The 118434-nt window shown below is 43.4% G+C and overlaps 1 protein-coding gene and 1 pseudogene across 3 annotated transcripts; one reads left to right on the top strand and one right to left on the bottom strand.

Moving 5' to 3' along the window:
- Positions 1–5601: 5601 nt before the first annotated feature.
- On the bottom strand, positions 5602–99229 carry SEPTIN11 (septin 11). Of its 3 annotated transcripts, none has more exons than XM_043906407.1 (10): positions 99021–99227; positions 51984–52098; positions 41287–41482; positions 33320–33506; positions 29236–29397; positions 26661–26757; positions 25099–25267; positions 16771–16903; positions 14845–15032; positions 5602–6020 (listed from the first exon to the last, which is right to left on the bottom strand). In XM_043906407.1, exons 1-10 carry the CDS (start codon positions 99045–99047, stop codon positions 6017–6019), a joined length of 1278 nt encoding a protein of 425 aa, XP_043762342.1. In that variant the 5' UTR covers positions 99048–99227; the 3' UTR covers positions 5602–6016. The 3 variants fall into 3 exon arrangements, with proteins under 3 accessions (XP_043762342.1, XP_043762341.1, XP_043762340.1); XM_043906406.1 differs by lacking the exon at positions 5602–6020 and adding an exon at positions 6053–6670; XM_043906405.1 differs by lacking the exon at positions 5602–6020 and adding an exon at positions 7296–11292 and having other exon boundaries at positions 99021–99229.
- On the top strand, positions 29544–32444 carry LOC122696205 (annotated as a pseudogene).
- Positions 99230–118434: the final 19205 nt, after the last annotated feature.

Genomic DNA, 118434 nt, shown 5'->3' on the forward strand with positions numbered 1-118434 from the left:
TTCTCCAGTCTGTATTTGACTTAAATTCTTGTGGTAGGGTTGGCTACCTGCTACAGTCCAATCAAGGGGGAAATGTCTCCTAACATTGAAGTACAGAGAGTGAAGATAGCATGAGGCTGACTTTGCAAATACACATTAAAAAAAAAAAAAAATCCCACTTTTCCTAGTATTCATCTGGTTCTGTTCCTTAATTCACCTCAGTTGTGGGAGCTTCAAGACGTCTACAACTGCACATGTTCATCATTAAAATAAATGGCATTTAATCCCTCCATCCCCTCCTCCACTTAAATGAATATTTTTGTTACGTAGAAATCTACGGATAATATTGAGTCTAGAATCAGAATATTTCCTTTGTGGTCCAGTTGCTACAGATTGTACAGAAGTTAGAAACATTTTAATTTTTTGATCTTGAGGCTTTCTAATCAAAAACTGATAGTAAATCAGTTTGGAAAAAGGTATTGTTTTTATGGGAAACTGAATTGCAATGGTTAGGCTGCCAGGTCTCGTGCCTCAAAGCTTATTTAACCCATGTATCAATTAAACGATAGTACTTAGGAGACCAGACCCTCCTGAGCACGCACCCTTTCAGTTTTGTCCCTGCCACCATCCCGGAGACCTTAGCTACCACGACTTCTTGCAGAACTTTGATTCTCTGGGACCTGAACTTGTGGATTAAGGCAGAAAAAAGCAAAACATGCTTGAACAGTGAGGAACTTCTCATTAAGGATTCCTACTGTTAAATTAGATCCTGTTTTACTGGAAACTATTGTCACTAGCCTGTCCACAATACTTAAATTTTGGCATCACACAATTCTCTTCCAATATTTGGAAACTTGAGCTTTAGGGATCACAATTGCCTGGTACCTCTTGGTGGTTAGAAAACTCGTTATTCCATGAAGGATCTGCAACAGCAAGGGAATAAATGTGATGGGGTAAATCAGTTTAATTCTAATAAGTTACTCTCTAATCCTCCAACAGAAGTGAACATGCGTGCTCTAGCTCTTGAAGCTCATACTGGGAGAAGCCATGTGTTTACTTCGTTCTCTCTTGCAGGATTGGTGGTGGTGGTTATCTGTGAAGAACTGGTTTTTTTTTTTTTTCCTACAGATGATGTCTTAGTGTGGCGGGGGAGGGCTAGGAAAGGAGAGTACTCTCAAATGCCAGTTAAAAAGACTAATTTGTCAGAAATGTCCCTGACCCTGTACCTTTGGCTCTGAAAGCAACTGTAATGTAGCTTCTTGCTTGGCCAAGCTGATGAGAATCTGAGCCTACATTCCTACTGTCCAGAGAGCTAAGACATTGGTCTCTGCCCCCAAAGTATTCTTTCTTTTCTCCTATGTTGTTAGAACCAATACATATATATGTGTGTGTGTGCTCCCTATTCTCTACCTACCTGGGTTTTGCTCATTTGGAATTCTTGAAACAAGAAAGTAAGTTGTCCTTGAGCATTACTGCCCAGAACAGCATAATGTGACTAAAGCCACTGATGCTCAGCCATCATCATGGGGAGCCGTAAGGTAGGCTGTATGTTTTCAACTGGGAAGGGAGATAACTGGCCAGTGTCTTTACGACCATCCTGGGACACAGCAGGTTGAGGATTAGAAAGCTGTCCAACGCCACGTGGCCAAGAATTTTTAACAAGGTTCAGCTTCTGACATATCAAATATAAATCTTTGCGATATGATGAAGTTTTATCTAACATGTAACTTCTAAAGACTCAAATTGAAATTAGTCTATAAACTTTAACAGGAGAATGTCTCCTAAGCCTATTAGTATTTTGAGCTTTGGCCACTAGATGGTGCTTTTAGAAAAACAATATCTCTAAGTTTCAGGGAGAAACTGGGCTTACTGTGAGGGAATGAGCAGTTTAGGCCCTCACCTCTTGTTGCTAAATATCAGCATCATGTGCAGTTGTAAGTTCACATCACTTAAGCCATGGGAGGCCTGTGCATGTGGGACTGATCGAAAATTACCAAGATCTGCCATGTTGGGACTTACATGTGGCTAAGATGTCTCAACAACAACAACAAAATTCTACAAATTAAAGGTCCTAATATTCGGAAAGTTGTTTGGGCCTGCAACCTAGAAATAACGACTGGGAATATTTGAAAATAGCCAAGTCCCAAAAGCTTGCTGCTTTCATTTTCAGTTGGATTTGACCGATCATAGGACAGAAGATGGAAGTATAGGTTTACGTGGTAAAGCTAGGAACAAGGAGTTAAAATGAGAGCTTCCCCTCACCGTATTAGTAAGTTTACAGACCTTCCTCTATTTACAACAGAGTTACATCTTGATAAACTCATAAGTTGAAAATATCCTTAAATTGAAAATGCATTTTGTGCACTTAATCTACTAAACACCATAACTTACGAACCTAGTCCACCTGAAGTGCTCAGTACAGTTAACATTAACCTCCAGTTGGGCTGAATCCATTTAACACAAAGCCTGTTCTATAACACAAGAATCAGATATCCTATGGAATTTGTTGAATCCTGTGCTTAAGTGGAAAACAATGGTTATAAGTCTATCAGTTTTCTTTCATGAGTGTGTGGCTGACTAGGAGCTGCAGCTTGCTGCTACTGCCCAACAAAATGAATATCCGTACTACATATGGCTAGCCTAAGACAAGATCCAAATCCAGAACTACAGTTTCTTAATGTATATCACTCACACCATCATGAAGTCAAACCATATTAAGTCAGGGACCTTCTGCAGTGGTTTGTGTGATGTAAGACCCATGTGTAGTCAAGAGACATACCTCTCCCTGTGCCATCTCTGGATCATTGAAAAGCTGCCGTAAGAGGTAACCAAGAACATCTACCCGATAGAGAAGTTTAAAGACACCACATAACTCTAGGTTTTTCAGTTTCCAGGAGGCTGAACCTCTCCATTTCTCTCAACTCAAAGTACGAGTTTCATGGCAGATCAAATGTCAAAACTTTGGACCTTATGTTATGCAACAGTAGGCCAGTGAACTTAAAAAACTACTGAAAAGCAAGCAGGAGTGGATTTTGCTTTTCAGAATACTCTTGCAGTTAAGCCCAGAAAGGGCTTACCTCTTACTCCCAAAGTTTGCTGTGTGAGGTATACACATGCAATTCATAGCGTGTGGCTACACATCGAGTGCCTAATGTTAGCCTAGTGTAGTGTAAAAGTATCTGGGGAGAGGGAAGGGTGGGGGAAACGGATGGATGTAAGAAAGGGCAAGGAGAGCTGGAGCTGCACCTCTTCAGCATTCTAAAAGCCCTGTGGCAGAGGGGCATGGTTAAGCAGAGTTTGTAGAATGCTATTCTGCATCCTCCCCCTGCCATATACACACACAAAAAATTTTTTTGGACAGGAACCAACCTTAAAGTAATAGCTTCATGGCTCTTGGTGCCATAATTTGCCAAGAAAAAAGCTTTGCTTTGGTGCCAATAAAGTTCCCGTAGTGGACTGATAGGCCATTTCAACTTACAGTACTGCAAATAACTGATTTGAGGCAGACATGAAATCCTCATCTGTACCTCCCATGATGTTCCACTAATAACCAAAAGATCTCATTTATTTACAGCTCCCTGTCAGAACAGGAAGGTTGGGAAAGGAGATGAGCAGATACCCAGGCTTGCAATTAGTCCTTTCAGGTTAACACATTCAGCCCTGAGGCTGCCACTTGTTGGCTGGAGACTGATCTGAAAGCTGCATGGTGTCAGTCACAAGGACTAAACACCATGGTCTTAAGGATTCCAGTACAAGGGTCTTCTAAGTGAGCCAGATTGCCAACACTGTCTCCAAGGTGGAAAGATGGCAGTCATCTGCAAAGCAAAGGTTTTTCACAGAACTGTCATTTAAGTACAGTGGAAATTATGGACTTAGTTTTCAGATGTCCAGAACGGGACAATGATAAGCAGAAAAGTCAAAATAACTAAGAAGGAAGTTGAGGTACAGTTGATGGGTAAAAGTACAGTCGAGCCTATTGGCTTGATGACCTAATTTTATCTGACTTAGCTCAGTGCATACTAATTCAGAAGATCAGGTTTCTCCTTTATACATGTGCTGTGCCAATCTCTAAAGAGACCATCTAGGATACACTTTCAGCAATAAGGCAGAGTCTGTATCTGAAGTGAGGTGTTTTCTTTTTTTTAAAGATTATGAAAAGAAAAGAAAAAAAAGACTATGAAAAATAAAAAGCCTGTTAACCAAAATAGGTTCAGCTGGTTCAATTCTCCTTGCTTTTCAACAATCTAGCTTAGGAAAAGCGAATAATGTTTATTTTTCATCTCTCTTAGTTGGTCAGCCAAGAGAACTTGAGAACCTACAAGTTTTATCAACACTTGAGAAAAAGAGCCACCTGAAGTAAAATGGAGGTTAGCTGTGTGCTTGACCTGCGCTGTTATCCACTCTTCCTAGATAACTGAGCAGAAACAAACCTGGATGGAACAGCCAGTTCCCTCACCCCTCCCACTGCGATGTCACCATTACACTTCTCTAGCCTGAGGACTAAAAGGGGAACAGCAGAAATAGATTACACATTTCCCTACTTAAGGACAAAAATACTGCCTAATTTGAGTTTTAAATATTGCTCAAAAAATGTCTTTACAATCTGATGCAAAATGTTTTCAAAATGAGTGACAGGGTAAAGTTGATATTAAAATATTTAAAGGAGCTTAAAAATAAATCCAGTTATTGTGCTTAGAAATCACAGTGGTTTCACACAATAGGATGTCTGTGTTCAACTTACAAGACTGATAATATGTCATACTGTAGCATCAGTTAAGGAGTTGATACCCACCCATCCATCCGTCAAACCACTGATCACATCTTAGCAGATGTCTATCCTTGCAGATTATAGTGTAATATGGAGGGGATGACTCTCGACTCATATTCTAACTATTTAATGGCTCAGATGAACTTGATTTTATTGCATTTAATAACAGTGTCTAAGTAAAGGAAGCCTCTCGCCAGTATTATCCAATTGGACTAAATGACCTCTTTCCAAGAATCAAATGATTCAAGAGGCAGGCACTGTTGCTTCATCATTTCACCTTTCAACCAAAGCATATGTTTATCATTCTTAAATAAAGGGGGGAACTCTCTTAAGGATCTTTACCAAATACAACTCATGCAACCAATATCCATCTGCTATGGGGCTGAAAAATGATGGAAGCAAAAACTATTGACAAGAAATGAAAAGGTAGAAAAATTGCATGTTCATACTTTAAAATAGAAATGAATTTGGAAATGGCACCTCAGCTACAAAAATTGCCCCTAAGAGGTGACTGCTAACAAAATAACCTAGCCCTGAATCCAGCCCATCACAAATGAGTCAGCATGAGAAATCACTGACTCAACCGCCAGAAGTGTGTGTTTGCATGTGGGTGTACTTTAAACGGTTTTCAGCAATTTTTTTTTTTTTTTTCTCTTTTGGCAAACAAGAGGGGAGAAAACCACCTGGCTGACTGGCAGGCATGGATGAGAACCATTGTTAACAACGCTCCTGTTGTCTGGGACGGGATATGTACTTGGGGGTTTGTTTCCATGGTCCAGGACACAAAAACTCTGGACACGTGGTAGAGAAGAGCTTCACAATAAATAAAAAGGCAAGGATGGGCCAGAAAGTTATTTTAACGTACCTTTAAATAGAGTCCCAGAGGCAGAAAAATCACCTACCCAACACTGGCACATTTTAAACATGATTAAGACTTGCAGGTCAAAATCCCAGTGACAGCACTGGGATTTGTTGCTGTATTTGAGCTGAGGAGAGCATCTTAAACACAATTCTGTGGCTTAAATGTCACTTAACTTTCCCCTTGAGCTTAAAATTGGCATAATTTTGATACCAAAACTAAGTCTGAATAATCAATACATAAAAACAAACTGGCTAAGTAGAAAAAAAAATTTTTTTCCCCCAAAACAGAATCCCAAACCCCAAAAACTTATATATAGGATGCAGGTAACAGAAAGAGTCAAATAAAACAACAATGGTTCCTGAATTTAAAGGAAGGATGCCCACTTCTCTCTCTCAAGAGGCAGACGGTCAGCTGAAAAATAAAAATATTGTATCAATAGAACACTCCAAATTTAAAACTTGCAGCCATCTTTGTTCATGCAATATCAAATGTTTAGAAAAATACCCCAAACTTCAAAACAACCCATCAAGCTACCAAGAAGAAGGAAAATTGTTGCCCCAATCTTATGACCTGATGGATGGTTGAGGGTCCTGATGGGACTGTTCAGAAGGTCGCTCATGGGACAGAGGTCTGGAGTTTACATGAGATCAAGTTTGTGGACCCTCAGACTAGGGTCCAGGCTGTCTTCAGTCCGTGAGTTCTTGGGTCAGCAGCTTCAAGAACATGACAGCTAAGCAAGATCCCAATACATGGCTACTTTGGGTTTTAGCCCGAGTTCTCTGTTTCACTCAATTTCCTTTTAAGGAGTATTATTATTACTGTTTTTGGTGATAAGAAGTCATTTTAGTAACCACTACGGGCAGTGGTCTGTAAACAGACATTGACAAATACAAACAGCAGTGCAATATTTGACCCAGACTTTAAAAAGAACAGGAGGCGATGGTGGAAATGAGGTAACTCTTCCCCAACACGTGTGAACAGACAGCTCCTGCTCTTCTAATGCTCTATGTCCATTAGGAGAGAGTAGGGCTTGTCAACAGGATGGTTACATAAAGAAGAAGCTACAGAAGAGAAAAAAGAAAGGTTCAGATTCAAAGTTGATTCTTAAAATGCTTTTTTTTTTTTTAAAAAAAAGAGCTTCTCTACAACAGACTGAAAGAACGGTGGTGTGTCAGTAAAGGGATGATCAGTTGAGGTGGGGAACAGCAGCAACAGAACTGGCACCAGAGGCCGAGGAAGCGGAGGCTGCCTCGGCTGGGGCAGTGGGGTGCTAATCGGGGTAGAAGGGGATGGGGATGGGGGACACAGGGTGGCAGAGACGGTGTATGAAGTACAGAACACCACGTGGCAAGCGTCTTGGAGGAGCTGGTGCTGCCCAGATGGTAGCATTTGAAGTCCAGACAAAGCAGGAAAGCATGAGACACTTTCATCCCTATTTCTTTTATCCAGTACTATAAACACGTGTACATTTGTATATCAAACAGTGACTAAAAAGAACTCACAAAAGGGCACACAGTGTTTGGGTAAAAATATATTTTCCCCCACTTTATGTTCTTGGCACTAGTGATATATGCATAGATTACCTGTCCACCATGCTCCTACCTCCACAGACACCAAGTGACCGAGCAAGTTTGCTACGGGATTCCTTTCATACTTGAAAAAAATGATATGCTTCACACCAATACAATTGTTTTAGTTTTTTAAAAAAGACAAGTGTCTAACATGGAGTTTACATATATGACAATTCTGCATTAACATGGAAAGGAGATTACACAACAGTTTTAAAAACACATTGGTTATTTTCCAACAGCAAAATGACAATGATCTACAACTACAGTTTAAGGCATATCAGCATATTTTAAAATTAAGGAATAGACAAAGTTCTAATGCTGTTCACAGCTTAATCTTCCATTTATTTTAAAAATTCCCTTCATACCTACATACAATCTAGACTTTGTACGTCATCATTTCCCCCTAAAGAGTCGGCACATATGTATCCTGTCAATAGAACCAAGACTTCCGGAAGTTGAGACTTGACAACTTCAGACACTTGCGAATGGCAAAGCAAGGGGTCTCAATGCACAGTTTTGGGAGGACCACACAGAGACGGTATGACATGAGTCGGTAACAGCTGGAAACCTGATTCAACAGTCTGTATTATGAAACACTGATGGATATGTCAAGAAAGTGGGGAAACCAAGTCTATTTGTTTGAGGTGCACAAGATATGAGGTGTTATTGCTGGTGAGATCACAAAGCAGGGAAGGAAGATGAGTAACCTGTGCCCGGCATGATGTTTAATGTTCCCTGGTTGAGGCGTCCTTTCTGGACAAAACCTTCACCAATTAATAAAGAGCCTAAGCTGGGAAAAGGTAGTCTCTCAACTGCCCATTAATTCTCATAAGTGCTTTTCCATCACATCCTTCTTAAAACTGTTATAGGTATCTAAAGTCCAGAAGAAGCAAAAGCATGGTCATAATGGTTGAACGAAAGATCTGGGGAAGGGCCAGCAAGAGCTGTCTTGGCAAAAAAAAAAAAAAAGAGGTGATCCCTGGTAGTAGTTAGCACAAGGGAAAGATCATTAAACCAGGATCACCAAAAAACTAAGCCGCCATAAAGGCAGGGTAACAGGAAGAAAAACTTTCTCTTGTTTTTCTCTAGTGGAAGATAGTAGCTTCTCACTGTAGCTTTACTTACACAGTCAGAACCAAGGACCCTCTGGGACTTCCCTGGGGGTCCAGTGGTTACAACTTCACGCTCTCACTGCTGAGGACTCAGGTTCAACCCCTGGTCAGGGAACTGAAGTCCTGGATCACATGGCACAACCAAAAACAACAACAAAAAAGAACCAAGGACCTTCTATAATATCCAGTGAACCCCCAATGCTATGTAGAACACAGACTGGGATTAATAATTTCTGACTTCCACACTGACACCAAGGAAAAGTCAAATCTCTGTGTTTCTTGTGAAAAAGAGATAAATGTGAGCCATTTAAAATATAGTTTTCTTTCTTTAAAAAAAAGAAAACAAAGGCTACTCAAACCAATACCTCCCTACCCCCATCCAGGAAAAAAAAAAAAAAAAGAATTCCACCTATCCCATTTGTTTCTCTAATTAAAAAGCCAAAAAGATCTCAAAGGTTTCTTACTACTGTACTTACATGCAGAGGCGAAAGCATATCCAATTAGATTTGAGGGTATCATTTACTCCGTGCAGAGCCAAGGACTACTGTGAAAAAAGGCACAGATACAGAAAGAAGAGAGGGCAGCAATAACAAACCAAACAGGGCCAGGGAGCAGGGGCAGAAAAAAGTTCAGAAGCAACGCAGTTTTTTTAAAAAAAGAGAGCTTTTATGTTTCTTTTGACTTTTTATTCCCTGACTCTCCATGATTTGTTTTTCTGTGAAAAATTTAATGGGGGAAAAAATCAATCAACAATCTTGGAATCAAAAAGTCAGCTGGATGCCTTTCACGGTTGGGCTCACTTTAAAAAGGCTTTAGGTGATGCATGTAAAATGGTTATTTTCAAGGGACGCATTCTTAGGATTTAGAAGTGTATTTCCTGTTACAAGGCACAAAAATGCGCACACAAGCAATGGCTGGAACAAGCATACAGCACTAGTATTCAAGCTTCTGTCTGGGGCACAGCGTCTGAGCAAATTCAGCCCACGGTTAGAATCAGCATGCCACCTAACGTTTGGCTGCGGCACAGCTAGCTTCAGACTAGAATCATTCAAAAACAAAAGCAAAAAACACTGATCCAGGAGCTTCTAAAGCCTGTCTTTATACCTCTATTGCTGCTTCTGGTTGGCAGTTTCTATCCCAGCTTAGTTTGAACATCCATGAAAACTGATTCCTTGCTTTGCCTAATTAAGTCTAAATCAGTTCATGGAAGCCCATTCCTTCTTTCCCATAAGAGTGTCATTGAGGATAAAGAGAAGGTTGAAAAATTTACTGGAATCAACTAGAGGCTGACTATTAAAAAAAAAAAAAAATTTTTTTTTTAAGTGTGTATGTGTGTTCTATTTACTTAATGGGTGACTTAACATATGACTTAATGAAGACCCTTCTCCAGGGGATCTTCCCAACCCAGGGATTGAACTTGTGTCTCCTGCATTACAGGTGGATCCTTTATCATCTGAGCCACTTGGGAAGCCCACCTAATGGATGACTAGGGAGGGCCAAAAGGAAAACGCAGGGGTGAAGGGTCAGATTCATAAGAAATGTTATTCTTTCAAGTAAGAAGTTGGAGACTATGGAGTCAGAGAGAAGCTGGGAGTGTTTTGTTTTTATGGGGGGAGGGGGGATAACTAAGAAACTGAAAGGATAAGCCTCAAGAAGGAAAAGTATCGAAAAGAAATTAGGTATGCTCCTTTCCATATAAATCTGGCATATGCAGTCTATGTCCTGAAATGTGACTAATTCCTAATTCTTGTTGATGGGGTGATGGGTCTTAAACGAAGAGGGCAGTTGAGCGAGTCTTGGTGAGGCCATTCCTTCAAGACAACTGGATTTGAAAGACCAGATGTCCTATTCCTTCATCCCTCTTTTGGCCACGTATCAAAATATGCAAGGACATTGGGAGGTGAAATTGGATTTCTGCTTTCTTGACTCATGGGTTTGTGTTATGTCCCTTCCCATTTCTATCTTAAAATGACAAAGTCTCCTCAAACTTGTGCTGCAAGATGATACAGTTTATAACAAATGTTCTATTTTAAATATTTCTGGAAAATTTCTCCTTGGAATTATTGAAAAATGTTATTCGAAGCACTGATATCCTGGAGTCATTCATTAGGCCTTCGCCCTCAGCCTACTGAGAGCAGATTTAGGTGTGTTTATGAAAAGATGGGGTATTGTTAGCAGCAAACAGGTTGCAGAAAGCCCATTAATCTTAGAAGAAGACTCTTCTACTAAGAACGTTGTATGATCAGCCTTGGAGAGGGCTATCTGTGAGAGGGCCAAGGCTGCCCTGACACAAGTAAATATAATCAGTTTTCTTATTACTGTCCAACTTGGCTAGGACTTAAGGTAGGGGTTCAGACATGTTTTTAAAGCCATAAGAGGAGACAAACCAGTCTGAACAGACCCACAATTCAGGCCAAATAATGTTATAGTAATAAAAAAAAATCCATGCAAGGGTAAAAGTCAGGTAAAGCTTACCACCTACCGTTCTGCCTACATACAAAGCTACCTTGGTTTGGGGCAGGTGAGGAGAAGAATCAGAAGGGGTTCAGAGCCTTTCCATCATGGAGATGAATAATCAAGAAAAGCAAGTTGTCAGGGCTATTCAGGTTTACAGTTCAGCTGCTGAGGTGGTGAGAAGTTTCCTGTCAGACGTACATGGAGGAATTTAGCCTCCTTCCCTTGATCCCAAGCAACACACGAGTCACAGGACAGGCATGCTTGCTGCCGCCACTCTGAACAGGCATAAACGGCAAGTCATTTGCGTTTCCAGAAACAAAGTCCCACTGCACATAGCTTTTGCTGTGACTCCCTTGTTCTCTCATTTTCCACCACCCAACAACATTCAGCAAAATGAGTTAATAGTTATATGGTGTCTGGGGAGGGGGGAAAAATAAAAATAAAACAAAATAAAAGGACACAGATGGCAGAGATACAATATTACTGCAAAAGCAGGTGAATGCGGACCATCCTTGGCTTGCCAGGCTTTATGTGAAGCTTGCACTGCAAGTTAAAAAACAAAACAAAAAAGTTAGAAATAATAATAAATTAAAAGAAGGAAAATTAGGAGCGCCAGCACCAGCATTCGGTGATGGTGAATGCTCATGCAATGATTATGGAATCGACAGAAATTAAAACCAAAAATTTGAGTAAGCTATATACTACATGACAAGCAAAAGCAAAATTTTAATATTGAATTAAAGAACACATGGTTAGTTTCCATTTGCAGGTCATTCGGAATTCACAAGTGACTTCTTGAAACCATTACATGTTCTACTGGAAAGATTTGCGGTTTGATTTTTCATTTTCTCAAATAACACAAAACCATGATCTATTAGATTTGGGCATCACAGCAGTACTGAATAGGAGCTTAAAATAACATTTCTGAGCTGCTAGAGTCAGAGAATAAACAAATATACAATAAACGTCTTTGAACAAATAATTTGGCAGTTGGAATATAGTGGATGGAGGACATGCTATCGATCTACTTGGGAGGGGAAAAAAAAGGACAATCATTATATGGTTACAGCAATGCCAGGAGCCTTCCCCCTCTTGGGTATAAAGCAGTGCCAAGTTCAAGATCCACACGTCTCATTTTAGGCAAATACAAAACATGCAACTTCATTCCTTAGCAAGAATCAAAATATGTTTTAAAAAAGAAAAAAATGAGTGGATGATTGTGTAAACTGTCATTATCAGATGCCAGGTATAGTTTTAAAATGAGATTTTAAAACTTTCTTTTTGGAATGGATGCGTCTTTAAACCCCCAAAACTGCCGGCTGGCAAAGTTTTCAGAAAAGATGAACACTGTCTACGGAACAACTTACCCTCGGGCACTCCCACCACTGAGGTGTAGCCGCGAGCAGGGAAAGTGACTTGGTGGCCAGAGATGGCAGGAGGTGGGGTCCAGTTAATGGCAGTACCAGGGTTAGTTCTACCTTGTCTGAAATCTTAGGACATGTTATATGATCTCATGCCACTACAGGTCAAGGAGGAAGTACAAAGCCTTACCTACGTTAAAGAGGGAGCGTGTCATTAGAATAGGAAAAAAAAAAAAAAAAAACAGAATTTCAAACTATTAGAAAAACTTAGTTAAGCTCTGAGGTGGAAGCATAGCAGGTGAATAAACACGCATCTCTTTTTAAATTTTCTCCCTCAAACAGCTCCCATGCGGCATGTATGGCGACTCCAGCACCTCCTCTAGCTACACAAGGAGGAAAGAGCCTCCCGTGTATTTTCAAAGTACTGTCCTCGTTCCCCTGGTCACTGTCTGTCTGTGGTCCTCTCTAACCAACAGTCTCCACTGGCAGTAAGAGAAGTGATTTTTTTTCCCCCCACTTTTACCCTTCCAGCCTCCAACTGGCAATTGCTTTCATTGTTCAAATGGGAAAGTGGGAAAATCTTAAGCGCCTAGAAGAAGTTACCAAAGAGTTCGTGCTATTGTCAGGCACAAAATATGGTGACTCTTGCGCACCAAATTAAGTCTAACTCCATTAATAATAACTGAGAATGTATAAATAAGGCTAAAATAGAATTCACACACACTTCACATAAACTTGAAAAGCATTATACATGGCTAAGGCCCAAGGCTGGGAAGAAAATAATCTAAAACATTCTAAAGGATAAGAAAAACCTCCTTACACGGAGAAGTCTGTTAATAGACTCCTCCACATTAATGAACATGGAGGCACGATGCTGATCAGCTCCTGGAATATTTATTGCTTAAAGGCACATCCAGTATAAGTGAGATATCCTTGGAACGATGCTGGTCTTTTATAAACATTTTTAGTCCTAAAACGTGTACCTTTTACTCACTTTGTGCTTCAGGGTAAGAAAACTTGACTTTGGGTTACCTAAACCATGAGTCAGCAGCTTTTTTCTATTTCATTCATGCCTATAGATGTGTACACACACACACACGCGTGCACACACACACACCCTATTTTTATCCTGGGTTGGTTTGGATCAACAAGGGTATGATGCCAAACGGCTTTCATTGTGTCTTCCCTAAAGGAATCACTAATCTCTGCCTCTGTATGGGGATCATCACCATTGGTGACCGACACTGCCCCCAACGTGTAGAGCTACTACAAAGCACTTTCTTCAACTGGATTATAATCTAGGCAGCTGTCAGGCTCAGGATTAATCCAGCATGAGTCAATTTTCAGCCCCTGGAGTCCTTCCATTGCTTGGGTCTGTACCAACCCCATTCAACGCCACAGCTCACCTACACCGACTACCTTCTATTGCTTAGAACATCTGCTTGCTCCCTGGCTCCCTTCACACGTTGCTTGCTGGCTCAGAGCATGGAAAGTCAAGGTCTGCAGAGGAGAACTGCAAACTCTCTCTGCACGTCACTGGAGCAGTGCATGTTGGTTTCTACCACAGGCAACATAACAATATTCCTTGGGCAGGCAAGTCTGCACATCGACCGAGATGAAGTGAACACCTCACTACCGTGCTCACTGTCCACTGATCAGACTCGATGACCACGAAGGCTCCAGCCTGTCTGCCATATTACGTCTAAGAACCTAACTTTCTGCCTGCTCTAGTGTTTTGAGTGTTTACTTAGTTGTCAGCCTCTCCCCTGGCACCTTAGCATCCGAGTGTGGAGAGCAGGAATCCTGAAACACGCTCCGAGTTGTCTCCTTGCTGCCCTCAGAGGGCCGCGTGTTAAACAAAGGAGGGTGGTACCCATGGGCTCCCTACCCAGCCGCCACTAAGGTTTTCTTCTAAAGTAACTTACTGACCACTGTGCTTACTGTCAGACCGACAATAATTGTCATAAAACGGCACCCTCGAGTCTTTCAGGTGATTTGCCATAATGCTTCAAAACACAGGAGAATTTCAAGGCAGGCCCCAATCTCCCACTGGCTTCAGGCCACTGCTGTTGGAATATCATAGGGAGTGACAACTCAGGAGCAGAGTCTGACCCCTCGGCACATTAAATCATGGCTATATTAAAAAAAATTCTTCTTTGTGTGTGTGGATACAGGTATGTCTTGAGAGCTGGTGGAAGTGTCTTAATGGGATGGGCATTTTGATTTCATTTTCACAATAAAACAATTCATCATCCTGTTCAGAGGAAAACTAGTGGCCACTGGCAGTTCTTCTGAATCTTTCATTTTGGGAACAAGACTGTCAATAACTGGCTTCTCAGGCCTTACAAGAGAGAATAGAAAAATAATTCTAACAATCATAATTTTAGGATGCTCTTTCATCAAGAGCCAGGAGGATTGTCTCCAGAGAGTAGTGAAGAGAAATACACTGTCTTCTCGAGAGTCCTAGTGTGGGTGCAGAAGATGCTACTGGAGATGACAGGTGACTCCAGTCCTGATTGCTTGATCGTGTGGTCAAGTTTTAGACATGAGCGTTTGTGTACCCTTTAGAAATACTTTAAAAACCTTTATCGTCTCCCCTGCATTGTAGAGAAAATACTTGCTTTTATCTTTCTGGTAACAGACCAGTTTCCAGTCTGCAAATGGGGAAAGTAGAGACATGCAAGAGGAATAAACTGTTAGAGCGCCCCGCTGCGTGGGGGTGACACCCGCTTACTTTTTCTTATCCTTGTCTTTCTTGGTTTGCTGGGCCCCAGACTGTTGGGCCTGGGACTGGAGCAACTGGGCGGCTGCCTTCTTCTTCTGGAAATTGTTCACCTCCTCCTCCAGCTCCTTCTTCTTGTCTTCCACTTTCTTCTTCTCTTCTTGGTGCGTCCGCTTGAGGAGGTCGAATTTCTCATGGAGCTGGAAAGGAGAGGAAGAGAACAAGCTTGAGGGAGGGGCTGGGATGCTTGCCTCTATTCAGAAACACACACGTGATGCTGCCTGTGGTCCAGATCCCAGAGGGTACCATCTAGGGCTGAGCCAGGCAGAGGTGTGAAGAGCATCCTGTGGAGCCCTGTGTTCTATTGAGACTTTAGGATCCTTTAGGACGAAGGGAAATCTCTGTGCAGTTTTTCAGATGATAAAATACATATTCATTGTAAAAAGCATAAAGAAGAAAATTAAAATCATCCATGCTCCTAGTAAGAAACTTACCTGATGTTAAGAGTAGTTCATTACTTCTCATCCTTTTCAAAATAGGTAATATATATTTACTTAGAGACTGACATAATGACTACAGATAGATGTATACATACTATTCAAATAGGAAGAGCATGTGGAGAAATTTCTGAACCTTGACAAATTGAATTTAGAAAAATAATCATAATGCAGAAACAAAAACAGGGGGAGACAGAAGGAGGGTTGGGGAGGCAGAAGGAGGGTTGGGGAGGTAGGAAGAGAAAGGGAAGGAGGGATGGAGGGAAATGTCCTTACTGAATGATTCTAGATTTTTTAGCCAGCATTCACTTGATACTTAAAGCCAACATCAAATAAGGCTCAACTTTCCTTTCTCTGCAGCAAAACTATGTTGAGTACTTAGCTACTTAAGTGAACTCTAGGTTTCTCATTATCTACCATCAAGGCAAACCTATTTCTTTCTCTCAGTGGGATAAGTGTTACTTAGAAATCCATGGGGCCCAATTCCAACTGATGTCCATGCAAACACTCTTATAAATTTTAATATACCTCAGTTTATCTTTTAACAGGAGAAAATGAGTAATATTCATTAAGCTATATTAGCTAAAGAACTGGGTCATTTTAAAATCTGAAGAGAATTGATTCCTTCATTCTGAACTCTGTGAAAACTCTTACTGTAATGAAAATATTACTTAAGATGAAAACAAATTACTACTCATCACCATGTGGAATAATTTGTATGTCTGAAAATGTTCCCTGTTATTTATTTTACAATATACTATGCACACATTTAGCAGTATATTTAGGGTATTATGTTTAAGAAACAAATGTAAATAAAAGGATACATTTACATTTAATTAAGTGATCTTAAAAGCTTCCACACTACATTAATCTAGTGGCAACTAAATTAAGTTCTTGGTTTAATTTAAATAATAGGGGCATATATGGTTATATAATCAAATATATGTTTATCTGTGCAGTTTTAGGCAGATTTTGTGTGCTTAAACTATTTTAAAGTGGTAATGATTTAGTGTGTTTGCTTAATTATTAGAAAGAACTTCCATATCAACAGTGATAGATGAAAAGCTCTAATTTGTGTTTTAAGAGACTTCTCAAAATAAAACTAATATAATCAATAAATACTGCTTAAAAAAATTTTTTTAAAGAAATAAAAAAGAAATCTAGGAAGCAGTTACCCTGGCCTGGGTGGAACTACAAGGGCTTTGGGATCAGGCCTAGAGATCTAAGATCTAGCTTTAGTCTTGGCTTTGCTACTAAGTAGGTAAGTGACTGAATAAACCCCTTAATCTTTAGGACACTCAGCGTTACCATCTGTGAAACAGGAATGAGACTGGCTGTCCTACTCTTCATACCAAGCTGATAGGCCACCCCTCTGATACAATACATGTATCAAGTGCTTATTTCCTCTGTGTCTCCCCTGGACACAGGACAGACAGCTCACCTCTTTCTCCGCCTCTTTAAGTTCAGCTTCTTTCTCCTTCACCCTCATGACAAACATCTGTCTCATCTCTTCTTCTTTCTTCTGAAGTTCTCCCAGAAATTCATTCCTTTTTGCTTCATATGTCTCCTGAAGACTATTCAAAAGTCACAAACCAAGGACAGTGTTGTGAAGTTGCATGATAAGAAATTTCATTTCAGAAAAATTTCTACCCAACTGCTTCCTCAAAACAGATAAGGCTGCCACTTACCAGGTTCAGGGACACATAAAATGGCACCATCTTTTTTAATTATGTGAGGATCAGAAAGACAAGCATATAGGAACCAGAGATGTGGCCGTAAGCACAGTATAGCACTAACGTTGATGTTGTTTAGTCACTGTTCTTTTGTGACCCCATGGACTGTATGTAGCCTGCCAGGCTCCTCTCTCCATGGGATTCCCCAGGTAAGAATACTGGAGCGGGTTGCCTTCTCCTTCTCCAGGGGATCTTTCCCACTCAGGGATCAAACCTGAGTCTCTTACATTGGAAGGCGGACTCTTTACCAGTGAGGCACCAGGGAAGACCCTAGCATTAATGGGATGTCTCTTACTGACCAAGCCGTCTGCTGTGCATACTCACAGGGGCAGCCTGGGAGGGCCAGTGTCTCCCAGATCAGTACCAGGCGGTCACTGAAGACATGATCAGAATTTTAGAAGGTGGAGGGGGTGTGGGGAGAGACATGCATGGGCACTAGAGCCGACAGAGCTATCAGGGCTGATCTGGGGTTCACAGCAGTTTACTGATCGATCTGAGGAAGGGCACAGCCTCTCAGCTCAATGTCCTCTACATAAATGTGGATACAATGCCTTCCGGGGATATTATTATGGGAGGTGAATGTGGGTAGACCGAGGAAAGCATCTGACATAACATTAGTGCTGGATAAATGTCATCTCCCCCACTCAGCTCCCTCCAACCCCCAGTTTAGAAAACAGACTCAGTGAACCATTTAAAGAGACAAGACTATGTTTAAAGATATTATAGAAAATTACTACTCTTCAAGTGATATTATGAATTGTAAATAGAGCAGGGAGGAGTTTTACTTTTATTTTAAACCTCATCCACCTCCTGACTGTCTACAGAACTTAGGGCCCGATATTTTAAAGCAAATGCCATGGACTCAGTTTCACCTCCAAATCAGAACAAATATATTTACAGAAAAAGCACCGTTGGTGACACAACTTAGAAAAACAGACACCCACACAGAGAAACATTTGTGGGTAAATTATTATTTCTAGCTCTCCCTTGAACTAGCCCTAGAACAAGAGTTGTTATAGTAACCCAAGTCTGCAGAACTGTCCACCTTTACCCAGGGACCAATTTCATCCATAGAGCAGGTTCCAAAATGAAAAGCACCTGTGGATGACCCCAGGCTCCATGCAGAGCCACCCCAGCATCCACACTTGTCCATGTCGAAGGAGAGAAAGGACATACAGGTGAAGGGTGGGAGGAGGGAAAATAGCAACATACTTACAAATGTCTTAATTAGGGTTGTTTCTATTTCTATAGTCAGTGCTTTTACTGGCTGCTGAAAAATAAGTTCTCCTGCTTTCAAGAGTATCAACACTACCCAGTAAAGGACAATTACCAGTTTCAAGTTTCTGGAGATATATTTGGCTTTCACATTATCTTAGAACAAAAAAGTAAGCGTAGCCAACATTAACAGCAATATTTGGACTTGACATTTAAGCTATACAGCCACAGATAAGAGAAATGAATGGATAATAAAGGTACAAAATAATTTTAAAATTTGATTTTCTTTGCTAGCTTCCAATAAACTCAACACCATTACTTGGGTAAGAATCGCCAAAGGCAGAGGATGACTTGTCCCTGCTATTAAATTGTGGGAGGGAACCCAGTTTTTGTTGATTTTAAGATAATGAATACGTCTCCCTTTCCTAACAAGCAGTGGAACACCCATTGGGTTCGCCAAAGTTTCATTTGGGTTTTTCTGTTGAGATGTTAGGAAAAAATCCAAATGAACTTGTTGGCCAAGCCAATATTACAGAAACACGACCAAGAAACATGACCCAAAATGTGTTCCAGAGACCACTAATTTCAAGAAATCTTCAAAAGAAGGGATCCCAGGTTGAAAGAACAAAAGGAAGGTGCAGTGTGTGACCTTGACCTCTCTTTAGGAGAGCACCAGAGTGCAGGGGCTCCCAAGCCCTGCAGCATGTCAGCATTGCCTGGGCAGGTTTTACTGGACTTTTCTAAACTCCACTCCTGGAGATGCTGGCTCAGGATGTCCAGCGAAGGCAAAGAGATCTCTGTACTTCTTAAATGGTTCCAGGTGACTGGACAGTAACTAGTCTGCCAACCACAGCTTGTCTTAAGTGCTCTGAAAAGGCGTTTAGTTTAAAAACAAAACAAAAACCTGTTTAAGCTGATTAACTTAGAGCCCCCCAAATCTGTTTAATCATGGAAAGTTTTATTAAGTGACCCACAAGGAGAATCTCCTTTGGGTAACACTACTCGGAATTCTGAGAACTCTCAGAATGACTCTGCCTTTGCCAGTCCCAGACACAGCCTAGCCTGGGCTCCTGTTTCAGGAGATCCATTTTCAAACTGAGTCACGACCCAGTCGAGAGTCTTAACCCATCTGTTAAAAGAAAAGGTTTAGAGACTAGGACAGAAAAAAAAACAGAATGCAGTGCAAACATGAAGAGTAGATATTGTTTCATGAAATGTGTATATTGAATCATGACGCAGAACATATTTCATAGTAAAGTCTGCAGCCCCAAGTTGGAAAACAATGTATCCCAGAGAAAGGATAGAATGATGCTACTACAGCCAGACGATCTGAACACCGGCTGCTTATGAGATGGCTGCATCCGGGGATGGGAAGCGGCTCTGGAGCTCTGACACTGGAAATGACAAGCAACATGTTGAAAGAGAAACCCTATTCCAAGGACTCCAATGCAGAAAATTTCTTAGACATGCATCCCCAGATGACACTCCCCAGGCACCTGCGGAAATCCATGTGTGACCGAGAGACACTGGACACCCTCCCCAATGCCTCCAGCCAGTGACCCCCAGTCTAGAGGAACTGGCCCTATAGTATCCACTCAGATGCCTACGGGGATGACACCTTTTGCAATTTTTAGCTCTTCTAACTTCCTTTGTAATTGTACTTACTAATACCCTTTTCCGAGGGGAGAAGTGAACAATATTTTCATGAGGCATTAAGCCAGCTGGAAACACAGGCTTTTCTCACTTTCTCTCAGCAGCTCTGGGTAGAAGATGGCTCTGCCCACAGAGGTCAAGGCAGAGGAGAACAAGCGCTGACACTCCAGCCCATCCTTCACTCGGGAAGTCCCGCAGCACGGCTCTCACCCTGCCACGCCTCGTGGACCAGCAGGGGAGGGCAGGCTGGAGGCCCACACGTCACCGGGGCTAGTGGAGGAAAGTACACACGAAAATGTGTCATCCTAACCACACAGTGAAGCGGGTATTATTATCACCACCCATTTCATAGACGGAGAAACTCAGACACAGAGGAGCTTAGTAATCTGTGCACGTCACACAATGAAGAAATGACAGAGCTGGGGCGTGCACCTCGGCCACCTCGCTCGGGTGGGAGCTCACCCCCCCCCCATGGCCGGAGAAGCAAGGCCTTGGTGCTCCTAAAAACAAGTAAGTCTCCAGGGACTGAAAACTGTGTGACCTCGAGAGAAGGGCAGTAAAGAGCACTATATATGACCTGACAGGTAGAGGGAAGGAGAAGGTGGCGTTTGGAGGTGTGCAAGAAGTGCTGGGAAGAGGGCAGTGGCGTCCCAGGAGACGAGCGGCAGGGACAGGACCCATCCCCTCTTCTGTGCAACATCCCACCCCCACTTCCTCCCCAAATGCCAGCCAGAAAGGGGCCCAGGTATGGGGGACCCGAGTCCTGGGAAGGCACGGGTGCTCTGGCTGGAGTGGAGCATGTGCTCCAAGGCTGCAGGGCAGTGGTGGAAAAGATGCGCACCAGGACAAGCAGGAAGGGACCTCCCTGGTGGTCTCCAAGCTCCCAATGCAAGGGGGCCCGGGTTCGATCCCTGGTCAGGGAATTAGATCCTACATGCTGCAACTAAGACCTGGTGCAGCCAAAATAAACATTTTTTTAAAAAAAGAAAAAGCAGGTTGACACCTGGAGATGTGTATGCATAGTGACGGAAAGATTCTGCCACAAGACAAAAGACACGCAACTCTGAATGCGGGTAGGTTGAAGGACAGTACCGGGCAGAGACTTGGCTTCTGTGCCTGGGACTCACTTCCAAGGCTCAGATGTGGCCTGGCCCTGTGCTAGCCTGACTCCTGGTTTGGTGTAACACTCAGGGGAGCCGCCACTCATGAGCCTCGGCTTTACAGACCAGTTTTATGAACAAGTGGTACAAACACAAGGGGCGCCCAGAGGGGAGGATGGCCTTCACTGCACACCCGAGAAGGAATCCTCTACTTCGAGAACATAAAAGCCTGGAGCCCTTCACTGATACTCCTCCACCCTCACCCTAAATGCACAGGGAAAAAATGTCTTCTATGAGCATCCAGGCGTGATGACTTCGATGGTGAAATTCTAGGAAATCCCTCAAATTAACTGTGGCTTTTGCTTTTCCTTAACTGTGTCATTGTTCACGCAGTGGACCCTCAGGGTCAGGCCCACAGAAGTGCCCAGGAGGCTGGAAACTCCTCCAGGAGAGAGACTGGGCACTTCGTAAAGTGGTGGTTTCCAAGGAGAGGAAAACCAAGTTCCTTTCACCTTACAACCTGCCAAGACTTGTGATTTCAGAGTTGACTTTTGCATTCCAAGGATCTTGCCTGTACCAAGAGGGCCACCTGAGGTTGAGTGAGTGGGTCTCTAAGAGGAGAAACTGCTTCCAGGGTTCCCAGGAACTGAGGTGGTAGGAGGTGTTTATTTTTAGAAGGTCTATTTCTATTTTTTATTTTCTTATACAGGGGAAAGAGTAAAGGCCTTGGTGATACAGATATATTGGGTTGGCCAAAAAGTTCATTGGGATTTCCATACCATCTTACATAAAACCCAAATGTTTTGGCCAGCCCAATATTCTATATTTCCTGCTTTTTTGTCCTCAAAAAGGAACCCTCAGGCCAGTAGAAATGGAACCAAATGGGGAGGGGGAGATGTGTGAATAAAGCATGTTCTCTCCAAATCTCAAGGAACCTCCACCACCGGATCGGGAGGCCGGAGCAGTGGGCTGGACCCGGCTCTGCCAGGCCAGGCAAAGCCAGCTGGACTCACCCAGAAATGCTCCTCGTGGTGGGCACTACCCTGGCCTTGCAGGAGAAACTGTTGTTCAAATGCAGAGACAGGGGCAGCAGCAGGAAACCCTCACCATCCAGGGGCCTGCGTTACAGACTCCAAATTCCAGAGTTAAAAAGAACACAGCTGTGCTGAACGATTAACATTTGGGGATGTAAACTACCTCTAACAGACTTAGGAAATAGTCACATGCAGTCTAACTTCTGCAAGCAGCTCACTGGCTCCAAGTGATGATCTAGTAATCTAGGGGTTGCCAAATTAGAGCCTGAGGGGGAAATCTGGCCCCTCCTGTTTTTCTAACTACAGTTTTATTGGAACACAGCTGAGAAATGGAATATTTCCAGCCATATCAGAAAACAAGGATGTCACAGTCATCAGCGATTAGTCCTTCAAGGTGAGCTGGTGCGCCCCGAGGGAACTCAGGAAGAATACCTGCGATCCAGCAGCCATCAGACTGCAGCCACTCCCCGCTGTGAGCCCCACGGGAGCTTTGGACGTGAAAAACACAGGATACTGGCCTGGGACAGCCAAAATGCAAGTGACAGGGACGACTTCAGTGAGTCCAGGCTCTTGCATCTTCCCATACACAGAGAAGCACTAAATTCCTTCACTTGGGTTATCTGGGTTCCTTTAATAAACAATAATCAGTTCAGACTACCTGCCCTTTGTGGCAAAACTTCCATATAACCTGATGGATCCTCCCCTGGTCTCCTCAGAGCAGTTCTCTCAGGGTTACTTGAGATGCTGTCTCCTGGGCTTGAAGTCTTAAAAAGTCCCACCAAACATTAAAACACAACCCTCCACTTTTAGGATGTGAATATCTTTTTTACAGCCACGCAACCACACGTGTTCTTTTAGTTAGGGTCGCTGGCTGCTTTCATCCTAAAACGGTGGAACTGAATGATTGTACAGTGACTACACGGTTCATAGAACCTACCGCATTTATTTCCTGGGTGGCACATTCTGGAAAAAGTACTCCTACTAGATCTTATTGTGCCCTGATCCAGCCCAATTCCTCATTTTACAGATAAAGAACCTGAGGCCCAGACAAGTTAAGAAGTCCAGTGGTAGCAGGACCAAGACCTGAACCCAGACTGATGCCCCCTCACCCTTCAACGCTGCCCAGGTTTGAATGAGGGTGGAAGCACATGTGTCCCGTTGTTCTGTGGTTCCTTCTGTTCCATGTCTATGGGGGTGGGGGGGGTGGGGATGAGCAGAGAAAACCTCTATGAAAAATAAAGATGGCCTCTGCCACTATCAGCTACCATTTTCCTCCAGCTTAGCAAGCGGAGCAGGCTTGACTGTGTTGAGGCTATTTTGGGGTCAAGTTTCTATAAAGGCAGCCTACTCCAGTATTCTTGTCTGGAAAATCCCACGGACAGAGGAGCATGGTAGGCTACAGTCCATGGGGTCACAAAGAGTCGGACACGACTGAGCGACTTCACTTTTCTATCAGCTGAACCTGTATACACAAAAAGGGATCCTCTACAATGCCTCAGAAAGCACATTCCCGTGGCTGAAGAGGGTCAGTTTCACAAGCCCCCACGGCAGGATTAAATGGTGCAAACCTGGCTAGAAGTGAACATCTCAGTTAGAAGTCCTTTGTCTGGGGTCTCCATTCACTCTCGCATGATACACAGGAGCTCTGTCCCAGGAAACCAGCCCAGATCTCACAAAACCATCTCTAAAGCGATTCCAAGAAAATAACCTCCTCCCATCCGAAAGGCAGCTCAGATCCCAGGGACAGAGTCTGCCCACACTGCACGCAGGCTGCCTTGGGCACACTGTGGGAGGTAGATGTGTGGCCAGCCAGCTCCTAGACATCCAAGTGTGAGTTACAGGTCAGCCACAAAAGCAAAGGAAAACAGTCTTTGCCAAGGAAATGTGGCCCCCAATTGGTACAGAGCAGACACCTCGTATCACCTCAACTCAAATCCCCATTAAGAAGCCACAAGAGGGACTTCGCTGGAGGTCCAATGGCCTGCCAGTGCAGGGGACACGGGTTCAATCCCTGGTCTGGGACGATCCCACATGTCTCAGGCCAACAGGTCCTGAACCTGTTCAGGCAACTACTGAACCGGAGAGCCCCAACTGCTGAAGCCCGTGAGCCTAGAGCCCGTGCTCCAAAACAAGAGAAGTCACCGAAATGAGAAGCCCTTGAACTGCAACTCAAGAGCAGACCCCGCTCAACGCAACTAGAGAAAGCTGGTGTGCAGGAACAAAGACCCAGCAGAGTCATAAGTCAGTAAGTAAATACATATTTAAAAAGAAAAGAAATTGTATGAGTTTAGTATGGAAAAGTGATTCTCTCCTGTACCAGGAGGTGGCAAATCTAGCCCAGCAGCCCCACCTTCCTCTGCCTGGCTGACCCTTCCCCAACACTGGGTTCTGACCGGGCCTGGCCTTTGCTGGGCCACTAACTCTCTAGCACACCAAGCCTGGGATGCAGAAGCCCACGGGGCTGCAAAGTCAGACACGACTTAGCGACTGAACAACAACAACAAAACTCTACATTAATCTCCACACTCTCCCCTTCACATTCTGCCTCTTCATCTCCATCCATCAACGGTGTGGGGAAAATACATAACAAACGTTCTGTAAGTTATTTCCTTTCCTGCTCACTCGTGTCCTTAGAATTGTATGGATTCATTGAAATCTAAGAGCGCTTCCAAAACAGGACTGCTGGCAAGGTTCAACCTTACATCCGGCTGGCAAAAACGAACAGCAACACCTTTATAAAGGCCTGGACCAGGTTCTATGCTTGTGTGAGTATAACAGGGTTCAAAACTCACGCCCATCACTTCCAACTTGGGCAGGTTGCGGACACTCTCGGGGCCTTCGCTTCCTCGTCTGTCAGTAATGACACCAGGTGCATCAGTTACTCGAGATGATGCAAAGTGATTATCGCAATGCCTGGCAATACATGCTACTGATCTGCCCTCACCCGCCCACCCCCCACATGTGGGTATCTCAATCCAGTGAGTGTTTCTGTGAGACTGCTGCCGGGGGAGCTGACTGCTAGGTGCCCACGTACCTGAAGGGCTTGCTGTCCGGGTCGGTGTCCTTGAAGCCCATCTCCTCGAGCTTACAGCGCCGATACAGCTCATAATGGCGGGTATGCGTCTGCTCTCGTAAATCTTCCATGTTCACACGGATCAGCATCTCTCGGAGCTTCACAAAGTCACAGTGGTTTTCATTCTCCACTGCGAGAGACGGGGAAGAAGGCAGGGAAGGTTCTCAGCAGCCATGTCATCAAGATCTGAAGTGATGCTTCTAAGATGTTGTTACCATGGCTACTGAAACCTCTGAGGTCTCAAGGTCATCTGAGGATCCTCTACTGGATCCTCCTTCCACCCCAAACATAGACAGGATTTCTGACTTCGGTGATGACTGTGCCTGATGACGAGGGTGACCGCTGAGTGCATACTGACTGCTGAGGGCAAGGCACCCTGGGAGGAGCTCTGCAAATACTGTCTCGACTCCGTAACAGTTCTGCCAAGCAGGCTATGTGACTCCTGCCCCCCAGATGCAGAGCGTGGTTCTGATGAGCAGGCTGACCTCCCAGACAGATGGAGCAGAGTCTACATCCAGACCTTGTCATATCTGGTGATTTCTACTCCTCCATGCTGTCGGGACCTGTACAAGGCAGCTTTTACGTACCAGCTCCTTTAATTTTACCAACAACAACTTCTTGCTGTTGTTGTTCAGTCACTAAGTCGTGTCCAACTCTGTGCAACCCCATGGACTACAGCCCACCAGGCTCTCCTGTCCTTTACCATCTCCTGGATTTTACTCAGATTCATGTCCATTGAGTCAGTGATGCCATCTAACCATCTCATCCTCTGCCACCCCCTTCTCCTTTTGCATCACCAATATGAAGAACGTCTTCTTATTGCAGAGAATTTAGGAAGATTCATAAACACTACAATTTTCCTATACGTCTCAAAGGTACTGTGCTTTCTCAGTTCTCATAGATTTGCTGCCTTTATTCAGAACAAGAGGACTGATAAACCTTAAACTGATGAAGAAACTTTCTTTCTGCAGTCACCCGACTTAATCCATAGCATTGGATAACCTCCTTCACAACACACAAGGGCAGGCAACAGAATCAGAGACCTTGCCCAACAAAGTGACAGAGGAAAAAAACGTCTTCAGGTTAGAGACTGTGGTCATGTCCCCGAGTGCCAATTACAGGTCACTTATTCTCATAATTCTCAGATACTGACTGAGAAAACATTTCATTAGAAGACAATTTCTCAGGAGATAATGGAGAAACAAGTATTATCTTGTCTGCGAGAAACTTTTTGCAGCTTTCTGATACTTGGCTGATGAAACTGGTTCAGACTCCCAGGGAAGAACTCTCTTCGCTCAGGAATTTATAGCAAATTCCCCACACCACCCAGCATTCCTGATGGCTGCCTCATGGGCACAAAGGCTCTGCAGACACTGCTCTCTGTTGTATTCCGGCCTCCCCATTTCTTTCTTTCGTCCATGACTGCCAGCGGCCCCCTTCCACCCTCCCATGTCGAGTCCCCGCATGGTCATTCTGGGGGTGACAGCTGAGGAGCGCCTTCCCTGTGATGCCCATGTACATACCCTGCACCACACCCCAGGGGTACTGCCTGGCCTTTGCCATCTTGTTGCCGATCTTCACCTCTTCGGTGCTGCCGACTACCGCAAAAGGGAGGTGGACCTGCCAGCAACAGAGGACAGAGCGTTACCCTCCCCAGGCGGCAAAGATGGGCCCCCGCTGCCTCCACACGCCCGCTCCTCCCGCAGGCGTCTCCTTGGGGCGAGAGAAAAGGCGGAATGAAGGCAGAGGAGGGAGGGGGCTGACAGCCCAGTGGGGTAGGTGTCATGGATCCGACGCCCCTGCAACCAGCTACCGAGGCTCTGATGTGGGCGAGACTCCAGGGGAGACTGGAGTCTTTACAATTATATACATGGTAAGTCAGCGACCTCCAGTTCCTGACAGCAGCCGCTGATCTATGTGGTTACAGAGCACTTGACAGGAGGCTGGTAAGATGAAGAAATTTTTAATTTTATTTACTTTTAATTCATTTACATTTAAAAGGAAGCAGTGTGAAACAGTTTTCCCTTAATTACAACTTTATGGTTTTGGTAGGACTGCACTTCACGTGGCATCAAATTTAAATCTCCTTAAAAAAAGAGAGGAAGAAGCAATTATGTCAATGTGGACATAAACATGAAGGAAAATTATCTTTTTTGTACTTATTTCATATTGAAAAACTTTGAAGTATGTGAGGAGTCAGTTAGGCAGGTGTCCAAGTAGGGATGTATGTAACTGTAAAATGTACATTGGGGAATTCCCTGGTGGTCCGGTGGTTAGGACTCTGAGGTTTCATTGCCATGGCCTGGGTTCAATCCCTGGTCAGGAAACTAAGATCCTGCAAGACTCGCAGTGCAGGCAAAAAAAGACGAAAATTAAATAATAAACAAAATACACACACACACAGAAATGATATTTTTTATATACTAGGTTAAATACGTTCTTAAATTTATCTTTTTACTTTTAAAAAATGTGGCTACTGGAAAATTTTAAATTCCTTGTGTGGCTCATTCTATATTTCTATTTAACAGCATTGCTTTTGACAGTTGATCACTGCACAAAACTCAAGTGAGAAAATTACTGGCTCAGGCCTTGCACCCAGACTTACCTTGAGCAGAGATGCTATGTAAGATGCTATGTAAGACACCATGCTCTGTGCCACGTTGATTTATTTGCTAACTATGGCTACATTCTGGGGAGAAAACAGTGATTCTTTTTCCTATTAGCAGGTAAGAGTAACATTTGAAATGCTGCTCTGCGATTGATTGCTGATAAATAATTAATCAGCAACTATTTACTGATTTACTACTCCCTGATGCAGGGTCCTTCTGCTACAGATAAACTGAGAAAGATGATGCTTTTAAAGCTGAATCCTCTCCCACAGAGAGCTTGGCAGAACCCATGGCCCAGGCTGCCCACGTGCTACTCTGTCTGGTGCTCATGGTACTTATATTTTCTAGTTGATTTCACACTGTGGACGAAGGGAAGAAAGCACATCTTCTTCCGCAGCGTCTGGAACTGCAGAGCGTTCCCTTGAGTTGAGGGCAGCAGGACCCTTGCAGCCCACACTATGATGTCACGACCTAGGAAACCACCTGCTCCATTGGCGCTGATGGACAGAAGCCGCCACTGTCCCCTAGGATAACCTTTCCTTCACACGCTCTCATGGCCGTTTCCCAGGAAGTATCTCTCTTGGGTTTCTTCCAAGGATTCCAGACCCTTTACTATTCTGGCCACAGAAGCACGACAGCCAGAGGGGCCCACACAACTCAGGGTGACCAGACCCGGGTGGAGCAGAGCTGACTAACCTCTGCAGGAATGAGATCCTTCAGTGCTAAAGGCAACGATTTCCCAGAGAAGGAAAACATTCTATTCCCTTCCAAAGTCCTGGTCATGGTGGGGATGACTGGAGGGAGATGTTCCTCCCTAAGTGATAACAGCCCTATCTAGAAGTGATATGCTGAACAGACGGAGGAAGAAGCAGTTCTGAGGAATTACTCTCATCTCCTAACTGTGATGGCAACAGCACAAATCTGGTTGAAATTTCGGTTAGGTTGAAATCTCAGTGTTACTATTCACTAGATGGCTTTTACCAAATTATTTAATTCTCTAGATAAGCTTCAGTATGACTTTCTTTGTATAAAATGTCCACAACAGGCAAATCTACAGGGACAGGGAGGTATAGACTGGTGGTTGTCAATGTCTGTATGTGTGTGTGCGCTAAGTCACGTCAGTCTTGTCCACCTCTTTGCAACACTATGGACTGTAGCCCAGCAAGCTTCTCCGTCCATGGGATTCTCCAGGCAAGAATACTGGAATGGGTTACCATGCCCTCCTCTAGGGTATCTTTCCAACCCAGGGATCGAACCTGCATCTCTTACGTCTCCTGCATTGGCAGACAGGTTCTTTACCACTAGCGCCACCTGAGAAGCCCCTACCAATGGCTGGGATGGTTAGAAGGCTGACATCTGAAAGGTACACAGTTTCTTTCTGGGGTGATGAAAATGTTCTAAAATTGATTATGGCGATAGTCACACAATTCTGTGAATACTAAAAACCACTGCACCATCATCACTGGATGGTCCTTACGTGAGGACTTACACTCATCGTTGCGTTAATCTCTGCCACCGTTTCTTCATCTGTAGGGAACTGATAGATCTGGACTCCATTGCTGACTAGTTCACTCATGATCTTACTCTTGAATTTGTGCAATTCGTTCTTGGCAATGGTGTCAGCTTTTGCAATTATTGGAATGATGTTCACCTGTAAACCAAACACAGCCATTTTTATTTAATTCCAACAGAAGAAAAACAGACAAATGAATAAAATATAGAAAACATAGAAATGGAAATTGTACGACTTCACTTAGAAAATAGAGATGATATTAAAAAATTGCACTTTCTACCTAGATGCAAAATTCAGAAGATATGTGATAATCTTTTAATTCCATCTCTGAACACTTTACTTCCTCCCATCTGGCACTGAATGACAGCATCCTTGTAATTTCCTCTTCTGTGCCACCTCACTCTTTCTTACGGTGTAAAAGGAAGTGTTACTCTATGACAAAGAACGATAACAAAGAAGCCTGTTCTTTCAGTAACCAGCCACTCCTCTGGGACTCCTCCCAGCTCCTTTAGGAGCTTGATTTTAGCAAGTTTCTAACAGTCCAATACCAAGGTTTTCGTAGTTAGAATAGTAGAACATGCAGCTCTCTGAGGATAGCATCCTTTCTTTCTTCTGATGACCTGAAAACTGCTAGGAGCAGGGAGCCTAAACATTAACCAAAACAAAAATGGTTTCACCTACTTTTAAATTTTTCAAAATCACATCAACTAATTCTCTCGAGAACCAGCTTCTATCACATTACTCTGTGCCAGAATGAGACCTAGTGCCAAAGACAAAACTCACTTTCAGAGGATCGGATAAAGAGAACTCAGGATTTGACAACAATGGCAGAAAGCCCAGGACGGGGACTGAGGACCCTCCAGCTCAAGCCCTAAAGCCCAAGGTGGGCCACTCTTCTCCCAGCTTGCCCCAGCACTGTCCATAAGGCACATTTTTAAAAATTCAGTTTTAAAAAATAACTTCCTTCCACTTCCTGCTTGGTACACAGGTTTCAATAAGATGCTATTGACATCTGATACTGAAGACCATGTGCTTCACCCAGGTCAGCTGGAAAGGGAACAGAAAGTGGTCCCAGCCAGAGAAAAGAGAAACTTCTGGGAGGTTTTCCGGGTCATGTCCGCATTCCTTTGCTTCTCCTTTTATCCCAAGAGCCAAATCAAAAATAAACCAGAATGAGATGACCCACTGATGGAAAAAACCTATTCTTCCCTATTCCTCAACCCATTCCTCACCTTATCATGCGTGGGCTTCCTCCAGCAAGTTGCAGGCCGAGGCAGACATCACTGAGGGTTAGTGAATGTCTGAATCAGGACCTGGGCAACAAACTCCCCTGTTTTTCATATTGGCTAACTTTTGTGCACATTTGGTATTCAGTTAATCAACATGCACAAAATGGCAGAGGTTCATACTTTCCTGGCCAATTTGATGAGAGTAGACAGAAGAACCAAGCAAATTTAGATTTAAAATCTCTTCTTCAGAGGCAGGTGCTTGGAAATCTTGTCTGAAATTATCATATGTTTGCCTTAATTCTTTACTTGACTTGTACCAACAAACCTTTGGCAAAATCATTTTCAAATTCTCTCCAGCATTCTATCTCCACAATAACATTAGTTCTTTGAAAGCAGTTGAATCTGCTTTATAGTGATGGTTTTGTTTTTATTAGCTGCATTTGCCTTTCCTTTCCCCTTTGAAATCAACTCTATGAAGCATAATCCTATTGTTGGATATCACCCTGATGGGGTCTACAAGCTCTGCCTCAGTGAGGAAGCCACCTCCCTCTGCCTGCCTCCCAGCCCTGCTTTCAAGGGCCTGATAGTGCAGGGAGCAGGGTCCCCCTGCCCAGGACCCCGCACCCTCAGTGGCTCACTGCAGCTGAGATGAGATGAGGGAAGGCTTCTCTTTATTCTCCCAAGAATACTCCAGCTGCAGGAGTCCTTTCTGGCTGGTAGAATATGTTTGTGTAAAGCAGTGTGCCTGTGCAGCCCGGGGCCTGGGGAGCCTGGCGTGGTATCAGTATGCGGGCCTCCTGTGGGCTGGTTCAGGCAGAGGCCTTGGGGACAGGCGGATCTTCTCAGCAGTCTCTATTATGTCCCTCGGGGGAGAAAGCATCCTTTAAACAGAGCTGTTGGGACAGAAAATAACACCCAACAAAACCCCGTAAAGATACTAAGACTTGTTACTGATCTCAAAAGCAGGTTAGAATCTAAGAGGAAACACTAGAGCGGAATTCTGTGGTTGTTCTCATTGCCATTTGCCACTTCTTTATTTCACAATGTATTGTCTTCCTACTTATTTCAAAATGGAAAATCAAATTAGTCGTCAAGTACGTCATCAAATGCAGTCAAACTTAGCAGCCCCTTCTCTCAAATGTTGTGAAGGAGAGAAGTCATACATGTGCAAAGATCAGGGGTCAAACACAATCTGAGACACTACTTCTTCTGAACACAGGGTACAGATCTCTTTTAAAATCTAAGAAGTTAGACCAACCTTATCATAAAGATAAAAAAGTAACACTTTTTAAAAAAATTTTTAACTTTAAGTTAAAGTCCAGCCTATATAAACCCTTCAAAGAGAGGTTTAAAGCAAGTTTCTTTAAAAACATAAATCATGAATTATTGTTCAATCTCCCTAAATTTAACCCTTCCTGTGACCCTTTAAGGTGTCTCCACTATACGATTCCCCAATCCTCAACAGAGCACACGCTAGTGCTAATTTAAGAACTGAAGAGCTCTCTTCCTCCCTGGCTGCTTGAAGATCAGCCGTCATCACGAATGACACAGCAACTATCCAGACCAGCAAGTTCACGACCAACCAGCTACTTCAGAGGAAATGATGTCCTTCGCCCTGGAAAGGCAACAGTCCCTAAGACAGAAATTCGGGAATAACTGGCCAAAATGTCCAAGACCAAATGTCATCTTTGTGTTTGGATTCAGAACCCATTTTGGTGACGGTAAGACAACTGGCTTCGGCATGATTTACCATTCCTTGGATTATGCGAAGAAGAAGGAGCCCAAACACAGGCTTGCAAGACATGGCCTGTATGAGAAGAACAAGACCTCAAGAAAACAGTGCAAGGAACACAAGAACGGAGTGAAGAAGTCAGGGGGACTGCAAAGGCCAGTGTTGGCACTGGCAAAAAGCAAGCTGGAGACTGGATGACAGAAGGAGTCAAGATTCTGCAATGACTGTATCTATGGTGATTGTACAGATTTTTCATGAAAGAGAAAATAAGTGAAGACCTCTTACATGAAAAAAAGAAAAAAAAAAACAAAAAACAACCCACCAAAGATACTTCATAATAAGTTACATGATTTTGCTTTGTCCTAATATCCAGAGGTTTTGAAACATTTTTTTTCGTACTGTTAAACCTTATGGTTCTGTAAGCCAGTGAAAAGAAATACAGGGTTAGGAAGTAGAGGTGGGGATGAACAGGTGGAGACTTCTAGGGCGGTGAAACTACTCTATTTGATACTCTAGTGATAATTACATGTCATTATAAATGTGTCCAAGCCCACAGAATGTACAATATCAAGAGTGAACTCTTGTGTAAACTATCGACTTGGGGTGATAGGGATGTGTCAATGTAGGTTTTTTGATTGTATTAATAACAAATGCACCATCTTGGGGGGATATTGGTAATAGGGGGCTATGCATGTGCAGAGCAGGCAATCTATGGAAAATATCTGCACCTTGCTCTTAATGTTGCTGTGAACCTAAAACGGCTTCCCTGATGGCTCAGATGGTAAAGAATCTGCCTGCAATGCGGGAGACCTGGGTTTGATCCTTGGGTTGGGAAGATCCCCTGGAAAAGGACATGGCAACCCACTCCGGTACTCCTGCCTGGAGAATCCTCATGGATAGAGAAGCCTGGTGGGCCATAGTCAATGGGGTAGCCAAGAGTTGGACATGACTGAGTGACTAAGCACACACAAAACTACTGTAAAAAATAGAACAAAATAAATAAAACACCAAATTACACCAAAAGCAAAGGTCCCCTGGGGCCTCTGGATAAAGGTGATCTTAGGGGAGAGTGGACGGCACCTAGAGCAGCAGTGAGTACCTTACTGTCCAGCTTCTTCATGGTGACCAGGTCCAGGGATTTGAGCGAATGGCCAGTGGGGGCGATGAAGTAGAGGCATGCATGGATCCTGGTGTCATGGTAGTTGAAGAGAGAACGTTTGATCTTCAGTTCCTCTTGCAAGTAGGCCTCAAACTGGGCATCGATATATTCCACGATCGGCTTATAGCTAGAATGCAGAAGACGGTCATTAAAACACATTTTTAAATCAGCATGTTGCTAGTCTCAAACCTCTTCGTACAATCCTCCAGGCAAGCCCTTAGTGGTTCCCTGTTCCCTAAGAGCTAAAGCCCAAGCTCCTTACCTTGGCAGCCCAGGCCTTTGGCCATGTGGCCGCTAAACATCGCCCCAGCCCTCCCATCCTTCTCCTTCCTAGTTCATGCTTTCTGCCCGGCGTGGCAAGCTCTTGCCTGCCTCCAGGCCTTCGCTCATGCTAGATCCCCACCTGGAATGGCCTTCTTCCCGTTAATCTCCTGGCTAACACTCATCCTTTAAAACAGTGATTAGAAGTACGTAGGACACACTGTCACTGCCCCCATGGCGCCCATGAAGATACAGCTAAGAGACTGTGGTATTCTTCCCTGCTGGGCCAAAACTGAGCCTCAAAATCTGTCCCCAAAAAGTGACTTTGACAGGCTCTCCCAACTGACTGGCATTGGTGCCCAGAGGGAAACTCCTCTGTGGTTTTAGGATGTGGCACAATCTCCGGCTGGCAGCCTCTCCCCGTTCCTCTGCCCAGTCCTGCAGGGATGAGGGCTAGCCACTCTGTGCTCTCAAAAAGCCCTGCGCTTGCCGTGACCTCATCTATAAACGGAAATGCCTGGTCTATTAGGATCAAGAGTCCTTCCAACTCTCAATTTCATGATTTGAAGGTAAACTCTCTTCTCACCAAATCATAATTCAAATCTGTTTTGAGTAATTATGCATGACTCTCTGAATTGACCACAAACACTATCATTAATAGCATCTGCGGGATATATATTCAATAAACCACATGTTCTCCAGGGATGAAGTAGTTCATTAGGTCACTACGGAAAAGCCACGAACTCTTCCAGGTCTCCAGAGAGACTGCTCAGAAGCTAGTGTCAGCAGCAATGAGATGGGTAGAATAGGAATAAAATGGGTTAATCCTTCCCCAGACTTACTACCTTGCTGAGGAATGACTTAAGCTTTAAGAAAAATAAAAACCTCTCAACACTCAATCTGCAGACCCATAAATTAAACTGAAATCCCTGAAAGGGAACTATAAATATTTTATAATGAGGATGACAGCAGATGTCCTAAAAGAAAAAAACAACAAAAAAAATGTATGACCAAAACTGAAAACAGAAAAAAGTTTTTCCTCTATTTGCCTTTGGTGATTTACTATAATCCATTGATTCAATCTGAGCAAAGCCTCTAGAAGTTTAAAGAAAAAGTAGACTGTGCCTAAAAAATCCTAAACATAATAGAAATCCCAATGAATTCCAATAGAAAGGGTGAACAACTAATAAGATTCTTCTACATGTTCCAATTTTAAAATATAGGCAGGTAGGGCTTCTCAGGTGGTTCAGTGGTTAAGAACTAGTACAGTGCAAGGGACACTGGTTCGATCTCAGGTCTGGGAAGATCCCACATGCCATGGACCAACTAAGCCCATAACCAAACTACTGAAACCCGCATGCCCTAGAGCCCGCGCTCGGCAACAAGAGAAGCCACCGCATGAGACGCCCACACACAACTAGAGGAGGCCCCACCTGCAGCAACTAGAGAAAACTCGCGTACAGCAACAAAGACCCACTATAGCCAAAAAAACCCCAAATACATAAATTAAAAAAATTTTAATATAAGCAAGAATTACATAACAATATTCATAATCATTATTATGATAGGATAGTTCTGTAAAATGGTGGTTAGAAACAGGGACTCAAGTCAGACCAACTAAGATCAAACTCCAAATCCACAACTTTCTAACTTGCTTTGGACAAGTTCCTAAACCTCCCTGTGTTTCAATTTCCTCACAGGTAACATCAAGGACAAAAGTATCACCTATATCGGAGCTAATGTGACAAATAAGTGAGCTAGTATATGCAAAAAACTAGCACGTAAAAGTGTGAGATATAACTATTTCACAGTAAATTAATAAACCACAAATTCATGAGAAAAGCAAGCCTCAGTTTTCAAAAGACAGGGGAAAAAAGAAAAAGGAAATGTGTACTGACCCAGATCCACGGTAACTCTTCTGCCACCGGCTCATGCCCTGGAGGGCGGTGGCCCAGGCCACTCCAACGAGGCCCACTCATGCCCTGTGAGTCCAGGGCCAGACCTTCGGGTCCCCTGACACTGAGGCAAGTGCTTGGGGAACCAGGCACCTCCCCAGCACCCTCTGAGCCCGGAAGGGAGGAAAGCAGCTCATAGCAGTTGCTCCTTCCTGTCCCCCCAGTTCCTGATTTGCAGCTTCCTAGCACCTCCCCCAACAGTGGTCCAAGAATGCTTCTTCTTTCTAGTAATTTCCTTTTCGCCTTTGGTTTTGATTCTGTTCCTCCAAGATTATGGGAGGCATAGCACCTCTCCTTTTCCACTGAGGAATGCTTTCTGCCCTGGATTCAGCATCTCCAAAGCCATCTCTTGTTCTCCTCTAATGTTTCAGGCTTCCTGCCGCCTTCCCCTGTTTAGGAGTTTGGGCCAATCTTTTCAATCTCCTTCTTTTCCCTGTATGCGGTTTCCTTGGAAAATCACATTTCCTCTTGTGTTTCACTTAGCCAGATCTCTTACCTAAGTTTCAGACCACTCCATCCAACTGCTTACCAGATATTTCCAGTTGCTCTTCTAGCTAATGTGCCCGAAATCACACTTCATCTTGTCCCCAAACCCTACTAGCCCGTATTCCTTAGCTCAGCAGATGGCAGCTCCATCCACACCACTGGACAAATCAGAATCCTAGGTTCAACCCAGAGACTGCCCACACAGAGCCCACTTCCCCCACACAGCCAAGAACAAGACCACATCTGTTCTAGCCTCTATAGCATTATAAACAAATAAACGTATTTCAGGAAAACTATTGACCAAAATCACTATTCCCTGTGTTCCAGATTTCATTGCGTTGATGAAACAGCCTCTCTTGATGCATATAGTAAGTCAGCCTAGTGGCTCTGTTCTCCCTTCACATCCTTCAAATAAACTCTGCCCTCTCTCTGTCTCCTGTCCACCTGTTATCTATACTCAAAGTCATAAAAATAAGGAAACTGCATCTTTATTTTTGCCTTTTGCCAGTTTCCATTCTTATAGTGAGGATACCTATTTATAATCTGGTTTCACCAATTCAAACTTCTTTGGATTGTAGCCATATCAAGCAGAGGAAAGGGGGCAGGTAAACCAAATCAAGTCATCCGTTTTCACATAATTTCCTTTTAAGGCATGGGGAGATCCCTTTTTATCCTCCACTTTTTTTTCCCCCATAAATATCCAGCCATTTAAAAAAAAAATGACAGTGGTTGACCCTAAAAGTGATGGGAAAAAATATTTTATACAATGTTTTCTAGCCACCCAAGGTACCCATTGACCATGCTTGCAAAATAGCCTATGCCATTGTTCAGGGACTGACTCTCCATTTTACATGTGAACACATAAACAGATACCTACCATATATTTTTCTCTCTCCTGCTATCTACTAGCCAAAGCTAATTTTCCTTATCTTTCAACTACCTCGACCAGAAAGTGGGACTAAGACAGAATTTAAAGATCAAACAGACCACTCCGTCACCACTTTATAACTCTGATAAAGATTTGGTGAGTTTGAGGAGTCTCTCAGTGGACTTCAACTAGCCCTGCTTTTTGTGCTATCATCATTGCAGTTTGTAATACGCTACCGACATTCTATCTCCCATCTCCTAAATACGCAGCAAATGAACTCTTCTATTTCCAGCACTATAGCAGATTGCGATTTCCCTTCTCCTCTAGACCTCTTTCCTTCCTCACTGAATAGCAGAGACAGTAGAACAAGGATGTCCTTAGACCACGAAGAGTTAATCATGCTATTAAACAAAACAGGAAACCTTACCAGACCTCTCTTCCTGCCTCCTTCTAGTTAGCCTGGTCCAAGGCAGATAGTGATGCAGGAATGCTGACATGTCCAAAGCCTACATAAACAAACTGGGACATTCTTGAAGTCTTGCATCGATGGCAGAAAAGCTTGCCTAATCCTCAAAGTAGTAAAAATAATCATGGGTTTGGAGAAACAACACATCCCTTCGCATATGTTTACATACTGATACAAAAATGCATAGCCCACTTCCAATTTTTTGATGGAAGCAGACCTTATCCGAATGACCTTTTTTTTTTTTTTTAAACAGCAGGCATTTGGGTTTATAGTCAACAGTGTCAACAATCCTTCTGGAGCACAGAGTTCTAAATGCCACTCAAAGAGGTTATGCAACAGCTGTCAAGAAATTTCAGAAGAAAAAAAAAAAATATTTGGTATCTAGGTTAGGTTAATATCACACTTCCTCTCTTCTAAGTCTCCTTGGAAACTATTATTTGACCCAAATGAGTCAGAAATTTTCTTAAAGAGGCCTCCAGCTGCAAATGTGTGCTTCAGCCTCGTACTGGCCACCTGCTGCTCAGGGCTGGCGAGTGAAAACCCACCAGAAGGGTGGGAGTCACCATTTAAAGGAGAAGTAAAAAATGCAGTGGCAGTGTTGGGGCAATGACGGAGCGGGAATAGCTCAAGGAATCTTAGCAGCAAAATGCAGGAGGATGGTTCTCATTCCCGCCAGAAGGCATCCTGAAAAAGTCCGGCCGCTGCCTGCCCATCAGGCGGCGCACACGCCTGGCATTCCGCAACCCCAGGGAGAAACCTGCACAGGTCAGAGACGGAGACCCGCCTTGTTTGGATGGGTCCTCCTGACCACACGAGGACCAGGAGCCCCCGGCTTGCTTCCCAGCTCCCACAATGCACTTGTGCTCTTCTGCTTGTCATCAGGGTTTTCTCTTCATCTGTTTCACTGACCATCACACAGAGCATTCAGACAAGAACCTCTCCATCATTCCTCGGAACTGAAGTCATAAATCAAGAGCAACTGCTCAGCTGCAGGGGCTGTGCTTAGCTGTTCCCCACTCAACACAATGTACAGATAGTCCATTTTGACAGAGGCAAAATAAAATCTTTCTTACTATGTCTAACAATTGCGCCTGTTATTCCAGGCCAACGTTTACTGAAGAGCATATAAACTGCTCTATAGATAAACTAAAGTTCAGTGCTCAGCTAGAGCATGCGTTAAATATTTCTCTGTCATTACTATGGGTACATCTTTATATCAGAGACAGTTAAAATGTATCGAGACAATACACAGCTCTAGATTTTTAAAAAATGGTTAAAATTCCTCTTTAGAAAACACACACATATACCATACACAGTTCAGAGGAAAATGAAGCAAACAAATAAACAAAACCTGGTATGATACAAATGAAGTGTCTGAGCCCTAAGCAAACAGACTGTAACTTAATGTTCTGGTTGTCTTCTTTCCATTAAGTTGTCACTGCACAAAAATGTCTCTGGAAGCCTCCTTCTAGAATTGTCTTTGGGCCTGGGACAGTTTAACTTTTTCAAACTTTTTTTTTAGAGAATGAACATAAATATTTAAAATAATCATAAGGGATTCAAAGATTAGTGAAGAAGATGAGTGATCTTGAGATGAATGCATGGGTGCACATCAGGAAGGTTTAAAAACTTAAACGCTTCCCTCAAATAAGGACTCAGAGAAAAGAGTTGAACGTGTTTGGCTTTATCAATTGAGTAGGTCTGTTTTATAAAAATAAAACTTCACAGTATTAGTTTATAATTAGGTCAAGTTTATGTCAACTAGTGAATACATAAGATGAACTTAAAGGCTTCCCTGGTGGCTCAGCTGGTAAGGAATCTGCCTGCAATTCAGGAGACCCCAGGTTGATTCCTGAGTTGGGAAGATCCCATGGAGAAGCGATTGGCTACCCACTCCAGTATTCTTGGGCTTCCCTGGTGGCTCAGATGGTAAAGAATCTTCCCACCATGCAGGAGACCTGAGTTCAATCCCTGGGTTGGGAAGATCCCCTGGAGGAGGGCATGGCAATCCACTCTAGTATTCTTGCCTGGAGAACCCCTATGGACAGAGGAGCCTGGTGGGCTGCACACAGTCCATGGGGTCACAAAGACATGGGGACATGACTGAGTGACTAAGCCCAGCAAGACTGACTTATAACTAATAGCTTCTGTCTACATACAAATGATAGGATCAAAATTTTGAAGAAGAAAAAAAAAGACATTTTATTTCTTAAGCAGGTTAAACATGTCTGTTTTCTACACTGACAAAGTGGTTTGTTATATACACATTATCTGGTTAGCTTAACAAACCCTCGCTGGATAGAGAATGATCTGAATTCTTCACTAGGCTCCACTGAAACCACACTCATTATTCAGACTCAATGTGGCCATTCTGCACCCAGCAGGCCACCCAACTGTGAGCAGCCTACAGGAAGACCCGGACAAAGAACAAAGGAGCCACAGTGCTCACACCACGGCTCTAGAATCAATATTAAGATCCTGTGCCGGCTGGAAATCAACTACGATATTTCCCATTGAGCTTTCACAAACATGCTTTCTTCACTTTGGGTTTTAGGAGCGGATACCCCTGGTTGCCAAGACCATCAAAATACAGGATTACCCCCTAAGATTACCACACCCCTCCTCCAGGCTCAGCCAATCACAGCACCCTTCCTTAGACCCCCCCCACCTGAAAAGAGACTGTATGCAGATCCCACTGGAAGAGACCTGAGAGTATCTAGTGTCATTCTCTTAGAGTGAGATAAACTGCCAAGGACCCATAGCTGGTTATTGGCAGAATTCAGACCATACCCTGAGTCTACTAAATCCTGGGCTCTAGTTTCTTGGGCAAAATCATTACTGACTCCAAGTTTTCACTCAGATCTGTAGGAATTGGGGGATTAAGTCAAATATCCCAATCTGTCTCGGTGACTAGGAGAGCATGAGTGTGTGCATGCATGCTAAGTCACTTCAGTTGTGTCCGACTCTTTGCAACCCTATGGACTGTAGCCCACCAGGCTCCTCTGTCCATGGGATTCTCCGGGCAAGAATACTGGAGTGTGTTGCCATTTCCTCCTCTAGGGGGTCTTTCCAACCCAGGGACCAAAACCATGTCTCTTACACCTCCTGCATTGGCAGGCAGGTCTTTACCACTAGTGACACCTGGGAAGCCCTAGGAGAGCAGGGCAGATGCTCACTCCAAACTCTTCTTACTTTTTAATGCCTGGTTTTTGTTTTGTTTTCTTGGCAGAGTTAAAGCAACAACATCAACAACAAAAAAACCAAACCAGAAACCACATTTCCCAGACCCTCTTGCAGCTAGTGTTCAGATGTGGTCTACTTCCTGCCAAGCAGCTGCAGCCATACAAGATCTGGAGGCAGGAGGCATGTCACCCAAGGCAGAGGCCACAGGCAGGGAAAGGGGTTCTTCTTGCAAGTAGTGATGAAGGCATTCGGTTAACAGGGACAGATTCAGTGGAGGTTCTAGAGGCCTGTCCCCAGCATGACAGGTACCAAATATATAGATACTTTGTAATATATAAGGTAATTTGTGGCAGGAGTTCCATTAACCCTAGATGTTTTTCTAGATTGCTTTTCTAGGTGGGAAAGCCCCCAAACCTGGTTCCATGACTGTTCCAGGAAAATATTATAAGCTAGCTTATTCCTTCTACCAAATCCCTTTTCTGCTCACACTAGCTGGAATCAATTACATCAGTTGATTCCGACCTCAAGAACATTCTAAGAAAATTTATCAGAGGACAAGAATGTCTTCTCTTGTAGGTGACAGGAGTCCAAGCTCCACAATGAGCAAACATTTAGTCTTTGCATTTACCCAGGATGAGTATTGTTACCTCCTCATTCATTTACATCCCCACAAAATCCCAAGATGTACCTGTCATCTTTATTGATCTGATCTCCAAATCCCACAGTGTCAACGATGGTTAACTTCAGCCGCACATTGCTTTCCTGAAGCTCATAACTTCTGGCTTTTAACCGGACACCTGGTTCATTGTGAGTTGCTGGATCACTTTCAAATTTGGTGTTGAATAAAGTGTCCATTAACGTGGATTTGCCGATGCCCGTCTCGCCTGCATGACCACAAGAGAGAAATCAAAGAAGGTGTCAATGCCTCTGAGACATCAGTTGACATCATCAGGAGTGTTTTTTTCTTTTTTTAAAAATCATTATGTTAGTAAAAATTTTTGAAAAGTCAGTCTCACCACATATCCCACCACAAAAAAATAACTCTTTCCATGTATGATCTATGGAATACCTCCCTAGAAAAGGCTTAATGGATTTCAAAAACCACTCAGCAGAGAAGATCTTGAAGTTATAGATCAAAATGCTCTTTTTTACCTCTGAATAGAGAAACAGAACGTAAAAAGCTTGCCTGTGGTCCGTTTGTGGTCATTTCAAAGACATAAACTGTAGCTCTTCCTAACCTAAATGTTGGCATGTAAAACTATCAATATAGTACTTTAAAAAAAAATCTATATTGCTGAGTTTCTGTTACTAGGAAAATGTAAGAGACTGATTGCATTTATATTGACTTATTTGATACCATCTAATGTTGTGGGAAAGAATTACATTTTTTCAAAACAACACTCTTAACAAATAACAACAAAAATAACAAACCCAGCTACAATTGCTGAGCACTTACTTTGTACCAGGTCCTCTGACAAGAGCTTCCGATGTACTGTCTCATTAAACCCTAGTACTAATTCCTGTGGAATAAGTGCTACTGCTTCCTCCCTTTTACAGATGAGCCATTAAGGCTTAGATAAGGTTTAAGTAAGTTGTCTAAAGTCATATTGTTAAATGGCAAACCCAGGTTTCTATCTCGGGTTTGTGTGGTTCTAACACCTACATTCAACCAATTCTGACACTGTTACAGAGAAAACTGACTGCCTAATATTTTCAGGTGTGGCTATGAATCTGTGAGAATCCTTTATATTATCTCCATTTGTACTTCTCTATTCAGTAGATGGCAAGCATTTGTTAGATGTCCTGGTATTCAGGCTGATGTTTGTGACAATGAAATTGAATGATGTTAAATGACCTGCAAAGATGGCCTTACTGGTTCACATTATAGTTCAGGTCATCAGGTTTCACTGAGCCTCTAATATATGCAAATCAGAGTGGCAGGTATTATACGAAAGCAATCAAATCGTAAGACCCAAATGTAGAGCCATGGAGAACTTTAACCTGATCTTTAAAATAAAACCAAGAAAAACTTTCTCTTAATACTAATTCTTGAGTCAAAAATAGTTGGCAAAGAGAAAGAACCCACCCACTTCTGTGACCGTGGTTGAGTGTATGATGGTAGAAGTCAAGAAACATTATCTACAGGAATGCATTTTTAAAAACAAAATTTGGAAAATTTCCCCAATTAGATTTTCAGCTCAATTTAAACATACCAGTATACTGTAGCCCTTTCAACAAATCTCAATCCCATGATGTTCCTAGGGACAGTATCTCTCTTCTGAAGGGTTGCTGTAATGCCTTTTAGGATGGTGACAATTCCATGGGAGAAAAAAAAGAGCTCTGGGATTGGCAGCCTTAGGGCAACTTTCCCATTGAAAAGACAAAATCCACTTACTAATTAGAAGTTCTGTATTACTCATTGCTTTCCAACATAGTACAAAAATGAAGCAGAACGGAATCTCTCTGTAACTGAGCTTTCTCTAATTAGAAGCCTTCTGTGGTTTGCCACTGACTACCATGATTCATTTGTAGGATAAAAGTTGGTCAAGAACATTTGCCTGACTCTTCAGCTTTACCCATTGGACCTGATACACCTAAGATCAAAGAACTTCCTCCTTCATCCGTCTTCATTCAGCCAGTATCTTTTCCAGCTTTGTGCCAAGTGTTGGAAATACAACAGTGAACTGACTGGATATGGTACGCTCCCATAGCTTAGAATCTGATCTGGAACATGACTGAATACCAAGCAGACTCTGATTTACTGTTATGGGAATGGTATTTACATGTCTGCCATAACCACCTTAATCTCACAAGCAAGACCATAGTTTATTCCTTGGACCTTGCTAATGACCACAGATAACTGGACCAGTGCTACCCCGCTGTTGCCCCCTGGGGCACCCCCAGAGCTGCACCCATGGATGTGCAATTATTATGCTGTGAGAATGCTCCATATTGAACAGTGATCTGTGTATCTAATCACACTTGTCTCTTTGGGACTTTGAATCTGCACACAGCATGATGGCACGAGAAAGAAAAGATATACTGAGAGAAGTGAATAAGCAGATGCCATGAAGGCTATAAATAAACAGAAGACATGTTGTTGACAGACCATTAGCCAGGCACACAGAAGAAAGAGAGCAGACAGATACAGTAGACGTTAGTATCTGAAATTCATTCATTTATAATACTTCTGTATTTACTATGTAACAAACATAGGTGGTGGGGATAAAATGGCAAATAACAATAGCAACTGAAACTTCTTGAATATCTGTAATATCCTGAATGTTGTTCAGAATCTCCATGCAGTCTGGCTGTGTAGCAGTTGAGACTGTTTCCTATCTTCCTTACTTTCCTTAATATTCTAACCAAAAAGACCCAACAATAAAAATAATCAAAAGTAGGCTCTGTTTCCTAATGCTCAACAAGCTCATACCCATGACTGGTAACTTAACAAAATAACTCTCGAGCAAAATAAAGTTACAAAGTAATGGATACAGAAACAAAACAGGGTTTTCACTCATAAGATACAGACCATCTGGACAGCAATTCAGTATTTAAGGTACGCCAGTCATTTTAAGTTAAGTACATCTTTCTCGATACAGCAAACTTCTTTCCAGAATTTACTGGAGTGGGTAGCCTTTCCCTTCTCCAGGGGATCTTCCCCACCCAGGGATTGAATCCAGGTCTCCCGCATTGCGGGCATTTTCTTAACCAGCTGAGCCACAAGGGAAGCCCAGAGTAAAGACCAAGGAAGAAGAGCAGAGCTACTTTATAAAATTTCCTCTATAAGGTCAAGGTTCTCACAGTGGAAAAGTGACCCATCTTACTTCCATCTCTTTCCCTCAGAACAGCAATAAAGACTACAATTTACATGGCAAGAATTCTAGGTTACCTGGACGGCACTGATAATACCATTTACTAAGTTGAGAATTAGTTAAGCATATGTGAATCAAGAATATGACGCTTTTTTTTTAAGGCAACATAATTTTAATTATTATTTGCATTAAGGTGGACATTATGAACCATTAGCATTCCCGGCCCTACTTATATAGCACAGGGTTAACCAATGGGTTGGAAAAACCACTGTTCCTCTAAATTTCAGAGTGCTTAGCTTTCCATTTCTATGCTCTGTGCTTTTAAGAGCCCTAATTAGACACCGCTCCCCTAGCAGCAGTGCAATTCACCAAAAGTATTTCACGAAGAAATGACAGTTTGGGGAATAAAAGGAATTCTAGAGAACTAGGAGAGCTTTTCAATGCGTTCGTTGCTGAGGTCAATCTCGAGCCTCAGAAAAGAAGGCACTTTCCATACTTTTGAGGACACGCAAGAGCAAAAAGGCTTCTTTTGAATTGAGTTAACTGAAAGCCTACCTGGCATAGGTTCCAACTCAAACCCAACAACTGCAACAATATTTCGAGACAATTAATGACTAACAGCAACTCTGCAACATCTCAGAACCCCTGGCTTCCATAAAAAGTAACTGAAAAGTGGTCATAGTGATCACTTATACTGGAGACTTGCCACTTTGGTAGATTTTTCTGAGTCTGTTGTTTATTCTGTGATAAGTTCACCTGCCCAAACAGTTGTTAGAGTGATGAGACACTTACTATTGAAGGGCTGTCTGGGGCTTCTGTTTCTCCTGCTCCTGCCAGTGCTGGGGAGCTGGACACCCACAGCACAGTGGAAAGCAGGTCTGCCTCTTCCCTTGTGTTCTCAGGCTTACATAAATCTCAAGTTCTAAGCTGCTGCCGCTGCTAAGTCGCTTCAGTCGTGTCCGACTCTGTGCGACCCCATAGACGGCAGCCCACCAGGCTCCCCCATCCCTGGGATTCTCCAGGCAAGAACACTGGAGTGGGTTGCCATTTCCTTCTCCAATCAAGCTCTAAGCTGGACACTGTTTAAAAGCTCTAAGCTGGACACTGTTTAAAAAGAAAACGAAGGAAAACAAAAAGAGCACAGAGCAGTATTATTAATTAGAAGGTAATTAATTGTAAACTGAGCAAATAGTTGATCGGTGATGCAGCATTTTTACTCTGACTGCCAAAACTGGCTACTTGGATAATTATTATTATACCTACTCAAATAGCTGTGAATGAAGGTCTGTCTGTCTCCTCTAAACAGTCGAAGTTTTATTCTTGGATGGAGCCAGAAAATCAGAGTTATGTTGTGTTATTTTAACTCCTCATAGAATCCCGTTTGATGAAGCACGCTTTGGCTAATACCACCAGGGACTTGGAAGACCTGCATGTGACCCTCAGCATTGCATGGCTCAATGATCCCCAAGTGGGGGAAGCTCAGGAACCCAGGTTTAAATGGAGGGACAGCCACATATGTCTTTTCTGAAAATTTACAAGAGAGATTTTTCCAGGTAAATTGTGTTTCATCTGAGCAACTCTTTTGTTTTTACTTTATAGTTCCTATAAGTCTGTCCTCATTAAACGTTTAACTTGTGTTTGGCACATAATATGTGTTTAACAAATATCCATTGACTGAATGGGACCCCCATGCTCTGACCACACTGGCTAAGAGGTTCCTGAGAGAATCAACTGCTACAGGCAGATCTAACGGCTTTGAGCTCTGACTCCAACCTTCACTTTGTTTTCTGGGGTTAATTTTATCTTTATTTATTTATTTATTCATTCCACCCTTACACCACTTACAGCCTTTCCTGGAAAAGCAAGCTGGGATAAAAATGTTTAAGATCTGATTGCAAAATTCCACAGCTAATGATGACACTGTTGCCTTAGCTAAAATGATCTTAAACTCGTCTGCTTGCTATTTCTCTTCTGCCATTCTCTCAAAACGATCAGTGAAATTTTTTAAAAAATTCTACTCTCAAAATGTGTTATTAATTTATTTTGACCCTACTATTGAACTGGTTGCTCTTCAAAAGCCGGGATGTCCCAGTATTTTATCCCTCTGTGTAGATGCACAAAGAACCACAAACAGCAGGATCAATGGTGTAGTTTGTCACAGAGCTGGTGTCATTTTGGAAAGAGAATGACAACGATCAATAAATCTTGAATTGTGAAAAAAGGCTGGGTACTAATTTAGAAATGCAGTGTGGATAAGAAAGCAAAGTTTATTTAATAACGCCATTTGCAGCAGCACGGATGGACACACACAGTGTCATACTGGGTGAAGTCAGACAGAGGAGAAATAGTGTATGACATCCCTTATATGTGGAATCTAAAAAGAAATGATACAAATGAACTTAGTTACAAATCAGAAAGAGACTCACAGTCTTAGAAAACCAACTTATGGTTGCGGGAGGGTGGGGGGAAGGGAGAGTTAGGGAGTTTGGGAAGGTCATGTACACACTGCTATATTCAAAACAGATAACCAGCAAGGTTGTACCCATTGTATGGCACATGGAACTCTACTCAATGTTACCTGCCAGCCTAGATGGGAGGGGTGTTGGAGGAGAATGGACACAAGTATATGTACCGCTGAGTCCTTTTGCTGTTCACCTACCACAATTTATTTTGTATTGGGGTATAGCCAATTAACAAAAGTTTAAGGAACAAAGGCTTTATGGAAACTGAAGTATAGTTTGGGGGATGAACTGGTGTGTTACAGGCAAGATGGAGGGTAAGGGAACTATGAACCCTCGGCTATCTGATACCCGATTTAGCATCAAGAATCCTCTTCCAGACTTCGGTGGTTGAGAATCTGCCTGCCGATGCAGGGAACATGGGTTTGATCCTTGGTCAGGAAGAGTCCACGAAGTGCATTCGCAGCAACTACTGAGCCCGCACATCCTAGAGGCTGTGCTCCACAACTAAAGAAGCCACCACAATGAGCAGCCCCCACTCACCGCAAGGAGAGAAACCCACGAAGAGCTGGTGCAGCCAAAAAAAAAAATTCTCTTCCCAGTTAAGTGAACACTACTCTCCTGCTCTCTATTACATTTTTCTCCAGGACTGAGAGAAGATAGGCTCTAACAGAATTTAATTCAGTGTCTCTAAAACTAAACTAGGTGCACACCAGGATTAATTTCTGTCCTGGTTTGTTTCCTCTCTCTTTGCAACCTGTAGGCTCTGCCACAAAACAAACTTACCATTCTAAGACCTTTTAGAAAAACAGCGTCCTCACTAGGATCATAACTCTTTTTTTTTTTTCAGTCTTTAATTTCCTTCCATATCTTTCACCCAAAATAATGATGCTATAAACACCATGGGTGCGCCTGCCGTGTAAAACACATAAATGCATAGTAGGATAACAAGGAGAAGAGAAAGTAGCATGGATACTCAAGTTAAATATGACACCCACTTCTCTAAGTGGCTGTCAAAACATTTGGATCAACTAGAATGCTTTCCGTAGACTCTTACTTTAAAAATGGAGCATTAATTGACACTGAGAACTGTTTTCTTCTACAGATATTTTGCTGTAAAGTATGTGTGAAGGGATTTGATGTGTCTTATCCTCTGAGGATAAGTACATTTAACTTAATGCTGACACCCCCTGTTTCTCAAAGAACTAATGCTCGTTCCAACCAAAGGGAAAGTGCTGTGCAAAAGAACCTGGATTGCTAGATATATGGGCAGAGAAGGAGGGGAAGGACTTACCATGAAGTAAAAAAAAGGAAAATGCGAAAAACAGAACAGCATGATCTCATTTGTATAAAACCAAAACAAAACAGCACTTATACAATCTTGAGAGACCTGTTTATATCTGCCCAGTGTGTGTCTCTCCCGTGCTAAGACTCCCTTCTGCCCACGTCTCCCCTCCTAGGGGACCCTGGTGTGTTGCAGGGTAGATAAACCCCATCTCCCACCCCGGGTGGGTGGATGACTCAGGCCTGGTGGATCAGACAATCCCATGACTATTGAAGCAGCCGTGGCAGGGATGGCTTCTTCTTCCCTCTGGGGTTGCTGAGCTGGCGACACTGCCGGCAGCCATACCACCTCAGTGAAGAAAAAGCCCAAACACGGTAAAAGCCGCGCAGAAGCGAGCAGGATCGGAAACCGGAGACGGAGCCCTGGAAATGCTCTTTGAATTCCTAGACCAGGCTGTTCTTAATTACGCAACTCGGTATAGGACCTTTGCAGTGTGTTCTGGGGTTGAGGAAGAGCCTTAACTCAGTTTAAACTAGATTTCTGCAATTCTCTGTGGAAAATTTCCTAATCCAAGACCAGTCAGAGAGAGGTGCAACACTGCTGGCTTTGAGGATGGAGGAAAGGGTCCAAGCGTCAAGGAATGTGGGCAGCCTTCTAGCAGAAGGGAAAAAAGGAAGTGTCTTCACCCCTTGAGTTCCAGAAAGGAGAACCGCCTTGCAGAGGCCTTGATTTTAGCCCTGCGAGACACATGTTGGCCTTCAACAAAACTGACATGCTCAACGCTCTGTGGTGACCTAAATGGGAAGGAACTCCAAGAAAAACTGGATACATGTATACCTGTGGCTGATTCACTTTGGGGTACAGTAGAAACTAATAACATTGTAAAGTAACTATACTCCAATAAAAATTAATTTTTAAAAATTAACTCATGAAAAAGCTGTAAAATAATAACTGGTGTTGTTTTCAGCCTCTGAAAATAACTTCCAAGTGTAGGAAGTTTCTAGAAGGATTCTACAGTTTTCTCTCTGTGGAATGAAAATGAGGGTGGGAGGGGAAAAGCAGGGATATTTTATAAATTTTTAACTAGAAATATGCATTATATTAGGGCATCCCTTGTGGCTCAGATGGTAAAGAGTCCACCTGCAATGCAGGAGGCCCAGGTTCAATCCCTGGTGGGGAAGATCCCCTGGAGGAGGGCATGGCAACCCACTCCAGTATTCTTGCCTGGAGAATCCCATGGATAGAGAAGCCTGGTGGGCTACAGTCCAAGGAGTCTCATAGAGTTGGACACAACTGAGTGACTAACACACACACATGCATTATAATGGACTTCCAAGATGGTGCTAGGGGTAAAGAACCCGCCTGCCAATGCAGAAGACATAAAAGATGTGGGTTCGATTCCTGGGTTGGGAGGATCTTCTGGAGGAGGACATGGCAACCCACTCCAGTATTCTTGCCTGGAGAATCCCATGGACAGAGAAGCCTGGCAGGCTACACAGTCCATGGGGTCTCAAAGAGTCAGACACGACTGAAGCAATTTAGCACTCATAATATTAAGTAAATGAAAAACTAATTTTAAACGTGGTTAAGAAAAAAAATAATAATAATAAAAATAAATAAATAAATTAACGTGGTTAAGAATGGAGTCCAAGGGGTCTCAAAAAGAGTCTGACCCAACTTAGTGACTAAACAACAACCAAGAATGGAACCAGAGTAAAAACCTCAGAATCTCAGGAGTCACCACCCACCCAGGAGAATCAGAATACCAGCTGCTTCCCAAAGGCAACAGCACAGCACGGATGTCACTTGTGCGGAATTCCAACGAGTATCATTAACTGCGCTAGTAACACAATGGTCAGCCAAGGAGCTAACACTTGCACGCCACACCCCAGGTCAAACCAGATCCCCCCAGTCTGGTTCCGCTGGACCAGACAGCAGGGGCTGGACCATAACTCTCAAATGCATTCTGGAAACTGATTTTGAAGGCAGGGCTGGGGGAGACAGACAAGAGAAGCCGGAATAGTAATTGGCCTACAATTTAGCATACTTTTCAATAGAAAAATCAACAAATTGCCAACAAATCACTATGCTAATGAAGAATCGCTCTGCTCAGCAATGAGCATTTAGCAGAAGAGAAAAGACAACTCATTTATGCCACTCTGTAAAGCAAGCTGCCATTCCAGGGGGTCCCCTGCTGAATTTTAATGTGGGGAAAACACAAAAAAGGAGAGCTGGCGGCTCTGCTCGTGTTCCCCTCCGGTGCTGGAGACAGAACGCCACACAGCGAGCTGGCTGGTGGGCAGGTTGGCGGGTGGCTTTCAACGCCCATGCAGAAGCCACATTCAACATGCTCCTCTCGAAGATTTTCAGAAAGGAAAATATCTACCCCTTCCTCTCAACAACTGACTTCCATTGAACACTACACCTTTCTCTGCTAAATTCACTTCATTTTACTTAGACAAGAGAAGTAAGTCAGGTACATTCTGCCAAGCTTATAGGGAGGAGACATACAGAATATATATTGGCTACGGGCAGAATTCTTTTTAGTTTGTCTTGAAGTCTATGCCCAGAGGACAATGGCCATGAAACAGTGTAGTATGAACCACTTCACTGCTGGGCAGTCTGGTCCTGCATCAAGAGTGACAGGGAGGCTGAAGGAAAGGCCATGATCTATTTCAGGGACACGTCTGCTTCCAAACAACAGGAGAGTCCTATTTCTACTTTCCTCTTTTTCTCCACCTTCTTTTGTACCTTCCTCCTCTTGGTTTAAAAAAAAAAAGGCTAAAGAAGAAAAATACCGAGACCAGAAACATAGGCCAATACATCACATTTAAAGGCTATGAATAAAACATACTGGAGATGCAAACACATAAGTCAGATCCCTTTGGCCTCTTCCCATTTATCTACCAGGAATAAACAGACATCAATTTCAGATTCCAATTGAAAGACTAAAGGTTAATTCAATAATTCAGGTGGAAAATTTATTTCAAGTATAAAATAGGATTTAAGATTGTCTTTTACTCTAAAAGCAAAATTTTCAAGTTTATCAAAGTGGTTAAAGTAATTGCAGATTTTACTCACTGTAGGCAGAAGCTTATCTTTAAAAAGATTTCAATGGAGATTACTACTGCACCACATTCAGAAACCCTGGAAACACATTTTTAAAATGCTTTTGAACGATCTTTCTGTGTATGTGTATCTCAGTTCCTTCTTTCAACTTCCTACAGTCTAGTTATGGGCTTCCCAGGAGGCTCAGTGGTAAAGAATTCACCTGCCAATGAAGGAGACACAAGAGATGTGGGTTCAGTCTCTGGGTCGGGAAGATCTCCTGGAGAAGGAAATGACAATCCACTCCAGTATTCTTGCCTGGAAAATTCCATGGACAGAGGAGCCAAGTGGGTTACAGTCCATGGGGGTGTAAAAAGTTGGACATGACTGAGTACTCATTGTCTAGTTAGGGTCTAAGTCCCTCCTCTATGAAAAATTAAAATAAGTGATTCAACAGCAATATTAAACTGATCATTGCTCGACTATGTGACATAAATAAAGATAACAATTTGAGTAACACCATGAAACTTACAAAGCATTTTATCTGAATATGTCTTTATCTTTGGGTTGGCCAAAAAGTTTGTTCAGGATGAACTTCTTGGCCAACCTAAGAACTGTGCGACATACGTGGAATGGAGATATTATTGTCTTGCTTTACAGATAATAAGAGAGTAAAAATATCATTCCCCTTATTTCCTGAAACATGCCCCTCTGACAGTCACCTGCCAACACCCAAGAGTCAGACTCGTTGCTCAGCAGCAAGCGATGAGTCACTTACCAACACAAAGGATGTTGAAACAGAATCCTTGAGAAGTTGATTTGTTGACCAGCTGGTCGGGGAGACTGTCAAATCCAACATGGCCAGAAAGGGATAAGTTTCGAAGCTCTTCATTCTGGAATGTCAGAGGGGAAACGTTGGAGAACCCATGACGACACTACCTGGGTCCCCCTCCCTCTCCCGTCCTCTCTTCTGGGCACACAGGGAAAACGGCGACCCCTCTGCGCCCACCCCCTCCCTGGCTTCTACACAACTGAAGCGACCAACTCTAGAGCCAGGCTCCTTCCACAAAATCACACCGACTCCCAAAGTACACCATCTCCCTCCCAGGCAGCTCAGGTATGGTTACAGGTGCATCGCTTCAGGGGAAATACGCTTTCCAGAGGTGGCTGATACCGACACGCTCTAAGTGACACTAAAACTCCAGCCCTTTTGACAGCCTCAAGCACTCAAGAAAACTTTTCAACCCAGAGGGAAAAAATTAAGGACTCTCTTCTAGACACCGGAAGCAGCTTTCAGAAGCTCATAGTGGAGGATGCATTCCCGTTACTATGCAGAAATTCTGTAACCACCATATTGAACTTATTTAAAATGGCGCAACACAGGGCTTGGTTCGTTCTCTAGGATGAACTGGACAGGCTTTGTGGGGCCTCCTTGCTCTCCCCAACAGGCTCTGCAGTCCCCACGCCTGCTCAAGAGTCTGCTGAAAGAGAATGGGGCTAGGGTAGTTATCATATTTTAAAAGCTGGATGACTTAGGCTGTATTATTATATGGTGCTAACTTCCTCCACAATGCTGAATGCATTCTGTAGGTATTGGAGATCATTTGTAAAACCCTTTCTTCCCAGGAAAACAGAGGCTACTTATGGCCCTTCAATTAAGAACCACAGTTAACAGTATGGGATTCCAGAAACTAGTTATTAAAAGTCTTCCTGGTGTCTGCCTATGTTGCCAATGAGTTTTTCAAGACACTGAATTGGGGGTAAGAAAATAAGCCTCAGAGCTCCATTTTTAAATAAAGAAGCAAAAGCCTTGCACAGAATCAACTGGTCCATAGTTTTTAAAAGACGGGCCTTCGTTATCCTCCTATATGTGTTAGATAATAATGAGAGTGATGTCTTTGAATACTCAAAGGCTGAAACTCCATTTCCAAATCACTTCAATTACTAAAGAGATGGAGAAACGTGACTCCCTAAATGTTGGGATTTTAGTGCAATGTCTTTATGGACAAAATGACGTCTGAGGGCCTTGCTAGCGCTAAAATTCTGATTCTGTGAAGTAAGGTTGGAAAACACCACCACCCCCCCGAATACCATGGTGGCAGCTGCAGGTTTGAGGTCACTGGTGCAGAGAACAGATGCCGAGGCTATGAATAGCCTCCTTGAGACCTGCCAACAGTGAATATGAGACTCAAGAGTGGGCTCTTAGCCTTGAGCAGGATGGCCTGGCCGACAGCGCACCCAACAGCTTGGGGAGCGGCCCCCGGGGGCAGCCGCTCTGCTGGCTGGCCAGGCCTCCCAGCACCACCTCGAGGCCCCAAGGCTACCACCTGCCCTTTCCTCTTCAGATACCTCAAAGGTTCAGGCAGCAGGTATTTTTAGGGTGTTTACCACATCCGCCAAGACTGAAGGAGGAGATGTGAAATGAGTCTGGGTTATATTTAGAACTCTTTCCACCACAGATGTGCACAGGCTGCCGCGTAGCCGGCGAGGAGACACCATCACACCAGCCTCTCTCCTGACGCATCCCGGCCTTCAGCAGTCCACGAGCAGCAGGAAAGGAGGCCAGGCAAGGAAGAACGACCGCCCGACAGCCCCTCTCCTTTTTTGCCACAATAATTCTCTTAATTTCTGGGGTGGGGGAGGAAAGAGTGGTTTATTGCTCTGGATTCTGGACGGTTGTTGGGTTTTTAGATTCAGATATTCACCCAGGAGCCAATCCGGGGAAAGAATCAGAGTTAGTAATTATAGCTCTCATCCCAGAACCCAATGCTCAGCATCTCATATTCTCACCATTTCCAAAACACGAGAAACCACCCACACACCCACTGAGTATTTTTATACCCACTGAAAACCACATACAAAATGAAAGGTTATAAAACAGTTTGGTCTTAAAATTTTTTTTTTACTTTGAATTTATGTCTTCAATGTCTCTGTCTTCTTTGTCATATAAAATATGTACATTTTATAATGCCACTTCAAAAGTCCATTAGAGGACTACCCAGCATTAAAGGAATCCTGAGGGCTGTTGCCCAGCGGTGGTGATGGGGCAGTGGGAAATGGGAGGCTCCTCCTTTGGTTCACGAACAGGCTTTCACACTAAAATCACTGCAGGATATGTGAGGGGAGTCTATTTAACTCACACAGAGCAGGTGAAATGAATTCCTACACTCTGCACCTCACAGTACCACGCCTGTAGCTTTATGCCTTAGCTGTCTCGACCCAAAGAATGTGTGTGGAGCTCGAGTCTAGATATGATCACGGGGAATCTCAGATACTCTCCTGTCTTTACTGCTATCATATATTAGCAACGACTCTCAGAATTTTCTGTCTGGTACTGAGCTCTGTCTGCATTCCAGTTCTGAATTTCTAACCCAGGGCCAGTTCTCCCAGGTTGTCCTACTTATACCTTAAATTGTTCACCGAACTTGAAATCATCGCCTTGATTGCAAACCCACCCCTACTCCAGGGTTTCCTACTTCTCTTAATGGCACTAATTTGTGCTTGAGACCCACACGTCTCATTCATTTCAAAGTGTTATTAATGCTGTACCCTCCTTGTATTTATTCTCACTAATTCAGCAGCCTTCCAACCGCATCCCACTCCCTCTAATCCTCCCTCCCTCACTCTACTTGGCTGCCAAAGGGATCTTGGTACTCAAAGGCCCTCAATCCAAACTTCTTATTCTGCCTTCTCAGGAGCTTCTGTAGGCTGATATCAAATCTCTATTCCCGTCAAATCTCCCACTCCTCCCAGAGGAGGACCTTCCACTGCAGTTAAATGGAATTACTTACAGTTCCTGGGAGAGCCCCGGTTTCTCCTCATCAGACTTTATTCATATTATGATATTTCCTCTATCTGGGAGGATCTTATAGCTTCCAACACATCCCAACCTTCCAGATCCCATAGAAATTTTATCTCCAATCTTGTCTTTACTGGGCTTCCCTGGTGGCTCAATCGGTAAAGAATATGCCTGCAATGCAGGAGACCTAGGTTTGATCCCTGGGTCAGGAAGATCCCTTGGGGAAGGGAATGGCTACCCACTCCAGTAGTCTTACCTGGAGAATTCCATGGATACAGGAGCCTGGTGGGATCAAAAAGAGTCAGACGTGACTGAGCGACAAACACACACCCTTGTCTTGACTATGAAATCTCAAGGTGAATTTCAGTAAACACTCCCTTTATCAATAAAAGGAAAAATGATGCCTGGATAAAGGTGGTTCGAGCTATGTGGCATTCTACCACTATATAACGGCTAGCATTTATTGATCAAGGTTCCAGAAAAGCCTTAAACATGAATGAACTAGAGAATTTAACAGTTCTATGAGGTAGTTAACTACTGTTTCTCAATCTCAACTGCCAGATGAGAAAACAGAGCCCCACAGAGTTTAGTAACTTGCTCAAGGTCATACAGTCAATAAGGTGAGAAGCTGAAATGTGGACCCAGGTCAGATTCCAGAGTCACTGTTAACCACACGAAGATCTAAGTTCCTAGGTAGTTCCTAGGTAGACAATACAATGATTTTAGCCACTACTGAAAGCCAATATATTAAACTAGAAAGAAAAAAAAGTTCTCTAAAATAATTCTCTGGCAACCATAAGAGGTGGAAGTTGAAAATTAGAATTGGCAAAGTAGCTCTTAAGTATATTTTCATGGGTCCTGGCAATGCTGAGACTTTGATTTTTGCATCTACGGCACATGAAGCCAATAATAAAAGGCTTATTTTGGACCATTTTTGAGATGCAAGTGCCAACTTGGAGCCACCAAGCAAGTAACTATAAGACCTTAATTGATTCAGTCCTCCATTTGCTAATCTACTCAGGGAGGGGCTGTACTTGGATGATTTCTAGGCCCAATCCATCCTGAAATGAGTTATGACTAAATTCTATAGTGTAAAATAACCAGTCTTTAACATGACAACCTCATTTTTCTCTTCCCAGATCTCTTCACAGTGTTTCAAAAAACACTGCTCAAAGCACTAAGGGAACAAAAATACATTACTTTTGTTATTCATTGACAAATGCTCTTCCTGCCCTTCAGAGGCTTACTGTGTAGCAGTAGAGATAGAACACAAGCAGTCTTAAGGATGAGAGAGAGAAATACTGTGGGATGACAAAGGGGAAGTGGGAGCTTTTGGCAAGGGAAATTCAGGGGATATCTTTCAGGAAGGCTAGAGTTCTCCAAACCTACCAGGAAAATAAAAGTCCAGCTTGCAGAAGCCTGCCAGATAAACACTATCTTCTGCCCAAAGGGTTACTTTATTAGGAATGTGGGTACTCTTGAAGATTACAGTCAACAAGTTTTGCAGAAGATGTCTAGCTGACTTCATTATGGAAATAATTATAAAACAAATTACATAAGAATGTGCACCAACACCTACATTCTGAGTGCTGCTTCAAAATATGTTCCACATTTCCAAATCTTGCTTAGTCAAAAATTGGATGGCACAAAGCTTGGAGTCAGATAGCCATGGGTTTGAATCCCTACTCTTTTTAGTCCCCGTTCCTCCATCAGTAAAAATGGTCCACTTGGCAAGGTGGCTGGAAGCAACTAAGGGAATGGTACATATGCGAGGACCAGCATTTAACAGGTCTTCAGGAAACCTGGGTTTCCTTTCCCCAAATTAGGTGGGACGAAGAGAGGAGCTCTCCTATTGCTGCTGGGCCCCCAAAGAGTCAGAGACGACTTAGCAATGTTCACATCACACTTCATGCTGGGAGACTCTGCGGATGGGCAAAGCCCTCAGACTACCCAGGGAGGAAGTGATAAGGTCACTTATCCTTAGTGATAAGGATGAACAAAGAGGGGGATAAAAGAACATGGAAGAAAGAATGGGGCTCTAGCATGAAGAAAACCCACCCTAAATAGGATGCTCATTTACAAATCTGCGGGAAAAGCCACAGAATTCCATTCCTGTTTGCAGGCATCAACATCTTCCAGGGCTGGAAACCATTAAAGGATTCCTCAGCTTCACTCTTCTTTCTATTTTAGCCCCGCCCACAGCCTCTTGAAATTAACAAACTGGCTGTGCCCAGATGGATTCTATTCACCATATTCAAACTGAAGGGTTAACCCAAAGTTACTGGGTGCCTTTTAAAACCAAAGGCTTCCATAGATGTGGTTAGCAGGTAGTCTACATCTGCTGATCTTAATCAGCCAGTGGGAGTAGGGGAGCATGTTACCAAGGTGATATGTTGTATCTGTTTTCATGTTTTTTGAAAACAATTAGACTTCATTTTCAGGGTTTTTATGTTTGCGGGGTTTTTTTGCCTTTAAAGACATAAATTACAATTGAAGTTTCAAAAGATTCTGCCTCTCTATTTTTTTTTTAATTTAAGAGATAAAACTTTATTATGTATTAGACAGCTGGAAATTACATTCTTCGCAAAGCCTCATTTTATGGAGAATGAATTATATTGATCCAAGTCAATCTGTAAAATGAGATTTAATCAAATGACCTCTAAACAATGCCTTTGGTTTGCTAATTCTAAGATTTCTTGAGTTTGGAAATCAGAGATGCATAAATCTAAATCTGTCCTTTTGCTTGAGGAAAGGCCAACACAGGGCAAAAACTTCTTGGTAGTATATCTTCCCTTGTCAGATCTAAGATGGCTCAAGTTTTACATGACCCTTAAAAAAGGGAGTTTCTGTCAGTTACTCTGGTTAACTCCAAACATAACAGAAATCTCTGTGTGTATCCCAGTGTTTTCCACATATATTTTTCATTTTCGCTTGCTTAACTATGGACCCACTCCCTATAACTGTCCTGCTTAAAAACTACCTTTTTCCTTCAGCTGTATCTGCAGTCTCCCAGAAATTTTTCGAAAAGTAGGTTTATAGCCTCAAGACAAAACACAGAAAAGTCTTCTAAGTAAGTTAATCATCTGTCTTCATGAAGAGAAGCAAATCTTCTTTTCATGCTTTCATTCATACAACAAATACTTACTGAATACTAGCACGTGCTAGATACTGTGATAAATGCTAAGGTGATGATGGTGAGAAAACAAAGCATTGGTAACTCATGGAACACATGGGACAGACAGCAATGTTAATCAAATAGTCACAGGGACTTCCCTGGTGGTCCAGTGGTTAAGACTGTGCACTGCCAATGCTGGGGGCACAGGTTCGATCCCTGCTTAGGGAAATAAGATCCCGAGCTTTGCAGCTCGGCTATTAAAAATCAAAAACAGCCACAAATGTATACTCATAAGCTATTGAAACTACAGGATGCAATGCAACCTTCCAACTCATGTGATTAACTAGTTATCCATCCAGTGAATTCACCAGCTTCTAGGATATAAAAACACGTATTTGCTCTGCAGTACTTTTCAATATTAATTTAGTAGACAACTCCTAAGGTCAGTTGACTTGCAGGTCTTATGTATTCAGAAGAATACAAAGAGTCATTTTGCCCAGCATTGCCTGATAGGAGGAGGTAGAAACAATGAAGACTCGAGTCTTAAGAAAATGAATGTCCAATTTTAAACAGAGCTGAGATGGAACCATGGGGCAGACTCCCTTTACTCTGTCTTTTCCCATAAAGAAGATGCTGACTCAGAGGAGAGGTACATATCCCTTCATTATATTAGAGTCTTTTTTTTTTTTCGGGCTCTGTTTTAGTATAGATCCCACCCAGCTGGAAATAGTCAAAGAGAAGAACCTGTTTTTCTTCACACAAAACCCTTGACTGAGGGCTTCCTTGGTGGCTCAGTGGTAAAGAATCTGCCTGCCAATGTAGGGGACATGGGTTCGATCCCTGGTCTGGGAAGATCCCACATACCGTGGAGCAACCAAGCCCTGTGCCACAGCTATTGAGCCTGCGCTCTAGAGGCCAGATGCCGCAACTACTGAAGCCCACTCGCCTGGAGCTTCTCGTGCTCTGCAACAAGAGAAGAAGCCAGCACGATGAGAAACCCATGCATTACTGCTCTCTGCAACTAGAGAAAAGCCCGTGCAGCAAGGAAGACCCAGTACAGCCAAAAATTTAAAAAATAATAAATAAAATTATTAAAAAAAAAAAAATCTTGACTGAGCACCAGCCACCTCCCAGTATTTGGAGAAATCCTGGCCTCACAAACTGCCCAAGAAGTAGGTTCTACCCAAATGCCTGACTGTTTATTTTTGTAAATACATACATTTATCTAAATACATTCTAGAGAGCATTCAACTGGTTTCATATTCTCTCGTAAAGACAGGAAAGTTAGTGGGAAGATGGGAAACGCCCTTAGTTCTCATGCAAAAAAGGAAAACACTGGAATGCAAAGTATCAACCCAAACCACAACTATGAAGCCTGAGTTGGGCTGTTTTGAGGGCTAGGCATGGCTAGGGTCACTTCCATAATATGAAATAATATAAAACATCTGAAGCATCTCATTACCAACGGGGATCGCGTTCTTTAAGGATGACTTAGACAACATTTGCTACTCCGCTTGTCATCTATACTATAAAATCCCAAAACCAGAGCCAAGAAAGCCCCCAAGGAAATTGTCTCACACTAGCAGCAGAAGAGACAGCCAGGAAGAAGAGTGGACTGTTCAGAGGAAAACCATATGAGGAAAGAACTTGAGTGCATCCAGCAAGAAGTCGGGACTGAGAAAAAAGGCATCCAGGGGCCAGTACCCAAGTCACAGAGCCAGGGACGTCAGCTCCAACTACCAACCCAGGAGCCACCCTTGAAAGAAAACAAATAACCAGAAAAGATCTTGATTAATATTGAGTAACTGCCCCAATATCAGGTACCGTCTCTAAGCAACTGTCTCCAAAAGACTCCCAGCGGAAGGACAAATTTTGCTTTTCCAAATCCTAACAAAACTAATGCAGTGGAAGGGTTTTCTTTGAGGATTTCAGGATTACAGGGAAATTTTACTGCTATGTTTCTGTAATATTAGAATTATTATTTTTAAAAACCCTCACATTTTTATAGCAGAAAAGAAATATTAGTAAGATTTTAAAAATCAGGAAATGTGAGTAACAATAATAAAAATCTTTTCAAAGGGGCTAAGACTACAATTTTATTGCAGCTAATAGGTGGGTGGTAAGATAAAATATGAGTATTTATTTTTTCTAATAACAGAACCAAGTCACATAGAAAGCAATGAAGAGTAAGCAAAAAAAATCAGAATAAGACAGTAGAAGGTACTTGATACATGAAGTCAGGAGGCTTGGGGCAACTCTCCGTTGTTTATCTGGGTGACCTGGGGTAAGTCATTTAACTTCTCAGCTTCAGTTTTGCCAACTTTTTAAAAAACTGAAATATAGCTAACTCACAATGTTGTGTTAGCTAAAGGTATACAGCGCAGTTGGCCCAATTATACACATACACACACACACACATATATATATTCTTTTTCGGATTCTTTTCGATGAGGGATTACTATAAGACATTGAGTATAATGAAGGAAATGGCTTCAACTCTCTCCAGTATTTCTTGCCAGGGAAGTTCCAAGGACAGAGGAGCCTGGCGGGCTACAGTCCATGGAAGCACAAAAGAGCTGGACACAGCTCAGAGACTAAACCACCTCCCTGCGCTACACAATAGGTCCTTGTTGTCTGTCTGTTTTACACGCAGTAGTGTGTATCTATTAATCCCAAACTTCTAATTTATCCCTCCTGGCCCTTTGGTAACCATAAGTTTGTTCTCTATGTCCTGAGTCTATTTCTGTTTTGTAAATAAGCTCCTTTGTCTCACTTCTTTAGATTCCACACATATTATGTGGACATATTATGTCCTTCTCTGTCATATATCTTCACTTACTTCACTCAGTATGACAATCTCTAGGTCTACCCATGGTGTGGCAAATGGCATTATTTCCTTCCTTTTTATGGCTGAATAATATTCTATTGCATATATATGTCACATCTTCCTTATCCATTCCTCTGCTGACAGACACTTAGGTTGCTTCCATGCCCTGGCTATTGTAAATGGTGCTGCCAGGAACACTGGGGAGCATGCATCTTTTTGAACTATGCTTTTATCCAGATATATGCCCAGGAGTGGGATTGCAAGATCATATGGTACGTCTATTTTTAGCTTCTTAAGGAACCTCCACACTGTTCTCCATAGTGGCTACGCCAATTTTGTCAAGTCGAAAATAAACTAGCTCACCAAGCTGTTGCAAGAATTAATTAACATAATTCTCTATCTTCAGCTCTTTTGACACACTTTTCTTGGATGATCTCATCCCTGCCCACAATGTTAGTGACCAATCACAGGCTAACAACTCCCTAGTCACAACCTGCAGCCCGGCCTCCTTCCTGGGCATCCACAGTCCAGGTACTTCAAAGCCAACACTGAAAGTGGAATGCACCCTACCCCCCATTCTCAATTCACATCTGTCCTTCCTCTCATTTTCTTGGCAACATCATCTACTCCAAGGTAATTAGAGGCCTCTAGGTTAACATCAATTCGTGTGCATACTGTTAAAAACCTACATAAATGTATAGGCCTCCACCCCCTTGCAGAAGAAAAAAGTCTACTTTTAATCGTCTTAAACCCTCCACTGTCCTCCGAACTAGACAGTGAAGACTTCGGGAAGCTGTCAGTGTCAGGTTAGATTTTCTCCTCTGCGCCTAGATGTAATAACCACCCATCGCCCTTTTTTGGCTGAACCTCTCGCACCCAGCACTCTTCACTGACAAGAGTGCATCCATTCTACCAGCTGATTTCTATTTCCGAGCCTGGAAATCCATGACTCAGATAGCCCTTTTTTCCTAACATCACCCCTGTTAGACCTCACCCAGATTTGTATCCAGTGTGATGTCTCGCGGAAATTCTATTTTCCGACCTCCTCTTTCTTAGATGAGGAGGCAGGTCCAGCGCAACACACAGGGCCAGGTGGAGGAGCAGAGGGGCAGGAACACCCACCACTCTGGTGCCTGGCCGACCCCACCACCCTCCATGAGGCTTAGAATGCATACTACTGCTGAGTAAAGCCTGAGGACACACAGCCCTCATCTTCCTCCACCCAGGCCTCTGTTCCTCTCTGTCTTCTCTACATCCTCCTCTCAAGACAACAGTCCCTGCCCACACTTCCTCCAACATCTCGCTGCTTTCTCTGTGATGAACGGTCTCACTTTTGTCCCATTAGGTATCAGATCTCTCACCTTAACAACTGGGACATATACTGCTTGAAAGCAGACCCCAGAAATGGATATGTGAAGTCAACAAAGCCCCCAGCTGCTGCCCACAGCCCTGGGTCCTGGGGAGGTGGTGGGTAGGGCAGCGGGAGAGGGGTGGGGGGCTGGCTTATTAGTAAAACAGCCTTGCAGCCAGGAACTACCAAGTGTGACGATCCCCAAATTGTAAGAAGGGGCAGTACTTTTTTTTTCTTACGATGTTTCTTTTCTAGAAGTCCACGTAAATTCTGAAAGGCTAAACCTAACTGGATGCCAAGAATTAATGACAACAGCAAAAGACGTTTTCTGAAGTTTCCAAAGACCGATCTTTCTATTTGAGTCCAAGTGACTAATGCCTGTAAGAGCCTAATGTTACAAAGTGCTGATCAGCAGAAAGTCTCCTGTTTGGGAATGAAGAGGCCCACATGTGCATTCCAGGGACTCTCACAAATTCAGCAGTGCTGGGGGGGAGGTGGGGAGAGCAATGTGACAAGGCCAGAATACTCAGAAAGGCACGATCTGATTAGAAACACATGCTACAGCTGCTCCCTCATACCACTCTGTCTCCACTCTCGCCCCAAGATAAAGAGAAGCCCTTCGCTCAGCCAACACCAAGGAAAGCTAAAGAAAAAACCCTGGAGGAGAGTCACTAACCACCTCCAAACCCTCAGCTTTCCAGTGGGATCCCAAAGAGCCCACCACCCTCTCCCAACACGTCACCTACCTTGCACGGGAGAAAACCATGCAATTTTACACAGCTGTATGGTACTTTTTGGGCCCTTCTGCCCTGCCTTTTTCACTTCCCAGGTAGCGCTAGGGCTAAAGAACCCACCTCCCAATGCAGGAGATGTAAGAGACAGGGGTTCGATCCCTAGGTCGGGAAGATCCCCTGGAGGAGGGCACAGCAACCCACTCCAGTATTCTTGCCTGGAGAATCCCATGGACAGAGGAGCCCGGCAGGCTACAGTCCATGGGTTTGCAGAGTCAGACACAACTGAAGCGACTGAGCACTCAGGCATGTCCTGCCTTTACAATATGCTAGATCTTCCAGACAAGCTTTCTCAAAACAGTGATGCACAGGAGGTCTAAGATATTTAAGGGCCCAGACCACTTGGAAGTTTCATTCTCAACTCTGTGTGCACAGTTCTCCTCCTCGTATTCATACATCAATTCCTCCATCCTTCCTGTCTGAGAAATCATGTGGCACGGTTCTCATACTTCTATTCACTGAATGTATTCATCAGCAAAAAATGAAACATGGATGGGACACTTCTTTCCCTTTGCCACCATTTCTATCACCGGATATCAATTAGCCACTTCCTTTTTGAAAGACACCATTTATTTCTGTCCCTTTCTGATAAATGGAAGGGGCTTTCAGTGACTGTTAAGGACCACGTAATGGCAGTCTCTGAGAAAGGAAAAAACCACCCAAGCCTGCTCTACGGCAGTCATAAAAGCACCAAGGATCTCCTCCCAACGCATCTTCATTCCCTCAGCCAGGCTGATCTGGAACATCTTTGCATGCCTGCTAAGTCACTTCAGTTGTGTCCGACTCTTTGCGACCCTATGGACCCTGTGGCCCACCAGGCTCTTCTGTCCATGGGATTCTCCAGGGAAGAATACTGGAGTGGGTTGCCATGCCCTCCTCCAGGGGATCTTCCTGACCCAGGGATCAAACCTGCATCTCCTGCACTGCATGGAGACTCTACCGTTGAGCCACTGGGGAAGTCTGGAACATTCTTGAGGGAAAGGATTCATTTCCAGACCCTGAAAATTGAGAGACTGTACCAAAAATGACCCAAGAGCCAGTAAAGATGTTCTTAGGAGATAAACATACAAATTAACATCTGATATCACTCTGCAAATATTACTAAAAAATCCTGGCCAAAAACCTCAAGCCTTCCTAAGGTAAATGTAACATCTTAATCTCAGCGCAGGCTGAAATGTGATCAGGACGGAAGAAGAGGTTGTCTACATACACCTGGGGTATATCTTAGTTTCTTATTGCCATGCAACAAATGACCACAAACCTGGTGGCTGGGAACAACACCTATTCATCAGCTCTTGGTGCTGTAAGTCGGAAGTCTGGGAATGGCATGGCTGGATCCCCTGCGGGGGTATCACTGAAATCAACGCACTGGCCAGGCTGAGAAGCTTGCGGGGAGAGGGCCAGCTGGGGGGTATGGGATTCCACTTCCAATTTCATTCAGGTTGGGAGAATTCAATTCCCTGCAGCTGTAGAAGTGAGGGCTACCTCTCCTTGCTGACTGTCAGCTGGGGTTGCACTCACAGTCACTAGCCATATGGCCGCCTGTCTTCCAAGGCAGCAACAGAAAACCCCTCATGTCCCTCTCATATTTCAAATCTCTTTTTTCAGAAAGAGTCCAGTCCCTTTTAAGGGACTGCTTGAGTCAGATCCCCCCCAGGATAACCTTCGTATCTTGAGTCAACTGTGCCATAACATAAGCTCATCAAAGGAGTGACTACCCCCTCATACCTCCAAATTCTGGAGGTATACAGGGCATGGAAACCGAGGGCTTGGATCGTGGGCCACCTTAAGATTCTGCCAGCCCTCTGTGCACTAAAATGTTCCTATGTTCTCCTGTGTCATTTTAAGATACAATAAAATAGTGAATGTTAGCACTTCCCTAACTGAAAACACAACCAAGTCTCCAGGGAGGAAAAACACAGAAATTAGTTAAAAACAAAACAAAAAAAAAAAAACAGTCATAGTAAACTAGATCTCTATCAGGTTACCACGGCATTTCCACCCTCTTTTACAGCAAAAGTGATAAGGCAGCTAACAACGAGCTAGCTGGAGAGTCACTCTGCCTTTGGAGGAAGTCTTCCCCAACAACAAAAGCAAACTCTGCAAACATTTAGGGGGGCTGCAACATCACAAGAATTCTAGGAAATGCAAAAGTTTTTTAAGGAACTTAAGCATTATTCGGGAGAAAAGTCATTTAGACAAAACAGAAGATGACTGTGACCTGTTTGATGATGAAATACAATACAAAGGTTATCAGGGTGAGCCAATGGAGAGCAACATGGACCACGGCAAGAAAGTAAGGCTTATCTTAGAGGGGTCAGACCTCATCTAGCTCATGATGAGATGAAATAGATTTGGTGAGTTGCAGAGATAGTCAAAGCTATGGTTTTAACAGTAGTCATGTATGCATGTGAGACTGGACTATAAAGAAAGCTGAGTGCCGAAGAACTGATGCTTTTGAATTGTGGTGTTGGAGAAGACTCTTGAGAGTCCCCTGGACTGCAAGGAGATCCAATCAGTCCATCCTAAAGGAAATCAGTCCTGAATATTCATTGGAAGGACTGATGCTGAAGCTGAAGCTCCAATACTCTGGCCACCTGATACAAAGAACTGACTCATTGGAAAAGACCCTGATGCTGGGAGTTTGAGCAAGCTCTGGGAGCTGGTGATGGACAGGGAAGCCTGGCGTGGTGCAGTCCACGGGGCTGCAAAGAGTAGGACACGACTGAGCAACTGAACTGAACTGAGCTGAGCTGCAGAGAAGGAATGCAGATGGGAGGAGAGAAAGAAATGGAGTCTGTCAGGGCAGGCAGCAGGAAAAGAAAGAGGTCCCATGGGCCTGGAAATCAATGAATTGGAAAAGGCAAAGAATAATTCAGTGTAGAGGATATAAGACTTTAAATAAATCTGGCTCACATTTTAGTCTATTGGAAATAACCCTTAAAGTGAAGCATTACAAACACACATCTAAGCAACACATAACTATACACATGTCCAGGATCTGTCACTGGGTGTCCCAGTGCTGAGGGAGGAGGAACAAACACTAGACGATCACATCATGAGAGCAAGAAAGATTTTTCTGTTCCCTACCACCCAGCGCACTTTGAATAGATCTTCCCACGAGAGCAGCGGCCCAAGGGATCTTGGATATACAGTACTGCCTGCTAGCCAAGGTTTTAACCCAGATTACCAGCCTGGGCAATCTTCCAGTGGTAAGCTATTTGATGCAAACATCCTTCAGAACATTAAAAAAAAAAAAAAAAAAAAAAGGTGTATCTTGCAGAAAATGTAATAGACTGACTCCTTTAACTATGGCCACAATTTCTGCCATCCTAATCAAACTAAAGCTTTCTTATTTCTTCCTACCCTGGTCTCTTTCTCAAAAAATAGAACCAATTAATCCCTAAAATAAATAAATACTCCCACCAGCAGAACAGACAATCTTCTGCCTTCTAGAAGCCATACATCATAGAAGAGTCTGCTTAGCTCTAAGAGAAAGCTGGTGCAGGGTTTTTTTTCCCCACACCTATTGCTGCACTTAGGAAAGCAGACCCAAAAGGCTACATTACAATTATCCCCTACTCTCAAAAGTTTCCTCTTGTTGGATGGCTTTAGAGGCTGGCTTTCTTGTCCTGATCAGCTAATGCAAAACAAACCTTCTTTTCACAGGCTGTCCCAGAAAAATGTTCCCACAGTCCCCTCCACCCCTCCACAGCCTCTTAAAGAGCCATTTTCATTATCATCATCATCACATTATTTCTGAAGAATCAACAAGAACCCAAGTCAGATACTGGGAAACCTCTGCTGCATCCAACAATCTGTTACAAATTCCCATCAGCTTTCAAAACTAGATGATAAAATATATGCAACAGCGAAGGTTACGTTTCCTCGATGTTGTTCCCACAAAGCCCAAAGGGGTTGGGTCAGCAACCCAGATTCATCACTGAGATGGGGTCCAGCCCCAGTTCAATGCTCCTAGGTTAACAGATGAAGAGTCATGGGATCTGTGAATGGGAACATGTTTCTGACAGTCTTTGATAGCATGATTACAGGGAAGCATTAAGCTGAAATCGAAACTTGAAAGACTGTAGCTTGGCAAGAGATCCTTGCTGTAATTCATACGTTCTGTAGGAAGAAGAAACTGAGAAAGTTCAATGAGACCCGGGGTGAAAGGACAGAATTAGCAAAGTCTTCGGCACTGATCCAAGTCACTGCCATTAACCTCTTCCAGAGCCTTAGTGGTTCATTAGAATAATTATTATTCACATAGTGAAAATGAAAGGCAGGCAGGGAAAATAAGTGATAATTACACTGGCAAAAACAAGAAGAGCAACTTCGGCCCTCTGGAGTTGAGAAAGATCCAAGCCTCAAATCCCTCCCACATAGAGAGGGTCAGACCATATATCTTACTGTAATCATGGCTACGCAGAGTTAAACCCCTTTGGCCACAATTGCACCAACTGTACATACTTAGGTTGGTTATTACCAGGAGTGGGTTTTGTGCAGTGCGGCAGCTGCAACCACAAATGTAAGGAAATAAGGCCTGAGAGCTCTACCCCAGGATTTCTTCTCAGTCCAACTTCCTACCTACTCTTTAGCCCAAATATTAATAATTCAGAAGGCAGTGTGACAGCCCCAAGTCATCTGGCTGCTAGCATGCCCAAACACTCAAGAAATATACACTGTAAAACCAGCTCTATCTGGACAGTGGCGTGAATGAAGGTTTAATCCTCAAGAAGATTAAAGTACTAATAAATGCACCTCCTCTTTCATCTCCGTTTCTGGGATCAACATGGAAAAGTTGATTGATATCTTTTAAAAGTATGAATTCAAAGCTGCCTGGAATACCTGAACCTTTGTTGTTTAGTCGCTAAGTTGTGTCCAACTCTTTTGCGACCCCATGGACTGTAGCCCACCAGGCTCCTCTGTCCATGGAATCCTCCAGGCAAGAATACTGGAGTGGGTTGCCATTCCCTTCTCCAGGGGATCTTCCCGACCCAGGGTTAGAACCTGAGTCTCCTACATTGGCAGGCGGATTCTTTACCACTGAGCCACCAGGGAAGCCCAGAATACCTGAATAGTGAAGGTTAAAAATTCAGAGTAGGAAAAGCGGAAACGGGCTCTACCACTTTTTTAGCCAGAGAACTACAAGAAAGTTCTAACATTTCCTTTGATCAATCAACCAAAACTCAATCACCAAACTCGTATACAAAGACCACCACACTAAGTACAGTTCAGCAGAAATGAATGAGATACACCAAGTCTCCATACCTGGACTGCCCTTCAAGCTTTTCAATACCATCCTCCTTCCACTACAGCCTGGTGGTTTGAACACTAAAGAATCTGCCTGCAATGCAGGAGACCCAGGTTCAGTCCCTGGGTCAGGAAGACTGCCTGGAGAAGGAATTGGCAACCCACTCCAGTACTCTTGTCTGGAGAATTCCATGGACAGAGGAGCCTGTCCTCTAACTTTTCCCTTCTCTTTTCCACTGCAACCGTCATTTACGTAATAATTTCCTGAGCAGTTCTGTGCCACACACCACACCTGGACCTTTAAAACATCTTCCCATTTATTTAATCCTCATAACTCTGAGGTAGATACTGTTGGCTCCGTTTTATAGATGAGGAAACCACAGCTCAGCTGAAAAGCAGAGGCAGCATTCAGACCAGTTTTTCCAGATTCCAAGTCCACCACCACCTACCTAGACTTTAAACTGGACAGCTGACTCTTCTCAAAGTACACCCAACTCTGCACAGAGAATGTCTCATCCTCAGTTCCACCTGTCAAATCCTACTCATCCTTAAAGCCCCAGGCAAAATGCCACCTACTTCATTAAGCCTTCCCTGTTCCGTGAATTAGACACCACTGCTCTCTATTCTACACGCAGTCACGGTATCTGGGTCATCCTGTACCTAGCACTATACTTAGTTTTCCACTGGTCCAGGCCCCTGGAAGAATGCAAATTTCCTGAGGACAGGAACCCCATCTTATGTGTCTTACTTTGAACTTCACTTACCATTATGTCACCCTTAGCCTGGTCTGTGTTTTAGGATGAACAAATGCAGAGAATCAGATCTCACAGAGTTAACAGTCTTCCCCTGTCTTTCCCAACCAAAATAACTGCCATGCAGGAAGGAGCATCATTTCAAGCTGGGGGATGTGTGATGGAGGGAGTGAGGTCGAAGATGGCCCTTGGTAATTAGAAAAGATAGACATTAACACTCTGGCCACATGCGTCAGTTTGATCCCTTCCCAGCACTTTGAAAGCTTCCCTGATAGCTCAGTTGGTAAAGAATCTGCTGGCAATGCAGGAGACTCTGGTTTGACTCCTAGGTCAAGAAGATTCCACTGGAGAAGGAATGGACTACCCACTGCAGTATTTCCTTGTGGCTCAGCTGGTAAAGAATCCACCTGCAATGCGGGAGACATGGGTTTGATACCTGGGTTGGGAAGACGCCCTGGAGAAATGAGAGGCTACCCACACCAGTATTATGGCCTGGAGAATTCCAATGACTGTATAGTCCATGGATCACAACGAGTCGGACACGACTGACTGACTGTCACTTTCAGCACTAGGAAGCCACTCATTGTGCATGAAGCTAAACAGTATAGGGCACTTGGTCTCAGGAAATATACATTTTTATTTATATAAATATATGTGGGCTTCCCTGGTAGCTCAAGAGTAAAGAACCATCCTGCCAATGCAGGAGATGTGGGTTTGATCCCTAGGTCGGGAAGATTCCCTGGAGGAGGAAATGGCTACCCACTCCAGTATTCTTGCCTGGAGAACCCCATGGACACAGGAGCCTGGCGGGCTACAGTCCATGGGGTCACAAAAGAGTCAGACACAACTGAGCGACTAAACAACAACATATAAACACATATACATACAGATAAATATATATGTGTGTGCCAGGCACCATCCTGGGCACTTTACATTGATCTCACTGATCTCTCATCATCGTCTCTGATATTATTCCCATCTTATAGTTGAGGCAACTGATGCTCAGAGATGTAGCTGCTGAGGGACACACAGCAAGTAAGTGATGGTTTAAAGCCAGGCAAGCTGCTTCCAAAGCCCTCACCACTGCATTAGCAAGGCCTGAGAGCCGACAAAAGGGACTTCTGGTCAACCTTTTATAAACCACAGAATGGTACATGTGTGTTGGCCACTGGGGGACATCCATAGCCTCACATGAGCACATTATACTACCATCTCCTGAGATCAGTAAAAGCCGGGGAGGCAGGCCCACCACAACACCTGTGCCTGAACCCACCCGGTGGAAGCAGAGAGAGAAAGTGATGGGGAGACTTGGGGGTGGGGGGCGGGAAGCAGGCAGCAAGGGGAGAAAGGATCTGAGAAGAAATGCCTTTCCACCCCCAGCTGTTGAGCACATTCTTGTATTTCTCACACAGAAGGAACACATCCAGTGGGAAGATTGTAAGTTAAAGTTAAGCAGCCTACAGCCATCACTCTCTTGCTCGCCCGAAAAGCAGCAAAGATTATCCAGCCTCCCTTCTTTGTTTTCTCTGGGGATGCTACAAAAGCCAGCTGCAAAGAAAAAGCAACCGAAGCTCACACAGAAGATGCAAAGAAGATACACTGGAGGCAGAGAAGAAAGACAGGATGCAGTCAGCAGTCCTGACGGATTAAAACCACATGGCTCACGTGTCGGATAAGCTCCCATCACTTCCTCCTTAGCTTCTCAGAGAGCACTGAGGAGCGCACACACGTATGGCTGGACTGCCACGAAGCTTTCAGGAGCAGGGCACAGAGAGTATTTTCTGGACCCCTACCACCATGTGCAAGGAACTGGCAAGACATCAACCTCACTATCCTAAAAAAAGATGCCCCTTTGGGGATGAGAAAGCATTTCCAGATTCATTCCCTCACCCTGTCCAGAGGGGAAGGCTCATCGCCCAGGGATTTCAGATTAGACGAGAGAGAAAACGATTATCTCCTGATTTATCGATGGAACACCATTATCCACTTCCTCTGAGCTTATATTAAAAAATAAAACTTTTAAAACTAGTGATAATTTTACCCTCAGGGAAACGAACATGATTCTAAAGCCTACCCTGAGCTAGCCATTCATTGGCAATTCCACTTAATATTTACTTCAACTCCCCATTCTGAAGACATTTTAATTGCACCCACATTCCTTGACACCCACTTGTCTGCAGCTCACAATTTGGAACACATGTTCAAACCACCAGCCACGGTATCAACACAAGACACCTGCTTTTTGACTTCCTAACAATCCACGAGGTTATTACTAATATAGTATTAGTTAATACTAATAACAGACCCAAGGAAACCATACTCAAATGTCATATATTTAGACAATAATATTTCTGCAAGTGCAACCAATGGCAAAGCATTCTAAAATCAAATGTTAATAAATTCAAAGGCACATATTATTTAATACCATTTTCTCCCCCTCCAATAAAAGTTGTTGGTTGCTTCCTCTTAAGCTTTTTCTTACGATCTAAATTTCTGTCCCACCAAATAGGCTTTCTTTACTTAGAACACTATACTCTTCTCGCCACCTCATTCCACATTATATCATGAAGCTGGACTTAACCGACCTTAAAACAAGTAAGCACCCACACATGTAAAGCTACTTTAGCCATTACACCAAAAATCTATCAGGGTTTGCAACCATACGTGAGCTAGGAGCCACTTTAAATGACAGCAAGTACCATTTCTCGCTGCTCTGGTTTCATCTTCTGTAACACAAATGAGGGGACAGGGGCTGCTGGGGAAGGGTGCATGAACACTCTCTAGTTCTTAAATCATGGGCTTTAATCACTCACAATGGGGAAAGAGAAGAAAAGGATGCCAGCACCCACAGAGAATAGATATCAGATCAGGTTCCAAAATAAAACCCAACTAGAAGCGATCAGTCATCAAAACAGAAGTAAACAACATGAAGCCAAAGGAGAAGACACAACAGACAGAGGAATGGATCCAAGTCCAGGTCAAACAGAGTGCTACCCTGTCCAAGAAGCACGACTTTAGTTTTTGAGACCACAAAACCAGTCTATTATCTAGCAGAAAGCAAAACAACCATCCAGCCCTTGTGGGCCAAGCTCAACATGACAGAGAAGGCCGGGGGGGCCACCGCCACCAGACCATCCCCACACCGAGAGCTCTCACAACTCTGGCCCCCACCTTTGAGCCTGAGAGTTTCCGACTTTCCTGATTCTTACAACAGTGAGGCAATCACAAGCCTTAGACCTTAGGTGAACACAAGCATAGGAAGTGAAAAGTAACTGTGATGGATAGAGTTACAACTCATGTATCCAAACAGGTGTTTTTTTAGACTGGAAGGATTCAAACATGCCAAGCCAAAAAAGCAGAAGAGACTGAATGAGGGAAAAAAACAGTTTCATTGTTTCCCCAACTGCTAGAAACCAGAGCTCTGTTTAAATTATGTCTATAAAATATCCTTATCATGTAAAGATAATAGAACACACACCAACATATCTAACGCCCAGCCCAAGAGACAGAACACTATGGAAAGCTTTGAAGCCCCAGGGTCCCCCACATGAGACAGTATCCCTCTCCCTAATGCCCACCACTACAGGCAAACACTTATCTTGAATTGGCGTTAAATCATTTTCTTCCAGTTGCTGTTGTTTAATAGTGTTACTTTATACACCACCATCAGCACACAGAAACCATAAGAACAGCGCCCACTTTCTTCTCGAAACCACCTATCAGGAAATTCAACACTCCTCCCTAGAGAGAAATGAATGAGGATACAGGGCAGGGAGAGTTACTTTAAAGTGGAGTGGGAGGAATTGGGAGGTTGAGATTGACCCACACACAGTTACTGATACTATGTATGAAACAGATACCTAAAGAGAACATACCCTATAGCGCAGGGAACTTTACCTAATGCTCTGGGAGTGACCTGAATATGAAGAAAGTCCAAAAGGAAGCGGATGTATGTGTATGTACGGCTGATTCACTTTGCTGGACAGTGGAAACTAACACGACAGTGTAAAGCAACTATATTCCAATAAAAATTAATTTTATAAGAAGTAGTTCTCCAAGTGTGGTCAGAGACTTTCTGGCGGCTTTCCAGGAAACTTTTAAGGGTATACAAGTTCCTTCTTTTCAACCACATTATCTGTGAAGCTGGAACTTCTTCATGTACTTCAACCAAAACAATATATTGCATCAGAGTAAATGAAAAGCAGGCCTGAAGACCCAGCTGTCTTCTATTAAGTCAACATTAAAAAGAATTACAAAAGTGTAAAACAATGCATCTCATCTCACTGACTGGCTTGAAAAATTTACATTTCATAAAACCATTATTTGTGTCAACGGGCAATACAATTATTGTCACATAAAATGAATTAATAAGTAATTTTTTAGCATGTAAAAAACTAAGTATATTAGTGGATTGAAGTTGCAACAAAGCCCCACAGTAATGGCTACGGGAAGCACTCTGCTTTGACATAAAGTATGCAACTAATAAAAAAAGAGTTCCCAAACTGCCACTGTCACGTATGCACTTGGGATGGCTGAGAGCTCTCAGAGGGTGTCCTGTGTTGTCTGTGAGGCATTAGTTATTCTCCAGTCCACAGGCTGGAGGTGTGCACGCGTGCAAAACCCACAGTAACCCGAGCTGTGTTATGTAGCTGTATTATGTAAGTCTTTCCCAAGGACTTTTTTTTTTCTTTTTTTAACAAAGAGTGACTCACCATATTCAACTGCATTGAAGACCCAAGTTAAACTGGATTCATTGCATCTGTAGCTCCAAAACTGTTCAGGTTTTATTCCACCATAGTCAGTGACCAGGGTCCCAAACATGAGATCAGCAACTGGAAAGCGATTTGGGCTTTCCTCTGCTGGGTCATGGGAAACCACCAAAGAATTTGCCTACAAACTACCTATCTAGAACACCTCTGGTTCTGCTGTCCTTGGGTTTGTAGGATGAACAGAAGTCAGAGGATTTGGCTCCTGTTCTGAGTCTCTGGGCTGTAAGCAGGTCACTGATTCTCCTGGGTCTTGGCTCCCTTCTCTGTACACTGAAAGAGCTGGATGAGATGATTTCTTTCAAAGTCATTCCTGCTTGAATGCTCTCTGAAAACCCAAGCCACAAAAACCTGCAGTGGTGTTCAGTTTACCCTCCACAGGATGTAGGACAGGCCTTGGCGGAGAGTCAGTGCTCAACATGGGTCACTGAACTGTCAACAGGCTGTAACTACCACAGCTAAGGGGCAAGTTCAACAAGAGGAGGGCGGGAGAGTCCACAAAGACAGCCAGGATGCTTTAATCCTGATTTCAGCTGCCAGAGTAATAACTTATGAAAAGTGAAAGTGAAGTCGCTCAGTCGTGCCTGACTCTTTGCGACCCCATGGCCTGTAGCCTACCAGGCTTCTCCGTCCATGGGATTTTCCAGGCAAGAGTACCGGAGTGGGTTACCATTTCCTTCTCCAGGAGATCTTCCAGACCCAGGGATTGAACCTGGGCCTCCCGCACTGTAGGCAGACGCTTTTCCGTCTGAGCCACCAGGAAGTCCTAATAACTTATGAACACACTGCCAATTCTAGATGGGGGAGAACCTATTCTTGAGGCTTAAATGGGGGACTGCATCTGGGTGATCAAGGGGACATGGCCACGGTGAGAAAACATGACCGTAAAGCCAGCAGCCGTCTTCCTGGGGCTCAAATAAACTTTTCTATTTTTCTAGAGACCGCAGAGATGTCTTCATCTACAAGGGGAAGTAAAAGCGGTATCAATTCACCAGAACTCTCAGAGATAAGAATGTAAGATTTCCCTGAGGCACAATGAAATAGTAACAAGACCACTGCCCTGGAAATAGTGACTTAACTGCTTTAAATCTATAAAACAGTGAACATTCATAAGGTACCATCTACCCACCAGGCACTATTCTCAACGCTTTCCACGCATTAAAGTTTACATCCTCAGAACCCGGTAAGTTAGAAGATATTATCCTCATTTTACAGAGGTGGACATTAATTAAGTCATAAGGATACAAAGAAACTTGGCCAAGGTCTCATAGGAAATAAGCAACAAAACCTGGATTTTTAACCTGCTTTAACAGTAGGGAACTATATCAGTGATTCACCTCAACACTAGTTCCATATAAACAGATTGTAGTTTCCTGTTTGCTTGCTATGTGTACGTTTTCACTAAAGTAGAAGGTTATGGGACTCCCCTGGGGGTCCAGTGGTTAAGACTCCAGGCTTCCACTGCAGGAGGCTTGGGTTCAACACCTGGTCAGGGAACTAGGCCCTGCATGCTGTGTGGTACGGACAAAAAAAAATTGTTTTTAATTAAAATATAAACAAAGTAAAACAATACGTTTGAGTCAGCCTGATGAAAAACACGCTGAGGTGGGGAGTGGACTGTTGATGAGGAGCCCTGGGGAGATGGCCACGCTGAGTCTCCCCTCACGTGTGTTGGGGTCATGTGTTAACACAAACGCAGGGCTTCCCTGGTGGTCTAGTGGTTAAGAATCCCCCTGCCAGTGCAGGGGACCTGGGTTCGATCCCTGGCCGGGGAAGATCCCACAGGCTGTGGAGCAACTGAGCCCATGAGCCACGACTACTGAGCCCTCGCTCCAGAACCCAGGCACCTAGAGCCTGTGCTCCGCAACAAGAGACACCGCCATGATGAAAAGCCCATGCACCAGAACTAGAGAAAGCCCACATACAGCAAGGCAGACCCAGCACAGCCAAAAAATAATACATAAATCTTGAAAAAAAAAACACACACGCCAAGAAGGTCCATCCAGTCCCCTTGCACCACAGCAGAATGTAGTTACCTGTGGCCTCTTTGAGTAAAGGGCTGCTGGAGAGCCAAGCCAGGGCTTGGAAGGAGAGAATAACCCATTCGTCACCTTGCAGACCCTTTATTGATGTCAGTGGCACTAGCGGTACAGAACCTGCCTGCCTATACAGGGAGACGTAAGAGATGCGGGTTCGATCACTGGGTCAGCAAAGAACCCTGGAAAAGGAAATGGCAACCCACTCCTTGGGTTTCTTGCCTGGAGAATCTCATGGACAGAGGAGCCTGGTGGGCTACAGTCTATGGGGTTGCAAAGAGACACAACTGAAGTGACTTAGCACATAGACACACACACACACCCCCTTTGCAGAAGGTACCAAAGCCTGCATAAAAAAGCAGGGTCTGCAGAAGGGAAGTGGCTTTTTTTTTAAAGGGTTTCCAGTGGAAGAGCCCTTCAGAAACTTCTCATTCCCACTGAGAACAACAAACGCCAGCCCTGCCAGCAGATGCTTGATAGAGCCCAATTTCACAGCAGAACAGCCACGGTCATCAACGTCAAGGACTCATCATGCATCATCTTCACAAGTACTTTATTATTTAAAATGTGTAACAATCATATCTAGATGGTCCTGAGGTCAGAAAATACTGAATTCAAATCCTGGTCCCATTTACTTACTTTGGGCAGGTTATTTATCCTTCTTGAGCCTGTTTCCTCATTCAGAAAATAGTACACCACCTGCTCAGGAGTTTATCGACGAAATGAGATAATGCATATAAAGTGCTTAGGCACAGTGCCTGCTGTGTAGAGTGAGTGTTCAACATTATTACTCATTATTTTCAATAAAATACTTAGATCGATACAGCTGGAAATAACCCAAGTGAAATGAACGTTAAAATGGGATCTCTTCCCCCTCAAACAACACGTTTCTAACTCAAGAGACCCCATCCCTAACTCAAGGCCTCCCTTGCTTGTCCTCCATCTAGTCCAGCGTGTACTGAACTGCTAATGACAAGTTAGGTGTTAACTGTCTCATCAAAGTTTCTTCAAATCACAGAGCATTAAATGCCTGCACCCCTCTAAAAGGCCTGGATCTTGAGTTCCTTGTCACATCTTAGGTTCCAAGCTCTTCCCTTTCTGTCTCCTCTTTGAGTTGTTTCTAATTTATTAGTTCAGGACATCTCCCACTGGATGAATGGGCTCTGTTGCTCCACAGTTGCTCCATTCTTGTCCCCTTTAAATTACTGAGCAAAAGACAAAACAGTTGTTAAACGTAATTAAATGAACTTCAGTGGAAAGGGAGCTCAAGATTTCCCAAACAAGACACTCAAATACAAACCAGAAAGAAGACGGTGCCACTGAAGCTTCTATATAACAAGACAACAGAAAGAAAAGTAAAGACACAAGGCAGCCTGAGAGAAGATTATTTCCACATACAAAAAGGATGAATGTCAACAGGACAGAGAGAAATAGCCCAAGTGGGGGGCAGAGGAGGGGAAGGCAAGGAGGTGAAGAGGTCATTCACAGAGAAATGAAAACAAATGCCCCATGGCCACACGAAAAGAGGTTCAGCCTCACTACAACCACGGTAGTTAAATATTATAACCACCTAGAGGTTGCTGTTGTATCTTGTGGAGCCACTGGCCATCTTTATTAAGAATTACTTTAGAAAAGTAATTATGTCCCCATATTTTAAAAGGCCCATTTTTTACAGGGCTGCATGAAGCTGGACAGAAAAAAGGCACTGTGACCACCTCTTGGCATTTCACACCCGGACCCTCACTGGCTCATTCTCATTTTTTTTTTTTTAATGTGAACCACTTTTAAAGTCTTTATTGACTTTGTTACAATTTTGTTTCTGTTTTTTGTGTTTTGGTTTTTTTTGGCCACAAGGCATGTGGGATTTTAACTCCCTGACCAGGGATCAAACCTGCATTCTGTGCATTGGAAGGAGAAGTCTTAATCACTGGATTATCAGGGAAGTCCCCCAATCTTCCTTTAAGATAAACAGTGTACCACTGAATAGCCCTGAAGTTGTCCATTTTCAGATGTTTTCCTTTTTCCCAAGTGAATACTACCCCTCTAAAAATCTCATAAAAGTCTTGGCATATTCCTAAGTGTTGCACGGCACCCAGCCAACATTTAAAAATCATAACTCAATAGCATTTAGGGGAAACAAATGCTTCAATATTTTGTTCCAGAACAATGCATAAAGTGATTTAAATTTTGAAAGTAATTAGTGTTACCTTTCACCCACATATATCTTGGGCAGGTCTACATGAAGTCAATGGTGCCAATTTTAATGGGCTTCCCAGGTGGTGCGAGTGGTCAAGAACCCGCCTGCCAATGCGGGAAATGTAAGAGATGTGGGTTCGATCCCTGGGTCGGAAAGACCCCCGGAGGAGGGCATGGCAACCCACTCCAGTATCCTTAGTTGGAGAATCCCATGGACAGAGGAGCCTGGTGGGTTACAGTCATGGGGTCATACAGAGTAGGACATGACTGAAATGACTTAGCAAGCAGGCACATACTCATCTTAAATGTGTCAACTACAAACTGGCACTTGCCAAGAGCATTTGACAGCAATTGAGCAAGAAGGGCATTTGCCACCTGCCTCTGCAGGGATTGAACTCTGTGCTGCTGCAGCTGGCGACCCCTCAACACCCCCCGAAGGGAACTCAGGGTGGAAAGTGAGACACTGTGCTCCAGGGAAACTGGGTCTTTAGATAGATATTTTCAGGAACTGATTTCATGATCCAAATCCTTGCATCTCTTCCAGATCTAGAAAAGCACTAAATCCCTTCATGGTGACATCAGCTCCTTGTGACTAGTAGGAAACTGTTGTAAAGTGCTTGATTACATTGAATTCCTCCCTCACAAAAATCTTATATATTGACCTCTTCCCACTACTTCTTTGGGGCTTCTCTGGTGGTTCAGTGGTATAAAAAAAAAAAAAAATCTGCCGGCCAGTGCAGCAGATGTGAGTTCGATCCCTGGGTCAGGAAGGTTTCCTGGAGAAGGAAATGGCAACCCACTCCAGTATTCCTGCTATGATAATCCCATGGAAAGAGGAGCCTGGGCTACAGTCTATGGGGTTGCAAAGAGCTGGACACGACTTAGCGACTGAACAACAACGCTACCTCTTTGGAGCAGTCTCTCAGAGCTATCTGAGGCGCTGTCTCCCAGGCTACAGTCCTCATTTTGCCACAAAGAAAACTTAACTTGCAACTCTCACATTGTGTATCTTTTTAGTCAACAAATGATAGACTCCAGAAAAAAACTCTCTGTAATTGATACAAAAAGTAAAACAGCATGGAAGGGTATCCTAAGCACTGGCTGCAACTGCAAGTCAGTCGGGAATAAAAACTCCAGCTCCTCCACTTCTGAGCTGAATGACTTTGGGGCAGATGACTTCTAGGTCTCTTTGCCTTTCATTGAAAAGTATGGATAGTGTGTACATCATAGGCTTGTGTGGAGAAGACAATGGCAACCCACTCTAGTACTCTTACCTGGAAAATCCCATGGACAGAGGAGCCTGGTGGGCTGCCGTCTATGGGGTCGCACAGAGTCGGACACGACTGAGCGACTTCACTTTCACTTTTCACTTTCATGCATTGGTTAAGGACATGGCAACCCACTCCAGTGTTCTTGCCTGGAGAATCCCAGGGACGGGGGAGCCTGGTGGGCTGCCGTCTATGGGGTCACACAGAGTCAGACACGACTGAAGTGACTTAGCCGCAGCAGCAGCAGCATAGGCTTATGATGGGGAGCCTGGCTCCTACAGTGAACCACCAGAGAAGCCCCGAAGAAGTTAGTGGGCAAAGGTCAATACATAAGATTTTGGTGAGGGGGGAGTTCAATGCAATCAATAGGAAACGTCTGGTACAGTCTTGCCCACTCTAAGCAATTCCATTGTAAACAATATTCAAAATGTTTTCCCCATCAATTCAATGTCAACTACACTAGACACTTACGGATGTCTATATAAGAAACACATATAGATTTCATACACAAATTTTAAAAATGTAGGGATTTATTGCCCCAATGAATCCTGTAGTCTCCATTCCACAGGATAAAGACAACCGTGAATAACCACTTCATGCTATTATTTCTAGAACTTTCACCAACCACACTGGCAGCTCTCTGGAAGGTAATAAGTAATGAACATGAAAAAACTGACGGCAGCCCACCAATTTCCACACAGAAGCGCTTCAGGGATCACTGTATACATATAATTTCAATAATTAGGAAAAACACGCCCAGAGGAAGGCCCTGAATGCAATCCCGAAGAGAACCAGCTGTACCGTTGATGGAGGCCGCCTCACCCAGTCACTCTGCAGTATTTTCTGATGGGCAGGAATAAATTATATTACGCTCTGTCAATCCCAACTGGTATGGCCTGAGCAACCCAGGGCTGTGAAAAATTGAACGGAGACAAGAAACAGGTGAAGGGAAAATTAAAATCTTCAGCCCGCTGCATCTGTGTTCACTTCCCAGCCCTCTGCAGCTCCCTACTGTCAGGAGCTCAACCGTTAAATGATGACGATTGAGAATTCCTGAGAAAAATTGAGTGGATCGTTAAATTCTTTGTTCCATCACCTCCTTCTAGGATGTTCTGCCATAGTAATTTTTACTGATTAAGTCCTTCTACATTAGGCAGAAACCTAGGCCTGTTATGGCTGAATTTATTATAGGCCTGTTATGGCTGAATTATTTTGAAGTGTTTACTGAGGATCTCTTTTGTGCTATTCTCTGCTGTATTTAATATACAAAAATGAAAAGGACATGAAAATTGTCATGGTAAAACTAGGTATCCGTTTATTACGGGACCCCAAGATAAATGAGAAATGAGTCCTCCCAGCTCTGCCTGGATGAGGGGAAAGTTAAAAGGCCTGGAGAGTCTTGCAGGATGAGAAGGTGTAGAGAGTGGAAGAGCCGGGGAAAGGCATTCCCGTGATGTGCAAAGACCAAGTTGGCATGGAGATGTACCTAGGACCCACCAGCAGCCTCACAGGGATTAGGGGAGCAAACCCTGCACCCCGAAAAGAACAGAGTGGCGAGCGCAGTTCTGCAGAGATGAAGTAAGAGATTCAGCCTCTCTCGTACCTTTTCCCTTTGGAAAACCTTTTATACCAATTAAAGAAAAAAAAAAAAAAAGAGTCGCTCAATTTTGTCTGACTCTTCTAAGCTCCTCTGTCCATAGAATTCTCTAGGCAAGACTAGTCGGCGGGGGTGGGGCGGGGAGCCATTCCCTTCCCCAGGGAATCTTCCAGACCCAGGGATCGAACCCAGGTCTTCTGCATTAGACAGATTCCTTACCATCTGAGCCACCAGGGAAGCCCTATACCAATAGAAGGACCCCTTAGTTCTACAGCTCATAAACAAGTACTATAACATGAGTTAAGAACTGGGTAAAAGCGTGGACTTTAAGAGTCAAAAATGACCTGAGATGTCAGAAGTGCATTTCGAACTAATCCTCTGGTTCAGAGGAGTACAGAAAAATCCCATTTCCAAGTTGCTCTTTGTGGTGGCTCTCTCATATTTATGCAGCTGCAGGGCACGCTGACCTTTATGAGCCACGAATTTGGTAGAGTTTGGCTTTCTCCTATTGCCTGGATCTAGGGTGGATTTCTTTTTTTTAATTTCTTAAGAAAAAGGAGTATACATTTTCAATTCCCTTGATGCCTGAAGTCAAAAGATTTATTCTATTTTGTCAGAGGTCTGAAATATTATTGAGATCACAACATCTCTGAAGTAAAAATTTCAGAGTTAAGCTTAAATGTCTCATTTTATACTTATTTTCAGAATCTGCAAAATGCCAAGATGCCACTTCTTTTACAGAAGTTGGTTTGACAACGGCAATATTCAGTGGATTCGATGGAGAAAACTAGAAGAAAAAGTCTAAAGTTTAGAACACTGCTTTCTGTGGGCCCACTCACCACCCCCCATGACCACTACCATGGCCAAATCGGAATTAGAATTAAATTACAATAACAGGGCAGTGTTTTCAAAAGTTTCGAATCCTCAATACAAATTGTAACATTACTATGACTGCCTATCAAACTATACTGCTGTGGATCAAGACTTCCATTTCAACTGGCTTCTGTTGGCCTGAAAACTTAGACAAATGTAGCATCTGACTTCAGCTGGACAGTCTTTTCTTCAAGGCAAGGGAGACTTTTCAAACCAAACATAACATGTGGAAGGAAGACTGTTCCACATGTGCACGGGGAGCTTTCAACCCACATCTCTCAGTAAAACTGTCCCAGCAGAACAGTGCTTGAGCCGGATAAACCGAGAAGGGCTGAATGGTCACTGACCATGGAAAATGCTAAGGATGGTTTTAGAAGACTGGGAAGATAGCCCAGTATAAGCTGGCCCTTGAACAACCCAGGGGTTAATCCTCATATAATTTATAGCCAGCCCTCCATACCAGTGGTTTCTCTGCATCCTTGGATCCAACCAACTACAGATGTCTAGTGCTGTAGTGTTTACTACTGAAAAATATCCACTTCTAAGCGGACCTGTGCAGTTCAAACCCGTGTTGCTCAAGGGTCAACTGTACTTGGTTACCCTTTAGTCAAGTTACTATCTCCACTCACAGGAAACTAGCATTTTCGTAGTTCAGAAACAGCTGAAATCAACTAGTTCATGTGGTTGAACCCACCAGCAGGAAACTGGACACAATTAAAGGTAATTAATTGCCACAATTTTCTTCAATTTCCTTTCTTTCTGGTTGCACTGGATCTTTGCTGCTTTGTGTGGGCTTTCTCTAGCTGCGGCAAAGGGTGGCTTCTCTTGTTGCGGGGCATGGACTCTAGGGCCCACAGGATTCAGGAGTCGCGTCTCACAGGCTTGAGAGCACAGGCTCGGGAGCTGCGGCGCACAGGCTTACGTTGCTTCTCAGCACGTGAGATCTTTCCAGACCAGGGATGGAACCCGTCTGTCCCCTGCACTGGCAGGCGGATTCTTAGCCACCGCGGCACCAGCGAAGTCCTGCCACATTTTTCTGTTGGTGATCTAACTAGATTTTTGCTTCTTATAACCACTGGGCTTCCCACGTGGTGCAGTGGTAAAGATTCAGCCTGTCAATGCAGAAGATGCAAGACTCAGCTTCAATCCCTGGATCAGGAAGATCCCCTGGAGCAGGAAATGGCAACCCATGCCAGTCTTCTTGCCTGGAAAATTCCATGGACAGAGAAGCCGGGTGGGTTACAGTCCATGAGGTCGCAAAGAGTCAGACACGACTGAGTAACTCAATACACACAACCATTAGGGAAATGTGGTCTTTTGGAAAGAAGGGAATCAAGACTCAAAAAAACCATCACAGAAATTTTTATCAATAAAAATCTTCTGATGATCAGAAGCCTCGTAAGTTGTTTTCTAAGTATTCTGTTCACCAAACATCTGCTTTTATTTATTTGCTTGTTTTCCAAGACTCTGAATGTCACAAATAAGTCCTAGAAGATACATTTTCCTTCAGGCAGGAAGAAGAGAGAAGAAGGGGGAGTGCTGGCTTCCTGCTGTGCGGGAAAGGGTAAATGAAAAACTTCAGTCTCAGCTGAACTCCCCAGAACTCAACTTCCCATCTCAAAGGCAGGCCTTGATGAGGTGACCTCTAAAGTCCCTCCTGGCTCTAGCACTAACAATTTCTTGGAATCTGGTAACAGACCTTATTCTACCTATATCCACTTGCGTTTTACATCATCCTGCTGCCAAGCTCATAAATTATTTCACAGCCTGTAAGGAACAGCCATTAACTGTCACTGGACCTCAACCAAAATGAAAAAAAAAGAAAGAAAAAATCCAACCCTATTCACTATGTATAGCAAGTATTTTCGCAGAGGAGTATTATGCATCACACACCACACTTTCAAGAAGGCCTCCCATTCCCTCTGCCGTGGATCCTGGTCACACCACACAACTCTGGTTCTATTTCTCCCAAATGGATCGAACCCGTCTGGAGAGATCCTGTGAAGGAAACAATCTACAAGTTTTGCTGCTGCCTTCAAACTATGCAGACATTTTCATATCAGAATTCAAGGAACTGCTTCTGTTTTAAAAACCAGCATATTTCCCACACAAAGTGCTTTAATTGCTCAAATGTTAAAGCATTCTAAAAGACATACCAAAACACAATTTAAAAACTTGAATGATTTCTTTATTCAAATACAAGAAAAATAAATGAATTATTTCCAATGGAAATCAGACTGCAAACTGGCAGGCACAGCCCATGAACATGTGTATGTGGCCCACACAGTATTTTAAAATATTTGATTCAGTTGCCAGCATTTTCAGATGGGAAAATTTCACCTCAAACTCTTAAATGTCCTTCTCTTGAAAAATTGAAAACTATGACACCTCTAACACCCTCATTTCAGCAGCTAAAATCAAGAGGTGGCACATGCTAGTGCATTTATAGTAATTTAATTGAAGAATCAGAGAGTTGTCCCTTTTGGTGCTTTTTTCCTCTCAAATAAATGAACCAAACAATGAAGTTTACCATGGTCAAAGATGTTTGATGCATCAGTATCTCTCCCTTACTATCTCACCATGCCATAAATAATTCACTCCAGAACAAAATTGAGGCCTGGAGGCTCAGATGGCAAAGAGTCTGCCTGCAATGCAGGAGACTTGGGTTCGAACTCTGGGTCAGGAAGATCGCCTGGAGAAGGGAATGGCTACCCACTCCAATATTCTTGCCTGGGAAATCCCATGGACAGAGGAGCCTAGCGGGCTACAGTCTATGGGGTAGCAAAGAGCTGGACACAACTGAGTGACTAACACTTTAAAGACTGCAAAATTGCTAGTAAACCACAGTAAACCATGGCTCATAACTATTTTAAAGAGAACATGTAAGGTAAACTTCTATTTCTTATTAGTGTTATGGCTACATTAAGTTTGACATTTTTCTAATGGTAATTAAGTATAAGAATGCTTGCCATCAAGATTATATGAATTTATTTTCTTTTTCAAGGCATGTTATTGCTAGATACGTTTAGGTCTAATATAAGAGCTTTTCAAAATCTATAAACTTAACAATACATGAAAAAAAATAAAAGAACCTGCTACTCTTGCTAATCTTATGTCCTCTTTACTGAAAATAGTTGCTATATTCTCCTAATCAGGTCACAGTCATTTTAAAAGCCTTAATAGTTTGTCTCTATCCTGCATGAAAAGGACAGAGCAACTGATTTGACAAAACATTTCCCTAAATCTTGCCCTACCATGGATTCAAGTATCTCTTGTCAAGTGGAGATAAGGAGGCTCATTTCATGGGAGTATTATGTGCAAAATGGCATAAATCTTGACTCCTGGCAACATTTATATGTAGGGTATTTGTCTCCACAAACCATGAGATAAAAACTAACTGGACTAGAGATATAGATGATGAGATCAGACAAAGCTCTTCCCTCCCTCCCAGGAATGTGGTTAACAAAAGACCAAGGGAACACAAAGGGCAAACTCAGAGACACGGAAAAGGAACAGCATCCTGTTGCAACTCCGGGCTTGCAGTTGTTCAGAATGTTGCTAACATCTTTAATAGCTCTTCTTCTAAAGCATATTATCTTTCTCCATCAAAGGACAGCTGAGCCAAGGCCTGGGAGCATTTCTGATGATATGAGATCCTTTTACCATCACAAATTCATTCCCCTTGAATCCTGAGATCGTAAGTATAGGATTCCAAATTTAGAATATACATATGCTGCTCTCTATCCTAAGGAAGAAAATCATTATTAGCCCCTAAATTGAACTACAAAAGCAGAGCAACAATTCTTGCTTTATGTTGTGAAGGAAAAATGCACTTTTAAGTATCACTGATGCCAGCATTATTTCCTTCAGTGTGTCCATATGACCAAAATGTGCTTGCTACAAGGGTTTCTTTTATAAATAGAAACATAAAAAACAAACAGGCATTTCCTGTAATGATCTCCACCAGTAACAGGCATCGATTTTCAGCCCCAAAGATAAGATTTTCATAAATGACTTCTTCATACTCTTATAGAAACATTTCCCTCCCACAAGGATATCTGCAAAACTGCAAGCAGACTTAGAAATAATGCATCTGCTCTAACAGAGATCATAAGAATCTGCCATTCTGAAAAGTAGGTAGGCATGACAGAGGTCTGTTTAATCAAAGCTATAGTTTTTCCAGTAGTTCTGTAAGGATGTGAGAGTTGGACCATAAAGAAGGCTAAGGGCCAAAGAATTGATGCTTTTGAACTGTGGAGCGGAAGAAGACGCTTGAGAGTCCCTTGGACAAGGAGATCAAACCAGTCAATCCTAAAGGAAATCAACCCTGAATATTCATTGGAAGGACTGATGCTGAAGCTCCAATATTTTGGCCACCTGAGGCGAAGAGCTGACTCACTGGAAAAGACCCTGATGCTGGGAAAGACTGAAGGCAAAAGGAGAAGAGGGCAGCAGAGAATGAGATGGTTAGACAGCATCACTGACTCAACAGACATGAATTTGAACAAACTCCAGGAGATAGTGAAGGACAGGGAAGCCTCGTGTGCTGCAGCCCATGAGGTCAAGAAGAATCTGGCATGACTTAGCAACTGAACAACACAAGGAGTGACTTAGTGCTGCAAGTTTTAACTTAGCAAATCAGTCCATCTGGCAAGTGTGGCAGAGAGCTCTGGACTCACTGTGAGCTCTCATCAAGCTACCACTCTCTGGAACCAAGTGATGGGAGGAGACTGGGCTAAAGAAAAAGATCCTCACCTTCCTTTCCACCTTTGTACAGATCCTATGACTCTATAGCACTGTCGGCATTCAATTAAGCTCAATGATAAATACCGTATGTGAATAATATTTGTTTAAATTACCCATGAACTCAAAGTTCACAGCGAAAGTGAAAGTGAAGTCGCTCAGTTGTGTGTCCAACTCTTTGTGACCCCATGGACTGTAGCCTATCAGGGTCCTCTGTCCATGGGATTCTCCAGGCAAGAATACTGGAGTGGGTTGCCATTTCCTTCTCCAGGGGATCTTCCCCACCCAGGGATTAAACCCGGTCTCCCGCATTGCGGGGCAGACGCTTAACCATCTGAGCCACCAGGGAAACCCAAAGTCCACAGTAAGCACAGGTAAACAAGTCCTGGTACAGTGACTGTTCAATCTCTGGGCTCAAGCTTGGCTTTTTCTGATTATGATAGTGATGAAATGTTTAAAACATACAAAACATCTGTATACTCATTACCTAGCTTCATCAAACCATAGCTTTTCCCACCCATATACTTCACATCTTTTTTTTTTTTTTAAATCATAGATACATTTGAAGATCCCTGAGTACCTCTCTGATACCATTCCCCTACTTCCCCAGATCACCTTCCTAGTTTTAAAAACAAAATGAGATTGGAGTGTGCCTGGAATTTACTTCAAAATAGTTTGGGGGACTGATGGGTGGGGAAGAGAAGAGAAAAGGGGAACTAGATGAACTAAGACTGGTCTGGGTGATGACAGAACATTACAATGAACACTTCCATCCCTACTCTGTGTATGATAGTTTCCTCAACAAAAAAGTTTTCTAAAAATTGAGACAGACATCAGGTTGTAAATATCTCTAGACTATACTCCTAAAGGTTCCCTATTCAGTGCAATAGCCACTAGCCACATGTAGCTATTTAAAGCAAATGAATTAAACCAGACAAAAAATTTAATTCTGTAGTTGTACCAGTCATATTTCAAATGTTAAACAGCAATCTGTGGCTAGCAGCTGCCATAACTGATCAATGTAGTAGGAGAACATTTCCATTGTCATAGAAAGTTCTACCTGACTGCTCTGGTCTGCAGCCTAGGGTGGTATCTGGAACCTCTATTTGGTAAGAAGTATAACCAATAGTCAGACGACTTGGCCTTAAGAGCATCAAGTCTGAGTCCTGATCCGTCAAAATAGGGGCTGATGGGCTTGGATCAAGAATAATATCTAATCAAACTTCCTCACAATGTTATTTCAAAAATCACCTTTTACCCCATTGAAATCTTATCACAGGAAAAATATATGCAATTGCACAACTTCAACTAGGACATCACTGCTGTCTATGCAGTTGAGTTTAATGGTAAAGCCAATGTGCAAATTAGCAACATTTCAAATGTATATTTTGAAATATACATATATTTTGAAAAGACCAAAAAAACCCAACAAAACTGAAAAATGATTCCAGTTTTAGTTTGAAAAAAGGAGAAATCACACATTTCAGCTTCCAATTTATTAAGTTTCTCCTCCCACTACCTTTATTTTAGAATAGAAAAACAACTATTTACTTTAAAAAAAAACACTTAATTTTGGGATTAAAAATGTTGGGATTAAAAATTAAATCAAATTGCTGATGGAAGATTACCTAAGGTAAGTGGGGGGAATGAATGAAAAAATCCAGGCTGATGACTGACTATGGGCCAAGTTTTCATCTATATCTAAAGAGGTAATTTCTTCTTCCCAGACAGACTGAGTACATCTTTATTTTTATTTCTTTACTTTTTAATTTTGGACTATGCCATGTGGCAAGTGGGATCTTAGTTCAGGGATTGAACCCAGAGCATTGAGAGCACCCAAGTCCTAACCACTGGGCCACCAAGGAATTCCTTTCAAGATTTTGAATCTCAGTGACAGGGAGCTCCATTTGCCAAAAAAGATTTTTGGTTCTGGCTTGGTTTAGTGGGAGAATGAGAAGGAATAAGGTTTTGACATCTTCACTCATGCATGGTGCTGGCCCAGGTTCAGTGTCTATTGACTTAACGAAACAGGGAAACAGGAAAGACCTTTGAGGAATAAGGAAACAAAATCTTTAAGAAAGAAGAAGTAACATTTAGCAGTATCCCTAACTCCGCAATATGCCTACATAAATGTTTGTTATAGAAAGTCCCTGAGAATTCTCATCTCTCTCGCTCTGACTGGGTTATAAAATCCAATTTAGACTAAGGTCTCTTTAGCTATAAAAGCCAGCTTTGGAACGGCAGCTAGTGACAACAAATTAATTATCAGTCATTTCAATGGCTGATCTTAATTTCATATTCTGCCTTAAGTTCATAAAATACTTTAGCATTCTGTTTTCTGAATCAGGAAAATTTGATTACCAGCAACTAAAAGACTTCTTCAGCGGGCCAAGAGATAAAACTGTGCTTCAGGACCAACCAATATCCCCCAGGGGAGAAGTGATTCAAAGGCTGACTAAGGATTGGAAGAGTCTTTGAAAACAAAGAAGTACCTAATAGGTAAATAATCAAACCATTCCAGCGGTGGTGGCGTAGTCTCTGATTGCCCACCCACACAGAAAGTCAAACCAAATCTCAGGGTAGGAGCAAAGGTGACAAGTTCGGTGAGATTTGGAGAATGAATCCATTTGGCTTCTATGTTTCCAAATATCTCTTCCACATCAGAAACCACCTCTGAGCTAAGCTTCTACAAAGAGCCAGGATGATTTGAACAATTATCCTAAGAACTCCCGGGTAGATACATAAATTAATCTGGGCCCTTAAAATCTCCCAACATTAGTTAACGAAAAACTCTTTCAAGAATTGCGACCTCATTTTTCCAATCTTTATGGACAATGTAAGCTCCCAAATTTCTCTTTTTCAAAAAGTTTTAAGCTTTGGCCCAAGTTCACAGCCCAGGCATATATCAAAAACACTTTTCGTAGCTGAGTAATATTGTGAACTAGATAGCAAGTGGGAATTTGCTATGCGACACCGGGAGTTCAACCCAGTGCTCTCTGACAACCTAGAAGGGTGGGATGGGGTGGGAGATGGGAGGGAGAATCACAAGGGACATATTAGGTATACCTGTGGCTGATTCATGTTGATGGATGGCAGAAATCAACACAATATTGTAAAGCAATTATCCTCCAATTATAAAAAATTTTACCTTTCTAAACATATTTGAATAAAAAAAGGACATCATAAGAAAACACACACACACACACACACATCTTCCCTCATACACTCTGTATCTAGTTTCTGGGTAACAAAATATGTCACTGACTTGCAATCAGCATGATAAACAAGTTATAGCACAAACTAGGCTCCATGGACTCAGAAAAAGCACCTGCAAACTGGGGAGTATCAGAATCCCATTCCAAGGATCTAGGGAAGAAAATAATAGAAAAGTTTAGGTGACAGAGAGGCCTGTTTTCCTAAGACCAGTTTTTATAGAAGTTTGAAGTCTGACCTCTAGTAAACAGTAAAAATCTGATAAAAGATCAGTTTGTTGTGAACCTTTTTTTTTTTGACGTCCAGAGTTATGTTATGTTACAAAAGTAACATGGAAGCTCCCTCATCTGCATAACGCAAAAAAAGAGACACAAACCAGAAAACAAGGTGTTTTCACCCAGTTTTCCCCAAAATGCAGAAACCTGAGACAAGAGCGTGTGTACACGCAGCTATTTTGAAAAGTGATCCCAAGGAACAGGAGTGGGGACCTGGAATAGTTTAACAGAGAAAGAGGAAAATCATCCTAAAGGATGGAGACAGTCATCCCTGTGGGCTGGGGCCCACGTGGACCCTCTGAGGAGCCCTATCTATTGTGTTTCAGAATTGTCCAACTTAGTAACAAAAGACAGAAGTACTTCTCTACCAGCTTCCATCCCCAGCAGTCAAAGGTGGGCCCAGGGAATGCTAACAACCTTGGATATCCGGATTTGCATACAGGTCAGAATAGCTAAGCAGAACCCAAGCGGCTACAGCAGAAAAACTTGGGGAAGAAAGCTGCAGAGATGAGGTCTATGCCTGCCTGAGTTCAGCACAGCACAGCTGGAATTAAAGAGGACTACATCAGTGAAAGCACCAGGTGGACTAACTCATTTAATCCTGTAAACCTTTGAGCAAGGTACTGTAATTATCTGGGGCTTCCCAGGCAGCTCAGTGGTAAAGGATCTGCCTGCCGATGCAGGAAACACTGGTTTGATCCCTCGGTCCAGAAGATCCCCTGGAGAAGGCAACGGCAAAGCACTCCAGTATTCTTGCTTGGAAAATCCCACGGACAGAGGAACCTGGTGGACTTCCACCGTGGGATCACAAAGAGTCAGACATGGCTGAGCACACACTATAATTATTTCACATATGAGGACTGAGAGCTGGCCTGTCTAAGGTCATAAAGGAGGTCAAATGGCAGAGCTGATACCCAAGAACTCCTCCAGCAGTCTGGCTCTAGAGCCCACATTCTTAACCAAAACGCTGCATACAGTCCTCCATCCAAGTGGTCTGCAGGGACCACATCAGCGGCTGGGTGAATCTAGATACGGAGCGCAGACTACACTAGGCCATTCTATATAAGGGGCTTGAGCATCCGCATATTTGGGGGTCCACGGGGATCCTGGAACCAGTCCCCATGGACACTGAGGGACACAACCATACTAGTATCTCTCAGTAGAGAGAAAACAACACAAAGAAGAAGGGGGTCATAGATGTATCTGCGTTTAGGACAGACAGGCCTGGGGGAAAAAGGACTGATTTGGAAGCATCCTAAGGGAAATCAGCCTATCAAGCAGCTGGAAGTCCTAATGGCCTCAAAACCAGTTCCCAGAGAGCAGAGTCCCAGAGCTGGGGCCACCAGAGAGCAGCACAGAAGGTCTTTCAGAAGGTCACCGCCCAATCCCTTATCTGGTGATGATGCTACTTGGAAGTTCACTGTGAAAGAAGAGAAACAGTCACACTCTCAGCCTTCAGTTCGTCCCAGCTGAACACTTTCTCCCTCTCTCTTCAGTTTACAAAATCCAGCTGGAATCACAGAAATCAAACAGACCGAGAGAAATCACTACTGACAGGGAGACAATTTTACAAAATAAGGACACGTGGCTCTCCAGAAGACGCCCTGACTAGGAAGGGGAATGTGTTAGTCACTCAGTCATGTCTGACTCTTTGCAACCCCATGGACTGTAGCCCACCAGGCTCCTCCATCCATGGAATTCTCCAGGCAAGAATACTGGAGTGGGTTGCCATTTCCTTCTCCAGGGGATCTTCCCAACCCAGGGATCAAACCCTGTTTCCTACACTGCAGGTAGATTCTTCACTGTCTGAGCCACCAGGTATGGTGAAATCTCGCTATTGAACACCACCACTGGCCCTCCCTAGGGGAGGGCTGACTTCCCCCATCCCATCCAGCCTGGCCACGAGACCAGCAGAGCCCCTCTCTGCAGAAAACTATCCACCTCCATCCTGTTGAATTTAGAAATGACCATTTATTTTCGCCAGTGAGGTTCACATTGGAAGTGACTCATCCAAGAGCCTGGAAAGTCAGTTCAGGGTTCAGCCTGCCTATTTCTCCTCTGGTACCAGACTGGCAATGTCCAGAGAAGAGGACAGGACACTCCCTCAGCTGGGTCCAAAGGTCAGTTCAGCATGGAGCGGATCTCAGAGGAAGGAACAGACAGGGACCCTGCGTGAGAAAACAAACCTCTGCTGGGTAAGCCACCAGATCTTGGGAGCAGTTTGTTACCTCAACAGAATTGAGTCTCCCTAACCAACATGAACAGTAGGTCCGTATGCATGTTGGTTAAGAGCCATGGGTTCCAAAGCCAAGTTCTCCCACTAACTGGTTGTACCAGATCAGGTGAGTGATGACTTCTTTGTGCCTCAGTTTCCCTGCCTACATTACTTCTTAGGAACTGTGAGGATTAAGAGAGAACTGTCTTGACAGTAATTTAAACAGAAAACACTTAAAAAGTCAAGATGCTACACAGGTTTCCTGTACAGAGAAGTTGTGAGTCAAGCCTTTTCCTTGCAACAGCAGGTCTGAGTAAATTTAATGGGCACCCTTAATGAGATTCATGAAGTTTATACTGGCATGAAAATGGTACACAAAGGGAGATGAATAAAAAAGGATTAAGTCTTAGGAGGACCCTGGCTTTTAAGACGTTCCTCCTGTCTTCACAGGATCCAATGGGTTTTTAGTTTTCTTTAGGGACAACACACAATCTAAGGCGGAAGGAGTCCTAGCATTCTCCCCATCCCACCCTTTAGGACTCATCTGCTTCAGTGTCTAAGACTTTAGTTCTACCTTTTGAGGAAGAGCTCAATACAGACAACTAGACAGAGGAAGACCTGGTGATATTGTTACTGGATCCCTCCTCCTCTCCCTGCCCTTCCCATTCTTCCTCTGTTCTTTAAGGGCTAGATTTGGCCATGAAAGGAATCAACTCCCCTGAACCTTCCCTGAAAGCTGAAGAATTAGTGCTCTGAAGATTTTCAGTGTCTTCTATCAACCAAGTGCAAGAATCTGGGATATTGTAAGTTGCGGGGCGGCTGGACTGCATTGAAAATACTGAAAATGCTCTGCAGTCAATACCCATGTCCCGAAGAATGCACCACAAAAGTGATGTGGTCTCTTTCCATCACCTCCCCAGCCTCCTATCTGTCTACCAATCCCCCATCTTGAATGCTGATGTCCCTGCTACACTGGATATATCCTTCGGAGGCTCTGCCTCACCTCAGAGCTTTGCACACGCTGTTCCCTTGGCTTGGAACACTTTTCCCCACCTCGTTTTCCTTGCTAAATCCTAGTGCTTGCTCATCCTTTAGAGAAATTTGATGAGAGCAGCAGGAACAGCATCTCAAGTACCCACATCATAACCTCAGCACCTGCACAAAGAAACTGCACATGAAGTATCTGATAAAGCAGATGGATTAGCCAAGACGAAGCCAGATAAAGCCAAGAATGACTACTGATGCATTAGGGTGTTGAGAGTGGTTTTGTTTTTCCACTTTTAACCTATCTATATTACAGTGATTCTACTTCTATGACAAAAAAAAAAAAAAAAAAAGGTTAGAAAGTAAAAAAATTCATAAATTCTTTCCAAACGAATGTTAGTCATCAAAAGTAGACACATTTTATGTCTGTTTTCACAACAATCTTAATAATTTTTTTTTAAAAAGGCAGAAACGAAGCTGCCCCTTGTCAGACCCCAAAGATGCCCTTTTGGAGCGTGAAGTCATTCCTACTTGTCCAGCGCAGCCTGGCCCCTTCCATCAATACATCACACCCTGTCCTGCCATCCTAGCCCAACAGACAGACAAAGTACATCCACACAACTCAACCTCCTGCATCCTTTGACCTGAGTGACACGCTCACTCTCTCTCACTGGCGTGGATCTGAAAGAGGTGGCTCTGATGCCTGGTCATATCAGGCAACAGACCTGATTTCTACCTCCGGCCAGGCCTGAGATAATGCAAATTTGCTTCTTAGAGCACTAGCATTCTTTTTAGAAACCTGTCTGTTTCACCTTAGCTCCAGTTATGTTTCTCCATTCAACAGCAGCTGCACTGATGGGCTGCCAAGAGGCCTGAGTGGGTAGAAGAGGTATTGTTTAGTTGGAAGGGAGTTTTCTGTCAATCTGGATTAAAACTAACAACCCCAAAACAGAGGGGGTATCAATTATATTGCAAAGTAGTTCTCCTTGGGAAAAAGGATAGAAGCTTTAGACCTACTGGGTCTTTGCTTCAATAATGGTTCAGCTTGGCTGACCCCGGGTGAGACAGTCTAACTAAGGCTATGAAAGACAGTTCCCCAAAAATGATAAAATCCAAGAGCGGTCCCTACCCTGCTCCTCCCCCAACCAAGTGCAGGCCCTGCGAAGAGAAAGAGAGGCACAGAAAACCATAGCTGGCTCCACAAGGAGTCAAAACCCGAGCATCGTTATCAGTTGTGGCATCATCAATGAGTGGTAACAGACACTGAGTCTTCTGGTAATTAATCAAAGCAGGCCATCCGAATCATTCATTCTTTTGTCTGGACACAGACATATGGTGGCCCCTGTGAGAGCACTAAGCATCTGTTTCCTTCATTATATGAATGTCCAATTAGTCACACAGGGTCTTCCCAGGCACATAGTTTGGTTTATTTATTTTCTACATATATCCCCTCTTTTTTGAATTTCCTTTCCATTTATGTCACCACAGAGCACTGAATAGAATGCTATACAGTAGGTTCACATTAGTTATCTATTTTATTGTTGTTGTGGTTTAGTTGCTCAGTCACGTCTGACTCTTTTGTGACCCCATGGGCTGTGGCCCGCCAGGCTCCTCTGTCCATGGGATTTCCCAGGCAAGAACACTGGAGTGGGTTGCCATTCCTTTTTCCAAGGGATCTTCCCGACCCAGGGATCGAAAACATGTCTCCTGCATTGCAGGTAGATTCTTTACCACAGTGTATGTATGTTGATCCCAATCTCCCAATTAAACAGTCTGGTTTCTTAGCAACAATTTATATGGTATGGGTTATGCTTGCTGGTATAAACCTCAAAAAATGGATGAAAATAACACTCTAAGTACTGCTATATAAGGACAATGGGATTATGAGTAGCTTTGGTCTTTTAATCAATTTCTTGGGTCGATTTTTCATTGTGATGTAGAGACATCATTTCTAAAGTTATTTTAAAAGATAGAAAAATAATCCACAGCTTTCAAAAGATTTACTCCTTCTCCAGGTCCAACAACCAGAGACTTCCAAGTAGGGGCCACATCCTCAAGTCATAAAAATGGCAATTTTACTACAAGGGAAAATAACTTTTCACTGCCAGTCCTCACCCTCCAGCTGAAGACAGACCATATCTTAGGAACTGCCTATAAAAACCCTCAAACAGATAATAACCCTCAAACAGATAAGATCCTTCACCTGCATCATAGCTATTCACTCGGCAATAGGCACGTAATTTCCTTTCTCCCTAAATGGCTTACATACTCTGTTGAAGTTTGTTTCTGTAATACACACGGACACTAAATTTCAGAAAATAAAAGCTCCAGGTAAGAAGGAATTTCTCAGTTGTCCACTATTGTATCCCGAGCACGTAGAACAGTACTGGCACAGAGGAGGTGTTTAACAGTGTTAAGTGAGCTAATGAACAAACGTGATTTTCTATTCCTTTGGGTACAGTGAATAAACAAAAATTAAACGTGTTTCTTGAAAAAGTTTCTTGATATCACAGAAGACCCTTCACCATTGGGAAAGTTTAAACACTTCTATTAGGCATAACGCAGAAAATATTTCTGCATTGCAGAGGAGGCTGAACCAAATGACCTCTAAAACCCCTCTAAACCCCCAGACCCTATAACTTTATGAACACCACTCCCTGAGAGATCAGCTGCTTAAAGTCTGTTCCCAGGTAGAGTGAATTACCATGCTCTGATTAAAATAAAGTTAATAGCTGCCCTGGGACTTGGATGCCAAAATACTAACTCATCCAAAATGTGGACACATCCCTAGGGAAGAAATACTCTTGCTAATCACCAGTCACACTCTGGAAACAGCAGATGTGCCTCAGGGGCCTCTGAGAGCCAAATACAAAAACCATTCTTGGGAAAATGGCGCAGCTAGGGGTCGAGATCAAAATGGAAATAAACAGAATCGCACCAGACCGAAGCTCCTGTCGCCCAGCCAACAACAAATCCACTTGAGACGTCTCAGTTTAGCCTTGAAATTAAAATCGTTATAACTGAATGCAACCACTTCAGAAGACAGAAAATATTACCTCTGATATGTAAAGATTTTTGCTCAGTAAAATGCGTATTTACCTAAGATATCAGATTAAGATGTTCAAGTCCAAGAATGTCAGTCTCAAGTTGAGGGCAACTTATTTTGACTGAACTTTTCTTCAATCTGAATGAGAGAGACGGTCTGTAGGGAAAGGAGATGTGTTCATGGTTTCCTAAACAACTAAAAAAAAAAAACACAAAACTAATTCTAAAGGACTAACTAGGGACATTCTATCCACAATCAACTTCTAAGTAATTCTTTTTTCTCAACACACCCTTCCCTTCTTTTGTTCAAATCACAGACTAGATGAGGGAAAAGGAGGGAGCAACTAATTCTACCATCAAGGACTCTGTATAGAGGCCTTGGGGCTGAGTTAGGAGACTCTTTTGCGTTCACTGGGGTTGTTCTGAAGACCTAAGGGCAAATACTACACTAAGACAGTAACCGAATGAACAAAGTGAAACCCTTCAACAATTCCTTGCAAGCTGCCTGAAAAGACTTTGTAACTTTGTAGTCAACTCCTGATCACCCCTACCACAACTTGATCCAAAAAAAGTCTTCTGTTTTCAAACTGTAAGTAATTTAATCTTAATTCTAGTGACAACAGGGAATGTGCAGAGAAAGCAGTCACCTCCTCTGTGCACATATACTTTGTAAAGTCACCTCTGTTTTTGAATGAGCAAGGTCTTACACAAGAATTCTGAGGGATTAAGTTCACATCTGGTTGGCAGACCTGGTGTTGGATATGATTACGGCCACACAACTGAGTCTTAAATCCACATACTGTTCCTATTTAGCTGACATATATGAACTAACTAATTTATAGAAAATGTGCGGCAAATTATTTCTTCCACCTCCCCCTTGCCCCAAGAATGCACCAGCAATAGGTGTCACTGAAGGCATCCTCCCCCTACACACACAGAATATTTGCATTCCTAGCCACTGTCCAATTACCTTGTTATTTTAGTTATCTGAATCACTGCTCTGGAAATGAGAGAGAGAGAGAGTGAGTGTGAGTGAGTGAGTGTGTGAGTGAGTGTGTGAGTGTGTGTGTGTGTGTGTCTTGGGGAAGGGGGTAGGGTAGGCGGATGGGGGTGGTAATTTAACCAGATGAACTTGACCTCTCTGGACCTCAATTTTCTCACCAGCAAAATAAAGGGATCAGCCCGGAGACTTTGCAAATTCCCTCAGTAACAACAATCTATGACCACTAATTATCAAGAGGAGGCCTGAATTCTGAAGAGTATGTCATTAAATATTAGAGTTTAAAATGCCTAGAAGACCTACAGTTACGCTTCAATACGACCAACTGCACTTGTTCCGACGGTGGAGAATGCCTTTGAAAACACCTCTGGCAGCTGAACCACCAAACCGGGTTAGAACCCGGAGAGGGACTCCGCTAAATGAAAAGGAAGGGGTGCAAAAAAAGAGGGTATCTGGGGGAGGAGTTGCAAGAAGAACCGGGGGGGGGGGGGTCCTAAGAGCACAGTCTTGCGTTTTGCACTTCTGGGTTTTCAGAGCTTCCAGGATCTCCCGGAGACTTGGGTCTATACCTACAAACCCTCTGCAGCCACCACCTGCAGCTCCACAGCGGTGAGCAGGCGAAGAGGAAAGGAACCGGCGGTGACGGAGCGGGAAGAGCCTCTCTGAGAGAGCCCACAAAGCCCGTGGGACGAAAATGGACTTTGAAGAGCGACAAAGAAAGGGGGAAAGAGAAAGAAAAAGGACTCCGCCTTCCCCACCCGGCTCTGCTCCTTTCAGTTAAAAAAAAAAAGGAAAAGGCCGTCGCCGCCCCTTCCCTTCGCCCTTCACCCGGGATGCGGAGCCCGGCTGAAGCCGCGCCCTTGAAGTCCCGCTGCCATCCAGGCCGGCTCCGGAGTCGCCCACTGAGCCCTGCACCCCCGCCCCGCCCGCTAGCCCGCGGCCTGAGCATCCCCCTCCCTCCCTCCCCGGCTCCCTCGCCCCAGTCTCGGGGCACCCGATTCTCCACGCACCCGCCATCCCTTCCTCTTCCCGCGCCCCCGCCTCCGGCCTTCCAACCGCAGAGCGCTTTAAGACTTCCACCCACCCGGACAAGGGGGCCCTTTGAAAACTTTGTGTGTGTATCTAGGGCTTTTGTCCACATCCTGGGCAGGGCCCGGTTACCGGCGTGGGTGCCGGAGGGTGTCCGGAATCTCTCAAGGCACTGGGGAAGCCACCACGGAAATCCCTCTCCTTTATTTTTGAGCCGGCTTCTGCCACCCTAAGACACGGCGCTTGGACTAACAATTCCCACGCCCTGGTCGCCCCTCGGCGCGGGGGAGCCGGGAGGAAAGCCCCGCACCCGGCGCCTTTCTCCACCGCCACGAGAGAAAAGGTGTGCGCGGGGAGAGGGAGGCAGCCGAGAAACACCGTGGCCAAAACGACCCTGTTAAAAAATAAAAAAACAGGAAAGGGGTCCTTTTTCTCCCACATCCCCAGAACCGGGGCGATCCACTGTTGCATCACGTAGTAGCCGAGCCTCCCGGCTCCTCGCCCTCCCCTTCGCCCCAGACGCGCGCCCAAATTCATGCACACACCCAGAGCCACCGCCGCAGCCGTCCCGCGCCCCCGCCCCGGCCCCCGGGGTCCCCGCCGATACCCTCCCGCCCAGCGGGAGCCCCCCACCCCCACCAGCGCCGGAGGAGAGGCGGACGAGGAAAGCGAGGCCCCAGCACTCACAGATGGTCTCCCCACGGCCACGGCCATCGCGGCGGCGGCGGCGGCTCTGGCTGCGCCCGGGTGCTCTCCGCCAACACTAGCGGCTGCTGCTCGGGCTCGAGCTCCGGCTCCGGCTCGCCACCCCCGCGCCTCCCTCGCGGCTGCGCTCTGCTTGCGCCCGGATCCCGCGCGCCACTAGCAGCATCTGCTGCCCCCACGCCGCCGCCCCTCCCGCTTTATTAGAGCAACATGGCCACCCGCCTGGAAGGGACCATTTGCTTCCCCAGGAAGGGGTGTGAGCCGGCGCGCCCTGGCTGAGGCGGTGGGAGGGAGGATGGAGGGCGGGTCTCCAGCCCGGGTCAGCCAGCCCCGGCCGCCGGGCTCGCCCTCCCCGAATGGAGCGATCGGCTCCGAAAGGACCCGCTCCGGTGCCACCGGGAGCGCCCCCCAAGCCTGTGCGCTGGCCGCCACCCCCCGTTCCACCACGTGCTGAAGTCCGAGTAAAAGCCAGGGCGCTGAGGTCCCAGCCCTGGGTCCCGCCACGCGCTTCCCCAAGCTGGTGGCTGGAGGGGCTGCGTAGAGGGAGACGGGCTCCTGGGGCGAGACAGGTCCACGCGGACAGCATCTCGCCGAGAGTTAGCCCCGGGCAAGCACGCTCCCCTCGGAGGAACTGGCTTGAAAGGGGAGCGGGTCACTAGGGAGAGCGGCGGGCGACCGAGGTAGGGCTGGGCAGACCCCCGCGAGGGGAGAGATGCCCCTCCACAATTCTTTTCTCCTAAGGGAGAGACTCAAAGGCAGGCAGCTGGAAGCTGTCACTGTCGCGTGCGGCCGGATAGGCGACCCCACCGGAGAGGAAGAGGCCGGAGGAGTTGCAGCCGTGCACCGCTAACCACCGCCTGCCAGAGAGGAAGAAAAGGACGCCCCAGCCGGAGAACGAAAGCAGCTGCTGACTGCCCTAGAGCGTGGGGGCCGAGGCCTCCCCCGGGTGTAACCGGAGAGCTGGACACAAGTGACTGCGCGGCCGGCCTTTTTTGATCGCTGGAGACCCGACCCCACGACCCGGAGGCGGGCGCGCAGGGCGGCGGCGGCGCCAGGCGGGTGACCCTGGAGCGGGTGCGACTGGAGACTGCTTTGCGGTGGGGAAGGGTTTTTCCCGGAGGTGTTGGGGCATTGCTGCGTGTCTGTGCCGCGGGAAGAACGACCGAGTCCCGCTGCACGCGGGGCGGCGCGGCGCCTCGGCCAGGGCTGGGCGGCGAGGTGTGTTTGGAGTGCTGTAGATGTGGGGTCGCGGTGGCGGGGGGGCCCTGACGACACGGTGATCGAGGATAGCGACCGGTCGGGGAGAGGGAAGCCACTGGATCCCAGCGTGGGGAAGGTGTGGTGAGGCGATGAAGGGCTGTCTGTGATCAGCCCACGGGATTGCGCCCTTGGGGAAATCCTGGGCCTATTGAATTAGATGAAAAGACAAACCGCCTCTTCAGACTGGGGCGCCTCAGAGTCTGAGCTGAGACTTCAACTACCCGGGTTTCTCGCGGCCTTGGGTCTGCCGCTCCAGCTGCCTCTGCCCCCAACGGTGCAGGACTCAAACTCGCTGCGCCACCTTTGCCCAAGTGTTGAGTGGGCGTCCCGCTGCTGCGAGACAGACACTGGTTTGCCCCGGGAGGGGTCGAGGGGCTAGAGGCAACCCAGGGTGAAGTCCACCCGCAGGGATGGGATGGACAGCCGGGAATGAGAGAATAGGATGAAAGAGCTCTCAGTGAAAGGACTTCCCAGGTGGTTCAAGTGATGAAGAACCCGCCTGCCAATTCAGGAGCCCCTGTTCCATCCCGGGATGGAGAAGATCCCCTGGAGGGAGAAATAGCAATCCATTCCAGTTTTCTTGCTGGAAAATCCCACAGACAGAGGAGCCTGGCTGGCGAGCGAAGGGGGGGCGGGGGGGGGGGGTGTGTTGCAGAGAGTTGGACAGGACTTGAACACACACTCGATGAAAGAAAGATGAGCAGCTCCTCAGTCTGTAGCCCAGACCCTCAGAGCACTAACCTCTTCATTTCTGACCAGTGTCTTCCCCTAGGCTTCAGCTCTTTGGAAGACAAGACCACTGCTTTATGTCAAGCAGACGTGAGGCACCCTATGTACTGAGTTAGGATTACCAGGTACATGGGTACTGTGCAAAGGGAGGGGGAATATATACTTGATCCACACTCTCTGTGGTATATGGACATTCGGTTCCTTCTCCTGGAGGAAGGATTTAAGAGCAACACTGCCCTGGACCAGAGGTCTCAGGTGAACCCGATGAAAAGATGCTCCAGGAGCTGTCAACCCCATAAGGGCAGCTGCAAACCAGCTCTCCATTTTGTGTTATATTGACCAAACCAGACTGCAGGGTTTTACTAATTGTTTTTAATTTTATTGACATTTTGTTTGCAAATGCTTATATTGAAAGGGGCCAAAGGTAGCTCAGATGGTAAGGCGTCTGCTACAATGCGGGAGACCCGGGTTTGATCCCTGGGTTGGGAAGATCCCCTGGAGAAGGAAATAGCAACCCACTCCAGTATTCTTGCCTGGAAAATCCCTGGACCTAGGACCCTGGTAGGCTACAGTCCAGGGGTCACAAAGAGTCGGACACGACTGAGGGACTTCACCTTCTTTCACCTATATTGAAAACAACTGATAATGTGAACTCCCTGACTTTGTTAGTAGGTTATTTTATGCTCCTCACTAAAGCTCAAAGTCGTTTATTCCAAAGTTTCATCTGTTTGAGGGAACTCTTTCAGGATAAAATCATCAGTTAACCGAGTTTCTGCCTGAATTTTTTCACTGATGAGGGCAGTGCCTTAAACTGCCCCCCTCCTTGTTTTTTTGGCAGGTAGGCATAAATATATTTAATAAATGTACAACTTAAGTCCTTTCAACCAAGGAATGCTGTTTCAGAATTTCATTTCTTATTATGAAGTTATTTATGTATCATTCTACAATCAGACTGGGCTTCCCTGGTGGCTCAGATGGTAAAGAATCTGCCTGCAGTGCAGGAGACCCAGGTTTGATCCCTGGGTTGAGAAGATCTCCCGGAGAAGGGAATGGCAACCCACTCCAGTATTCTTGCCTGGAGAATTCCATGGACAGAGGAGCCTGGTGGACTATAGTCCATGCAGTTGCAAAGAGTCAGACATGACTGGGCAACCAAGCATAACAACAACTCCAACCTGACTACCTAGATCCAAAATCCTGGCTTTACTGCTTGACAGCTGTGTGACCTTGGGCAAATTACTTAGCATTTCAGTGCTTCAATTTTCTCATCTTTAAAACCTGTTTAGTGATCGTTCCTCCCTAGTAGAGTTGCTAAGGGCTTAGATTACCTTTCTAATTCTGCCCAGCACTGTGCTAGCAACTAAAAAACTATTTTTTAATAGGATGCCTCTCTGACTCTTAACCCGTACACAGTCTGCTGAGAGACAGATGTTGAAGAACTCTAATAAATAGGTCAAATCCTAGAAAAGATATATCAATTATGGGATTTCAAAGCACAGTAGAAGGAGCCATTCACTCTGCCTGTCAGAACAGGAAAGGCTTCACCAAAGAGGTGGAGGGGAGAGGGCAAGGAAGACATTCCAAACAAGGGGTGAGAATGAGCAAAGATTTAGTGGCTTCAGGGGTAATGATGCTGTGGCGAGGACAGGTACTTTGGCATTTGCTAGTATGTAGGAGGGAGCCTGGTAGAGTGGGGAGCACACAGCACTCCGTATTATCACTTACCAGCTTTGTCACATTGAGCATGTTAGCCTTTCTTCATCTCATTTTTTTCCTATTGCAAAATAAGGTAGTAACTGTGAGTCCTGATACAGGCTATCCATGTTCCTGCCCCCAAGAGAGCCTGAACGTAAAGGGCTTTCTTTCCCTTAGGTTCAGTTAGCTGAGTTTGGGCAATGCGGAGCAACAGCAATACAGCAGAGGAGTCTGGTTACTTATTCCCCTAGGCTCCCTTGCTATGGGATGACTGCAAGCTGGCTACTTCTTTTTTTTTTTTTTTTTTTTAGTTGGAGGCTAATTACTTCACAACATTTCAGTGGGTTTTGTCATACATTGATATGGCTACTTCTGAAGCTCACAGTGACTAGGTTTTTCTAGGGTAACCCAGGGTAACCTGGAGGAGGGATGGCAATTCACTCCAGTATTCTTGCTATTGTTCAAACTTTCTAGAAACTTTTGAGACTGAAAAACAGCATTGGTACCATTAGTAACTACACTAGGACAATAGGCAAAAACCAGGACTTATGGTCACCCTAGCTATTTTTATAAGACATTATTAATTGAAAGATGATCATCCTAATACACATCTTTTACTGGAGTATGAGTGTCTCAAGGCAAGAGTGCTTATTTGTGTTACATGAAGTCTGATATATTCAGTAAACATTGAGCTGTATTGGAATAGAGATGAGACTATTCCTTCTCCGGGGGATCTTCCTGACCCAGGGATCAAACCGCGTCCCTTACATCTCCTGCATTGGCAGGCGGATTCCTTACCACTAGCACTACCTGGGAAGCCCGCACACATAAAGTCTGATACATTCAATAAATGTTGAATTGCATTGGAATAGAGATGAGGCTAGGGGTTACAAAAGACTGTTATTGCCATACTAAAGATTTAGAAAAGATTTCCTGATGCTGGGAATGATTGAGGGCAGGAGGAGAAGGGGTGACAATTGGATGGCATCATCAACTCAGTGGACATGAGTTTGAGCAAACTCCGGGAGACAGTGAAGGACAGGGAAGCCTGGCGTGCTGCAGGCCATGGGGTCACAATAAGTCGGACACGACTGAGAGGCTGAACAACACCACAAATACAGACAGACGTAAATTAACAGTTACTCAGGACTGAAGTGGTAGAGAAGTCATAACTAAGTAATAACTAAGGGGTATGGAATTTTTTTTTTTTAAATGATAAAAATGTTCTAAAATCTATCATGGTGACATGTAAGGTTCCAGTTGTTCTGTTCTGTATCAGCAGTAAGTATATTCAGTTTTTAAATTTTTAGTCATTCTAGTCATTTTTCAGGGGTACCTCAATGTTCTTTTAATTTGCATTTCTCTGGTGAATGATGGTGCTGACAGTCTTTCCATTTGCTTCTTGGACAGTAAAGAAACTGCTGACAATGTGGGAGACCGTGGTTTAATCCCTGGGTTGGGAAGATCCCCTGGAGAAGGGCAGGGCAACCCACTCCAGTATTCTTGCCTGGAAAATTCCATGGATGGAGGAGCCTGGTGGGTTCCAGCCCATGGGGTCGCAAAGAGTCATACATGACTGAGTGACTAACACTTTTGCTTTCATACCTTCTTGGGTTATGTGGGGTTTTTTGCTGTTTCTTATTAAACTGAGTTACTTTATTTTTTATTCTTATGCTTGCTGTATGTTTTACACATATTTCTAAGGTTTGTCATTTCATTTTCTTAATAGAGCAGAAAGTTTTATTTGATGGAGTATAACTGGTTTTTTTTCTTTTATGGATTGTGCTCTTGGTGTTTAAGAAATCTGTCAAATCTTTGTTTTTTCTAGAAGTCTATAGTTTTTGTCTTTACATTTAAGTCTATGCATGGTTTTGAGTTAATTTTTGTATATTGTGTGAGATATGGATGAAAGTTTATTTTCTGACATATCCAATTTTTCCAGCTTCAGATATTGGAAAGATTATCCTTTCTCCACTGAATTGCCTTTGTACCTTAGTCAAAAATTGACTAAGCATATATATGCTTGTCTAGACTAATTTCTATTCTGTCTATTGGTCAATGTATCTGTCCTTCTGCCAATACCACGCTGCCTTGGTTTCTGTAGCTTTCTAGTAAGTCTTGAAATGAGGAAATATGAACTCTCCAACTTTATTCTCTTTCTAAATCACTTTGGCTAATCTAAATTGTTTGCCTCTCTATATACATTTTATAATCTTGTAAAGTCATACCAAAAAATCATGATGGGATTTATTTCGGATTGCATTAAATCTATAGAATCACTTGGGAGAATTAACATCTTAACACTATCGAATCTTTCAATCCATGAACATGATATTTATTCCCCCTGCTTGCTTTTTTTAATATTTTGATTTCAGAATACAGGTTTTACATGTATTTTTTGTTTTTTTTCCAACAGTTTTATCAAAATACAATTCACATGCCAGCTTGTTGTTATTCAGTCGCTAAGTCATGTCTGACTCTCTGTGACCACATGGACTGCAGCAGGCCAGGCTCCTCTGTCTTCCACCATCTCCCAGAGTTTGCTCAAACTCATGTCCATCGAGTCAGTGATGCCATCCAACCATCTCATTTTCTGTTGTCCCCTTCTCCTCCCGCCTTCAATCTTTCCCAGCATCAGGGTCTTTTCCAATGAGTCAGTTCCTCCCATCAGGTGGCCAAAGTATTGGAGCTTCAGCTTCAGCATTCATTCATTCATTCCTTCCAATGAATATTCAAGGCTGATTTCCTTTGGGATTGACTGATTTGATCTTGCTGTCTAAGGGACTCTCAAGAGTCTTCTCCAGCACCACAACACTCACGCTTTTTTATGGTCCAACTCTCACATCTGTACATGCACATATCATACAATTTACTCATTTAAAGTAAACAATTCAATGTTTTTTTTTTAATAGATTCACCAGTTCCAGTCTCACAATTTCCTCCCTTTGTTTTCCTTCAGTCCTAAGGGTGATAATGATTTCTTAATTTTATTAGTCTTTGGGTGCCTTGCCATCCCTTATTTGTTTGACTTCAGTGCATCTCAAATTTTAGTACATGTGAATCACGTGGAGATCCTGTTAAAATGCAGATTCTAAAACCAGTAGGTCTGGTGTGGGACCTGATACTCTTTGGGTCTGTCAGTCTCCCAGGTGATGCTGACGCTGCTGATTTAGTGATTATACTAGACAATGAAGTGTTTACAGTTCTACCCTTTATTTAAGAGGTTTTTGTTTATTTATTTTTTATTTGAAACATCTGCTGAAATATTTTTTTTCCCATGGAGACTTTGGTAGATATATAAGGAAACAGGAAAAAAATTGATATTGTTATTAGTAAGCTCAATTTCTTTCCCTGTTGTTAAAACAATTGGTTAAACATTCATTCTAGGCAATGTTAAATTTACCAGTAACTCAAACTCTGCCCTGCTCCTGTTGCCTTTTTACTATTTGAAAATCAGGACAATATTTGCCCTTCTTCAGTCCTTGGCATTTCTTATTTTTCTCTGGTTTTCCAAAGCTGACTGACACTAATCTACAATCACTTATGCAAAGTCTTTCATGGATAATTCATTGAGGCCTGGAAAGTTTAACTCACTTAAAGAAAGCAATTGGTTGCTCACTTACCACACTGGATTTCAGTAACCTTTTAATCACGTTAATACTACATTTTTCATTTAAAATTATTCTCTTTGAGAGAGAAAACGAAATTAAACTTGGGTAGCTTTTACTTTTCTCTGTCATCTGATAGCATTATATCATCAGCATCAATAGGTGACTTTATTCTTCCTTTTCACCCTCTTATGACAAGTATTACTTAAAAAGCAAGAAACAATTTTTGAAAAATTCTTGATTTTCTTTTTAAAAGCAAAATTAAGTCTGCAAGTATCAATCCTTGTAGGCTTGTGCTACTGTTTAATACATGCTCCTTTTTAAAATCTGATCTTATTAACGAGCATCCTGTGAAATGATCTGCTCCCTGGAGTATGATGACTTGGCCTGCTGGTCACTCTCTTTGGCAGCCAGCCCCAGAGCTGGGTCAGTTCCCATAGTTCTGGCATCTCTAATTCTCAGATAATTCCTTTCTGCCTGTAGTCATATATTGTAATATCAGTTATTATTCCTTCTTTGTGAGCCTAAAAAATTTACATAGTTGAAGTCCTTTCGACCATTAAATATTGACACTGGATTAGAACAGATTCATACATACATACCTGTATATTCGAGCAGCAATATCACTTCTACATTTTTACCTTTTGTCTCAACCTGTTTGCTATCCATCATTCTACCATCATCAATTTCCACCAGCTGAATAACTCTCTAGCGCATGGGATTCCTCTGCACTGTCATCTCCCTTCTTGTCAACTCCTTCCTTTTGAATGAAGTAAAATTTTCTCTACCTATTTCAATCATCGATCAATATCCTGATTCCTCATCTGTCAATATCTATTGGATTGCTTTCATTTCCTTTTGTTAATTTATCTGGCTTGAGGGCATTGCTTATGAATAGGCTAAAGTTCAGTCATGTGGGAAGGGGAGAGGGTAGGACTGTACTCCTAAGATGCAGTTAACTGCAGTTTACAGAATGGAGTCAGTGTAGTTCAGCCACATGGCATCATAAAATATGTTTGGCCAAATGCACATGAAATGATAATCAACATCACTAGTCTTTAGGGAAATCCAAGCTAAACCACAATTATATTCCACCTCCTTGAATGGTGAAAGTTAGAAAAAATTGGCAATACCAATTGTTAGGGAGGATGTGGAGTAACAAACTCTGATGTATTGTTAATGAGAATGTAAAATATACAACTACTTTGGGAAACAACTTGGCAATTTCTTACAAACATTAAATACTAAGTCATATGATTCAATAATTTCATTCAGAGGTATTTACAAGAGAGACAAGAACTTGTACCCACAAAAAGAATATTCATAGCAGCTTTATTCATAGTAGCCCTGAAATGGAAACAGTCCAAGAGTCCCTCAACAGTTTAATCGGTAAATAAATTGTGGGCTATCTGTACAATTGGATGCTACTCAGCAATGAAATAGGGGCTTCTCAAGTGGCTCAGTGGTAAAGAATCCACCTATAATGCGGGAGCCGCAGGAGACATGGGTTTGATCCCTGGGTCAAGAAGATCCCCTGGAAGAGGGCATGGCAACCCGCTCCAGTATTCTTGCCTGGAGAATCCCATGAGCAGAGGAGCCTGGCGGGCTACAGTCCACTGGGTCCCAAAGAGTCAGACACGACTGAAGTGCCTTAGCACAGCCCAGCAACAATAAAATAATCCACAGATAATGCAAAATGTGGATAGGTCTCAAAAGCATTATGCCGAATGAAACGAACCAGACACAGAAAAAAAAGTGCATACAATATGATTCCGTTTATATAAAATTCTAAAAACCCAAACCGTACTTACAGAAAACAAAATAGTGGTGGCCTGGGGTCTCAGGTAGGGTGGATTAACTTGAAAGGGCACAAAAGGAATTTTTGAGATGATAAAATATGTTTCAATTCTTCTCTTAGAGCCAAACAGATGAATCTTTTAAAAATTTTTTTATTTATTTATTTTTTCATTTATTTTTATTAGTTGGAGGCTAATTACTTTACAATTTTGTAGTGGTTTTTGCCATACATTGACATCAGCCATGGATTTACATGTGTTCCCCATCCTGGATCTTTTTTTAAATTAATTAATTTATTTTTGGCTGCGCTGGGTCTTCATTGCAAGAGTTGCAGCTAGAGGCGGCTACTCTTCGCTGCAGTGCAAGGACTTACCGCGGCTTCTCTTGTGCTGGAGCATGGGCTCAACAGCTGTAGCCCACAAGCTTAGTTGCTCCGTGGCATGTGAGATCTTCCCGAGCCGGGATCAAACCCATGTCCCCTGCATTGGCAGGTGGATTCTTAACCACTAAACCACCAGGGACGTCCCCAAAGTGTTCTTTATAGTGGTTGTGGTGGTGATTACATGAGTGAATTAATTTGTCACAGTTCACTGATCTCTGTACTTAAAATGGACATGTATTATTGTCTATCAATTATACATAATAAAATTTATTTTTAAGGTTACTGTACCAAGGTAGCTATTGTTATATCAAAAACTATAAGAGTAGGTCTCTTTCTCTAGAAGTAATTACATACCACCAAATGTCTGTTTAGATTTATTGAATATCCACTCTGTTAGGCATCAGGCAAGGTATTTTGCATGCATATTTCATTTAGTCATCACAGCATGCTTAGTCACTCAGTCATGTCCCGCTCTTTGTGACAGCTTGCCCTGTAGCCTGCCAGGTTCCTCTGTCCATGGAGTTTTTCAGGCAAGAACACTTGAGTGAGTTGCCCTTTTCCTCCTCCAGGGGATCTTCCCCACCCAGGGACTGAACCTGCGTCCCCTGTGTCTCCTGCATTGCAGACACATTCTTTACCCGCTGAGCCATCGGAGAAGCCCAAGTCATCTCAACAGCCCTCTGATAACTGCTCTATTTTACAGATGAAGATAATGAAGCACAGAGACTTTAAGAAAATTGCCTAGTGTACATTTATCATTGTGACATTAGGAAGTGGCAGAGACTCCATCCCCACCTTAACACTCACATCATTCTTCATGCAGCTCTTTGGAATTTTACTTACCAAGTCTAAGAGAATCACCAGCATTACTGAAACACTAAGAAACATAAGGTTTAGCATTTGAAGGAGCATCTTCAGATATGAAGAGACAGTTAGGCAAACCTAACGTGGTGGTTACTGAGGGTATGTTTATCACAACTTGGATCACCTCCATACATGCACTCAACAAGCCTCACTATTGTTGTTTTGTTACGTTATTTCACCTGACCCTTGAGATTCCCTTCCTTCCTGCTGCCACTATCATATCACACCCAGGGTCTGCTGATCCCTTTTAATACTCTGATCCCCATCCCGACAAAACCCCTCCTTCGTACCCCTTTGCGTGGTTTTCTGCTTGTTTTTTTCTGTGTGTGCTTAGTCGCTCAGCCATGTCCAACTCTTTGCAACCCTTTGTAGCCCGCCAAGCTCCTCTGTCCTTGGGATTTTTCAGGCAAGAACACTAGAGTGGGTTGCTATTTCCTTCTCCAGGGAACCTTGCTGACCCAGGGATTGAACCTGCATCTCCTGTGTTTCCTGCATTGCAGGCAGATTCTTTACCCACTGAGCCATATTGTTCCCTTTTAGCCTAACAGAATTGAACAAAACTTAAAACAAAACAAACAAACAAACAAAAAAGACTTTAATGCTAGTAGAGTACAAAAGGCAAATAAGCAAAGTGGATAATTATGATTAAAACCATCTGACTTACAAAATAGTCTTACCATCTGTTAATTAAACGTTTATCAGTCATGTACTATGGGAAGAAGTTGTTCACTATAAGACATTTCTGTTAAAAGGAGGATAGAAAAAGAAAGGCTCCTAACGCAAATGTGCATGTCTTCAGAAGGAAGGATGCACAGGAAATTGCTAATAGTGTTTGCTTCTGTGAAAGGGCATATGGGGCAGGTGTGGGCCAAGTTAATAAACATTGTGGGTGCCTCAATACATATACAATTTACCCAAATGCATTTGGAAAACTGACTTTTTCTCCAGGGATATCTCTGATTGATACAAATATGGTTCCATTTTCTTGACAGTAACCTGTTATATGTGACCCAATTTTGTCTGGTGAAATGAGAGGATAGTACTGCTGCAAGCTTCTGGATTATGCTTTTTCACACTTAGGAGAGATTAACATGAGGCTTCCCTGGTGGTTCAGACAGCCAAGGATCTGCCTGCTAATGCAGGAGACCCGGGTTTGATTCCTGGGTCAGGAAGATCCCCTGGAGAAGGGAATGGCAACCTAATCCAGTACTCTTACCTGGAGAATTCCACAGACAGAGGAGCCTGGCAGGCTACAGTCCATGGGTTGCAAAGAGCTGGACATGACTGAGCGACAATCGCTTTCACTTTTCATCAGCTTTTCTCTTCTGCTGGACACAAACAAGGGAGAATGAAGCCAACTGTTTCTATTTTACAACTGTGCAAGAAATCAGCCTCAGGCTGAAGCCCATGAACTAGAGAGCAAAGTAGAAAGACAGGAAAAATCTGGTCCTTGATGATACACTGTTAAGCTGCTAACGCAACTATCTCTTGAAGCCTATCTCACATTTCTCTGATAAATGAACTAATACATTTCCCTGTCATTTAAGCCAGTTTTGGTCAAGTGTCAAGTTTCTGCTACTTGTAGCTGAAAACAATTGATGGAGATGGAAACTGTTTCCCTTCCATATACTTTCTATCCTTTCCTTTTTAAATCATGTGCATATACATCTATTTTAAAAGATTGTAAGACTTGACTGTGTTCCAGGCATTGAGAAATAGAGAGCATTCGAGTGCCCTTTAATCTTAAAATCTCTTTAAGAGATTTGCTTCTTTCTCCGCAATGAGGTCAACCATCCCAACTCCTCTACAAGCAAGATATGGATTTACACTTCACAGAGTTAACACAGGTTGGACTATATGAAACTGACATTTTTGTAGATCAAGATGGTCAAATATTGGCAATTTTACAGTATAAATCACTAAACACAGTGTTCATGTAGAAGAAATTACACATAAGTTACACACATTACTAGGCTCATCAGACTCCCATGCCAATGCCCTGAATAAGCTTGGCCATTAATCAACTTTCCCTTAGGCTTTCCCTAGTTGCTGGCTATTTTCATCATTTCTACCCCTAGATAACAGAGAATTGATGGCAGAAGACCAGATCAATACACATTCATGCTGTCTACTCCTTTTTTTTTTTAAATTTTCTAGTTCCTGTCATTCCCTCTAGCTGCTATTCCATGCTTTCGACTGACAGAGAAAACCAAATCTTCCCAGCAGGAGTGCCCTGAAAAAGTGAAAGTGAAAGTCGCTCAGTTGTGTCTGACTCTTTGACCCTATGGACCATACAGTCCATGGAATTCTCCAGGCCAGAATACTGGAGTGGGTAGCCGTTCCCTTCTCCAGAGGATCTTCCCAACCCGAATCCAGGTCTCCCGCATTGCAGGCAGATTCTTTACCAGCTGAGCTACAAGGGAAGCCCAGGAATGCCCTATCCCCGCTGATAGACAAATCGGCACATGTATCTATAGCTCACAGCATCCTTTTTCCTTTCCAAAGATGCTGGTCCCCAGACCCTGCCCTGTCAATGGTCTGATGGTGAAGCAGAAAGTAAAAGAAACAAAAAGATACTAATATATCATGACATAGAGTATTGGCTAGCTATTGCTGCATAAAAAATTACCCAAAACGTAGTGACTTAAAACAATAAACACTGATTATCTCACAGTCTCTGCAGCTCAGGAAGTCAGAAGCAGCATATCTGGGTGGTTCTGCCTCAGGGTCTCTTATGACATTACAGTCATGGTGCTGTTGGTTGGGGCTGCAGTCATCTGAAGCCCTGGCAAGGGCAAAAAGGCTGCTCCCAAGGCAGCTCATTCAGATGCCTGGCAAGTTGGCACTGGTTGTTGGTGAAATGATGAGGTTCTTTCCCATGTAGATGTCACCATAGGGCTGATTGAATAATATCCTTGTAACATGGTAGCTGACTTTCCCTAAATAAGTATCCAAAACAGAGAAATGAGCCAAGTGGAAGTTACGAGGTAGACAGTTAGGAAAGTCACACACACACACTCTGCAACATCCCATTTGTTATCAGGTTATCTCTATTCAATATAGGAGGTGACCACACAGGGGTTACCAAGAGGCAAGAATTGTAGGGCCTATCTTGGTGGCTGATGTAGCTGTAATTGTCTCCATTTCACAGATGAGAAAACTGATGCTTGTAGGGTCTATAGATATGTCAAAGTCACACATTTCATAAGAATTTGGTAGACACTGATGGGAAGCCAATGCAGGCTGACTTTCAAGCCCAAGCACTGGTTTCTATGTCATCCTGCCCCTGACATACTACCCCAGAACGACTTCACATTGCTTTGTCACCATTAAATTAGTGTTTAATTATTTTGTAATTTTTCAGTTTTCTTATAAGGATATACATATGATAGACCTTAAGTGAACAGTTACTTACATACACATCCAATAAAGTAACTTTTAAAAGTAAAAGGATTAACACCCTTATTACAAAGTTTCGGCATGGCTATTATGCATGCCCAATTGATATTCTAGTTTCAATAGCAAATTATATTAATAATTGTTATCATTATTAAGGTAACTGGAAGAGTAATTGGACAAGAATTAGACTGACCCTCACAGAGAGGATTGAGGAGGAAAAAGAAGCTAAGTCCATCAATTCTTTTTAGGGTTAATCCAAAACTGAGCCTGATCACCTCTGTTTTTCTCTGATCCTTATTATCATCAGCCTTCCCTATCAGATAAAACAAATTAACCAGAATGTGACTGAATTTAAATGTGTAATCAATTCTTCTCTGGTTCTATGCAATGACAAAGTTTATATTTGTGTTTTGATTGAAAACATTTTTTTTTACTTTTACTTTTTGTTTAGATAAATTACATATGTATATACATACAATTTATCTGTAAGAATCTTTAATAATCTAACCTCTCAGAGAAAAGCACATTAATACACTGTTATGTTTTCTCCAAAAACAGTGAATTTTTTTAAAAACTGAAATATAGTTGATTTACAATGTTATGCCAGTCTTTGCTGTATTAGGAGAGCAACTCATCGCTTGCCAAGAAAGATCCGTCTAGTCAAAGCTATGGTTTTTCCAGTAGTCACATATGGATGTGAGAGCTGGACTATAAAGAAAGCTGAGCACCAAAGAATTGATGCTTTTGAACTGTGTTGTTGGAGAAGACTCTTGAGAGTCCCTTGGACTGCAAGGAGATCCAACCAGTTCATCCTAAAGGAAATCAGTCCTGAATATTCATTGGAAGGACTGATACCGAAGCTGAAACTCCAATACTCTGGCCATCTGATGCAAAGAACTGACTCATTGGAAAGACCCTGATGCTGGGAAAGATTGAAGGCAGGAGGAGAAGGGGACGACAGAGGATGAGAGGGTTGGATGGCATCACCCACTCAATGTACATGAGTTTGAGTAAGCTCCAGGAGTTGGTGATGGACAGGGAAGCCTGGAGTGCTGCAGTCCATGGGGTTGCAAAGAGTCAGACACGACTGAGTGACTGAACTGACTTGATTGAAAGCGACTCAGTTATACACATACAGACATTCTTTTTTTGTACTCTTTCCATTATGGTTTATCACAGGATATGGAATATAGTTCCTTATGCTATATACTAGGACCTTGTTGTTTATCCTTCTATATGAAATAGTTCGTGTCTACCAACACCAAACTCCCAGTACATCCCTCTCCCTCCCCCTCCCCTTGGTGACAGCAAGTCTATTCTCTATGTCTAAGAGTCTGTTTCTGTTTTGCAAATAGGTTCACTGTGCCATATTTTAGATTCCACATATAAGTGATATCATGTATTTGTCTTTCTCTTTCTGACTTACTTCACTTAGTATGATAATCTCTAGTTGTATTAAAACAGTGAATATCTTTATATTAAAAAGGTGATGCTAAAAATAGTAGTTTATCCTTTTTTTTCTACTTAATATTTTTATATTGTTGAAGATTCAAGAACATTACTTTTTTAATAGTCCCTTGATTATTTCTGATTGCAGAGGTACTATGACCTCTGCAAAAAATTTGGAAATTTCTGAAAAATACAAAAACAAGGATCACTCACAATCCTACCATTCTGATAGCCATTGTCAGTATTGCTGTATATTCACTTCTAGATTTTTTTCTACAAATATTTACATATATAGATAAATATAGTGCTAAGCCATGTCCGACTCTTGCGATCCCATGAACTGTAGCCTGCCAGGCTCCTCTGTCCATGGAATTCTCCAGGCAAGAATACTGGAGTGGGTTGCCATTTTATATAGATAAATGTATATTTGTAAAAACAAAAGGGATATTTTGTTTTATAGTCACCTTTTCACTTAAAAGTATATCAGAACAGCTTTCCATATGAATGCATACAAGCCTTCATTACATTTTTGATGAGCACAACTACCCACTGATATCTAGATTATACCTATATTTCATTTTTATAAATAAGCCTGTGGTCAATAATCAGGCACGTAGATCTTTCACTACTCCTTTAGTTATTTCCTTAGAATATATTCCAAGCGGTGATGTTGATGAATTTTGCAGGGACTTGGGAAAACCCCTCATCTTTAGCCACCTCCCTCTGCCTTCAGTGCTTTGAAATAACTCCCTCTACATTTCAGGAGTGGTGTAGAAATATCCCTGGTGCTTCTGGGCTTTGCAAGACCCTGTGCTCCAGAAGAAGCCCGGGGGCAGGGAAGGAAATAGAGGCAGGCAGACGTGGGCAGCCGAGGGTGTGAGCGTTGCCCTCTAGCTGCACTGAGCTGAGAGGCTCTGGAGCGTGGCCTCAGCAGTGTCTGCTGCAGTGCTGCAAGCCTGGTTTTATGTTATGTTTTTGTTTTTAAGTTTTTGGCTACTTCCCTTGGCATGTGAGACCTTAGTTACCTGACCAGGGATCGAATTCCCATCCCCTGCATTGAAAGGTGGGGTCTTAACCACTGGACTGCCAGGGAAGTCCCTAACCTGGTTTTAAAGTTAAATAAACTGGAATTCAGGAAGGTTACCTGCCCAAAGTTACATTGCAAGTGAGCGGCAGAACTGGGGATCCATTCAGTGCGACTACAATCCCATACTTGTTGCTTTTGCTGAATCACGTTCATGTTGTAGGTACACTCTGGAGATTGTGGAGTTAATCCCAGAAATTTGGAGCTGAGAAATACATTAGACATTTTTGAGTTCACTCCCCAGGATGAGAACGCAGAAGTCAGGAAGGCTTATTAGCCTCTAAGTCTGAGATTATAGAGCTGGATGGTTTCAGAGTAGGATCAACTCCACAGACCGCCATACACTCCTCCTTCCACAACAATGCACAGCCCTGCTCTGTAAATATATTTAACTCATTAAGAAAATTAAAAGATACATATTTACTTTTATTTCAAATCTAATATACATTTGAAAGTTAAAATTACCAAATGGCCTCATTTCTTCTAAGTAGTATCAAGAGCCCTGTGTCTAATGGAATCTTAAAAATTATTCCACATTTGATTATTCCTCTTCTTGCTGCCTCATACTTTCTCCTAGGAAGTCATTTCCCAAATAAAAGTGTTATGGCTGAAATTAAATTAGCAATTAAAAATAAATGAACAACTTGCTATAGTCTCTAGGAGCCACTTTGTATGAACTAAAGTGTTATTCATTTAGCAAACTAAAAATCGCCTGCATAATTTTATGCACATTCACCATTTCCTCAGGTGCTATGAACAGGGACTTCTGTAGTTTTAAAATATGACGAAAGTAATCTAAGATGTTTTCTCTAGTGCAAAAGCAATCTGTAAAGACCCATCATAAGACTGTAATGGCAGTCATTTAAAATGGGGTGGGGGGAGGGGAAATGTCATTAGACCATCTTTATCATTTGATGAACTAATTGAAAGAAACACAGTGGGATTTCCCTGGTGGTCCAGTGGTTAAGAGTCCAGTTGCCAACGCAGGGGACACGAGTTCAATCCCTGGTCTGGAAAGACTGCATGCCACGGAGCAACGAAGCCTGTGTGCCACAACTACTGGGCCCGTGTGCCCTGGAGTTCATGCTCCATAGCAAAAGAAGCCACCGCAAAGAGAGGCCCGCCTACTGCAACCAGAGAATAGCCCCTGCTCACCACAACGAGAGACAGCCTGCAGGCAGCACTGAAGACCCAGTGCAGCCAAAAATTAACTATTTTTTTTAAAAAAGGAAGCACAGTAAAAAAAAAAAAAAAAGGAAGCACAGTAATTCTTATCTAAAATTACACTAAAATTAGACACATTGCTTGTATCTAGGGGAAAACAAATCTTTTATTAAAATTTTAGCTTGAAAATTAATGCCATATGTGGGGATTCTGATTTAACACGAAGTCACACAATACGATTCCCCATAAGGAATCCACACACACTGACTAGTTATTTTCTTTATTATTTTTGCAGTTTTTAAAAATCCTCATATTATTTTTATTCATTTTATAAGTATTTAGTATATGCTCTGCAACATGAATTGTTCTGAGGCTTCCTCCTCCTTTTCCCTGACCCAGTGCCACAAAGAGCAGGATGTAACATCCTTCATTCTTATCTTATTGGAGTGATGTCATTTTTTCATAGTGGACTTTTTCCTGTCCCTGTATGCATGTGCGCTCAGTCACTTCACTCCTGTCTGACTCTTTGTGACCCTATGGACTCTAGCCTGCCAGGCTCTTCTGTCCATGGGATTCTCCAGGCAAGACTATTGGAATGGGTTGCCATTTCCTCCTCCAGGGGATCTTCCCGACCCAGGAATTGAACCCATATCTCTTCTGTCATCTCTCTTATGTCATATCTCTTATCTCTATGGCAGGTAGGTTCTTTACCACTAGCACCACTGGGGATGTCCCTGTATAGTCTTGAGTATTTCTACCATCTTATATGTGAATTTCCAGGAATGTCCTTCTTCCTATGTAGGAGAAGAGGGAACAAAAAAAGAAGACCCAACAGGAGAGGATTCTTTTTTCAAAAGAATCAATGTAGTAAAAATATTTAAAGAAATATAATATGTTACATTCATACATATTTGGAGAGCAGCAGCATCTTTGTTTCAAGACCCAGGGAGATTTTTCCCCTGCTGGAAATACGTAATACATAATCATATGGCTAAAAGAGAGCCTCTAATTTCATCTTTTCACCTTCAGACAGACATATCCCCAAGTCATTTTGGATAGACAGGCTTCATTATCTGTGAAAGGTTGGTAAGAAGAGAAAGTGTCTTTTGAAAAGTACACTTAGTAAACATTTGTATTGGAAAGTACAATTCAACTCTAAAAATGTTAACAGTTTTATCTCTCACTTTGAGAAGTGCCTCAAAGTAACACAGCTGCTACTCTCTGTCTGTAGTCAAGATTCTGTACTAAGTACTGTTCTGCAGTGTTCTCAGACTTCATAGATAATGTCCCACTCAACAAATGCTACCTTCCCCAGAGCTCTCCAGCAAAATCTTCAACACCAAATGCATGTCCAACAATTCCATTCAAATCTGACACTACACAGACACCACAGATTAAGGGCTCAGTCCCCAAAGACTGCCCCCACTTCAGACTCCCACTATAAATTCAGGGGGTCATCTGCACTTATGGGCCAGCTCAACTACTAATTTGGGTGCTTCTATGACCCCTCTGCAAGTTTGACAATTGGATCAAATGACTCATAGCTTAACTTAAGTTTCATAACTTAGGAAAGCACTATACTTAGAATTATTATTTTATTACAAAGGATACAACTCAGAAATAACCAAATGGAAGAGACACATAAGGCAAGGTCTGGGATGAAGGAAGCCTGGGGAGCTTGTGCCCAGCTCCTGGTACATTGATATATTCACCAATCAGGAAACTCTCTGAATCTCCTTAGAGTTTCTATCAAGGTTTTATTACAGAGGCATTATTGGTTAAATCACTGGTCATGTGGTTGGACTCAATCTCCCCATACCATTAGCAGTCACTCCTCATTCTCCGCTCCCCCCAACCACCAGTAATCTACTTTCTGTCTCTATGGATTTGCCCATACTGCCCATGACATATACATGGAACCATACAGTACATGGCTGTGATTGGCTTCTTTGACTTAGCACAATA

This window comes from Cervus elaphus, chromosome 6 (assembly GCF_910594005.1).
Source record: "Cervus elaphus chromosome 6, mCerEla1.1, whole genome shotgun sequence".
NCBI classification, from domain to species: Eukaryota; Metazoa; Chordata; class Mammalia; order Artiodactyla; family Cervidae; genus Cervus; species Cervus elaphus.

Excerpts from the sequence above, each read along its gene's own strand:
- SEPTIN11 (XM_043906406.1), bottom strand. The coding sequence starts at position 99,047 with ATGGCCGTGGCCGTGGGGAGACCATCT. Across the intron at positions 52,099-99,020 it reads TGGCCGTGGGGAGACCATCT|AATGAAGAGCTTCGAAACTT; the intron begins GTGAGTGCTGGG and ends CTGACATTCCAG. Across the intron at positions 41,483-51,983 it reads TTTCAACATCCTTTGTGTTG|GCGAGACGGGCATCGGCAAA; the intron begins GTAAGTGACTCA and ends GTGGTCATGCAG.